Source organism: Scyliorhinus canicula, chromosome 2 (assembly GCF_902713615.1).
Source record: "Scyliorhinus canicula chromosome 2, sScyCan1.1, whole genome shotgun sequence".
NCBI lineage: Eukaryota > Metazoa > Chordata > Chondrichthyes > Carcharhiniformes > Scyliorhinidae > Scyliorhinus > Scyliorhinus canicula.
Genome location: NC_052147.1, coordinates 262,173,481 through 262,313,152, shown reverse-complemented (window position 1 = coordinate 262,313,152; position 139,672 = coordinate 262,173,481). Strand labels below are relative to the sequence as shown.

Genomic DNA, 139,672 nt, shown 5'->3' with positions numbered 1-139,672 from the left:
AACACAAATCCACATATTGTTTGACCTGTCTTGGTTGCATTGCTTCCTCATTGCTCTCCAGGGTGGATCTTGGGCGTCTTCACAGATGGAAATCATTTACACATCACTGGTTTGATGTGAACTTCCATATTTAATTCTATTGGTATTGCTGTTAAAAAAAAACTTTGAAATAGTTATATCTTGTTGAATGAGGAGTAACTGTTTTTTTTACCAGTGTACTAAGTGATCATTACTGTTAAAATCCTCGGCCTTGAAAAACAAATTTAATAATTGTAGAATGTCAAATTCTTCATTATGTGCCAAAAATCCACCAATTTCTTAAAATAGCAAACTCCTTTTTACATCTCTGTTCATTTCAGTTTCTACCTTAATCCCATGTGCATATCCCATATCTTTATATCAGTTCCTATTGAATTGTAAAAAGTGAACAATAAAACCTTGTTACTTCCTGGTTTGCTGTCTATAAGAATTCTTCGATGCAATTGGCTGCTTACCATGCTTGATGGCATCACTGTTGCTGGATGCCAGAGACCCTCTGTAACTGACACAACAGTTAAACTACATTGGAAAAGGTGAAAATCACGCCACAAAGATCATTAGACGTCTTAAGGGCAGCTTTCTTCATGATTAACATCAAAAAATGATCAATGAACTGCTGGCTGTAAAATCCATAATTGTTAGTTTCCATAGCAACATGGAAGCTCACAGATTTTGAAGTATTTATATCATCAGATATTCAATGTATCTCCCAACAACAGATCCAGCTCACATTGTAAACAGCGTCAAACATAAATTAAGCTATGTCTTTCTTAACTGAAAATGTTAAAGTGATTCGCTCTGCCCCTATAATGGGCCTTTCACTGATCCCTTCTCTCAGAGGCCCTGATTATCTGTCTACTTTATCTCATGTGCCTTTGCCATCATTACTGATTTATTGTCACAAGTAGGCTTACATTAACATTCCAATGAAGTTACTTTGAAAATCCCCCCGTCGCCACATTCCAGCGCCTGTTCAGGTATACGGAGGGAGAATTCAGAATGTCCAAATTACCTAACAGCACGTCTTTCGGAACTTGTGGAAGGAAACCGGAGCACCCAGAGGAAACCCACGCAAACACGGAGAATGTGCAGACTCCACACAGACAGTGACCCAAGCCGGGAATAGAACCTGGGACCCTGGAGCTGTGAAGCAACAGTGCTACCCACTGTGCTACCGTAGGAAAGCTAATAGAATGTTATTGTTCAGAGTGAGGGAAATTGAATACTAAAGTAGGGAGGTTATGCTTTAGTTATACAGGACGTTGGTGAGACCACGTCTGGAGCACTGTACAGTATTGCTCTCATTTAAGGAATGATGTAAATGTGTTGGAAGCAGTTCAGAGAAGGTTTACTGGACTCATTGCAGTGAGCACTCCGCTTGTTACGCATGGTTCATTTTCTGCTGAGCAGTGGTTTGTGGGGGTGAGCAGCCCCTGGACAGCAGGTGGGTGGGCACACAATGCAAATTCAGGACTGAATACATTTTTTGCATTGGGGACTATTTCCAAGAAAAATGACAACAGGAAAAATCATTGCACACACACACAATAAGTAGCAGATTATTAATGCGAGCGTCAACTTAAAAAAAACCCACAGAGCGACGATGCAGAACTTCTTTCATCAACTTCAACTGCAATGACTGAAGGGCAGCAAGGAAATGAAGGTGTGAGTAATGAACATAAAGGGCGGGATTCTCCGTCGGCCGACGGATACGCGATAAGGTGGAGAATGATGCATGAGGCAAAAATCGTGGCCGCCGCCCGACAGAATGCCCCTCAACAGCGTTCTACTCCACGCATACAGTAAACACCGTTGGCATATTATTAGTGAGCCTAACCCAGTATTCTCCGTAGCCTCCGCGATGCTCTCCCTCCGCCGGGAGTAATTACCAATGCCAAGTTTCATTTATGGTTTTAAAAATCAGGGAACAGGTGCCATGGCTGCTGAGGCAGAGAGAAGGTAGGACATGCAGAGGCGCGACCATGGCTGTCAGTCTTGCCACTGGCGAGTCTGGCTAGGGAGGGGAGGGAGGGGTGACTGCCAGGCCGGCTCGGGGGGGGGGGGGGGGGGTCAGCTGGAGTTGACACCCTCCAGGACCGGGGATCCATGCACGGACCGCCATTACCGCGGCCTGCAAGGTAGCCATCTTGCTGTGCACCCCATTGACCACACAGTGTGGCCCGTGATTGCGTAGGGTGACACCGGCCACATGGGTGCTCCACCCCACTACCCCCGACTCTACATCCAACCACCCCATAGTCCACCCCCCTCTGCCCCACCAACCACCACCACCCTAACTGGGCAGTGCCCTGCGGCAGTGTAGCACGTGGCCCACCCAAGGGCAATGCCCACAGTAGCTCCTACATGAGTGTGCCGGACATGGGCCACAGAGCATACTGTTGGCATGGGAAAGGCCAGCCCGATACCCCTGTTGGCAGGAACGGCTGCTGAGCCCAGAGATTCCCATGGTAGCACTTTCCACCATCCAGTTGGGTGATCCTGCATGCGAGCTGGCCATTCAATCACACCGTCCCACTGGTGGGAGGGCGGAGGGGTTTGGGGCGGAGAGGGGATTGGGCTGAGGTGCCAGGGCAGTGAGCAGTAGCTGCATTTGTGTCCCTGCCTGACCCCTCCCCCACTTCCGCCCATATGACCCCCACCACCCCCAGCGCTCTCTCTGCAGCCAGCCCAGCTGAGCTGATCCCTCACACCCGTCTGACAGAGCACTGAGGCTGGTTGCAATGTTGTGAACAGGTGTTTATTGTGAAACAGTGAACATTTATATACAGGATTGGGCCCGAGCCCCTAACCCTATTCTGTGTGCTGCTCCTGTGCCAAATTAACTGGTGTCTTCCTTTCTGGTCTTAGGGGCCCTAACGCTAAGTCTCGGTGGATCCCCAGGCAGTATGTCAGGAGTGGAGGCGGCCTGCTGTGGTTCCCACCATGTGGCATAGGTCCCCTTTGCCGGCTGTCCTCTGGGGCGACCGGGCCTGGATAAAACCTATGCAGTGTTGGCCTGGGTGGCACAAATGGTCGGCACTGCTTCCTGCCCATGCAGGCAGTTGGACTCCTCCAACTGCACCTGCTGGCGGAGATGGTTGCTGACACTCCCTCATGTAGTCCTTGGCTCTGTGCCTGCATCACCACTATCGATGGGACCGTCCTTTCCGGAAGCCAGAAACACGTCCGGATGGCAGCCAGTCCCTGGGGTCAGACTGCCCACTGACCAACCGCCCCCTCACGGGTTCCTACCTCCACCTGCTGTACCGCAGCATGTGTGTGGTGTGCACCTGATAGTGTCCCAGGAGCCTCTTCACTAAAGTGCCCAATCGAGGTGAGTGTCTCTGGGATGGTGGAGGGTATTGGAGGCAGCTGTGACGGGAAGTCAGTGTCGTACCCGGACTGGTGCGCCAGGGTGTCTCGGGCTGTGGTTTGGAGCGCGCCCATCTGTGTTCTCCATGTCGCTGGTGTCCGATTGACATTGTGGGCGGGGGCTAGGACACCAGAAGGGCCCACATCGTTGCCAGGTGATCCTGCAAGGCACAAGACATGAAGCATGATTTGATTGCGCATTGGGGTGGTCGGTGGCGGTGGTGTGCAGGTGATGAGCAGATGGTGAGGGGCTGGTGAGGAGGTGATGTGGGAGTGGTTGTGAGCGGTGGTGAGGGTGTAGTGTGGGATGGAGGTGAGGGAGTGGTGTGGAGGTGGTGGTCTGGGGGTGGTGGGTGGTAATGTGGGGGTGGTGGTGTGGGAGTGGTGTGACGATGGTGACCCATGTGCCATGGGGAATCACAACTCAATGGGGGCTCATTTCCTCACCCGGGGCCGACCTCCTCCTTGGCGACTGTCCTCTCTCCGGGCCCAGCAACCAGGTTATTTGTCTGCCGCTCCACTGTGGTGAGGTGCCGCAGGTACGATGGTCCCACTCTGGTCTACTCTCTCTCCCGGCATTTATGCACCGCCTTCTCCGGAGTTGGGGGGAGAGAAAGAGCAAAGTATCAGGCAGTCGGATGCATGCAGCACTTGGGGTGGGCAGCTGGTGGCCTCCATGGCCAGGGCACCCAGCCATGGCACTGGTATGTGTGCTGATATGTGGTGCAGAGTGGGGAACATGCACACTGCTGGCGGGTGGGGTTCGGTCACCCTCTGGGTGGAGGGGAGGAGGTTACGGGTGTTTGGGATGGGGGTTGGTGCCAGAGGCACAGTCTTACCTATTCACCCTGGCCATCCTGAGGAGATCATTCAGCTTTTTGAGGAACTGCTGTCCAGTCCTGGCGGTGGGGCCCATGGCGCTCACGACTCTGCCACCTGTGCCCAGCCCCGGTGCAGCGAACTCTTGAGGCTTCCTCACCACATGGCGCTGCCAGTCCTGGATGTCCACTCTCGGCTCGACAAGGGTCTGCATGCTCGTGGGCATGGAGCACAGGGAGTGGACCAGCTCCATCTGGGACGTCACCACATCAAGCTCCAGGAGAGGGGGATGGTGATGGTATAGAGGGAATGTGAGGGAAGTGGTGGGTACGCATGTCCCATGGGGAACTGCAAACTCAGCGGAGTCTCATTTCCTCGCCCAATGCCGACCTCTGCCCTTGCGACTGCCCTTTCTTTCGACCCTCCGACCATGTCCAGTGCCCTCTGTTTTGCTGCGGTGAGAGGCCGCAGGTCCAGCGGTCCCCCTCCAGTCTTCTCCCTCTCTCAGAGGTTGTGTGCGGCCTTCTCCTGGGGGGGTAGGGGAAATGGAGAACGCACAATCCGGCACATGCAGATCAGGGGTGGGTAGCTGGTGTCTTCAGTGGCCAGGGCACCCTGCCTGGCAGCTGGTATTGGTGCCGGCGTGTGGTTCAGCGTGGGATTTCGGCCACCCTCCGGATGAAGGGGGGGGGTTACAGATGTGTAAGACGGGCGTTGGTGCCAGGGGCACAGTGCTGAACACTCACCCTGGCCACCCTGAGGAGTTTGTGCAGTTTTGTTTGGCACTGCATGCAGATCCTCATGGTGTTGCCCACGGTACTGACAATCTCTGCCACCTGCATCCACTCACGGCAAACGGCAGTGGCTGACAGCCTCCTTCCCACCCTGGGTGGCCCATCTCTCCTCCACGGCATCTAGCAAGGTCCCCAGATTGACATCTATAAACCTTGGGACAGCTCTCCTTGCTGCCTTGTTGGCTAAGATGAGTGTGCGTGGGGAGTGAAGTGTGTATATGTGGCTGCAACTTGTCAGCCTCCTGAGTGTCAATCTTGAACCCGGAGAATCCGTTTCTCATTGGAATCAGTTGTGTTCCACATGGCGCCCGGGTTAGCCCCTAAACGGTCAGTGAATGGGTCCAGGTGCGGCGCTAGTTTTGCTGTCGTAGAAATCCACTAATCATGCCCCGGCATCAACACTTAGTGTCAGGAACAGAGAATGGGCCCCCGGTGATGCCCACTAGACTGAGCTCAAATTCATCATTCTCCTGCAAGAGACTTTTCACTTTTTGTGATTGGTGGACAGGACTGCAAAACACCTACTGAGAGAGAAGAATGCATTTCTTGGGATTTGTGGGAAAAACTCCAATTCTCAATGGCTCCTTTTCCATTCCCATGTTTCATAGAATTTACAGTGCAGAAGGATGCCTTTCGGCCCATCGAGTCTGCACCGGCTCTTGGAAAAAGCACCCTACCAAAGCCCACACCCCCACCATATCCCCATAACCCAGTAACCCCACCGCTAATTTAGCTTGGCCACTACTGAGAGGCAATTTAGCATGGCCAATCCATCTAACCTGCACATCTTTGGACTGTGGGAGGAAACCAGAGCACCCGGAGGAAACCCATGCAGACATGGTGAGAATGTGCAGACAGTTACCAAGTCGGAAATCAAAAATTGGACCCTGGAGCTGTGAAGCAATTGTGCTAACCACTATGCTACTGTGCTGCTCCTGTATGTGACCATTCCAATCATTGATCATTGCTAATTGTCCTTTCATTCAATCTTATACAAAATTCTCTCCAATATTGTGACCTGTTGTCACTCAGGTCATGCTTAACCTTCCATTCTGCCCCTCCCTTCCTCCACAACGTGACGAAAGCACAGAGACCTCTCACACTTGTTCTGAAATTGTTTCCTCTCTCCCATCTTTCCCCAAGAGGCTTTCTTTATTTTCGAATTCAACTCTTAAAACAATAGCCAAATTGGCCAGAGAATAAGTCACATTCGCTTACCTCCCTTCCATACGTGTATTCACGACTAAAATGGTTAAATTGTGTGTCAATAACATATAAGATGCTAGGATGCTTTCAGTTGCTTCAAAACACACCTTTATTTTTATGTTGAACTAATTTAAGATGCTCTTAGTTTAATATCCTCCCTGAAGTTTACATAACACAAAACAAAAGCTGCAATGTGTAATTGAAAATATGGAAAGGTATGTCATTTGAAACATGGAAGTCTGGCAATACCTGATCTAAGAAACATGAGAGAATGTAGGGAAAAATCCCACGAATGGTTAACAGCAGCTGCAGGAGAGGGCTGTGAAATGCAGATAGCCTTTGTCAAACAGGCTTAGCAAACAAAACAAGCAGGTCTTTTAAGTCACAATCAAGTGAATTTTAGTATACCGCTAAAAGCAATGTTTATTACCTTCTTGAAGTAAGCAGCTGGAAAAGAATGGATGAGGTTTTCAGTTGAATTAGGTGACAGATGAATAGCTGTGAAGTTCTGCTGACATCAGATAAATTAAAGAAAGCTGGAGACAACGTGTCTACGAGAACACAAATTAGACCCAAATCAAAGTCAAAGTTATGAGCTGGGGACACAATTTGATAAGAATAAAACTATAGAAATGACAGGAATCAAAATTCACACCACTTTGAAATCAAAGCATTTTTGAACATCACAAAGGATACAATGTAATCAGAGATCTATGAGATGAGGTCATGCTCAAAATGAATACTTAGGCGTGTTAGAAAAATTTAGATTAAAGGTACCTTTTACAATCCAAGCGAAATAAAAGTTACTTTACAATAAAGTCATAAAAACTTAATAACTGTTAGAAAGATATATAAACCCTGAGAAAGGAGTCTGCTCAGAGTCAGCTCAGAGACAGCCAGCAGAGTCAGCTCAGAGTCAGCTCTCATAGCTCGGCCATGAGAAAGGGACAGAGCAAAGCAGCCGAGCTAAAACAGCTAATACATCTGAGAAAGACCAAAAGCTAAAGAGAGAGAGCCAGCTCTCACAACTTGGTACATGGGAAGGATAGAGCATAGCAGCCGAGCAGAACAGCGAATACATCTGAGGAAGACCGAAAGCTGAAGAAGAGAGATTGTCAAGGTTGATCTGAAGGTCTCTTCAACCAACCAGGAGAATCCAGAAGCAAGATCTTTTTACTTTTCTGTAAAGACAGTGATTGTATAAAGAAAAATATAATAATAAAATAACTTAAAAGTTTTAACCTGAAACAGTGGTTATTACAAAGTCTACTTTACTTAGCAACGCGGGACCCAGGATCGATGCTACTAAGTGGTAAGCAGATGACATTTTCTGTGAAGGTATGGGTTATACCTGGGGATAATTTGAAAATATAGTTTTGACCTGAATAGCACCCACCTAAGCCTGCATCGGAGTCAGGGAGTGAGAATCCCTGTTCACCATTTAGAATGTCGACCCTTTTTGGTATAGGAGGAATTCTAAGAATAGTGGTGAGTTTTTAACTTCAAATGAAAGAGCACACGTTTTCCTCACATTCTCATTCTCTTACACACTTGCTTGCATACTCAAGAGCTTCCAGGTGCTGAGGACAAAGGGACAACCTAATAAAAACTGTGGTTAGAAAAGCAGCTGCTCCTTTGAGCTAATGTATCCCTGCAGAGCCGTATGAATAAGGAATCTTAATCCTCCCTTTGAAACTGCCTGGACCTGTCAATGGAGTTTTATGGGACAGAAGGAGGCCCATTGGCCCATCATGTCTGTGCTGGTCATCAAATACCTATCGATTCGAATCCCATTTTCATGCACTTCGTTCGTGGTCTTGTATGCTAAGGCTCATCTAAATGTTTCTTAAATGTTGTGAGGGTTCCCAACTCTATCCCATTTTCAGGAAGTGAGTTCCAGATTCCCACCATCCTCTGAGTGAAAAATAATTTTCTCAAATCCCCTCTAAATCTCCTTCCCATTACCTTAAATCTATGTCCTGTAGTTATTGACCCCTCAACTAAGAGGAAAGTTTTTTTCCTGTCTGCCCTACCTGTGTCCTTTATAATTTTGTGCATTTACATCAGGCCACCCCCTCAGTTTTCTCTGCTCAAAGGAGAACAATCCCAGATAATCCAGCCTCTCTTCATAGCTGGAATGCTCCAACCTGGGAAATACCCTGGTGCATCTCCTCTGCATTCTTTCTAGTGCAGTCATATCCTTCCTGTAGTTTGCCAACCAGAACTGCACATTAGCTGTGGTCTAATGAGCATTTTATGCAGCTCCATCATAACCTCCCTGCATCGGCTGATAAAGGCAAGTATCCCATAGCCTGCTTCACCACATTATCTACCTGTCCTGCTGCCTTCAGGGCCTATGGACATGCCCCTCAAGGCCCTCCTGGTCCTCTTAGCATCCTACCATTCATTCCATATTCCCTTGCCTTGTTAGCCCTCCCAAAATGCATCACCTCACACTTTTCAGAGTTAAATTCCATTTGCCACTGCTCTGCCCATCTGACCAGCCCGCCTATCTCATCCTGTGCACTAAATCTTTCCTCCTCACTGTTTACCACACCACAAATTTTTGTGTCATCTGCAGACTTACTGGCCATACCTCCCACATTCCTGTCCAGGTGAGTAATGTACGTTAGAAACAGATAGGGACCAACGTCAATCGCTGCAGTATACCACTGGACACAGGCTTCCAGTCACAAAAACTATGCTCTGCCTCCAGCCATGAAGTTAATTTAGAATCCAATTTGCCCTGAATCCCATGGGCTCTTAGCTTCTTGATCAATCTCCCATACGGGACTTTGTCAAAAGATTGTCAGGTGCTGTTGATGCCACAAGATGCACAAGTCATGCAGAGATTGAATCGAGTCTGTAGGCAATGGTACAAAATCTTCCAGCAGAGTCAGGTTATAGCGTCATAGAGGTCTACAGCACAGAACAGGGCCTTTCGTCAATGACGTCTGCACCTGTCACAAAAAAGCACCTAACTATTCTAATTTATCATATCTTGGCATTGCAAGTGCACAACTAGATATTTCTTAAATCTCATGATGATTTCAGCAGAGGGCAGTAGAGCGGAGCTACTGATTGGCTGTTCTGGGGAAATTTGCATATGTGCAGTGCGGTCAGCGTAATTTGAAGGTGTACCTGTGCAAGAGACCCAGGTGTCCAAGTGAAGGGAACATTCCTGCCTGGTGATTGTCACGTGGTGCCCGTTCATTTGCTGTCGCAGTGTCTGCATGGTCTCGCCAATGTACCACGCTTCGGGACATCCTGTGCAGTGTATAGGATGTCCCAAAGCGTGGTACATTGGCGAGACCATGCTGATGTTGCGACAATCAATGAATGGGCATCGTGTGACAATCACCAGGCAGGAATGTTCCCTTCCAGTCGGGGAACACTTCAGCAGTCAAGGGCATTCAGCCTCTGATCTCCAGGTAAGCATTCTCCTAGGCGGCCTTCAGGACACGCGACAGCGCAGAATCGCCGAGCAGAAACTTATAGCCAAGTTCCGCACGCATGAGTGCAGCCTTAACCGGGATCGTGGATTCATGTCGCATTACATTCACCCCCCACCGTCTGGCCTGGACTTGCAAAATCCTACCAACTGTCCTGGCTTTGAGACAATTCACACCTCTTTAACCTGGGGTTACCCCTTTCTCTGGATCTGTAAAGATTTGATCACCTGCAAATGCTTGCATTCCAACCATTGTCTGGCATCTTTGACATTGTCTATATATATGTTTCTGGAACACATCTCTTCATTCACCTGAGGAAGGAGCAGTGCTCCGAAAGCGCGTGTTTGAAACAAACCTGTTGGACTTTAACCCGGTGTTGTAAGACTTCCTACTAGGATTGGTGAGGGAGACAGGGAATGGGTGACCAAAAGGCAGAGAAAGAGAAAGAAGGCAGTGCAGGTGTCCCTGCGGTCATCTCCCTCCAAAAATGGTATACCGTTATGGATACTGTTGGGGGAGATGACTCACCAGGGGAAGGCAGTAGTAGCCAGGCTCATGGCACCATGGCTGGCTCTGCTGCACAGAAGGGCGGGAAAAAGACTGGTAGGGCTATAGTCATAGGGGATTCAATCGTAAGTGGAGTAGACAGGCGTTTCTGTGGTCGGAAACGAGACTCCCGAATGGTATGTTGCCTCCCGGGTGTATGGGTCAGGATGTCTCAGATTGGCTGCAGGATATACTGAAGGGGGAGGGTGAACAGCCAGTTGTCGTGGTGCCTATAGGCACCAACAATATAGGTAAAAAACGGGATGAGGTCCTACAATCAGAACTTAGGGAGTTAGGAGATAAGTTAAAAGGTAGGACCTCAAAGGTAGTAATCTCAGGATTTCTACCAGTGCCACGAGACAGAGTATAAATTTAAGAATAGTCAGAATGAATACGTGGCTTGAGAGATGGTGCAGGAGGGAGGGGTTCAGATTTTGGGACATTGGAACCGGTTCTGGGGGCGGTGGGACCATTACAAATCGGATGGTCTACACCTGGGCAGGACTGGAACCAATGTCCTAGGGGGTGCTTTTGCTAACACTTTTGGGGAGGTTTTAAACTAATGTGGCAGGGGGATGGGAACCAGATTAGGAAGTTAGAGGACAGTAAAGAAGCAGCAACTAAAGCCAGTAAGGTAGTAGATAATAAACTCAATGTGACTAAGGGGAAGAGTAGACAGGGAAGAGATGATGATCGCAAAGGGACAGGTGGTCTGAGGTGCTTTGTTTTAATGCGATAAGTGTAGCAGGTAAGGCAGATGAACCTAGGGCTTGGATTAGTAGCTGGGAATATGATGTTATTGGTATTACTGAGACTTGGTTGAGGGATGGGCAAGACTGGCAACTAAATATCCCAGGGTATTTGATGCTTCAGGAGGGATAGAGAGGGAGGTAAAAGGGGTGGAAGAGTTGCATTACTGGTCAGAGATGATATCACAGCTGTGATTAAGGAGAGCACTATGGAGGATTCGAGCACTGAGGCAATATGGATAGAGCTAAGAAATAGGAAGGGTGCAGTAACATTGTTGGGACTTTACTATAGGCCTCCCAAAAGCGAGCGCGAAGTAGAGATACAAATATGTAGACAGATTATAGAACAATGTAGGAGCAATAGGGTGGTTGGGATGGGAGATTTTAACTTCCCCAACATTGAATGGGACCCATGTAGTGTTGGAGGCGCAGATGGAGCAGAATTTGTAAGGAGCATCCAGGAGAGTTTTTTTTAGAGCAGTATGTAAATAGTCCAACTCGGGAAGGGGCCATACTGGACCTGGTATTGGGGAATGATCCCGGCCAGGTGGTTGATGTTTCAGTCGGTGATTACTTTGGTAATAGCGATCACAATTCCGTAAGTTTTAGAATACTCATGGACAAAGACGAGAGTGGCCCTAAAGGAAGAGTGCTAAATTGTGTAAAGGCCAACTATAACAAAATTCGTCAGGAGCTCGGGAATGTGGATTGGGAGCAGCTGTTTAAGGGTAAATCCACATTTCAAGGAAAGGTTGATTAGAGTGCAGGACATACATGTTCCTGTGAAAATAAGAGATAGAAATGGCAAGATTAGGGAACCATGGATGACGGGTGGAATTGTGAGACTAGCTAAAATGAAAAAGGAAGCATACATAAGATCGAGGCGACTCAAAACTAATGAAGCTTTGGAGGAATATCGGTAAAATAGGACAAATCTCAAACGCGCAATAAAGAAGGCTAAAAGGGGTCATGAAATATCTTTGGCTAACAGGGTTAAGGAAAATCCCAAAGCCTTTTATTCGTATATAAGGAGCAAGAGGGTAACTAGAGAAAGGATTGGCCCACTCAAAGACAAAAGAGGGAATTTATGCGTGGAGTCAGAGGAAATGAGTGAGATTCTTAATGAGTACTTTGCATCGGTATTCACCAAGGAGAGGGACATGATGGATGTTGAGGCTAGGGATGAATGTTTAAATACTCAAGGTCATGTCGGCATAAGGAAGGGGGAGGTTTTGGGTATTCTAAAAGGCATTAAGGTGGACAAGTCCCCAGGACCGGATGGGATCTATCCCAGGTTTCTGAGGGAAGCGAGGGTCAAAATAGCTGGGGCCTTAACAGATATCTTTGCAGCATCCTTGAGCACGGGTGAGGTCCCGGAGGACTGGAGAATTGCTAATGTTGTCCCTTTGTTTAAGAAGGGTAGCAGGGATAATCCAGGGAATTATAGACCTGTGAGCTTGACGTCAGTGGCAGGCAAACTGTTGGAGAAGATACTGAGGGATAGGATCTATTCACATTTGGAAGAAAATAGACTTATCAGTGATAAGCAGCATGGTTTTGTGCAGGGAAGGTCATGTCTTACAAACCTAATAGAATTATTTGAGGAAGTGTCAGCTAATTGATGAGGGAAGGGCTGTAGATGTCATATACATGGACTTCAGTAAATCATTTGATAAAGTTTCCCATGGCAGGTTGATGGAAAAAAGTCAAGTCGTATGGGGTCCAGGTGTGCTAGCTAGATGGATAAAGAACTGGCTGGGCAACAGGAGACAGAGAGTAGTGGTGGAAGGGAGTGTCTCAAAATGGAGAAAGGTGACTAGTGGTGTTCCACAGGGATCTGTGCTCAAAGTGGTCTGATGAACAAGTTTGCAGATGATACTAAGATTGTTGGAGTTGCAGATAGCGAGGAGGACTGTCAGAGAATACAGCAAAATATAGATAGATTGGAGAGTTGAGCAGGGAAATGGCAGATGGAGTTCAATCCAGGCAAATGCGAAGTGATACATTTTGGAAGATTTAACTCAAGAGCGGACTATATGGTCAATGGAAGAGTCCTGGGGAAAATTGATGTACAGAGAGATCTGGGAGTTCAGGTCCATTGTACTCTGAAGGTGGCAAGGCAGGTCAATAGAGTGGTCAAGAAGGCATACAGCATGCTTGCCTTCATCGGATGGGGTATTGAGTACAAGAGTCGGCAGGTCATGTTACAGTTGTATAGGATTTTGGTTCGGCCACATTTGGAATACTGTGTGCAGTTCTGGTCGCCACATTACCAGAAGGATGTGGATGCTTTAGAGAGGATGCAGAGGAGGTTCACCAGGATGGTGCCTGGTATGGAGGGTGTTAGCTATGAAGAAAGTTTGAGTAGATTAGGATTGTTTTCATTGGAAAGACGGAGGTTGAGGGGGGACCTGATTGAGGTCTACAAAATGATGAGAGGTATGGACAGGGTGGATAGCAACAAGCCTTTTCTAAGAGTGGGGGTGTCAATTACAAGGGGGTCACGATTTCAAGGTGAGAGGGGAAAAGTTTAAGGGAGATGTGCGTGGAAACTCTTTTAAGCAGAGGGTGGTGGGTGCCTGGAACGCTTTGCCAGCGGAGGTGATAGAGGCGGGCATGATAGCATCATTTAAGAGGCATCTGGACAGATATATGAACGGGCGGGAACAGTGGGAAGTAGATCCTTGGAAAATAGGCAACAGGTTTAGATAAAGGATCTGGATCGGCACAGGCTCGGAGGGCCGAAGGGCCTGTTCCTGTGCTGTAATTTTCTTTGTTCTTTGTTCTACCATCCTTTCAGGCAGTGAGTTACAGACTCCTACAACCCTCTGGGTTAAAAAGTTTTTCCTCACATCCCCTCTAAACCTCCTGCCAGTCACCTTAAATCTATGCCCCCCTGGTCGTTGATCCCTCCATCAAGGTTTCTTCCTGTCTACTCTATCTATGCCCCTCGTAATTTTAAACAGCTCAATTTTGTCCCCCTTCAGTCTCCTCTGCTCCAAGGAAAACAACCCCAGTCTCTCCTATCTCTCTTCATAACTAAAACTCTCCAGCCCAGATAAATCTCCTGCTAAGTCTCCTCTGCACCCTGTCCAGTGCTCTCACATCCATCCCATATTGTGAATTCCAGAATTGCACACAATACTCTAGCTGTGGCCTAACCATGTTTTGTAGAGTTAGATGAGCCAGTTGTCCTGCCTGGAGAGAGCTGGTTTCTTTGTGGCATGTCAATTGGATGGTGAGACAGCAAGCTGGATGTGCAGCTCAGAAAAATAATATTAATCTGTTCAAAAGGCCAGAATTTTGTGGGCATGCGCTCTTCCTTTCCCACTACGACATGAAAAAGGCATGTTTACCTGTTTACGTCTGGAATTGGCAATGATTTCAGGACACATAGGGCACGATTCTCCGCACTCACGACGGGGGGGGAGACTAGCGGGCAGCGCAAATTTTTACGGCGATTCTGGTCCGACGCCCTCCCGCTATTCCCCCCCCCCCCCACGCCCGCCCCCCAACACGAATCGCGGCTAGCCGTTTTTTTACGGCAAGCAGCGATTCTCCCCTGGCCGATGGGCCGATTTCCAAGGCCTTTACGGCCGTTTTCACGAACTAAAAACACACCTGCTCTCACCGTTCGTAAAAATGGCCGTGAAGTGCCGTTCTGGGGAACCATGGCACCGATTGGCACGGCCGCACCACAGCTGTGCCATGGGTGCCATGGGCCCGCGATCGGTGGGCACCGATCGCGGGCAGCGGGTACTTACCCCGTGCACTCTTTCTTACTCCGCCATCCCGATGGATCCGTCCGCGGGGCTTCTGAGCGGCATAACGGCCCGCGCATGCGCGGGTTTCACGCATCTGCGTGATGACGTTATCCGCGCATGCGCGGGTTGGAGTCGGCCAATCTGCGCATGCGCGGCTGACGTCATCATACGCGTCACCCGTCGCTAACTTTGGCGCGCGGGCTTAGCGAAATTCGTTAAGCCCGCGATGCCGGAGTTCACAGCCGTGCGATGCTAGCCCCGACCGGGGAGCAGAATCGGTTCCCGGTCGGGGGCGCGGAGGCTGCCGTCAAACACGGCCGTTTTCGTGGCAGCCTTCACGACCCGCCGCATTTGGGGAGAATCGCGCCCATAATGTCTCAGCCATGATGTGTTCAAAGGGGTGCTATTTATGTTGCGGGTCTGGCATTTGGGAAGCCTTGCCTCAATAGTCCTACTAACTCCACCAGCAAGATTGGTTATCAATGCAAATGGCCTTCCTGCTACTCCCTTTGACATTGGTCTGACCAGTACAATGCTGTCTGTTAGTAGCCCTTTAGGCACAAGGAGGTGCAGCATTCCTGAAAATAATGAGAAGATAATTATTTTGTTCTGGGTACCACGGTGGGGGGGGGGGGCTACTTTCCAGAGGGGCGACCATCTTAGCTGTCTTTGTTCAGCCGAAAAATCCAGTTTGAAAATAAGAAATAGCAATAAGGATAACGTTTTAAAATATATACAGTGTTGGGTTTCTGCTCTATGGCAGCAGAACCCAACAGGTGGCAATGCATCCTGGGGGAATTAATCAACTGCATCTACTCAGATTGCACTGAAGAATTGATTTAAGATTTCTCTGGACATAAATGGATCAGAGCTTTATTCAGTCAATCAATGAAATGATGTTTTAATAAAATAAGTAAATCTTATTTAAATCCTTTTGGCGGATTTTTTTTACAAATTAGCAAGGAAAATACGGCACTAAAGATTCATGAGGACGTTTGAATGATTTGTAGGGAATAATTAAATAGTACCACGGAGTAGCTGAGTGCTTAAAATTACTAACTGCCAGCTGCCAGGAGGCAGTTGGCATTGATAAATCAAATGGAAAATGTAGACCTGAGAATTTACCATGACAGAGGTTGACACAAGAGTGTGAACAAACATGTGACAACTGGGAATAAGTTTTGTGAAGATGAAATTTGATCAGATGTCACATAATTACTCAGATACATATGGTGTCCTGCTGTGATCTCCAGAGAGGCTAATAACGGTTTAAAGAGAAATCCAAACTGCCAGTAATTAGCCGAAAGGATGAGATGTCAAGGTTTCACAGTGAAAAAGAATTCTTACTGTATCAATGACTGAAGACAAAGTACTGGGCATGATTCAGGGGCCTTGTTTCACTTGAGCGAGAGCGCAATGAGTTTGATGAATATCAGGGGAGGCCAAAAATGAGAACCTCGGTGGGCGCCAAACCATTTGCGATGAATTGGCCCGCTCCAGGAGACAAATTCCCATCGTAGCATGGCAAGAAACCAACAATCACCACTTAAGCCCTATTAACATCCAATTGACGGGAACCACCCCATAAGGGCGGCACTGTTGCTTCACAGTGCCAGGGACCCAGGTTCGATTCCCGGCTTGGGTCACTACCTGTACGGAGTCTGCACGTTCTCCCCGTGTCTGCGTGGGTTTCCTCCGGGTGCACCGGTTTCCTCCCACAAGTCCCGAAAGACATATTAGTGAGAGGCAGCATGGTTTTGTGATGGGGAGGTCGTATCTCACTAACTTCATGGAGTTTTTTGAAGAGGTCACAAAGATGATTGATGCAGGTAGGGCAGTGGATGTTGTCTTTCTGGACTTCAATAAGGCCTTTGACAAGGTCCCTCATGGTAGACTGGTACAAAAGGTGAAATCATATGGGATCAGGGGTGAGCTGACAAGGTGGATACAGAACTGGCTAGGTCATAGAAGGCAGAGAGTAGCAATGGAAGGGTGCTTTTCTAATTGGAGGGCTGTGACTAGTGGTGTTCCGCAGGGGTCAGTGCTGGGACCTTTGCTGTTTGTAGTATGTATAAATGATTTGGAGGAAAATATAACTGGTCTGATTAGTAAGTTTGCAGACGACACAAAGATTAGTGGAATCGTGGATCGCGATGAGACACTGTCAGAGGATACAGCAGGATTTAGATTGTTTGGAGACTTGGGCAGAGAGATAGCAGATGGAGTTTAATCCGGCCAAATCTGAAGTAATGCATTTTGGAAGGTCTAATGCAGGTAGGGAATATACAGTGAATGGTAGAACCCTCAAAAGTATTGAAAGTCAGAGAGATCTAGGTGTACAGGTCCACAGGTCACTGAAAGGGGCAACACAGGTGGAGAAGGTAGTCAAGAAGACATATGGCATGCTTGCCTTCATTGGCCGGGGCATTGAGTATAAGAATTGGCAAGTCATGTTGCAGTTGTATAGAACCTTATTTAGGCCACACTTAGAGTATAGTGCTCAATTCTGGTCGCCACACTACCAGAAGGATGTAGAGGCTTTAGAGAGGGTGCAGGAGAGATTTACCAGGATGTTGCCTGGTATGGAGGGCATAAGCTATGGGGAGCGGTTGAATAAATTCAGTTTGTTCTCACTGGAACGACAGAGGTTGAGGGGCAACCTGATAGAGGTCTACAAAATTATGAGGGGCATAGACAGAGTGGATAGTCAGAGGCTTTTCCCCAGGGTAGAGGGGTCAATTACTAGGGGGCAAAGGTTTAAGGTGCGAGGGGCAAGATTTAGAGATGTACGCGGCAAGTATTTTTACTCAGAGGGTAATAGGTGCCTGGAACTCGCTGCCGGAGGAGGTGGTGGAAGCAGGGACGATAGTGACATTTAACGGGCATCTTGACAAATACATGAATAGGATGGGAATAGAGGGATACGGACCCTGGAAGTGTAGAAGATTTTAGTTCAGTCGAGCAGCATGGTCGGCACGGGTTTGGAGGGCCGAAGGGCCTGTTCTTGTGCTGTACTTTTCTTTGTTCTTTGTAACACTGTTAACAAATGTTGCATAACCGCACCGGCAAACCAAGTCTACAATGACTATGTTTATTTTCTTAATGGATGATTTATAACTTTTACAATTGGAAACTATTTCATTTGTAATCATAGATATCATAGAATTTACAGTGCAGAAGGAGGCCATTCGGCCCATCGAGTCTGCACCGCTCTTGGAAAGAGCACCCTACACAAGGTCAACACCTCCACCCTATCCCCATAACCCAGTAACCTCACCCAACACTTAGGGCAATTTTGGCCACTAAGGGCAATTTATCATGGCCAATCCACCTAACCTGCACATCTTTGGACTGCGGGAGGAAACCGGAGCACCCGGAGGAAACCCACGCACACACGGGGAGGATGTGCAGACTCCACACAGACAGTGACCCAAGCCAGAATTGAACCTGGGACCCTGGAGCTGTGAAGCAATTGTGCTATCCACAAGGCTACCGTGCTGTCACTTACTTGACATTTATTTCCAAAGGAAATAAAGATCGCCTATCTGTGAACCAGACATCAATCTCCCATTTGGTGGTAATAATAAGGGCAAGCCTTTCAGCACTCAGGGCCATGCACAAAAAGTGCATGTGTGCAGATACACTTGGAAATATTAGACATTGCTGCCGGAGATGTTATGGGCAGCAGGGTAGCATGGTGGTTAGCATAAATGCTTCACAGCTCCAGGGTCCCAGGTTCGATTCCCGGCTGGGTCACTGTCTGTGTGGAGTCTGCACGTCCTCCCCCTGTGTGCGTGGGTTTCCTCCGGGTGCTCCGGTTTCCTCCCACAGTCCAAAGATGTGCGGGTTAGGTGGATTGGCCATGCTAAATTGCCCGTAGTGTCCTAATAAAAAAAGTAAGGTTAAGGGGGGGGTTGTTGGGTTACGGGTATAGGGTGGATACGTGGGTTTGAGTAGGGTGATCATGGCTCGGCACAACATTGAGGGCCGAAGGGCCTGTTCTGTGCTGTACTGTTCTATGTTCTATGTTCTGCTGCTCCGTAGGGTGCGCTGTTGCAATCTTAGCCAATAGACTTGGCTCGGAAATCGCTGTGAATGACACGAGCCAATTATGCATAAAACAACTGAAAAGATTAAACTGACACATATAAGAGTGGATTTGGAGCAGCACAGTTCATGATAATTATTGCTGAATGATATTTCTAGTCTGAAAATGTATTTTTTCAAGCGTTGAGTCACATTCCCTCAGAAACAAATTAGTGGTGTTGATTTAAAATAATGCAATGAATAAATTGATATTTAAAAACTTTTTCTGTTTGTCCCTATTATCTCTCTCCTTCATTTAATCTGCATTTTCCACCTTTATTTAGTTTCCTTTGCATCACTTAAATGTAAATTATACCTCCTGGATTGTGGAGGTGGAATCTTGTTGATGTGACGGGGCCCTACCTGGAGAGCAGGTGAGAGCCCTGTGTCGCCTCTTCTTGTCGAGATCCATTGCATTGTGTTCCACCCAGGCACATTTCATGCCAATAGCAGCCTTCCCCCATGATAAAGGACCCTGGGGTGGATTTACCCCACTCCAGTCACAGGCCAGGAGTTTTATTGCATTGCAGCAACATCAGGGTGTGGTTTCATCTGGTATGATCCTTGCCTGAAGCCTAGGATCACCAGAGGATCCCAGACCAGGGGTAAGTGATGGCTGAAGGATGGGGGAGGGGGTGGCATTGAGTAGGGTTCATGAATGAAGAGGGGGGATAAGAGGTCATCAGTATGGGCAGGAGGTTTCTCTCAGCAGGCCTCCATTCCTGGCGCTTGGTCTCTCTATCAGGCATTGAGTGTATTTGACCACCTCGGCCCCAGACGCCTGCAAGCAGCCATAAAGGTTTTCTTTTAATATGTTTACCACATGGTGAGCCTCCCAAAGATTGCTGGGTTCAGACCAGTGATGTTGGGAGGAGGTCCTTATGTGTAATTGTATTGGTTGCTTCAGGCCCTCAATTGGTGATGGGGCACTCCCGCCACAGACTCAATCAGGGTGAAGGCAAGAAGGTGGCCAGTTTCCCGTCGGCTACCCTCCAGTCTGATTAAATGCACTTCCAACAAACTGAACATGCTGAAAGCATAAAATGACAATCAGCAGGTCTCAAGTCAGGAAACTTAAATCCTATTGGTTGAGAAGCCTCTGTGGCTTACCCCGTTCACAGGACCATAGACCCCGCCATTGTGCCAGACTGAAACCAATAATGGAAAATCGTCCAAACAAAACCACTCTGCACAGGTGAGGTGAGACGTAAAGGCCTTTGACGTAAAGGTAGCATTTGATGGAGAGTGACATCAAGGAACCCTCGCAAAAGTGGGGTCAATGGGAATCAAATGGGAAACCTCTCCATCGATTTTAGTCCGAGCTAGTACAAAGGAAGATTGTTGTGGTTGTTAGAGAGCAATCCTTTCAGGACACCACAGCAGCCATTTGTCAAAATGGCGTCCTGGGCCCACCCATCTTCAACACCTCCATCAATGATCCTACCTTCATCATAAGGCCATAAATGGGAATGTTTATTGATAATTGCACAGTGGTCAAGTAAGTACCATTTCCTGAGGCACGTGTTTTACCTTTCTTGATATTAATTCTTGTGCCAGTTAAAGGGAATTTCCGTCATCCAGCAACTGTGAAGTAATCAAACAGGCTATGCACCCAATCACATTGACAAATTCTTACAGACAGTAAACCAGGAAATATCAAACTTTTACTTTTCACTTTTTAATAATATTACAGAAAGCAGAATAAAGGTAGTGACAAATTTCATCTTCTCCCTTAATCTCAAGTATAACAAAATAGAATTTATCATGTTAAAAATCTATAGATTTTTTTTTACATGTGATAGAGAAAAATGATTGTGAATGTCGACAGTTTAATGATCATTGCTACCACAAAATCCAGGCCATTCTTCTGAATTTATGCATACAAGGCTGTGCAAATATGACCATGAAAACAACACGAAGAATTATATTTTACTGAGTTAAATGCAGATGAAGAAAATCACGAGTGCTAAGTCACAACAACAATGTTTTCTCAGAGACACCCAGCATTTAATTGATCGCAATTTGGAAAATGGGTTATTATAGTTTTTAATATGCAAGAAGTTAATGTATCTGTAAGGCAGTTTAACCTTCCTGCAAAAAAGTGTCAACCACTATTATCGAAAGATGAGACTAAAATAATTGGTATTCTATGTAATTATAAACTTAATATTGTTCTTTCTGATGTCTTGGGCTGCAATTCCCTATTTAGATTGTTTATGTCATTCTGGTAACACTCATTCTGGCTGGTGGCCTGCTGTGAATTAGATCTCGCCATAATATTCAGAGATATCAAGATATGTTAAGCAAGTTTATCAATCAATTTTTATATATATGCATTTAAAGTTCTGACCATTGCTGAAAAGAGACATGTTGCCAAAGCTTTTCATCTTCCACTCATCAGGTCATACGCAAGAATGCCAAATTTCAAACGATCACAACTGTTTAGACTCCAGGAGAAAAGGTGCTGATTGGTTGGCAAGTTGAGTCAGATTGGTTGAGGTACTGCCATGAAGAAAAGAATGGGGAACTAAATGTTTCCCAAGCTCCCAGGTAATTAAAAAAAGAGGTATAGATTGAACATATTCCTTTTGTTTGCATCAAACAAGTCCCTGGGCGGAATTCTCCGCTCCCGCGAAAAATCGGGAAGGCCGTCGTGAACTCGGCCGAGTTTCACGAGGGCCTCGGAGGCCGCTCCTCTCACCTTATTCACCACCACCCGGGGGGCTAGGAGCGGCGCTCCGTTATTCTCGGCCGCCTGGTCTTGGCGCTTGCGTCAAGGCGGCGCGCCGAGAATGACGTGACGGCGGAGCCTATATGACGTCAGCCGCGCATGCGCAGGTTGGCTGGCTCCAACCCGCGCATGCGCGGTTGCCGCAAGACGTGGCGGCTTGATCTTGCAGGGCGGCGGAGGGGAAAGAGTGCCTCCCTTTGAGACGCCGGCCTGAAGATCGGTGGGCGCCAATCGCGGGCCAGTCCCCTACCGAGCACAGTCGTGGTGCTCACTCCCCTCTCCACCCCCCACAAGCGTCAGACCAGTGTTTGGCGCCATGTTCACGACGGCAGCGACCAGGTGTGGTTGCCGCCGTCGTGAACCGGTCACGAACAGCAGGCCGCTCGGCCCATCCGGGTCGGAGAATCGCTGGTCGCCGTGAAAAACACGAGCGGCGATTCATCCGAGCGGGGGGTGGGAGAATCGCGGGGGGTGCCAGGAGGGCATGTCATGAGTCGCCCGGCCCTCCCACGATTCTCCCACCCGGCATGGGGAGCAGAGAATCGCGCCCAGGGTGAATATATGTGCTGCTACTAGCAAATATAAACAAGCCACATTATGAGCTATCTTAAATTGTTTGTTAGTATAGCTATTAGCGTACTCAGGACAATTCAGCAAGTGATGTCAAATCTTAGAATCATACCGAACAGTAGACTTTTTGGAGTTTTGCAAATGTAGACTGAGTATCACTGGAAAAAGAGGCTTTACTTGTCAAATCTTTTCGGCTTGCAACAATTCGCCTTTCAAGCAATGTTTGGCAGTCAACTGTCAGTCACCACCATGGGCGGCACAGAAGCACAGTGGTTAGCACTGTTGCATCACAGCGCCAAGGTCCCAGGTTCGATTCCCGGCTTGGGTTACTGTCTGTGTGGAGTCTGTACATTCTCCCTGTGTCTGCGTGGGTTTCCTCCGGGTGCTCCAGTTTCCTCCCACTAGTCCCGAAATACGTGCTTGTTAGGTGAATTGGACATTCTTAATTATCCCTCAGTGTACCTGAACAGGCGCCGGAGTGTGGCGACTAGGGGATTTTCACGGTAACGTCATTGCTTCATTGTTAATGTAAGCCTACTTGTGGTACTAATAAAGATTATTATTATCAACCGGGGCATTCTCCAAGGCAATGCCTCTACCAATCAGAGTCCACTTTCCAATCAATCAGCGCCCTCTTCTACAGTATAACTTTGTTGATTTCTATTACAACGTTTTCTTGTGAATGTCCTGATAGGTTCAAGATGAAATGCCTTTCCAAAAATGGTCTCTTTTTCTTTCAGTAATAGTAAAGTTCCGTACTACCAGACGACCAAAAGTGTAGACAGGCTGAGTATGGTCTGTACTCTGCTTATTACAAAAATGAAAGGAATTTGTTGCTTGATTCGATCAGCCAATCATTCGGACATATGGCTGATGGCTCTGACATCGCACTGCCTTTGAAATTCATGCGCAACGTTGTCTGGGATGTCTACAGTTCACTTTTGCTTCCTCTGTGGCAATGCCTCAGATATTCAATCGTAACCCTTAATCCGATAATAGAAACTGTTGTGATCATTTGAAAATATGGCTTTCTTGTGAATGGAAGGGGTGCAGGAGTGGGGAGGTAGATGGAATAGTTTCCTTGGGATTACACTTTTACAGTTTAACTCTCCATTCAACATTCTAGAAGATAATAACTCATTGTTAAGAAGCAAGACACACTTTATCCGTCTTCTACCGTTGTGCTATTTCACCTCAGGTTGTAAACAGTGCCCTCTGGCAGCCTATCACATGAGAGCATCCCGAACAGATCACTAAAGACTGCAATTTGTAGAATGCTAGCGCGATCAGAAATAAGGATGAAATTTGAACAGGTTGCAATTTGTACACATCACCTTTGATTCACGCTATCCTTGTTTTAAACGTTATTAAGTATTCTGGATAAGCTCCGTCATCGCAAAAAATAACAAAAATAAAAGGCTTTGTTACGTCATCCACTGCGCAGTCACAAAGTTCTGCTGAATCTATCTGTGCATTTACTGGTGCTGGTTCCAGCATATCCTGTACCCCATTGCATTTCTTCGCAGTAATCACTCGTGCCTGGTAGATGTATTGGCACCCATCAGAATCAGGGGTGGAGTACTTTTTGTCACATGAATACGAGGCATTCAAGGCAAAGTAAGTTCCTTTTCCAAAGTAAGTAGCTGTAACGTACAAAAAATATATTACAATGTATTATCAGATAATAATTGAAGCAGTTGGTTCAACTGATAATCTGCTGACCTCCACCACTGCTAAAAAGATGTGAAAATCCACAGAGACCCACGATAAATAGAAAATCTGAGCTTCCAAATAACCTGGAAATTCAAGCACCAATTTTAGCCATTTTTATGTTGGTCCTATTTGAGTTTTGATTGCAGAACCTCATGGGCCAGTCCTCAGAGTTAAGTTGGATTTTGTTATCTCCTCAGCAGCTTTAGTATTAAATTTTTCATGAACATAGGAGCCTTTCATAGAATCAGAGAATTTACAGTGCAGCAGGAAACCATTCGGCCCATCGAGTCTGCACCGGCCCTTGGAAAGAGCACCCGACATGAGCCCACACCTCCACCCTATCCCCGCAACCCAGTAACCCCACCTAACCTTTTTGGGCACTAAGGGCAATTTTATCGTGGCTAATCCACCTAACCCGCACATCTTTGGACTCGTGGGAGGAAACTTTGGCACCCGGAGGAAACCCACACACGGGGAGAACGTGCAGACTTTGCACAGACAGTCACCCAAGCTGGGAATCGAACCGGGGTCCCTGGAGCTGTGAAGCAACAGTGCTAACCATTGTGCTACAATGTCGCCCTTTCTGTGACATCAGCAAGTTGGATTTAGCAGTGTTACCAAGGGGAAGATGAAGATCTCGAATCTTAATTAAATGGGGTCAGCAATAAGAAAGTGATGTCACAAATGTAAGGCACAAAGTTGGGTGGAGGGTTGGGGCATTGGTACGGGTGGAGATGGAGGGTGATTACATTTTGGAGCCTTCCTGATTCAGCTTCTGATCACTTTCATTCCAGATCCCAGGACTGTGATTAACTGGAGTATATTTCTGGGCAAGTCCAAGCATACAATGGTGAGGTCCATGTCAAAGGGTAATTTACCATACAATAGTATGTGATCGTCTCTCGCTGGACCAGTATTTGCTGCCTATCCTCATTTGCCCTGGAACTGAGAGGCTTGCTCGGCAATTTCAGAGACAACCACATTTCTGTGGGTCTGGAGTCACATGTATGCCAGACCAGATAAGGGCATTAGTGTTTCATCATAATCATCATCTTTTATTTCCAGACTGTTTATATTGAATTCAAATTTCACCGTCTGTCGTGCTGGGATTTGAACCTGGGTCCCCAGAACATTACCACGGGTCTCTAGATTACTGTAGACAATACCACAATAATCATCCTTGAATTTTCATTCGGCTGGATATTACGGGCCTCGCTTGCCCCCCCCCCCCCCCCCCCCCCCCCCCCCCACACAGCCCCCGGCGATGGTGGTGAGCCTGCCCACTATCCCACCAGCTGCCTCGCAGCTATGCAACACTGTGCAACACTGGGAGTGGTATTAATTACTTCACGGCGAGCCCACTGCCTCTCTCTGGGGCAGAAGTGCCACCTTCAGAGAGCCGCTGACCGAACCGATGGCCGAGAGCGCAGCATTCCCCAGCAGGACCAGGCAGGCGCGGTGGACTCTCTTCGGACTGTCCACCGGAAAAGAGGGACCCGGAGTCCAGAATTTTGGACTATTTGTCAGGTTCTTACCATTTCTCCCACAGAAGCTTCTGTTGAAGCCAGTCTTGTTGACTTTTTGGGAAATTTCCTTTGTCGTTCCATGATAAAGGACCTGCTCAACCTTCAGCCCAGGGTTCTTTCTTCCTGCAGCATCTTTCCTGACGGAATAACTTTGCCAAAGCTTACGATTCTGAATCCTTTCGATCTAGATGAGAAATGTATACATCATTCGTTTTTAAAGTAAAAAATAAAGAGATTGATGGTCGTAACTTAAATTATTGTAATAAAATCCATTCGACATGAAGTGTCACAAAATCATACTGGATAAGGGAGGCAATGTCTGAGTGAGCAGGGCTCTGGGGTAAGGGTGAGCTTGGTCAATCCTGGGGGAGGGGGGTGGCAGGAGGAGACGGGCATGGTTCAGTGTGCCCGATAACAACCTAATAAACAGATCAGTGAATATAAAGCCTGGGGCAAGTGGAAAAAATGACTCTTTGTTTTTAAAAATTCTTTAACCAACCATGTCCATCTCTGGCTAGGGCGTCATTTATTGCCCATCCCGAATTAACCTTCGGGAGGTGGTGGTGAGCTGCCTCTTGAACTGCTGCAGTCTATGTGGTGTAGGTACACCCGCAGTGCTGTTAGGAAGAGAATTTGACCCAGCGACAGTGAAGGAATCATAGAATTAACAGTGCAGAAGGAGGCCATTCGGCCCATCAAATCTGCACCGGCCCGTGGAAAGAGTACCTTACTGAAGCCCATGCCTCCATCCTGTCCCCATAATGCAGTAAACCCACCTAAGCTTGACTTCCGGTGGCGGCAATGCGGATCTAAGCCGCACATTCGGCAGCTCCTGCTGAAAACGGACTTTGGGGCTCTTTTCAGGGCCCCCAACGGAGCTGTGTCGGCAAATCCCAACGTGGGAAGAGGACAGGAGTCGACCCCTACGGTCCTATGGTCCGGACCAGGAGTGGGGTAAGGAGAAAAACGGAGAAAGCACCCCTGAAAAAGCGGGGGAAGGAAGACAAAATGGCGGCAGGCAGAGACCCGGAGGACTGGAGGCAGTGGGCGCAGGAGCAGCAGGCGACTCTGCTGCGCTGCTTCCAGGAGCTTAAGTTGGAGCTGCTGGAGTCGTTGAAGGTAACCACCAGGGGGCTGATGGAGACCCAGACAGCCCAGGGGGCAGCGATCCGGGTGCTGCAGCAGCAGGCCTCCGAAAGGGAGGATGAGGCCGTGGCCGTCGCGGGGAAGGTGGAGATGCACGAGGCCCTCCATAAAAGATGGCAGGAGCGGTTCGAGGAGCTGGACAACCGGTCGAGGAGGAAGAATTTGCGGATCCTGGGCCTCACGGAGGGGCTGGAGGGGTCGGACCTGGCGGCCTATGTGGTTGTTATGTTAAACTCGCTGATGGGGGCTGGGTCCTTCCAGGGGCCCCTGGAGTTAGAGGGGGCCCACAGAATTCTGGCTAGGAGGCCCAAGCCGAACGAGCCGCCGCGGGCGGTGTTGGTGCGGTTTCACCGGTTCGTGGATCGTGAGTGCGTGCTCCGGTGGGCTAAGAAGGAGCGGAGCAGCAAGTGGGAGAACACGGAGGTGCGGATCTTCCAGGACTGGAGTGCGGAGGTGGCGAGGCGGAGGGCCGGGTTTAACCGGACGAAGGCGGTGCTCCACAGACGGAGTGTGAAGTTCGGCATGTTGCAGCCGGCGCGTCTGTGGGTCACCTATAAGGATCGGCACCATTATTTTGAGTCCCCGGAGGAGGCGTGGGCCTTTGTGCAGGCCGAGAAATTGGACTCAAACTGAGGGTCTAAGATGGGGGATGCTGTATAATACTGTACTTGTATTTGCTTGGTTTAATGCAAGATGTGGGTTGGCCTTAGGGTGGGTGGGGTGATGTCGATTTGTCTTTTCTGTATGGGTTTTTCTGTAGGGGTTTTTCTGTAGGGGTCTGGTGGACGGGTTCGGGCAGGGGGGTAAACGGGGAGTTCGGGGAGCTGGTGGGGGGGACTGACAATGGGAGTTGCCCTAGAGGAGGCGGGGCCGGGCAGGGCGAAAGCGCGGGCTTTCTGCGGGGGAGGAGGACCCATTGACGGGCACCACGGAGGAGGGGTAGTCCCACGTGGGGAGGAGTCGGAGGTAGGGCGGGAGTCGCCGGGGTCAGCAGAAGTTAGCTGGCTCACGGGAGTGCTATGTAGGGAGGGTCGCGGCTAGGAGGGGTCCTAGCCTGGGGAGGGTGGGGGGGGGGATACCGGGTTGCTGCTGAAACGGTCAGGAAGGAGCTGGAGGACGCAGGGGGTGCTGGAGGGGGGGAGTTGCCGCCGTGGGGAACTGGCAGAGCGGGGGACGCTGGCCAGTGGTGGGCAGGAGATGGGTTATGGCTAATCGGCAGGGGAGGGGGGCAGGGAGCCCTCTGATCTGGCTGATAACCTGGAATGTGAGGGGGCGGAATGGGACGGTCAAACGGGCCCAGGTATTTGCGCACCTGAAGGGGCTGAAGGCGGATGTGGCCATGCTCCAGGAGACACACCTGACAGTGGCGGACCAGGTTCGGCTGAGGAAGGGATGGGTGGGCCAAGTATTTCACTCAGGGCTGGATGAGAAGAGTAGGGGGGTGGCGATCCTGGTGGGGAAGAAGGTGTCGTTTGAGGCGTTAAATGCGGTGGCTGACAGTGGTGGGAGATATGTGATGGTGAGTGGTAAGCTGCAGGGGGAGCGGGTGGTGTTGGTGAATGTTTACGCCCCAAATTGGGACGATGCGGGGTTTATGCGGCGCATGTTGGGCCGCATTCCGGACCTGGAGGTGGGGGGCCTGATCATGGGGGGGGGGACTTCAACACGGTACTGGATCCCCCATTGGATCGATCCAAGTCCCGGACGGGTAGGAGGCCGGCGGTGGCTAAGGTGTTGAGGGGATTTATGGACCAGATGGGGGGGGTTGGATCCCTGGAGGTTTGCGAGGCCAAGGGCCATGGAGTACTCGTTTTCCTCCCACGTACATAAGGCCTACTCGAGGATTGATTTTTTTTGTCCTGAGCAGGGGGTTGGTTTCGAGGGTGGAGGATGTGGAATACTCAGCCATTGCCATTTCAGATTATGCCCCACACTGGGTGGACCTCGGGCTGGGGGAGGAGAGGGACCAACGTCCACTCTGGCGCTTGGAGGTGGGGCTGCTGGCAGATGAGGAGGTGGCTGAGAGGGTTCGGGGATGTATCGAGAGGTACCTGGAGGCCACGACAACGGGGAGGTCCGAGTGGGGATGGTCTGGAAGGCATTGAAGGCGGTGATGAGGGGGGAATTGATCTCCATCCAAACCCATAGGGAGAGGGGGGAGCAGGGGGAGAGGAAGAGACTGATAGGGGAGATGGTGCGGGTGGATAGGAGATACGCGGAGGCTCCAGAGGAGGGATTGCTGGGGGAGAGGCGTAGCCTTCAGGCCAGATTTGACCTATTGACTACCAGAAAGGCGGAAGCTCAGTGGAGGAAAGCACAGGGGGCGGTGTATGCGTATGGGGAGAAGGTGAGCAGGATGCTGGCACACCAGCTCCGAAAGCGGGATGCGGCCAGGGAGATTGGAGTAGTGACGGATAAGGCTGGGAAGGTGGTGCGGAGGGGAGTAGATGTTAATAGGGTCTTCAGAGACTTCTATGGGGAACTGTACCGGTCGGAACCCCCGGTGGAGGGGGGTGGAATGGGGCGCTTCTTGGACAAGCTGCGATTCCCGAGGATGGAGGAGGAGCAGCTGGAGGGACTGGGGGCGCCGATCGAGCTGGAGGAGGTGGTCAAAGGGATAGGGAGCATGCAGTCGGGGAAGACGCCGGGGCCGGACGGGTTTCCGGCGGAATTTTATAAAAGGTATTTGGACCTGTCGGGCCCACTGTTGGTCCGGACCTTTCACGAGGCAAGGGAGGGGGGGGCTTTGCCCCCAACTATGTCACGGGCGCTGATTTCCTTGATCCTGAAGCGGGACAAGGACCCTCTGCAGTGCGGATCATATAGGCCGATTTCGCTGCTAAACGCCGACGCTAAGCTGCTGGCAAAGATCCTGGCCACTAGAATAGAGGATTGCGTGCCCGGGGTCATTCATGAGGACCAGACGGGGTTTGTGAAGGGAAGGCAGTTGAATACGAACGTGCGAAGGCTCCTCAATGTCATTATGATGCCGGCCACGGAAGGGGAGGCGGAGATAGTGGTGGCATTGGATGCGGAGAAGGCCTTTGATAGGTTTGAGTGGGGGTATCTGTGGGAGGTGTTGGAGAGGTTTGCGTTTGGGGAGGGGTGTATCCGGTAGGTGAGGCTGCTCTATGAGGCCCCGATGGCGAGTGTAGCCACAAATAGGAGGAGGTCGGAGTACTTTCGGCTGTACCGGGGGACGAGACAGGGGTGACCCCTGTCCCCCTTGCTCTTCGCGATTGAGCCCCTGGCCATGGCATTGAGGGAGTCAGGGAACTGGAGGGGCCTGGGGCGGGGTGGGGAGGAGCATCGAGTGTCACTGTATGCGGATGACCTGTTGCTGTATGTGGCGGACCCGGTGGGGGGGATGCCGGAGGTGATGAGGATTCTTAGTGAATTCGGGGGTTTCTCTGGGTATAAGTTGAACCTTGGCAAGAGTTGTTTGTGGTGCATCCGGGGGATCAAGAGGAGGGGATTGGTAGGCTCCCACTGAAGCAGGCAGGGAAGAGCTTCAGGTATCTAGGGGTCCAGGTGGCTGGGAGCTGGGGGGCCCTGCAAAAGCTCAACCTCACAAGGTTGGTGGAGCAGATGGAGGAGGAGTTTAAGAGGTGGGATATGTTACCGCTGTCACTGGCGGGGAGGGTGCAGTCCGTTAAGATGACGGTGCTCCCGAGGTTTTTGTTCCTGTTCCAGTGCCTCCCTATCCTTATCCCGAAGGCCTTTTTTAGGAGGGTCAACAGGAGTATCATGGGATTTGTGTGGGCGCATGGGACTCCGAGGGTGAGAAGAGTGTTCCTGGAACGGGGCAGGGATGGGGGGGGCTGGCGTTGCCCAACCTCTGTAGGTACTATTGGGCTGCCAATGCAGCGATGGTGCGTAAGTGGGTAATGGACGAGGAAAGGGCAGCATGGAAGAGGATGGGGGCGGCGTCATGTGTGGGCACGAGCCTGGAGGAGCTGGTAACGGCGCCGTTGCCGCTCCCTCCAACGAGGTATACCACGAGCCCGGTGGTGGCGGCTACCCTCAAAATTTGGGGGCAATGGAGACAGCATAGGGGAGATGTGGGGGGCTCGATGGAGGCCCCGATACGGGGGAACCATCGGTTTGTCCCAGGGAGCATTGATGGCGGATTTCTGGGCTGGCACAGGGCAGGGTTTAGGAGGTTGAGGGACCTGTTTGTGGAGGGGAGGTTTGCGAGCTTGGGGGAGTTATTGGGGAAGTTTGGGCTCCCCCCAGGGAACATGTTTAGGTACATGCAGGTGAGGGCGTTTGCCAGGCAACAGGTGGAGGGGTTCCCCTTGCTGCCCCCACGAGGGGTGCGGGATCGGTTGCTCTCGGGGGTGTGGGTTGGAGGAGGGAGGATTCCGGACATATACTGGGTGATGCAGGAGGTAGACGAGGCCTCGATGGAGGAACTGAAGGGTAAATGGGAAGAGGAGCTGGGTGAGGAGATTGAGGAGGGGACGTGGGCAGATGCCCTGGCGAGAGTGAATTCCTCCTCTTCCTGTGCGAGGCTTAGCCTCATACAGTTCAAGGTACTGCATAGGGCCCACATGACTGGGATGAGACGAGAATGACACGAGAATGAGCAGGTTTTTCGGGGGCGAGGACAGGTGTGCTCGGTGCTCAGGGAGCCCAGCGAACCACGCCCATATGTTTTGGGCGTGCCCAGCTCTGGGGGAGTTTTGGAAGGGGGTAGCAAGGACGGTGTCGAGGGTGGTGGGATCCAGGGTCAAGCCAGGCTGGGGACTTGCAATTTTTGGGGTTGCAGTGGAGTCGGGAGTGCAGGAGGCGAAAGAGGCCCGTGTTCTGGCCTTTGCGTCCCTAGTAGCCTGGCGGAGGATCTCTAGGTTTGGATCAGTGGGAGGGAGAACTGTGTACATGGGTTTGTGGGATGTGGCGGGTGTTATCTCTTTCCCTTTTGATGTTTGGTGCCGGAGAATTCGGGACACAGCGGGGCGGGATTGAGGCCAGCCCCCGGCGATTCCCCGACCCGGCGGGAGATCAGAGAATCCCGCCCCTCATTAGTCGAGATCTTAAGTTTTCCACACAGGATGAAGTTGAGTAACAAGCAAAAGCATATAAAATGACATTTTAATGCCCACGCGTACCTTGACTATGTCAACAATTGTCTTGTCGCAAGATTTCCTGAACGTCTCTGCCACATCTTTGTATTCCGTGGTACCGGACTGGAGAACGACCATTAACACCTCCTGATTTTTCATGTTCGTCCAATTTTGTGGGAGTTCAAACATAGCTGGAATGCAAAATAGGAGCAAATCCAGTGAGTAAGCACTTTTCAACTAAAGTGAACTTCAAGGTTTCACTTTTAATTTGTAAATGATTTGCCTTTGCAAATCAGTTTAGTTTAGATACCTGCTTCGCTTGGTGTTGGCGGGCGGCGTGTGGGGGGCAGTGTCTGAATATTTAGTGATGAGGGGAGGTTGCCCCTCTGTGGTCAAGGGTTGGAAGTGCACCCCTCTCTTCAAATATTAACTAAAACGTTACAGTGAAAGCGATTCAGCCCTAACTCTGTTTGCTGCAATGCAAATGTTTGGGGCCATTACTCAAAATATCAAGAGGAAACAAGCTGGAACTTCCTATTGGCAACTGAAAATAATTGAACAAAAGCTTCCAGATATCAGGCTGATGTTCCAGTCTATTGGCCAGAATTCTGATGCCATTGGGACTCTATTCCCGCTGGCAGTGCACTCACGTCCGTGGGTTTCCCGGCTGTGTGGGCTGGTTTCAATGGGGAATCCCATTGTCAAGCGGTGGGAAGAGACAATCCTGCCGCCAGCGAACGGTGCGCAGCGAGAAACACATCAGAGAATCAGAGAATTTACAGCGCAGACGGAGGCCATTCAGCCCATAGAGTCTGCACTGACCCTTGGAATGAGCACCCTATCTAAGCCCACATCCTCACCCTTTCCCCGGAACCCCACAAAACCTTTTCGACAGTAAGGGCAATTTAGCAAGGCCGATCCACCTAACCTGCACGTCTTTGGACTGTGGGAGGAAACCAGAGCACCCGGAGGAAACCCACGCAGGCACGGGGAGAATGCGCAGACTCCGCACAGGCAGTGACAGCCGGGAATCGAACCTGGGACCCTGGAACCGTGAAGCAACTGTGCTACCGTGCCCCCACATAGCTGGGGGACCGGAGAGTCCCACGCATTATTTAAGCTTGACTGCTTGTATTCCACTGATGATATTTTTAAGGTCATAACATGGCAGCACCAACCATTTCGCCAACTCAATCTCAGACCTTCAGTGTTGATCTTAACCACATACTTATGACGTTAGTTTGGGATTTTAATTCGGGTAGTGAAGGCTAAAAAAGAGTTGCTGTGATTGAAGAGAAATTTGGACGATATGATGATAAACTCTTCAGATGGTTGAGCTAAGATTTTCTTCATTTAAATGTCCTGGGCCTTAATCCTGGACTAAATGTGAATCAGGCCACAGCATAAAAGCCAAAATGCAGAGCACAAACTTACTCTGAAGTGAGGGTGTTACGGGATGCGGGAGAAGAAATTGCGAGTTGAGGTTAAAGAAGCTGCCATGAATAAATGCTGGAGAAAGCTAAACGGGCTCAATGGCCTGCGTTGCTTTATTTTTTGCGGAAAGCCGCACTCTCTGACGCCAGTTCCACTGTTTTGAGCCACGGTCATTTTTCCTATTTTCTTGACCCGTCTCGAAATATCTCGTCGTGGATTTCTGCTTTTTGTGTTCAGGTTTAGTATTTTAGATTCTTCCCTGGTTTGCCTCTTTCCAGACTGACAAGTCTTTCCTAATAATTAAACACTCTCTGACACTTTGAATCAGTCTGAAGACTCCTCTCTATAATTTCTGCAAAGGTTAAACATTTCACTGTGCTTCCCTGTCGGGGACCATGCAAAGCATTCCAGATGCTGCCTGACCAAAGGATGGTACTGTTTAACCATGAAGTGTTTCAACTGGCAGTCTGTAGGTTTTACGATCAGTGCTCTCTGTTACTCTGTGACCGGACATTTTAAATGTCAAGTCCAATTTTCTTTCAGCTTTGCCATTAACTTTGCATGACAGAGTGCTTTCGGGGGTGTGGGTCGGAGAGGGGAAGGTGTCTGACATTTATAAGGTAATGCAGGAGGTGGAGGAGTCATCAGTGGAGGAGCTGAAGGCTAAATGGGAGGGGAACTTGGGGAGCAGATAGAGGACGGGACTTGGGCGGATGCCTTGGAGAGAGTCAACTCTTCATCTTCATGTGCGAGGCTTAGTCTCATCCAATTTAAGGTGCTACACCGGGCCCACATGTCCGGGACTAGGACGAGTAGGTTCTTTGGGGGTGAGGACAGGTGCACCAGATGTTCGGGGAGTCCAGCGAATCATGCCCATATGTTCTGGGCATGTCCGGCACTGGAAGAATTCTGGAAGGGGGTGGCGGGGACGGTGTCGAGGGTGGTTGGATCCAGGGTCAAACCAGGGTGGGGACTCGTGATTTTTGGAGTTGTGGTGGAGCCGGGGGTGCAGGAGGCGAAAGAGGCCGGTGTCCTGGCCTTTGCGTCCCTAGTAGCCCGGCGGAGGATCTTGCTGCAGTGGAAGGATGCGAGGCCCCCAAGTGTGGAGACCTGGATCAGTGACATGGCGGGATTTATAAAATTGGAGAGGGTCAAATTTGCCCTGAGAGGATCAATACAAGGGTTCTATAAACGGTGGCAGCCTTTTCTGGACTTCCTGGCTCAAAGATAGGTATCTTGGTCAATAGCAGCAGCAACCCGGGGGTGGGGGGTGTTCCTTATTATAGTTTATATTTTTTTTCTACAGTTATGTAACTTAACATTGTGTTAATTTAAGTTGTTGTTAATATGTTGTGTTGTTCATTGAGGAGGAGCGAATGTTTATGATTGCTATCATTATTGTTATTGTTGGTATTTTAGCCACCTTAGTTGGATATGAAATGTTCAAGCTCTATATGCATATACACTTAATATATATTTGATTGGCAAACATTTTTAGTGTTACAAGAAACATTCTTTAGTTTATTTTCATTTTCCAAGCTATTTCTCAGTCTAGCACTAAGGCAAAATATTGTGGAAGCTGGGAATCTAAAAGAAAATCAGAAAATGCAGGAAATACTCAGCAGGCCGGGGAGCAACTGCGGAGAGAGAAACAGAGATAGAGGGTGCAACAGCAGTCAACCATTGGTCGGTTGGTGGGATCTTCTGGTCCCGTCATTGTAAATGGGGCTTTCTGTTTAATGCGCCCCTCACCACGGGGAAACCCAAGGTCGACAGGACTGTTAGTTCCTGCCAGCATGAACAGCCGGGAAATTCCCTCCAAAGTATTTTGTATTTATTTCTCACTTTCCCTGGCTAAAACTGGGCAACATGGATGTTACTCAATGTATTTCCTTCCAATGTGCAGCACGGTAGCACAAGTGGATAGCACTGTGGCTTTGCAGCGCCAGGGTCCCAGGTTCGATTCCCGGCTGGGTCACTGTGCGGAGTCTGCATGTTCTCCCCGTGTCTGCGTGGGTTTCCTCCGGGTGCTCCGGTTTCCTCCCACAGTCCAAAGACGTGGGGCGCGATTCTCCGCTCCCACGCCGGGTGGGAGAATCGCGGGAAGGCTGCTCTGGCACCCCACACGATTCTCCCACCCCCCCAAAATGGCGTGTCGCGTTTTTCACGGCATCCCACGATTCTCCGACCCAGATGGGCCGAGCGACCGGCCGTTCCTGACCGGTTCACGCCGGCGGCAACCACACCTGGTCGCTGCCAGCGTGAACATGGCGCCAGCAGCTGTTTTGTGGATTGTGGGGGGCGGAGAGGGGAGTGAGCACCACGACCGTGCTCGGGAGGGGACTGGCCCGCGATTGGTGCCCACCGATCGTCGGGCCGGCGTCTCAACGGGACGCACTCGTTCCTCTCCACCGCCCCGCAAGATCAAGCTGCCATGTCTTGCGGGGCAGCGGAGGGGAAGACGGCAACCGCGCATGCGCGGGTTTGAGCCGTCAGCCGCGCATGCGCGGGTTGGAGCCGGCCAACCTGCGCATGCGCGGCTGACGTCATTAGGCGCGCCGGCCGCGTCATTCTCGGCGCACCGTGCCTTGACGCCAGCAACAAGGCCCTGCGGCCGAGATTCACGGCACGGCCCTCCTAGCCCCCCGGGGGGGGGGGGGGGAGAATAGGGGGCCAGGAGCGGCCTCTGATGCCGTCGTGAACCTCTCCGGGTTTCACGACGGCGTCGGGCCTTGCGGAGAATTCCGCCCGTCCAGTTTAGGTAGATTGGCCATGCTAAATTGCCCTTAGTGACCAAAAAAGATTAGGAGGGGTTATTGGGTTCCGGGGATAGGGTGGAAGTGAGGGCTTAAGTGGGTCGGTTCAGACTCGATGGGCCGAATGGCCTCCTTCGGCACTGTAAGTTCCATGACATTTAATGTGCACTGTTCTTATCCATCACTATAAATTCCAAAAATTGTCCCAATCTTCTTGCAGGATTTTTGATAGACTCGACAGTTTTGACCTCTTCATCACCAATTCTTCCTATTTTAGTGCCAACCAGTAACTTGGACAATTTCCATTGAGCTAATTTCAGATCAGTGCGTAGAAGCAGCATTGTTCTCTGGATGTTGCTCCCCACTCACTTACCAGTCCCCACTCTTTCTCTTCTTTCAGCTAATTTATTTTCTATCACCGGGCTTTGTTGCTCCTCAGATTTTGGGGGCCATCTGAATTAAATGGCTGCGTACCACGTTCTATTAGATCAGTTAACCCAGCAGCTAGAGGGAGTTGGGAGTTGCCGGATCCAACAGTTCAGTCATTTTTAGAGCACTGCTTGTGGGCCAGCAGTAGACATGCTTTCCCCAGCCTCTCCTTTTGCTTTGATCACCCATATTCCTTCCAATACAATGATCAGCCCGCCCCTCATAATTGTTTTAAAATTCTTTTACAGAATGTGGGCGTCGCTGGCGAGGCCACATTTATTGCCGAGCCCTAATTGCCCTTGAGAAGTTGGTGGTGAGCTGCCTTCTTGAACTGCTGTAGTGTTAGGGAGGGAGTTCCAGGAATTTGACCCAGCAACAGTGAAGAAACAATGATATATTTCCAAGGCAGGATGGTTAGTAGCTTGGAGGGAAACATGCAGAAGGTGGTATTCCTATACATCTGCTGCCTTCTTAATGAGGTTAGAGGTCATTGATTTGGAAGCTGCTGATCAAGGAGCCTTGGTGAGCTGCTGCAGTGCATCTTATAGACCATACACACTGCTGCCACTGTGCGTTAATGGTGGATGGAGTGGATATTAAAGATTGGTAGATGAGGTACCAATCAAGCAGATTACTTTGTCCTGGATGGTGTCAAGTCTCCGAAAATGTCTCCTGACACAGTATGTAGATAGGCCAACGAGAGGCAAGGCCATATTGGATTTGGTACTGGGTAATGAACCAGGACAGGTGTTAGATTTGGAGGTAGCTGAGAACTTTGGTGATAGTGACCACAATTCGGTTACGTTTACTTTAGTGATGGAAAGGGATCGGTATATACCGCAGGGCAAGAGTTATAGCTGGGGGAAAGGCAATTATGATGCAATGAGGCAAGACTTAGGATGCATAGGATGGGGAGGGAAACTGTAGGGGATGGGCACAATTGAAACGTGGAGCTTGTTCAAGGAACAGCTACTGCGTGTCCTTGATAAGTATGTACCTGTCAGGCAGGGAGGAAGTGGTCGAGTGAGGGAACCATGGTTTACTAAAGTAGTTGAATCACTTGTCAAGAGGGACAAGGAGGCTTACGTAAAGATGAGACGTGAAGGTTCAGTTAGGGTGCTCGAGAGTTACAAGTTCGCTAGGAAGGACCTAAAGAGTGAGCTAAGAAGAGCTAGGAGGAGACATGAGAAGTCTTTGGCAGGTAGGATCAAGGATAGCCCTAAAGCTTTCTATAGTTATGTCAGGAATAAAAGAATGACGAGGGTAAGAGTAGGGACAGTCAAGGACAGTAGTGGGAAGTTGTGCGTGGAGTCCGTGAGAGATGGGAGAGGTGCTAAATTAATATTTTTCCTCAGTATTCACACAGGAAAAAGACAATGTTGTCAAGGAGAATACTGAGATACAGGCTACTAGACTAGAAGGGCTTGAGGTTCATAAGGAGGAGGTGTTAGCAATTCTGGAAAGTGTGAAAATAGATAAGTCTCCTGGACCGGATGGGATTTATCCTAGGATCCTCTGGGAAGCTAGGGAGGAGATTGCTGAGCCTTTGGCTTTGATCTTTATGTCATCATTGTCTATAGGAATAGTGCCAGAAGACTGGAGGATAGCAAATGTTGTCCCCTTGTTAAAGAAGGGGAGTAGAGACAACCCCGGTGACTATAGACCAGAGAGCCTTACTTCTGTGGGCAAAGTCTTGGAAAGGTTTATAAGAGGTAGGATTTATAATTATCGGGAAAGGAATAATTTGATTAGCGATAGTCAGCACGATTTTGTGAAGGGTAGGTCGTGCCTCACAAACCTTATTGAGTTAATTGAGAAGGTGACCAAACAGGTGGACTAGGGTAAAGCAGTTGATGTGGTGTATATGGATTTCAGTAAAGTGTTTGATAAGGTTCCTCACGGTAGGCTATTGCAGAAAATACAGAGGCATGGGATTCAGGGTGATTTAGCAGATTGGATCAGAAATTGGCTAGCTGGAAGAAGACAAAGGGTGGTGGTTGATGGGAAATGTTCAGCCTGGAGTTCAGTTACTAGTGGATCTGTTTTGGGGCCACTGCTGTTTGTCATTTTTATAAATGACCTGGAGGAGGGCGTAGAAGGGTGGGTGAGTAAATTTGCAGATGACATTAAAGTTGGTGGAGTTGTGGACAGTGTGGAAGGATGTTGCAAGTTACAGAGGAACATAGATAAGCTGCAGAGTTGGGCTGAGAGGTGGCAAATGGAGTTTAATGCAGAAAAGTGTGAGGTGATTCATTTTGAAAGGAATAACAGGAAGACAGAGTACTGGGCTAATGGTAAGATTCTTGGTAGTGTGGATGAGCAAAGAGATCTCGGTGTCCATGTACATAGATCCCTGAAAGTTGCCACCCAGGTTGATAGGGTTGTTAAGAAGGCGTACGGTGTGTTAGCTTTTATTGGTAGAGGGATTGAGTTTCGGAGCCATGAGGTCATGTTGCAGCTGTACAAAACTCTGGTGCAGCCGCATTTGGAGTATTGCGTGCAGTTCTGGTCGCCGTATTATAGGAAGGATGTGGAAGCTTTGGAAAGGGTGCAGAGGAGATTTACCAGGATGTTGCCTGGTATGGAGGGAAGACCTTATGAGGGAAGGCTGAGGGACTTGAGGCTGTTTTCGTTAGAGAGAAGAAGGTTAAGAGTTGACTTAATTGAGGCATACAAGATGATCAGAGGATTAGATAGGGTGGACAGTGAGAGCCTTTTTCTTCGGATGGTGATGTCTAACACGAGGGACATAGCTTGAAGTTGAGGGGAGATAGATATAGGACAGATGTCAGAGGTAGGTTCTTTACTCAGACAGTAGTAAGGGCGTGAAATGCCCTGCCTGCAACAGTAGTGGACTTGCCAACATTAAGGGCATTTAAATGGTCATTGGATAGACATATGGATGATAAGGGAATAGTGTAGATGGGCTTTAGAGTGGTTTCACAGGTCGGCGCAACATCGAGGGCCGAAGGGCCTGTACTGCGCTGTAATGTTCTAAGTTCTAAGTTTCTTGAGTGTTGTTGGAGCTGGGATAGTGGAGAGTATTCCATCACACCACACCCCTGACATGTGCCTTGTAGGTGGTGGATAGTATTTGGGGAGTCAGGGGGTGAGTTAGGCTTAGAGTCAGGAATGACCAGCCTCTCATCTGCTCTTGTCACCACAGTGGTCATATGGATGGTCCACTTCAGCTTCTGGCCAATGGTAACCCCCACAATGTTGATAGTGAGGGACTCAGTGATGGTAATGCCATTAAATGTCATGGGGAAATGAGTGGATTTATCTTCTCTTCTTGGATATGGTCATTTCCTGGCATTTATGTGGTGCGAATGTTACTTGGCACTTATCAGCCCAAACCTGACTGTCACCCAGGTCTTGCTGCATATGGGCACAGACTGCATTAGTATCTGAGTATGCAATTATCAGTGAACATCCCCGTTCTGACCTTACGATGGAGGTCATTGATGAAGCAACTAAAGATAGCTGGGCTTAGAACACAACCCTGAGTAACTCCTGAATTGATGTCCTGAGATTGAGATGATTGACCACCAACCAGCACATTATCTTCCTTTGCTCTAGGTGTGAATACAGCTTCTCCCCCTCCTCTCCCCAAATTTCCACTGACTTCAGTTTGGCTAACTGCGTGATATTATACTCAGTCAAATTCTGCCATGACTTCAAGGGCCATCACTCTCACCCCCTGGAATTTATCTCTTTCGTTAATGTTTGGACTACGTCTGCAATGCGACCAAGAGCTGAGTGGCACTGGCGGACCCCAAACTGAGCAGCAGTGAACATGTTGTTGCTGACTAGGTGTTGCTTGAAAGCACTGTTATGGACCCATATTTCATTTTTGCGGATGAGCGAGAATAGACTGATGGGACGGTGATTGTTTGGGTTGGACTTGGCCTGCTTTTGTGGACAATGAAATGAAATGAAATGAAAATCGCTTATTGTCACGAGTAGGCTTCAATGAAGTTACTGTGAAAAGCCCCTAGTCGCCACATTCCGGCGCCTGTCCGGGGAGGCTGGTACGGGAATCGAACCGTGCATCTGGCCTGCTTTAAAAGCCAGCGATTTAGCCGAGTGAGCTAAACCGGGTAGATGCCAGTGTTGTGGATTTACTGGAACAGCTTGGCCAAGGGAACAGCTGATTTTAGAGCAAAAGTCTTCAGCAGTATTGCTACAATGTTATCAGGGCCCATAGCTTTTGTGGTGTCCAGTGCCTTCAGCCGTTTTTTGATATCACTTGGAATGAATCAAAAACTGGCATCTGTGACACTGGGGGTTAAGGTGGAGACTGAGATGGACTCTCTGCTTGGCATTTCTAGCTGAAGATTGCTGCAAATGCTTCAGCCTTGTCTTTTGCACTAATGTGCTGGGCTTCCCCATCATTGAGGGTGGGAATATTTGTTGAGCCTCCTGTTAGTTGTTTAACTGTCCACCATTATTCATGTCTGGATATGGCAGGTCTGCAGAAGTTAAATCGGATCCATTGGTTGTGGGTTGGCTTCGCTCTGTCTATTGCCTGCTGATTTAATTGTTTGGCATGCGTGTCGTCCAGTATTGTAGCTTCACCAGGTTGGCATCTCATTTTTGGGTATCCCTGGTGCTGCTCCAGGTATATCCTCCTGCACTCTGCATCAAACCAGGGCTGATTCCCCTAGCTTAGTAGTAATGGTAGAGTGGGGAATATGTTAGGCCATGAGGTTACAGATTGTAGCTGTATCCAATTCTGCTGCTGCTGATGGCGCACAGCACCTCATGGAGGCACAGCTTTGAGTTGCTAGATTTATTCAAAATCTATCCAATTTGACACAGTAGTAGTGACATATAACATAATGGAGAGTATGCTCAATATGAAGACGGGACTTTGTCTCCGCAGGGATGGTGCGGTGGTCACCCCTACCCATTCTCTCACCGCAGATGCATCTGCAGTAGGCAGGTTGTTGAGGATGTGGTCAAGTAGGCTTTTCCTTCTTGTTGGCTTCCCCAACACAGGCTGCAGACTCAGTCTAGTAGCTGGATCCTTTAGGCCTCGGCCAGCTCAGTCAGTAGTGGTGCTACCGAGCCACTCTAGGTGATGAACATCAAAGTCCCCCACCCAGGGTAAATGTTATGCCCTTGCCACCTTCAGTGCTTCCCCGAAGTGATGCTCAATATGGAGGAATACTGATTCACCCGCTGAATCGTGAACCATCATCACAATCAGTCCCTTCTTCCTCTTTGCTACCAATCCTCATAATGGTTCCCTTAATTTGTTCCTCTCTTGCTGAGACGTTGACTTAAGCAACAGTACAGATTTGCAGGGTCAGGTAGATTTCCAATACCTTCTCCTTGTCTTCTTTAATTAAATCAGCTTACGGTGTATCTGTAAATTGTTCAGTATTATAGTCAAACCCAATCCAATCCACACTCAAAGTTCAACATGCCATTACTTTCCATCTAGGATCACTTGACAGAGGTGATGGGTGAACACACAAAGTTAATCTTTGCTCTTTTATGCAGCTAAGCCTGTCTCCAGAATTTGGGTGGGTCTTTGCTGGGGGAGCCTGTAGCCCTACTTCACTTCCAGCAGTGTGATAACTAAACCATGGCTTCTCGGCTTCTAACATTAGCCTTGTGCATAAAGAGCTCGGAACTCGCTATTATTCAAAATGCAATCTAAATGAAAATTAATGACAAAGCTAAAGGAATTTAAGAAACTTCCGAATGATGGATACACAGACTCCTAAGGTAACTTCTTAAAAAGACAATCATTCATTCTGACATACCTACTTCAAGATGTCTTCTCTTAATATCCATTACATTTCCTTTTGAATCTTTTTCTTGCATCTTGTTAAAGTCAAAAGTGCACAATTCGCCGTTTTTCTTGCAAACTAAAGTTTTCTTTTTGTCCTGGTAAGCTTTCTCAAGGTCGTAGTTTAAAGATTGGTCATATGACTGATCTGCTTCACCATTCACAAACTCCCACTGGACAGATTTCTTCAACTGGGTCTCTTCTTGCTTTCTGTCCTCTCTTACTTTGGCAGCCTGGAGCATGGAGTTCACTTCCACAATGGACTCCAGAATATCGGCAATGTGTCCATCTATGGTTATTTTCGTTTTCTCAATTTCAACTTTCAGTTGAAGTTTCTCACAGAGATCCACGATCTGTTGTCTTTCGTCACCCGAGAAGGCTGTATATTCACTGCTTATAACCCTGCTTCCACAGTTCTCTTTAATGACTGATTCGATATCCTTCTGAGTCTCAGCAATGCCATTCTTTGTTATACCATGTACCTCAGCGATTCCAATCAAATGCTTTGCCGCTCTCAGAATGATTGGATAAACAGGCTGGACTGCATGAACTGGTTTGACCGGAAGAACCATTGGTGCTGAAAAAAAAATTAAATTAAATTTACATTCACAAAGATATATCTAAAAAATACTTGCGTGCATACTTCCTGGCAAATACTTCCATTGCGGAAAAATGTATCAATACTGGAAATTTAAGACTAAGTACCAGAACATGTGATTTTAAATGAAGAACGCCCTTGGCCCCTAATGCCACTTTATCTAGTCTCCTGGGAAGGCTGCACAACCACGTTGGCTCTCCCTCTCATCTACCAAAATCTTAATAATAATCTTTATTAAGTGTCGACTCACATTAACACTGCAATGAAGTCACTGTGAAAATCCCCTAGTCGCCACACTCCGGCGCCTGTTTGGGTACACTGAGGAAGAATTCAGAATGTCCAATTCACCTAACAAGCATGTCTTTCGGGACTTGTGGGAGGAAACCGGAGCAAACCCACGCAGATACGGGGAGAACGTGCAGACTCCGTACAGACAGTGACCCATGCCGATAATCGAACCCGGGTCCCTGGCACTGTGAGGCAACAGTGCTAACCACTGTGCGACTGAAGAGTAACAGAAACTCTGGGAAAAGTTATATAAATCCCGTTTACAACACCTTTCCTCAATTTCTATAGTCCTTCTGTTGAAGCAATGGCGAATTAACGGGAGAAACATTGTTAAAATTCACTCTCTCGGTGAAGCACACAGGAAATCGTCAAGTGTTTAATAAACATAACTACCCAAATGTCAGGAGCCAGTTAAATTTTTCTAATGCTATGGTTCAATCACAAAAATGAACAAGCAATCTGACTTTGGTTAAAAAAAATAAATTTGATACATTTTGATTCTGCTCACTCGCTCACTTTGTATTCCCTCTTTCTTGTCTTTACTGGTGTTATTTGCTTTAAATTTAGCTCTATTTTATTTTTCCAATTTGTCTTTCTGATTCTTTCTACGTAAGTTACCCTTGGAGTCTAGGAATACAAAAGCACACAAGCTAAACCATGGTTCCATAAAAACTAATTAAATATAGACACCCCCCCCACACCCTCCGAAAGAGCAATCCGAACCTCTCCAATTCAGATGGAGTTACATGGAGATCCTGCAATACGGAACATGCAGAAATGTCCAAATGCCTACAGGATGATTCATTATTGACAATAAACAGTGCCCCTTCAGAACATACCAGACATGAATTTGGCTGACAGTATGAAAATATTAGTAGATTTGTGCCCAGAATAGACAGAAATCTCTTCCATTACGGTATACTTTTCAAGTGGAGAACGTGTAATAAAAATGGGCAGTGTTAATGTAAGCTGACTTGTGACAATAATAAAGATTATTATTAATATCACACTTTGACTTTGATATAGGTTGCAATATAATAATCTTTATTCGTGTCACAAATAGGCAAATAGTGTCATATTCCAGTGCCTGTTTGGGTATACTGAGGGAGAATTCAGGATGGTCCAATTCACCTAACAGCACGTCTTTCAGGAGTTGTGGGAGGAAACTGGAGCACCCGGAGGAAACCCATGCAGACACGGGGATAACGTTCAGACTCCCACAGATAGTGACCTAAGCCGGGAATCGAACCGGGATCCCTGGCACTGTGAAGCAACAGTGCTAACCACTGTGCTACTGTGCCGCCCCTCCAGCCCAGAATGACAAGGCAACCTTCTTATCTTTCTGTAGACTTTTCAATGAGACTTTGTCCCAGCAGTTTAGTCAAACATTAGGCCCTCAAGCTCTCACCCTTACACACACTCACCCACTCCCCATGATGCATAGATGCCAGCTCATGCCGGTCAATTTCCCCCCACCCATTCCCAATGGGGCTTCATACCCTACATGACAACCATTTCCATCTACCTACCTCCATGATCCTTTGCAGCCTCATACCAACTAAATGTCAACCCATGCCAACCCACCCTCCATGATTTGCCCTTAAATCCTCCATCAAATCAGCCAAATCCACCAGTAGTAAAGCTTTTGGAGCCATGCTGTGATTAAATAAAATAAAGTTCGAAATATCTAATAAAAATGTCACAGGATACACAGGAGAAGGTAGTATCAAAAACAGGAGTGGGAGAAGGGAAGGTCTTGGAAATTTATAAAGAGTCATGGAAAGGGAGGGAGCCCAGATAGGGGAGGTAAAATGCAAGTGGGAAGATGAGCTGGGTAAGGAGTTAGAGGCGGGTCTATGGGCCGATGCTCTGAGTAGAGTCAGCACATCCTCATCATGTGCCAGGCTCAGCCTGAGACAATTCCAGGTGGTTGACCGGGCACACATGATGGTGGCCCGGATGAGCAGATTTATTGAAGGGGTGGAGGACAGGTGTGGGAGTTGTGCGGGAGGGCCCACGAATCATGTCCACATGCTTTGGGCATGTCCGAAGCTTAGAGGATTTTGGCAGGGGTTTGCGGATGTCATGTCCACGGTACTAAATACGAGGGTGGCGCCGAGTCCAGAGGTGGCGATTTTTGGAGTGTCAGAAGAACCGGGAGTCCAGGGCGCGAGAGAGGTTGGCGTTTTGGCCTTTGTCTCCTTGGTAGCCCGGAGACAGATCCTGTTAACGTGGGGGGACTCGGAGCCCTCAAAGTCGGCGGTATGGGTTAGCGACATGGCCGGGTTTCTCAGGCTCGAGAAAATTAAGTTCGCCCGAAGAGGATCAATGTTAGGGTTCGTCCGGAGGTGGCAGCCGTTTATCGACTTCTTCTGGGAAAACTAAGGGGGGGGGGGTCAGGAACGCGGGGGAGGGGGGGTAAGGGGAGTTAGTGTAGTTTAGTTTAGGCGGGATCAGCAAGAGGAGGTGGTGGGACTGGGGAATTGTGTGTATAAGCCATGTTGGCTGGGTATGGTTGTTGGTTGGGGGGGGGGGGGTGTTATTTATTGAGTTATGTTTACATTTGCATTTGTTGTTATAAAATCAGAAATGCCTTAATAAAATGTTTTCAAACAAAAAAAATTCACTATCTGAAAAAACATTTAGTTTTAAAAATGCATTCATGGGATGTGGGTTATTGTTGGCTGGGCCAGCATTTATTGTCCATCCCTGAAGGCATTTATGAGTCAACCATGTTGTCGTGGATTTGGAGTCACATGTAGGCCAGACCAGGTAAGTATGACAGATTTCCTTCCCTATAGGACATTAGTGAACAAGAAGGGTTTTAACAAAAGTCAATAATGTCAGAGTCATCTTTAGACTTTTAAATTGAATTCACATTTCACCAACTGCCATGGTGGGATTCGAACCAGGGTTCTTCGAGCATTACTGTGGGTCTCTGGATTACTCCTTGCCTTCCCTCAAGCCATTCAAAACATTTAAATTCCCTCAAAGATAACCCCTTATAAGAGAAACAGATGTATCATACTCAACATGCTAATCCTTTAATAATGTCTTTGTGCTGTCAATCAAACTTTGAACTTCCAACTCCCTTCTAAGATAATGATAGGTTATGTAAATCAACTAAGCATAAACAATAATTCCCTGCTGGGTCACTGTCTGTGCGGAGTCTGCACGTTCTCCCCGTGTCTGTGTGGGTTTCCTCTGGGTGCTCTGGTTTCCTCCCACAGTCCAAAGACGTGGTTAGGTGGATTGGCCATGATAAATTGCCCTTGGTGTCCAAAAATGGTTAGGAGGGGTTATTGGATTATGGGGATAGGGTGGAAGTGAGGGCTTAAGTGGGTTGGTGCAGACTCGATGGGCCGAATGGCCTCCTTCTGCACTGTATGTTCTATGTTCTAGTAAAATATAATGATAACTATGTTAATGCCAACAAACACCTGCAATAACTGCTAGAATATATGTTTTTATCTTTCACTGACACAGGCCACCTATTTTTTAAAGTCTGGGGGATTTAAATAACTTTTCAACTTGACAGTTTTATGGACCTTCATGAGGACGGTCATCTACTCTAAAGATTGAATTCACATTTCACCAACTGCCATGGTGGGATTCGAACCAGGGTTCTTAGAGCATTACCCTGGGTCTCTGGATTACTCCTTGCCTTCCCTCAAGCCATTCAAAACATTTAAATTCCCTCAAAGATAACCCCTTATAAGAGAAACAGATGTATGATAACTCAACCCACCCTTCGACATAAGGTGCAGTGCAAATTGGGTTTGGGTTCACTACTCAGTTCAAACGGCCCTACGAGTTTGATTTCTTGCCTGTATGAGTCATGTTCCCCCCACTCTTTCATTTACCAGCAAAATTGGATCTGTTGGAAATGTGGGCAGGGCTTCCAGATCCAGCTCCCAGCTGCCATTTTAGACGGTGTCTCCATGACTCCATAAAAATCCAGGCCTCAGTGTCAATTTCCACATGTATGATGGTGCCATCCACCTACACCTCACCACCACATCTACTGACCTCCTCCACTGACTACATTGTCAAACTGCTTGTCCCGGTAACCAGTACTACATGAGTAGAAATGCCCTCTGACTAAATATTGGGAACCCTGAGGCTTGCCTTTGGTCCATGCCACAAACTCCATTCCCTAGTCACTGAATCCATCCCATTCCCAATGGAAGCCGAACCAAACTTTGTTACCTATGTAATACTCAAACCCAAGATGGGCTTCTGCAATATCACAAAACTGCCTCCCTAACCTTTTTTTTTGTTTTTTTTATTCATTCATTGGACATGGGCGTCGCAGGCTCTGCACCATTTATTGTCGATCCCTAATTGCCCTTGAGGGGGCAGTTATGAGCCATCTACATTGCTTTGGGTCTGGAGTCACAGGTAGGGCAGCCCAGGTAAGGACAGCAGATTTCCTTCCCTGAATGGCATTCGTGAACCAGATGGTTTTTTATGACAATTGACAATGGTTTCATGGTCACTATTAGACTTTTAATTCCAGATTTGTATTGAATTCAAATTTCATGGGATTTGAACCTACTATTTTGAGCACTACTTTGGTCTCCGGTTTACTAGTCCAGTGACAATACCACTACGCCACTGCCTCCCCGGCATGGCTTGATTCTGGCCTTTCCTTAGCTTATCTGCTGCTGAAATCCTCACCATGCCTTTTTCACTTCCTGATTCAGATATTTCAACATCTCCTGCCCAGCCTCCTGCATGCTACCTTCTGTCAACTTAAGGCCATCTGAATCTTTGCTGCCTGAATACCTAACTTGCAAAAAGTCCCGTTCACCTATCACTTCTATACTAGCTGTCTACCTTAGCTCCCAGTTAAGCAATGATTATAAAATTAGCAACTTTGTTTTCAAATTACTCCAGCGCCTCTACCTCTGTAATATCCTTCAGCCTGCAATGCTACTATTCTGGCCTCTTGAGCATCTCCAATTTTAATTTGTCCACCATTGGCTGCCTAGCCAAATGCTTAAGACCTGGAATTTTGTCCCTGATTCTCTCTGCCTCTCCAGCTCTCTTTCCTCATTGTTACGAGCATAGCTGACATGACAGCACGGTGGCGCAATGTTTAGCATTGCTGCCTCACGGAGCCAAGTTCCCAGGTACGAGCCCGGCTCTGGGTCACTGTCCGTGTGGAGTTTGCACATTCTGTGCACGTGTAGTTTGCGTGGGTTTCGCCCCCACAGCCCAAAGATGTGCAGGGTAGGTGGATTGGCCACGCTAAAATTGCCCCTTAATTAGAAAAAGTGAATTGGGTAAAAAATGAGCACAGCTGATGTTAAGTGGTCGGGTATTCCAAATCCTAGAATGGAGGTTTGAAACACGTACTTAAACTCTATTTTGCAATTTGGTATAATGTGAGGAAAGATGTGGGGCTGGATTCTCCGCTCCCCGACGCCGAAATCGCGTTCGGCGACAGGGCGGAGAATCGGGAGCAGCACCGGTTTTTGAATTCTCCGCTCCCTGAAAAGCGGCGTAATCTAGGAGTACGTCGCGCCAATTATCCACCGCTTCAGGCCATTGCCTGAAGCGCTCTCAGAGATGCTCCATCCCAGACCGGCCGAATTCCCGACAGGGTGGGTTACGTGTGCTCACACCGTCCGGGAATCTCGTGTGACGGCTGCCGCCATAGTCGGGAGAGGGCCGATCGGCGGGCAGGGGGGGGGCTTCATTCGGGGCTGGGTGCATTGTGGGCTGGTGGTCTGGGACACGCAACCGTCCGATGGGGGACACTACCTTGGCAGTCCAGGTCCGCGGGTTGAGTCCGCCATGGAGCACGGCACAGCTGCTGCAGGCCACCTCCGTGCGCCTGCCGGGCCTCTGAACCTGAAGTGCTGGGGGCTGTATGGAAGCTGGACAGTATTTTACTGAGCTAATCCTCCGCAGACAACATCCTGTAAGTTTTAAACGACAGGCAAAATTCAGTAATAGTTGCCAAACCAGGCACCTATATCTTTTGGAATTGGTTTTTACTTCGGGAAGACAATTATCAACAGGCTTTTCTGCAGCCACTGCTTACTGGGGTCATGGTCTCTAAACAGCTGTCTTCCATGGAGTGGAAATTGCACCTGATAAAGAAAGAACAAAGAAAAGTACAGCACAGGAACAGGCCCTTCGGCCCTCCAAGCCTGCACCGACCATGATGCCCGTCTAAACTAAAATCTTCTACACTTCCGGGGTCCGTATACCTCTATTCCCATCCTATTCATGTATTTGTCAAGAAGCCCCTTGAACGTCACTATCGTCCCTGCTTCCACCACCTCCTCTGAAAGCAAGTTCCAGGCACCCACTACCCTCTGTAAAAAACTTGCCTCATACATCTCCTCTAAACCTTGCCCCTCGCACCATAAACCTATGCCCCCTAGTAATTGACCCCTCCACCCTGGGAAAAAGTCTCTGACCATCCACTCGGTCTATGCCCCTCATAATTTTGTAGACCTCTATCAGGTCGCCCCTCAACCTCCGTTGTTCCAGTGAGAACAAACCATGTTTATTCAAACGCTCCTCACAGCTAATGCCCTCCATACCAGGCAACATCCTGGTAAATCTCTTCTGCACCCTCTCTAAAGCCTCCAGATCCTTCTGGTAGTGTGGCAACCAGAATTGAACACGATACTCCAAGTGTGGCCTAACTAAGGTCCAAACAGCTGCAACATGACTTGCCAATTTTTATACTCAATGCCCCGGCCAATATGCCATATGCCTTCTTGACTACCTGTGTTGCCCCTTTCAGTGACCTGTAGACTTGTATACCTAGATCTCTCTGACTGTCAATACTCTTGAGGGTTCTACCATTCACTGTATATTCCCTACCTGTATTAGACCTTCCAAAATGCATTACCTCACATTTGTCCAGATTAAACTCCATCTGCCATCTCTCTGCCCAAGTTTCCAAACAATCTAAATCCTGCTATATCCTCTGACATTCCTCATTACTATCTGCAATTCCACCAACCTTTTTGTCGTCCGCAAACTTACTAATCAGACCAGTTACATTTTCTTCCAAATCATTTATATATACTACGAACAGCAAAGGTCCCAGCACTGATCTGTGCGGGACACCACTAGTCACAGCCCTCCAATCAGAAAAGCACCGTTCCATTGCTACTCTCTGCCTTCTATGACCTAGCCAGTTCAGCATCCATCTTGCCAGCTCAACTCTGATCCCGTGTGACTTTTGTACCAGTCTGCCATGAGGGACCTTGTCAAAGGCCTTACTAAAGTCCATATAGACAACATCCACTGCCCTACCTGCATCAACCATCTTTGTGACATCCTCAAAAACTCCTTCAAGTTAGTGAGACACGACCTCCCCTTCACAAAACCGTGCTGCTTCTCGCTAATACGTCCACTTGCTTCCAAATGGGAGTAGATCCTATCTCGAAGAATTCTCTCCAGTAATTTCCCTGCCACTGACGTAAGGCTCACTGGCCTGTAGTTCCCTGGATTATCATTGCTACCCTTCTTAAACAAAGGAACAACATTGGCTATTCTCCAGTCCTCCGGGACATCACCTGAAGACAGTGAGGATCCAAAGATTTCTGTTAAGGCCGCAGCAATTTCCTCTCTTGCCTCCTTCAGTATTCTGGGATAGATCCCATCAGGTCCTGGGGACTTATCCACCTTAATATTTTTCAAGACACCCAACACCTCGTCTGTTTGGATCTCAATGTGACCCAGGCTATCTACACACCCTTCTCCAGACTCAACATCCATCAATTCCTTCTCTTTGGTGAATATGCTGTTTTGCCTTTGATCTTCCCTTATCTGAACTAAGCTCCTCAGAAGTCAACTTAATTACCTTCAATTCATGAGTACACCTTTTAGGGTGCAATTGTGAAATTCATGCATCATATCCTCCTTTGAACGTCTAACATTTTTACTTGAACCCTTGACATTCTATTCCCGATTGTTACCAACTTTTCTTAGGTAAATATCTGTTTAACAGTGTTGCTAGGCATATCAACACATCAAAAGGATCAACCCTCTAAACTTTCTCTACCACTGCACAGTTTCCATTTTTAAATAGTGTCTAAAAACAGACAGAACTCATTCCCAATTACTCAATTTCCTTAATTTTCATATTATCACAATTTCCTAACATAATTTAAGAGATTCCTCAAAACCTACGTATTTGGCCAAGCCATGGACGTCTGCCCTAATATCTTTTTTGTGGTTTTGTGACAAAGTTTGCTTGCTAATGCTCCTGTGAAATACCATGGGATTTTTAAAAAGTTTACCCAATTATTTTTTTTTCCAATTAAGGGGAAATTTAGCGTGGCCAATTCCACCTAACCTGCCCATTTTGGGGTTCTGGGTGTGAAACCCACGCAGACACGGGGAGAATGTGCAAACTCCACACAGACAGTGACTCAGGGCCGGGATTCGAACCTGGGTCCTCAGCGCCGCAGTCCCAGTGCTAACTACTGCTCCACCGTGCTGCCCAGGATTTCTTTTTAGGACAAACAAGGTGCTATATAAATAGAAGTTGTTGTTATGGCAAAAATGGCTAATACAGCAAATGCGAGTATTACACAGGCCCCATGGTTCCTTCCCCGAGGTAATGACATATGTGAACCAAGAACGAATGAGGCTGACATGGAACAGCCTGATGTTAACGGCGCAAATTAAGGGCAATTACTGAACTGGGTTTCGCGATCATAGAAAACATCTGCGGGAGTATCGTGCAGAAATAGATCCTCACCCACAGTCTGTAAAGTCCTGAAACGCTGCTCCATACATTGGCGAAATGGAACCATCAATAGTGGATTGAACAAGATAATCCTTATCACAGAGAGGGAAGGTTGAACAAAGTCTACCACGTAATCACTTATTGCATCCAGGAGGGCATTTGCAATATCACTAGGATTCCGCTTTCCTTTACCTGAACAAAAAAGATTTGTGCGGTTAAATAGAGTGCAATGACAAAGTTCCACAAAAGAAAGGGTGTAAGGTAACAAAAATACAATATACTTAACTATACTGCTTTGCTGTCAATTATTGCTGTTGCATTTTTATTTTCAATTCTTACTTCAATTTTTCCCCTCATCCTCATTTTAAATGGCTACTTCTTTAATGGGGTATAATTTCACTGACGGTAATTAACTTGCAGTACTTTGCAGGTAACCGTTCTTCACACGTAAGAAGTGAGTGACAGCAAGCAGTGGTGGGAGCGGTGGGGGACGGGAGGACGGAATAATATCTCAACAATATCACGATAGGGCCATTTGCCAGCTGATAGCATGCTCATTCGTGAGTCCAGGAGTTTCAAATACCACGCCAGGATCTGAGCACCACAATTAGACTAGGTGCCATTGCTATACCAAGGGAGTGCTAGCCTGATTAAGGTACCATCTCTCAATTGAGATGCTTAACGAACGTGCCACTATTTGAAGAAGTGCAGGGAAATTATTCGTGGTCAATAATTCAAATCTGACTATGTTTAGTTCTAACTATTGGGCCACATGATGTTTAGCCAATAATCGGAGTGGACGCCGGGACGGCCCGCGACGTCGGTCCGACAGCGGGATGCGATTCTCCGGCGACCGGCCGGTCGGGGGCCGTTTAAAGGGACCCCCACAGCGATTCTCCATGGTCGAACGGCCGAGTTCCCGCAGGCGCGGTGACCATCCTGGTGGGGGGGATTAGATTCTGCGCACGATCTGGGGGTCTACCTTCTTCCGGGCTGTGTGGCTCCGCCATGTTGTGTGGGCCCGGCGCGGAATGCGCGGACCCGCGGCCGAAGTGCAGGGCCACCTATCGGTGCCGGTGTTGCGTGCAGTATTCCAATGCCATGCTGGCCCCCTGTGGGCTTATTGTCACAAGTAGGCTTCAAATGAAGTTACTGTGAAAAGCCCCTAGTCGCCACATTCCGGGGCCTGTTCGGGGAGGCTGGACCGGGAATTGAACCGTGCTGCTGGCCTGCCTTGGTCTGCTTTAAAAGCCAGCGATTTAGCCCAGTGAGCTAAAGCTGTTGATGCCACCGTGAAACACTCCAGTGTTTAGGCCGGCGTCAAGACTTAGCCGCAATTTCTGAGACTCCCGGTCATTAGCTTCACTGGTTGTAAAGCACTTTGGGATGTATTGTGGTAGTGATAGGAGATCGATAAATGCAAATGTTTTTGCTCCACTGGTTGGAGTCATACCTAGCACTAAGGACGTTGGTTGCGGTGATTAAATGTCAATCATCTCAGCTTCAGGACATCTTTGAAGAGTTCGCTTTGTAAGAGGCAGTGCGCTAGGCTCAATCATCTTCAGCTGTTTCATCAATGACCATCCTTCTACCATAAGGTTAGAAGTGGGGATGTTTGCTGATGACTGCATAATGTTCAGCACCATTCGCAGTTCCTCAGATACTGAAGCAGTCCATGTCCAGCAAGATCTGAATAATATCCAGGCTTGGGCTGACAAGTAATATTTGCGCCACAAAAGTGCCAGACAATGACCATCTCCAACAAGAGGTTATATAATCATTGCCCCTTGACATTCAATGGCATTACCATCGCTGAATCCCCTGCTATCAACATCCTGGGGGTTGCTATTGACCAGAAACTGAACTGCACTAACCATATTAATATTGTGGCCACCAGAGCAGGTTAAAGGCTAGGAATACTGTGGTAAGTAACTCACCTCCTGACTCCTCAAAGCCTACCCACCATATATAAGGCACAAGTCAAGAGTGTAATGGAATACTCTCTACTTTCCTGGATGAGTGCAGCCCCGACAAACTCAAGAAACTCAACATCATCCAGGACAAAGCAGCTTACTGGATTGCTCCTCCTTCCACAAACATTCAGACCTTCCACCACTGATGAATAGTGGTAGCTATGTGTACCAGCGACAAGATATACCGCAGGAACTTGCCAAGGCTCCTTAGACAGCACCTTGCAAATCCATGGCCACTACCATCCAGAAGGACAAAAGCGGCACATACCTGGAAACACTGTAAGTGTCCTTCCTGTTTGTTCCTGTTTATTCTCTTTGGCCTGTGCAATCAATTCAAGCAGATTCAATTCAATTCACACTGACCAGCACCAACGACAGAGATTGGCTGGGACCTGGTTTGATTAATTTGGCTGTTGGCCAATGAATTGGCCTAGAAGGCTGTGTGCTGCCTGGTAACAGATAGTGATTGGATCTGATCTCACTGCAATAGCCCAGGAAAAGACCCGCTATCCTCACTTCTCCATTTTTCTCCAGATATGTCCTGGCAGAGAGCCTGGATGAATCTATGCACAAGCCTATAGCCACCGAAGTTGGCCACTGCCCGACACAAAATGGAGAATTGAAATGCATGCAGGGAAAACAGGACAATGTAAGGAAAACAGGCAGGCTGCAGAATCTCCCTGTGTATTCTGTCTGCAAAGAAACCAGACAGCACTGAAACTAACAGTTGCGCATATTAATTGAGCGATTCCCGGTGATTCCCGGGCACAATGGACACAATCACGAATAACAAAGGTCAAGCCAGACTCTTAGGCACCAGCAGGAGTCCCGGACAATAAGTTACAAACAGCCCCAAGAACCGCCCAGCGATCTGGAAACAGCCCCAGTATTGGGGAATTCAAACCAATCGATTGGTATGAGGTCCAATCGCTTGCAAGCAGGTATAGGGTCTGCCCAGATGGGCGCGAAGCCCCTGTGACCTATAAAGGACAGATCCCAAGTCCAGTTAGCTCTCTTAGCCGGCCCTCCCAGCAGAACACCTTTGCAGCAGCTTGCTAAGAACTTGAACGTGAGAAGGAGAGGCCTGGCCAACAGCTACACCGACAAGTAAGTGTCCAACCAACGCAAGCTACGAGAATAGACACTCCTGACCCCTTAGCCCATACCAACTGGGAAGCCTGCAGTCTCAGGACAGAACAAGAGACCATTGTTCTCTGATCCAGTGTGTTCCCTTATCGAAGATAAGTATTGGCTTATAGTGGTAGGAATAGATTAGTCCGTTAGTATCAGTTGCATGAGTATCGATTTACTGTGTAATAATAAATGTGTTTAATTGAACCTTACTAACTGGTGTATTGAGTCATTGATCTGAACTTGAACTTGAACCTCGTGCCGGTATCATAAGGATACCTGGCGACTCTAGAGCTAAGGAATAAAACAGAGCCAATTGAGTGTAAAGCACACTCACCAGAACGAGCAACATTTAGTGGTGACTCAGATGGGACTCAACTAGAAGTGCCCCCCCCCACTCCGAGAGAAACCAGCAATTTGAATCAGAAATCCAATTGGGAAAAGAAAAACCACAAGTGTTCAAGTAGTTCACATCAATCCTCACAATTCAGAAGTGTGTTTTTGCATGCGTAACTAACAGGGTTATAAGGTAAAACCTAAAGATTTGTTGCGAAAAAACTGTCGGGTGTTTATCCTTCGGAAATTAGCGAAAGCCGTACCCATATTTTGTAACACCGCCTCAGCATCACTTGTTCTAAATTTAAGGGAGAGCATTAAGATAGGAGAGATGGCCATGCAGGCAATGGAACGCCTCATGCACCCCCAGGAATTCGTGGTCGCAGCGACCAGCAGCAGAGTAGGAACGTGTCCCGTTTGGGAAAAAGAGATCAGAAAGTACCTCAAAGGGAAGGGATGGCCCCTTTGGAGCGAATTCTGTTCGAATGAGGAAACAGGCCCCGGCGTATAGGACATACTTGGTGGGAGGACCTGAGCGCAATTCACAAAAGGAATCTAGGTAAAGCACGTAAGCTGATGGCAATCGTGTCCTGTTTGGCACAATTGCGAGGCACAGAGGAGGTTCTCAGGACGCTCCGCGCAGATTTAGAGGAGAGAAACAGAATGAGTAAAGTGGATGTCAGTGACATAGAAAGAGAGAATATGGAGTTAAGAAGGAGGCTTGCAGCAAAAGATGTAGAGGTGGATGATGCCGAGAGGGCACACCAGTCTTGTCTGGCGCACTTAAGCAGCTCCCACGTGTGAAGGTTCAGTTTGGTGAGAAATAAAGCGCTGGATTCTCCAGTCGGCGATGTCGAAATTGCGTTTGGCGAACGGCCGGAAAATCACAGTTGCCAACCAAATTGGGGGCGGCGGCGCTTTCGTGATGCACCGCCCCCTCCAAACCGGCGTGCACGTCACGTATCGTTTGCCTCAGGCCATTGCCGGAGGGACACCCCCCCCCCCCCCCCCCCCCCCCACCGCCAATGCTCTGCCCCCGACCAGCCGAGTTCCCAATGGCACGGGACACGTGTGGTTTCATCCGTCGGGAACTCAGTCCAGCGCCGCCACAGTCGGAAGAGGGCTGATCCATGGGCAGGGGGTGGACATAATTCGGGGCTGGGTGCACTGTGGTGGGGCGGTCCGGGTGCGCGGGCCGGCCAAAATCGGGGACTATTTTGAGGGCCAGGTCCACGAGCGGACTCCACCATGAAGCATGCCGTGGCCACTGCAGGCCGCCGCCGTGTGCATGCGCAGCTACGGACCCGGCAATTCTCTGGAACGTATCGGCAGCTCGAACCGGGTGCTCTACGTTGTTGTCCTGCTAACCCCCATCAAAACAGTGAATTGGTGGCCATTTTGTGCCAGTTGTTCTGGCGGAAAGCACCACCGTTCCCACGTCGGCATGGGGACATATCCCCAGAGTCCGAGAATTTTGTGAATGTGGGTAGAGGGCGGGACTGTTAAAGGGGAAGTAGGTATTAGCTTGTTGTTATCCATTGTATTTAGTGCATTTTCCATGATAGTTCTTGGTGTAAATAAACAGTAATCATGTTTAAAGTTGCATGTCTGGTGACTGTAATTATTGGGCAGCCAAGGGGCAAAGAGTTCAGGAATTTCTATCAGAATGATTGGTTAATTGACTTGTGTTGTGACTCCGGGGAGTGTGGGGCTGGAACTGACCGTGCACTTAGAACATAGAACATAGAACAGTACAGCACAGAACAGGCCCTTCGGCCCTCGATGTTGTGCCGAACAATGATCACCCTACTTAAACCCACGTAACCCGTATACCCATAACCCAACAATCCCCCCATTAACCTTACACTACGGGCAATTTAGCATGGCCAATCCACCTAACCTGCACATCTTTGGACTGTGGGAGGAAACCGGAGCACCCGGAGGAAACCCACGCACACAGGGGGAGGACGTGCAGACTCCACACAGACAGTGACCCAGCCGGGAATCGAACCTGGGACCCTGGAGCTGTGAAGCATTGATGCTAACCACCATGCTACCGTGAGGCCCCACTTGTTCGGGGTTACGTAACACCACCACCTGGAGGTTCCCCTCCAAGTCACTCACCATCCTGACTTGGAAATATATTGCAGTTCTTCCACTGTTGCTGGGTCAAAATCCTGGCATTCCCTCCCTAGCAGCACTGTGGGTGTACCTACACCTCAGGGACGGCAGCGGTTCAAGAAGGCTGCTCACCATCACCTTCTCAAAGGTAACTAGGGATGAGCAATAAATGTTGGCTTAACCAGCGACACCCACATCCTGAAAATTAACTTATAATATTTTTTAAATATAGACATCACACTTGTTATGGGTGAACATTTTTAAATGCTGGGCACTTCCCTTACTAAATAATGAAAGTCTGATTGTTTTAATTTATAGCTAATGGACCACATTACCTTAAAGTAATGGGCCGGCTTCAAAGATGATCTTGCCGGTATCAAGTGTGTCAGGGCTGCAGAGTCCTGGAGAAAGTTGACAGGCCACCCAAAAAGAAACCAAAATAAAACTGGGATTTTAAAACCCCACATTATCCTTATTTCTCTATTTTGGATAGTTTCCTTTGACTAATTTAATGCTAGCCCTTCTGTTATTCGCTGAGGCAGTCACTTTAGAGAGGACACAAATTAATTTCCGATTGTGAATCACTATTTTACCCAGATTTAAAGAAAAGGGATAGGATCAAATTTGAATGGACTGAAAGTGGCTTATCAGCTCATTAAGATTGGGCCAGTTCTCAATGGGCCAGTTCTCGACAGCAGGGAAGCCAGCCAGTGGGAAAACTGACCTCGGAGAGGCGTTCCATCAGATCTCTCCGATCGAAGTGACACGGGTTACCCACTAGTTTTCCTTTGGAGATGACCTTAAATCTATCAATTTACAAAGAGAACAAATAGCTTTTTTTCCTCTGTTTATCCAATCAAAATCCTTCATAATTTCAAAGTTCATCAGGTATTCTATTAATCTTTGGTGATCCAATGAAATGAACAATTGGTGGGCTAGGTGAGGCATAGGTATGGTGATGGAGGAAACTGAGATGTTGGCCGATGAATGTGATTCTGTATGTCTGACTATGTTGGGCTGTTGCTTATCTAATCCATGAGACATCTCTCCCATATTCGGAACTAGCACAGACTTATTAATGTGGAGGACTTAGGCAACATTTGGAATACTGCGTGCAGTTCTGGTCGCCACAATACCAGAAGGATGTGGATACTTTAGAGAGGGTGCAGAGGAGGTTCACCAGGATGTTGCCTGGTATGGAGGGTGCTAGCTATGAAGAAAGGTTGAGTAGATTAGGATTGTTTTGTTGGAAAGACGGAGGTTGAGGGGGGACCTGATTGAGATCTACAAAATTATGAGAGGTATGGACAGGGTGGATAGCAACAAGTTTTTTCCAAGATCGGGGGTGTCAATTAGAAGGGGGTCACGATTTCAAGGTAAGAGGGGGAAAGTTTAAGGGAGATGTGCGTAGAAAGTTTTTTACGCAGAGGGTGGTGGGTGCCTGGAACCCCTTGGCAGTGGAGGTGGTAGAGGCGGGCACGATAGCATAATTTAAGATGCATCTAGACAGATATATGAACGGGCGGGGAACAGAGGGATGTAGGCAGTAGAAAATAGGTGACAGGTTTAGATAAAGGATCTGGATCGGCGCAGGCTGGGAGGGCCGAAGGGCCTGTTCCTGTGCTGTAATTTTCTTTTCTTTGTTCTTTGACTTTGAAGGGTTGACTGGGCTGGGTGGGCCTCTGTTGTGTCCTAGTTTGATGTCCAGGTCATAACCTAGTGCCAATTTTCACAGTTTGTTCCTTTCTAAAGGTTATAATACTAATCTTTATTGTCACAAGTAGGCTTACATTAACACTGCAATTAAGTTACTGTGAAAATCCACTAGTCGCCATACTCGGGCGCCTGGAGGGAGAATTCAGAATGCCCAATCCACCTAACAGCACGTCTTTTAGGACTGTGGGAGGAAACCGGAGCACCCAGAGGAAACCCACACAGAGACGAGGAGAATGTACAGACTCCGCACAGACAGTAACTTCATTTGAAGCCTACTTGTGACAATAAGCGATTTTCATTTTCATTTCAGTCAGTGATCCAAGCTGGGAATCGAACCTGGGACCCTGGCGCTGTGAAACAGCAGCTAACCACTGTGCTACCGTGACGCCGCCTCATTATTTCATTGTTTCATGGAATCAAGAAACTTGTTGAGCCACTTCAGAGGGCAGTTAGGAATCAACCATGTTTGTGTGGAAGCCGGGGTGGCACAAAGATCAACTGTGGAGGTACTGCATGTTTACTTAATTAAAGGGTATAAATGAACCAACTGGGTTCCTGTGAGAATTTGACCATTTTGTGGCCATTTTTATGGGTAGCAGGTCTTCTCATGACCCAGATATGTTTTGTTAATTGAAAAAAAGACTTTTCGGAGAGGCTGATTCTCTCCCTCATGGATATTCGTCATGAGCCGAGAACTCATAGAATCCCTGCAGTGCAGAAGGAGGCCATTTGGCCCATCGAGTCTGCACTGGCTCTCAGAAAGAGAACCCTACTTAAGCCCACACCTCCACCCTATCCCCATAACCCAGAAACCCCACCGCTAATTTAGCTTGGCCACTACTGAGGGGCAATCTAACATGGCCAATCCACCTAACCTGTGCATCTTTGGACTGTGGGAGGAAACCGGAGCACCCGGAGGAAACCCACGCACACACGGGGAGAAAGTGCAAACTCCACACAGACAGTCACCCGGGGCCGGAATTGAACTCAGGACCCTGGAGCTGTGAGGCTGCAGTGCTAACCACTGAGCCACCGTGCCTCCCAACTGTTGACAGAACTTGGTTGTGTGTCTCGACAGTGAGGAAGGGTTACCTTATAAATGACTTGCTCAAATCTGCAGGTAAGAAAAGCAAACCCACGGTCAATAGGAAGCTGAGTGGAATTAATGGAAAACTGTCTATCAAACTTGTTTTGTCGTGGGATGTGCAATATTCTGACCCGATCGTTATTGCACTATATACACTATACATTCCATAAAACATAAGGTACTCAATATATCACACACACATTGTACTAAAACCTACCTGTTCCTAATGCTGGGAAAGAAACTGAACTTATTTTTAGGCTTTCACATTTCTTCAGAACGTTGCCAACAGATCTCTTCGTATTGTTTGCTTTCATCCAGCCCGCCAAATGTAGGATGTGTTTTACTTTAAGATTTCCCGCTGTTGTGTTCGTAACACTATCGTTGCTTTGGACTCCTATGTCAGAATGAAAAGAAAAATCTGTCTGAAAGGAAAACTACTCCCATTGTCAACAATCCAACATCTTGTTGGTGGCATTAAGAGTTTAGCTGAGGGTAAACTCCAGGCTATTCCGAATCACAGAAGGGGAAATTTGAAATACCTGCTCTCAACGGTAATTTTCAATTTGGCACAATGTGAGGAAAGATTTGAAAGCCAGAGAATGATGTCCCAGATGTCTTCGTGATGATTTGAAGTAAAATGGATGTTTATTAAATGTTGAAACAATAATACAGTCAACAGGAGATACATTTAACTAACTCAATGGCTGTACACGGTGGGAGGAATCTTCCCCAAAATGCGCAGAGTGTTGTGTCAGGTGAGAAAACCAGAGTGACATTCTCAGGCTTCGTAGCTGGCTTTTCTAGCCGTATTGAACAACACTCCATGCATTTTCAAAGGGGAGGTAAGAATCGGGCGACGCCAGAAGGGAACCCCTATCTCTAGCTTAAGTATAAGGCAATCCTCCCACCCCCCCCTCCCACATGGACATCGGGATCCCCACCCCCGCCGCAAGCACCAGGACACACCCCCCCCATCACAATGCAAATGTCAGGGTACCCCCCACAATGCAAACACCGCCCCCCTCCCTTACAGATCAAACAAATGGGCAGCCCCTCCCCCCACAACGCAAACATCGGGTTGCACCCCAGCCACGCCCCCCCCCCACCCCCCCACCCCCCAACACAGGCACCTTCACTCCTCCCACATGCATCAGGGCTCTCCCCTACCCCTAAATGCCTTTCTGGACCAAAACCTGATCACATCAACAGTGGATGGGATCTCAATCTGACGCAGGTTGGGGTTGAGGGAGAGGTGGGATGAGGGCTGCGATAGCAAGGGCAAAGGAAATGTCCTTCTGTGCTGCCCCTACTTTCTGTTGCCAGGTCCCTCGATCAGACACTGAGTGCCTTTGAATGAGTCTCCTTATACTTTCTGAACTTTGGGATGGCACTAGATTTACCTTTGCACCCATTACGTCCAGACGAATGATTGCCCAAATCATTATCCTTCCTCCTAAAATAAAGTTCATTCTGAGCTTGCATTTGTCCATGTCTAGATCGAGAAAAATGGCCTCAGTTACTCACCCAGTTTGATTACACTCATCCACCACTGATTGGCCGGCTGCTTTTTAAAATAGCACCAGAAACCCCTGCAAGTTAGAGAAGTTAGTTATTGATGCTGAAAGGCATTTCCATTTTACAACGTTTGTACTGTAGATCTGTAAATTTCAGCAGATCCACAATGTATCTAAAGGCCACCATGCTGTTTTACCATGGCAGGTTTGCTGTGTTGATATGACCTTTTTATCTGACAGCATTTCCAATGAGGGGGTGAATCCACTTTTTTTCCATTCTCTCTCCAGAAAGTCAGAAGTACCCTGAAGTGTAGGTGGCTTGGTTCTAGTGCACTGATTTTCGCAAACTTTTGCCTCAAAGGTTCGGCAGGGAGAAAAAATGGTCAGTGATGCCACTCCTGATCACTTTGCTGTGGTACCTGCTGGAAGTGTGCTTGTCTGGACATCAGGTGAGGATGGCTGTGAATTCCTCATACCTACCAACACTCACTCACTTACAGACAACAATACACAATTGGCAAGTTACAGAAGGTGGGTGCCCTTGAAGCTGGGCCCGAGCAAGGATTTGGAAGGGAGAAAATGAATAAGTATATAATAGGCTATCTATGAAAGCAATTACCCACTTCAATGTCTTCACAGTTCAAAACTTCAAAGTCTTCACAGTTTAGGGCAGCATGGTAGCATAGTGGTTAGCACAATTGCTTCACAGCTCCAGGGTCCAGGTTCAATTCCCAGCTTGGGCCCTGTCTGTGCGGAGTCTGCACATCCTCCCCGTGTGTGCGTGGGTTTCCTCCGGGTGCTCCGGTTTCCTCCCACAGTCCAAAGATGTGCAGGTTAGGTGGATTGGCCATGCTAAATTGCCCTTAGTGTCCAAAATAGCCTTTAGTGTTGGGTGGGGTTGCTGGGTGGTGGGGGTGGGGTGGAGGTGTGGGCTTGGTTGGGGTGCTCTTTCCAAGAGCCGGTGCAGACTCGATGGGCCGAATGGCCTCCTTCTGCACTGTAAATTCTATGAAAACAGCTGAAAACATATTTTAAGATTCTGCCATGGTGTTGAACTGTAAATGGGTCTCTGAAAACAAATTCTTTCAGACATTATTTCACATGATAATTTGCCAGGCTGAATCAGTTGGCCGCAATCTCATCTGACTTAGAGGGCTCGATACCCTCAACGATCAACAGGGGATGTTTTGGGTGGGTTGGTGAGAGAAAAAATTAAGAAGGGTGAAAAGTGACCTTATCCTGCTGCACATACAGCTTATCCTACTTTTCAAATTCCTCTACGGCTTAATCCCTCCCTATCCCTGTGATCTCCTCCAGTACCACTGCCCTCCATCATTTTTGCAATTCGGACATCTTGCACATTCCCACTTTCAATCATTCGGCCAGGGGCCCAAACTTCGGTTGTCCTCTTTCCTTACCGTTGTCCTCTCTCCCTAACCACCACCACCTCTCCAGCTTTCTCTTCTCTCTTTAAGACATACCTCAATAAAGCATTTCTCTTTGACCAACCTTTAGGTCATCTGTCCCCGTATCTCCATAAATGGCTCTGTGTAAAACAAACAGTAGCGGACAATATAATCAAGGGATTCTCCTGTTCTCTGCATCCATAATGGGAGCCATCAAGGTTTTGTTGCCTGTCCAGTGACAGGGTCAAGGACTGGACAATGTCTGACTGGGCTGGAGAAAAACTTGTAAGTGGGAAAGGAATGATCCAGCTGTCGTGGTCCATATAGGAACCAATGACATGGGTAGAACTATGAATAAGATGCTGCTGAGAGAGTTTGAGGAGCTTAGTCACAAAGTTAAAAAAACAAAACCTCAAAGATACCTGAGCTGCAGGCAAAGTACACAGGGACAAACAGATTAGAAGCTTAAATATATGGCTGAAAGAGGGATGTAATTCACCAGATTTCATCAGTTGAGGGAAAGAGGAAGTTGCTCCATTGAGGTGGACTCAACTTAAAGTGGGCTGGAAACACTATCCTGGCAAATCAAACAACAGGGAGGAGAGATAGAGCTTTAAACTAATAAGGGGGAGGGAAGGTTTAGTCTGAAAATACAAAGGCCTGAATTTTTCGCCCATTGGGCGCGCGCACTCAGCAGACCCGGAAGCCAGCAGGAAATGCTCTTCCGGCCTTGATCAGCCCCGGAACACGATTTCACACTGGTTAGCCAATTAACGGGCAGCCAGGCTAACATTCACACTGGGAAAGGCCCAACGCTGCCGGAAAGGGTCCCGGGTGGGCATGGAGGAAAGGGAGGGTGCGGGCTGGCACTTCAAATGTGCTCCACGGGGGTCGCCGGGGAGGAGCTGGCTCAGGAAGCTGCTGCGGGCCTGTAAATAATACAATGTGCTTGAATTAACGGCAATAACAATTCATGTCCCAAATAGAGATACATGAGTTTGATCTATGACATGACCTTTCTGATCAAGGTTGGGAACTAGATATTTGAAGGTATTTGAGTCTGAGAAGATGGAAATGGAAAAGAGGTGGAGTAGCCCTGATAGAAACATAGAAACGTAGAGAATAGCCATCCAGTATGAGCAGCCTGCTCCACCATTCAACTTGATCATAGAATCATGGGATTACAGTGAAGAAGGAGGCCATTTGGCCATCGAGTCTGCACTGGCCCTTGGAAAGAGCACCCAACCCAAGCCCACAGCCTCCACCTTATCCCCGTAACCCAGTACCTCACCCCACCTTTGTGGACACTAAAGGCAATTTAGCATGGCCAATCCACCTAACCTGCACATCTTTGGACTGTGGGAGGAAAACCGGAGCACCCGGAGGAGACCCACACAGACAAGGGGAGAATGTTCAGACTCCACACAGAGAGTGACCCAAGCCGGGAATTGAACCTGGGACCCTGGAGCTGTGAAGCAACTGTGCTAACCACTGTGCTACCGTGCTGCCCATGGCTGATCCTCTATCCCAACACCATACTCCAGCACTCTCCCCATACCCCTTGACACATTTACAGTTGCGAAATCCATCTATTTCCATCTTAAATATATTGAGTGCTTTGTTCCTCCACAGCCTTCTGTGGTAGAAAGTTACACAGGTTTCCCTACCCGCCATAGTGAAGAAATTTATCCTCACCTCAGTCCTAAAATAGCCTACACATTTATGCAGAGACTCTGACCCCTTGTTCTTGACCACCCCCAGACAGAGAAATAACATCGCTGATCTTGTCTGCCTAGCCCTGTCAGGAGTTTACACATTTCAATTAGATCTCCTCGCATTCTTCTAATTCCAGCTGATACAAGCCCAGTCAATCCAATCCTCCTCATATGACAATCCTGCCATCCCAGGGATCTGTCTGCTGAACCTTCGCTGCACTCCCCTCTATGGAAATAGGAAATCTTAAACTGCACAGTGAGAAAGGAGCTGAATGCAAGGGATTAGGATTTAGAATCAGTATGGGTGGGACTAAGAAATAGAAGCATAAAATACACTACTTTATAGATTCCCGCACAGTAATCTGAGAGTTGGACAGAGTATAGAGAATTCTGAAAGATAAAACCTGGACTTGCACTATTTCTTCAGCAACTCTTTAAAACTCAAGAAAGTACGCCATCAGGTCCAGGGAATAAATGTTATTGCTTATTGTCACAAGTAGGCTTCAAATGAAGTTACTGTGAAAAGCCCCTAGTCGCCACATTCCAGCACCTGTTCGGGGAGCCTGGTACGGGAATTGAATTGTGCTGCTGGCCCGCCTTGGTCTGCCTTTAAAAGCCAGCGATTTAGCCCAGTGTGCTAAACCAGCCCTACTGGATTGACTTTTAATCTCATGAATTTATCCAGTATTTTATTCTTTCCTCAAAATAAATCCTTTAAGTCCAGCACTCTCATTAGACATTTGATTTCCCACAACTTCCAGCACTGTTCTCGCATCTTCCATAGTTAAGACAGACACATTATATTAGTTTAAAGTGAATGCTGAAGGAGCTGTGCTCCGAAAGCTAGTGATTCCAACAAACCTGTTGGACTTTAACCTGGTGTTGTAAGACTTCTTACTGCATTCAACAATGGCACATCTGTTATCTTCTGAGGGAGAGACTTTCACAAGTCTACCTCTTCAGCGCAAGACATTTCTCCTCATCTCAATCCTAAATGGCCGTCCCCTTATTCTGAGATTGTGCCCCTGCGTTCCAGATACCCCAGCCAGGAAAACAACTTCTCGAATGTCTACTCTATCAAGCCCCTTCAGAATCTTGATGAGATCATCTCTCAATCTTCTAGACTCCAGAGATTATAGGCCCAACGTATTGTCAGCCTTTCCTCACAGAACAACCCTTTCACCCCCAGAATCAGTCTCTTTACTGGCATATATATCCTTCCTTAGATATGGAGACCCACAGTATTCCAGGTGTCATCTCACCAAAGACCTGTAAAAATTGTCGCAGACTTTTATTCATTCTTCTACTCCAGTCTCTTTGCAAAAAAAAAAAAGGCTAAAAAACTGAAATGAATGATGTGATTCACCAAGTAAAAGGGTAGAAAGCAATAGTACGGTGGACTGTGTTATACTCTTGATAGCCAAGTAAAGGGATTGTGATATATACCTGATAGTCAATCAGCGCAGGAAAAAACAGAACAAATATTCCCAGGTATAGATTTATTCACCGAGTGAATCATTACAAGTATGTACCTCCTAGCTTGGCTCAGCCGTGTGTCATACATGTCTCTTTATATACACTCAGTAACCATCCAATCAATGCCCTCCAGTGGTACAGCTTAACCGCCATTGATACAATTAACATAGAACATAGAACATAGAACGATACAGCGCAGGTACAGGCCCTTCGGCCCTCGATGTTGCACCGACATGGAAAAAACTTAAAGGCCATCTACCCTACACTATGCCCTTATCATCCATATGCTTATCCAATAAATTTTTAAATGCCCTTCAATGTTGGGCGTGGTTCACTACTGTTGCAGATAGGGCATTCCACGGCCTCACCACTCTTTGCGTAAAAACCCACTCTGACCTCTGTCCTATATCTATTACCCCTCAATTTAAGGCTATGTCCCCTCTTGCTAGCCCACCTCCACATCCGCGGAGAAGGCTCTCGCTGTCCCCCTATCTAACCCTCTGATCATTTTATGCCTCAATACATCATGACAATAGTGTTATTAGCACCACACTTTGACTATCTGAGCTAATTGGACCTAACTATAATATTCAGGTTAGCTATGCATCAGCCCTCTGGCACCACTCTCTTTTGTTAATAAATTATTAAATAAGTATAGTAATACACCTGCTAAATCTTCCTGAGTTTTAAAAAAAATGTGGGTGTTATCTATCAGGCGTTATCCTCTTTGAATATTTTGTTTATTCAATACATACCCTTGCTTATTTTGAATGCACTAATTTCACTGCTCATCTCATCATTCATGGTCCTGTTCCTCTCCGGTAAACACCAAAGCAACATTATTATTTAATATTCCTGTCAACTTTCGTTATTTGTGCTATTATTCTGTCTATCCCTTAATGACCCTATTCCTACCCCAGCCTTCCTATTTTGTTAATGTGCCTGTAAAATATTTTACAATTTGATGATCTCCCTCTGTCACTGGCGGGTCGGGTGCAGGCGGTTAAAATAAACGTGTTGCCGCGATTTCTATTCATGTTCCAATGCCTGCCGATTTTCCTGCCAAAGGCATTTTTCAGAAAGATTGAAGGAATGATGACTTTGTTCATATAGGGAGGGAAGGTGGCCAGAGTTAGAAAGGTGCTGCTACAGAGGGGAGAGCAGCACTGTAGCACAAGTGGAAGGCACTGTGGCTTCACAGCGCCAGGGTCCCAGGTTCAATTCCCTGCTGGGTCACTGTCTGTACAGAGTCTGCACGTTCTCCCCCTGTCTGCGTGGGTTTCCTCCGGTTTCCTCCCACAGTCCAAATACGTGCAGGTTAGGTGGATTGGCCATGATATATTGCCCTTAGTGACCAAAAATGGTTAGGAGGGGTTATTGGGTTACGGGGATAGGGTGGAAGTGAGGGCTTACGTGGGTCAGTGCAGACTCGATGGGCCGAATGGCCTCCTTCTGCACTGTAAGTTCTATGTTCTAAGGCAGCCAGGGGGTTTGGGTCTCCCGTACCTGATGTATTATTACTAAAATGAAATGAAAATCGCTTATTGTCACGAGTAGGCTTCAAATGAAGTTACTGTGAAAAGCCCCTAGTCGCCACATTCCGGCGCCTGTTCGGGGAGGCTGTTACGGGAATCGAACCGTGCTGCTGGCTTGCTTTGGTCTGCTTTCAAAGCCAGCGATTAGCCCTGTGAGCTAAACAGCCCCTTGCCCTACTGGGCAGCGAATGTGGAGAAGGTGCGGAGCTGGGTCAGAGGGGTTGATTCCCAGTAGGTCAGAATGGAGGAGAGTTTGTTCAATGGGTCGGGATTGAAAGCACTAGCAACAGCGCCGCTCCCGATGGCCCCAGGGAAATGCTCAGGGAGTCCGATATTAATAGCTTCATTGAGAATTTGGAGGCAGTTTCGCCAACAATTCTGGTTGGGGGCAGGGTCAAGGGAAATGCCGATTCGGGGGAACCACAGATTTGAGCCAGGGAAGTGGTATGGAAATTTTCGGAAATGGGACAAGTGGATTAAGACACTGAAAGATTTGTTTCTTCGGGGTCGATTTGCAGGATTGAAGGAGCTGGAAGCAAAGTATGGGCTGGAGCAGGGGAAAGTGTTTAGATACATGCAGGTTTCAGAATTTGCCAGAAAGGAGATACAGAGCTTCCCGGTGGAGCCGGTCTTCACATTGCTGGAGGAGGTGCTGACGACAGGGGCTGCTGACGACATGGGGACTGGAGAAGGGGGTAGTGTCGGCGGTTTACGGAGCTATTTTGGAAGAGGAGAAGGCACCACTGGAAGGGATCAAAGCAAAGTGGGAAGAAGAGTTGGGAGAGGATACGGATGAGGGGTTCAGGTGTGAGGTGCTCCGGAGAGTGAATGCCTCCACCTCATACATGTGGATGGGGCTGATACAGCTGAAGGTGGTATACAGAGCACACCTCACTTGAGCAAGGATGAGCCGATTCTTTGAAGGGGTAGAAGATGTGTGTGTTTAGGGGGGCCCCGCAAATCATGTTCATATGTTTTGGTCCTGTCCAAAACTGGAGGATTACTGGAAGGAGGTTTTTATGGTAATCTCTAAAGTGGTGCACATGAAACTGGACCCGGGCCCTCGGGAGGCCATATTCAGGGTGTCGGACCAGCCGGGGTTGGAAACAGGTGCGGAGGCAGATGTTGTAGCCTCATTGATCGCCCGAAAGCGGATTCTGATGGGTTGAAGAGCAACCTCTCCACCCTGTGCCCTGGCATGGCGTGGGGACCTGTTGGAATTCTTGACTCTTGAGAAGGTTAAGTTTGAACTGAGGGGAAGGATGGAGTGGTTCTACAATTCACAGGCATTATTCATTATGCACTTTCAAGGACTGGAACATCGAACATTAGTTGGGACGGGTGGGTGGGAGAGTTGGGGGGAGGGGGCTGTGTGTGTTAATGGCGACTATGGGTGATTCCTGATTCCTTTTTCTCATTGTTTATGTGAACATGCGGGCTAATGTTTGGGGTTTGGGAGGATGGGTTTGTTGTTATTGATGTGGGATTGGCATATTTGTTACTGATTATTGTTTATTGTTGGTGAGTGTAAATTTGGGAGAAAATGTGAAAAAGGAGGGGAATAAAAATATATTTTTAAAAATTATGTTTGATGATTTTTGATAATGTAATTTTGGGCGCAATCTAACCAAAATAAAACAGAAGTGCCGTTCTGGGCAGGATTAACAGGGTCATTCCCAGCGCTTGCAGCGCAGTGAAAGACCCGGCTATTTATCAGCATTCTGTCTTGTTTTCATACCCCGGCAGGAATGCCCCACCGAGGTCACACTTAGCTGCATTTCCGGCACTGAGGAGCTCAGACAAGCCGTATCCTCAGTGCAGGAAGGGATCAGGATGCCATTTTTAAATGGCACTCCGATCACAACTCCCCCGCAAACCCCCCCCCACCCCCCCCCCCCCCCCCCCCCCCCCCCCCCCCCCCCCCCCCCCCCCCCCCCCAATGTCCCAATTCGCCTGTCGGGGGTCATCGGGGCCCCCGCACGCCACCACACATGGGCAGGCACCCCCAGGCCCGATCCTCACCACGAGCACAGGTTGGCAGCTGGGCACTCCCAGCCTGGCACCTTGGCAATGCCCTTGCCAGCATGGCAGTGCCACCTATGCATTCTGGAAATGCCAGGCTGGCACACAGGTAGTACAGCCAGGGTGCCCAGGTGGCACTACCTAGGTGGCACTGCCAGAAAACTGGCTTGAATGCATTTTTGACACGCTTTCTCAAAGCTACTTCGAAAACCTGATGGGCCCTATGACCCAATCCTACTGCTATTTGTTATGTTATTATAATACTCCCGTGAAATACCTTTGGATGTTTTACGGGTCACTAATGACACAAGCAGTTGTTAGAAAACTGAAGTGCGAGCAAACATTTGCACTCACCCTTGCAACGGTCAAGTTCGATATTTGTGCAGTTTACGATCGCGTCAGTCTGTTCTTCTGTGATGTCACCTTTAACAGCCATCACTTTCACTTTGCCAATGTTTAGTTCGATGGAGTTCACCAGCTGAAAGGAAAACATTTGAGCATTCAGTATTTTTCGGATCCTTTTCTTTCTTTCCATATGCACTTTGGTTGAACCAAGGGACTCGCCATTCAGCCTATTCCCGGGCTTCCACCAATTGAAGCACATGACTCAATTTTAACCCACAGATGGCAAAGTGAACAACTGGTCCATTGGGAAGTGGTTGACCTAAATGGCTAGGCCTTACTAACTTCCTGACCGATATGCCGATTAAAGTCAGGTGGCACAATGGTGTCACTGAGGGTCCCAGAAGGAATGACTGCTGCCACAAGGAATCTGAGCTATGAAAGGAAGCAAGGAGGGGAGAATCAAAATTTCCTTGGGAGGCCCAGAGAAACACTTCTGATCCTCTTAATCTATCATGGATTTGAAAAATGTGTTAAAAATGTACCTTGCTAGGGCCTCCTCAGTCCCTGGCTATTCCTGTAAGCCTAGGCCTGACAAAAAAGCCATCAGTTCTCTTCCAATCAAGCCCTAGTACTATAAGCACAGGGCTAAATCGCTGGCTTGAAAGCAGACCAAGGCAGGCCAGCAGCACGGTTCAATTCCCGTATCAGCCTTCCCGAACAGGTGCTGAAATGTGGCGACTAGGGACTTTTCACAGTAACTTAATTTGAAGCCTACTTGTGACAATAAGCAATTTTCTTTTTTCTTGTTTCTAATCCCGGACCAGAACCCCAAGAGTGGCTAGGATACTGGACAGAACCCAAATATTTTATTTTGATTTTGTCAGACTGTGAGGAAAGGATACCTCGCTTCAGGAGTGATTTCACAAGGAAATAGGGATGTGATATATTGAAACAAACTTTATTACTAACACAATATTAAAATATCTTTAACATCAGACAAGGAAATAGTGTGCAATTATCCCTTACAAAATGCTATTCAATACAGTGACACAATAACCCTTAACTGCTATCTTTACTTCTACTCAAACAACAAAACCATCTCAGATCCCAATCCACTTTTAAATACTGTTAACGCTCAGGGATACTTGCTGTATAGAGATGTCTTGAGATGTCCACTTTGAGATGCCCACTTTGAGAAAGAGAGATCTTTTGAGACTGCTTTGAAGAAAGAGACTTGACACCCTGTTAGAACACTGCAGAATCTCTGCCTGCATTTCTTCAGAAATCTTCGCAACTCACCTTCCATCCAAAAGAACTAAAACCGAATCTCAACACCCGACTACTTCAACCCATGGCTCCTCCCATTAACTGCATCACCTTGCTGAGCTGAACACAATGTCTCCAATTAACTACTCCGCAGGAACCCTCTTAATATAAATAAAAATCCATTAGCCCAAACTTTTACGATGCTTTAATTGCACCACGTGTAGCCACAAAGCCTGGCTGCCTTACAAACCAAGATTTTTTTAAAATGGCTGCAGCAGTCATATGCACTAACCCAGGTGTTAACCCTTTACTACACCAAATACATAAGATACAATATCTCTGAAATTACTAAATTCATCACCATTAGGTTAAAATACTAGATTGGGTCCGAATGACTTATTTGGGGTGGGCGTATATTCTTGCCAGTGAGAGGCAGGAAAGGAATGTGCACGTTTTCCACACTTCATTTTAAATGTTGCATTGCCTGCATTTCATTACAATGCTGTAAATGTTCTAGCTCCTCTTACCTGTTGTGATTTTTGTTGGATGACATCATAAAAAACATCGTACACTTTACGTTCAAAAGGCAACAATGTAGATTAGTCTGATAGCTGATTGTTTATCTTGTGATAAATGATTTCCGAATCCAGTCAACATGCTTTCAATAGCTTCCTGTGGTTTTATTCCTCCCAATCCTGCAGAAGGTAAATGTTGCCGCAAAATTAAATTTAAATGAAGCCAGACAAGGATCTAAATCACTATTCAAATTATTGACTTTTATCACCAGTATCACACACACTGCGGGTACTAATTTGAAAGCTCGTTCGTCTAGTTATTATTATGATATGCAGATTGATTGCCATTTAAAACTTGTTAAACATCAACTGCAGTAATTATTTACTGATTTGACCTACAGGATAAAAGTGCATTAATCAAACTGAGATCACTTGCCAAACTGTGTCCTGTACTATATTTATATTTATGTTTTGTGTGGGATGGCATCTCTATTAACAAGTCCAGGCAGCATCACTGGCTGGACGCCAAATGCTCAAGTGGTCAGGAGCTGGTTGTTGTGTTATGCTCTTTATGTAGCATAAGCTGCTTCCTTGATGTATACTCTGACAAAGGAAGGTTCAGACTTGGAGAAGGTTGAACACTTTATTGAATAGTTAACAATTCTCCTACTGAGTTCGACTCTCCTGCTGATCTTGCTGTAGTAACGTCAGTCTAACTAACCAGTCACTGCTCTAAACCATGCGGTGGGTGAGATTGCTTCCGATCTGCCCCTGCCTCTCTGAGTGTCGCCTGTGGAAAAGAGGAAGGGCTTGTGTGCCCTGTTCTTTTATATGGATAGCCCCTTTGTGGTAGTGTCACCTCTGGGTGTCTTGACTGCCCATTGGTCGTGTCCTATTCTAGTGTTCATTAGCTGTATGTCTGCATGTCATGATATCTCTGGTGCTCCCTCTAGTGTTTACTTAGTCCTAATGTATCCACATTAACCCCTTGTGTACTTACAGTGATGCATATCACCACACTGGTGAGGGTGCGATTTGAAAATACCTGTCTTCTCAAGATTCCGACACCTCTGGTGCCAGTTTGAAATGGCTGGTGCGGTTTAATGTGGGACCATTTAATGACCCATTAAGCCGCCGTGAAAGAACTGGAGCATTGTGGAATGTGGTTTTTAAAGCCGATTATGGTGAACCTGAACAATCTGATGCATGTAATCTGGAGCTGTTGGTTCACCCCGAGCCAAAGATAAGTTTCTCTTGTGACACTGAAAGTTATTCGTAATTGCACCGCAACATGCACTCTAGTCCTGCTGCGCTCATCCCCAACCATGTATTTGCTGTGATCTTCTGATATGCTGCCTATTCTCTTCAGCAAGGAAGTGGCAGGACCCAACATGGCTGATGACTGCCTTTGCCAGTAGGATCAAGCAGAGCAGCTCCCTTTCCTGGAATCATTGGTGCCGAGCTTATATCCTACCAAATTAAGAGATTTATTTTACGAATAATTTTGCATGTTTAACACAGTGGTGAGACAGTATCAGCATTTGGCGATTTATCGGGGGTATTGGGTTCTCGAATACACTTTGAAAATCCTGCCCTATAGCCTTCAGTTATGTGAGTCCCATTTACTGATGCTATCACAGTTTCACAACTCAAGGAAACCTAATTTGGAACCTCTTCTCACCATTTATTAGTGAGCATTGAGCAGTGATTACCAGGCAATGGAGCTCATGACTTGTGCGGTGTCAATATGCTACACTTTATCCAGTGCGATATATCGACAAAATGTCCTAATATGGAAACTGAAGATACCGAGGAGGTAATGTTAGGCAATCAGACTCTATCAAAGGATCGAGCCATACAGACCACCTGGCCTCTACGTTCATCTCCTGTCTCTGTTCAGTAGTTTAATCACAGCCAGATTGTGAGGATACAAAAATTTGTCTGTCTGAGTTGGGCTGTGTAAAATTTGTCTGAGTGTTTAAACACAATTGTTATTGACAGCAGTTGCAGTAAGTGTGCATGTATTGGGCAAGAAACAAATTATTATTGACTGACAACACTAAAGCTGAACAACCAGATGATTCTCTTTATTCATTCTTGGGACGTGGATATTGCTGGCGAGGTCAGCATTTATTGACAATCTATAATTGCCCTTGAGAAGATGGTGATGGTGAGCTGCCATCTTGAACTGTGCTGGCTCCATGTGGTGTAAGTTACACCAACAGTGTTGTTAGGAACGGAAGTTCCAGGATTTGACCCAGTGACAGTGACGGAACGGTGGGATCTAGCGGGAATCTTACGAGAGGTTGGCAAAGTGCCGGAATCTCACTGAAGACTGACATGGCACTCTTCAATTGAACAGGCCAGTTTTCGCTACCGTCTTGAGCCATTTTACCAAAGCAAGGGAGTAGGCGTGGTTTATGCCATCACTCTGGAGGGGCAAGACTCTCAGAACTGGGAACAGGCTCCTTAAATGACGCCATGACCAGCACTGTAATGGGGACCAGGCTACAATAACCCTGGGATTTCTTACTGCTCTTCCTTCTCACATTACCGTTTCAGGACACATCGCAAAGGTCTCGGGCAGCGGTTTCCCCCCACCCCTTTCCCGACTTCACGCCTGCCCCCCCCCCCCCCCCCCACCCCCGACATTCACCCATGCCACACACCACACCCCTCCCCCAACCCGTCCCCCCAACACCGATATTCACTCCAGGCACCTACAACCCCCTAAAGCTGACTCCTAGCATCCCTTCCTTAACATTCATTGTGGACATACTCCTCCACACCCCCTACCAACCACCCCCCCCCCCCCAGACACCCCACATGGAAGCGACACTCTCCCCCTCTCCCCACCATTGGGCCCTCCCCTGACATTGCCTCCTAGCACTGCCAGGCATTGGCAACCTGGTAATGCGAACCTGTGCCATACTTTCTCAGGGTCTGTATGTACCTCTGCGCCACCCCACCACCCAAAGAGATCCCCTCGACAGCCTCACGCCTGGCCCTACCTGTTATAAACCTTGTCAGCATGACTTCACGTCAGCAAGGTTTAACGGTCTCATGAGGAGCATCATATGGTGGAGAGGGAGAATGACATTTAAATTAATTGAAATGTATTCAAATGAGGTTCAAGCCCTTGTGGAACCTCGTGGCGTGATGCCGCCAGCGAAGGGCGGGAAAAATTAGGGGAAAGGGATCTCGCTGGTGAGAATCATCTTTCTCGATTGTTGTGAGATTCTATGCCCACGCCGCTGATCCCACGGGTGGCGAGGGTACTCTCAAGATTGTGGCCAATGGTGTACTGCTTGGCTGGGAACTTCCAGGTGGTGGCGCTCCCTGTGGAACAATGGACCAAATTTTTGTGCTGTAATCCTCTATGACTCTGAGATGAGCATCTTGCTATACTGACTGCAGTTACCTGTTCCTAGAGCAGGGAAAGACACGGTGGTAATCTGATTTTTTTCACATTCCTGCAATACTTTTTCCACCGAGGCTGTTATCAGAGCAGGAGTAGTTTGGCCGACCATGTGAATGATGTAATCGCAGGAAAGGTTCCCACTTCCGGTAACTACAACACCATCACTTGGCTGAGAACCTGAAGAAATCATGGACATAAAGTGAAATAAAGTTATATTTATTTTCTCTGCTTAGGAAAGCATAATAACATGAATGAATTTAAACAGCTTCTACAGCCGCATGGTCAGAAAATAATTATTTGCTTTAAGTGATGTAAAAACACACTTGATTATGAACAAATGTTGCATTTGAAAAATAAGTCACTAAGCAGCTGCGAATGTTAGATACAATTAAGGCTGTATGTGGTGACACCACTTTTAAGGGCGACAATGGAAATTCTCCCATTGATCATGTCTGGAGCCTGCACTGGTATAAATGACAGGGATTGATTTTACGCACATTATTTGCTTGCAACTATCCCCCACTTACTGCATACTTAGTATGGCTGTCGTTTCAGTCATGAATTATCAGTAATCGAAACAAGACAACCATTTATGTAAGGAAATAAAAAGGTAGTTTTAAGGGATTAATATTTATATTAGTGAATATTAGAAATAAGATATAGTTTTAAGTGGGTTCAATTTAATGTTTCTGTGCCTGGAGGGGGGAAACCTATAGTTAGATTCATGCTGGACAAAGGTTTTTGTATGTGTGGGGGTTGGTTAACTTCTAACCATGTTTCTATAGTGCTTAGAAAGGGCCCTGGCGTGAAGAATAAATAGAAGTAAGTAATTGCTAAGCAACAGGAGGCCACTTCCCGGATGAAGGAGCTTTCCTTTGCTCTTTGTTTCAACTGGAAGCCAGAACAGTTGGAGACAGGTCACTGGCAAGTGAAAAACTCTCACAGCTCTGCCAGAAGCAATTGTTTACAGAAGGCTAAGGAGGAAACATCTATCTCAACCTTGCTGGAAGAAAAGCCACACTATGGAGAAATGGTTAAGAAAATAGATGCCAGAAACCTAAAGTCCATCTAGTTAAGGGGACAAGAAAATTAAAAGACGTTTCCAAGATGTCTGGAGTTAAGCAGAGCAGAGGAAATTGGGAAAATGAACAAATACTGTTCAGTAAAGCCATAGAGAGTTGAAAAGGCATTGGATCATGAGAGGCCAGAAAGATATCTGCGGTAGTGCTATGGTTTGTGAGCCATTACTACAGTTTGTGAGGTATTTGAGATTGTTGATATAAATTAATATGTCTCAAACTACTGAAATCTCTAGTACTCTGGAGTTTTAAAAAATATGATATACATCTATATATATTTGTAACTTACCCAACTTCTTGCACTCATCTGTGACAGTACTGCCAGCTGCTGCAATATTGCCCCAGAGAACCCCTAGAAAAACAATCACACAACAAAAATTGTGGCTTGGTAATTAATTTTTGGTTATGATAAGTAACTTTGTGCAAGTTCTCTACCCATCCAGCGTCAAACCTCAAAACGTGGGGCAGCACGGTGGTGCAGTGGTTAGCACAGCTGCCTCACGGCGCCGAGATCCCAGGTTCGATCCCGGCTCTGGGTCACTGTCCGTGTGGAGTTTGCACATTCTTCCTGTGTTTGCGTGGGTTTCGCCCCACAACCCAAAGATGTGTATACAACCAGTATCTAAGGAAGAATGTGCTGGCCTTGGAAAGGGTCACAAGAATGATCCCCAGAATGAAGAACTTGTCGTATGAGGAATGTTTGAGAACTCTGGACTCATTTGAGTTTATAAGGATGAGAGGGGATCTTATTGAAACTTGCAAGATACTGCGGGGCCTGGATCGCGTGGACGTGGAGAGGATGTTTCCTTTTGTAGGAAAAACTAGAACCAGAGGACACCATCTCAGACTAAAGGGACGATCTTTTAAAACAGAGATGAGGAGGAATTTCTTCAGCCAGAGGGCGGTGAATCTGTGGAACTCTTTGCCACAGAGGGCTGTGGAGGCCAATTCACTGAGTGTCTTTAAGACAGAGATAGATAGGTTCTTGATTAATAAGGGGATCAGGGATTCTAGAGAGAAGGCAGGAGAATGGGGATGAGAAAATATCAGCCATGATTGAATGGCGGAGCAGACTCGATGGGCCGAGTGGCCTAATTCTGCTCCTATATCTTATGGCCTTATGTGTAGGGTAGGTGGATTGGCCACGCTAAACTGCCCCTTAATTGGAAAAAATGAATTGGGTACTCTAAAATTAGGGAAAAAACCTCAAAACGTGCAGCCTATTCACTTGTGCACTTATTGAATGTGTTGTTACTGCCAATAAATGTAAGCAAGAAACGGAAGCTGGCATGATTTCACTTGGAAACTCCATTGAGTTTCTAATTTTAGCCTGAGGAGAGGTGAGGACGTTCCCCCAAAACATAGGAACTTCCCCAAAATGAGGCCTGGGATATTGAAAGTGTCATCTCCAGGGTAGTCAAGTACCTACCCCCTGCTATCCAGTTTATGGTGGTATCACCTCAGCCACAGGTGATAAACTGTGTGGGAAGACAGTGGCAAAGTGGTAAGTTTACTGGACTAGTAACCCAGAAGCCGAGGCTAATGTCCTGGAGACATGAGTTCAAACGTAACCATTGCAGCTGGTGGAATTTAAATTCAATTAATAATATCAGGAATTGAAACCCAGTGTCAGTAATGGTGATCATGAAACTATCACTGATTGTCGTAAAAACCTATCTGGTTCACTAATGTCTTTGCCCAGTCTGGCCTACATGAAACCCGGACCCAAAGCAATGTGGTTGAAATGGTCTAGTGAGACACGGTGGCACAATGGTTTGCACCGCTGCCTCACCGTGCCAGGGACCTGGGTTCAACTCCTGCCTTGGGTGACTGTCTGTCCAGATTTCCTCCCCGTGTCTGCGTGGGCTTCCTCCGGATGCTCCGGTTTCCTCCCACAGTCCAAAGATATGCAGGTTAGGTGGATTGTCCAAGGTAAAAATTTCCCCTTAGTGTCCAAAAGATGTGCAGGTCGGGTTACTGAGGGGGGCAAGGGGACAGGTCTATTGTAGGGTGCTCTTTCAGAGGGTCAGTGCAGACTCGATGTGCCGAATGGCCTCCTTCTGCACTGTAGGGATTCTATGATTCCACGATTCAATTAGCGATGGACAGTAAATGCTGGCCTTGCCAGCAATGCCAACATCACGTGAAATGTTTTAAAATGAGATCAAAAGGAGAAGTATTGTAAAAGAAAATGATAAAGGTAGGTTTTACAAGAGAGCTTTTCCAACAACCCCATATTAGCTTCATTTATTAGTTTCAGTTCTGATCAGAAATCTCAGTATTTTTGTTCTGATAAATAAAATGCTCAATCACTCCAACCCTCCAATTAATTTTTAAATATTGACATTTTCACAAGTGCAGTACCACTAATAGCCAAATTAAGTCCGTTAATATAATCGTATCAGGAAAGGGCCATCTTATCTCAATGTGGCAATTGCAACAATTATTAACAGTTTCATACTGACAGCCACAAATTCTAGTGAAAATTTCTATTTTTCTTATTGAATACTGACAGATGACACCTGACAATCGTTAAGGAAATTATTACCTGTTCATTGCTGTTGAACAAAAAACACCAAGTTATCTATGAGATCAATGGGGCGGAATTCCCCGTTGCCCAACGCCAATATCGTAACTGGCGATCATGTGGAGAATGGGATCTGACGCCCCAAATTCAGGCTGGTGACGATTTGTCGCCGGTCAGCTATGCTCCGCTCCCTCCGAAATGGCGTCATCACGTCACACCATTTCAATACCGTTTGCAAGTCATCAGCCGGCCCTCCCGCGATGCTCCACCCCCGATGGGCTGAGTCCCCGACTGCGCAGGACACGCGAGGTCTCAGCGATCGGGAACCCAGTGTGGCGACTGTGGACTGTGTCCAGCGCCGCCACACTTGGCCGGAATCTATGCCGCTGGCCGGGGCGGGGGGAGGGGGGGGAGACCTTCCACGTGGGCTGGGGGGACTGGTGGGGGTTGGCTAGGGAGTGGCCTGTGGAGTCGCGGATGGCAGGTTGGGTCCGCGCACGGCCGGCGCCATGTTGTATGGTGCGACCGCAGCACGTTGTCGCCATATACATGCACGGCCTGGGACCCGACCATTCTACTTCCGGTTTCGGCGCGGGAGCCAGGGGTTTCACCCGGCGCCGCTGTTAGACTCCTCACTGGTCCTGGGATCGGTGAGGTTTTAGCGGCGATTTTGTGCGTCGTAAAACGCCCGCGAATTCTCCATTTGAGCCAACACTTAGCCACTGAAATGGAGATTCCAGACCCTGATCTCTCTAAGTTATCCTAAATTCTTTCATTGGCTAAGTATAATGCTCCACAATGCACGTTTTGATTATATATTATGGCTCATTGTGATCAATATCAAGTATTTCAATTTTCATGAGTTTCAAAAGGACAGGTTTTATAGATTCAAATTAAAACTCTACCAAGAGTCAACTCCAATTTCCTTTTTTTTCTAAATTCCTTTGGATCCCAGAGTCTTAAAGGAAATGTGAAATTTCATATGTGTTTGCATATTCCTGAACTAACAAATGAAATTCAAAGGTTTAAGGGGTGAAATGCAAAGAAAAGTTAACTTACCAGAATTAAGATCTAGCGTCGTATTTGTGGAATTCACTATTCCTTTCACACTTTGCAGCGTTATGTTTCCTTGTTGCACCTCCACGATAACATTACAGATTCTCAGCTGTGTAGGCAACAGCCCTCTCTTTGAGCTGGAGAGTAACGCAGAGATTTGATCTTACCTAGCGTCATAAATACTATCAGTTCATGTCAGGAAGCGCAAAGCCCTACGTCCATAAAATCACTTTCAAAATAGAGCCATACACTAGAGAAGGGTGGACTATTGGATTTCCCTGCAATTTTACTAGCCATTCAATGCAAATTAATCATAAATGTGAGGGCGCGATTCCTCCGCTGCCCACGCCGGTTTGGGAGAATAGCGGGAGGGCCTCCCGACATTTTTTTGCGCCCTCCCGCTATTCTTCACCCCCCTCGCCTGACCCACGTCACGAATCGCCGCTCGCCATTTTTTAAGGCGAGCGGCGATTCTCCGCGGCAGATGGGCCGAGCGGCTTTTTCATGCCCGTTTTTTCACGGCAGCAAACACACCTGCTTGCTGCCGTCGTAATAAATGGGCGCTGGATGCCCGTTTGGGGCATTCAGAGGCCCGTTTGGGGCGGGAGCACCGCCGTTGTGCTCGGGAGGGGACAGGCCCGCGATCGGTGCCCACCGATTGTCGGGCCTGCGTCCAAAAGGGACGCACTCTCTCCCCTCCGCCGCCCGACAAGATCAAGCCGCCACATCTTGTCAGGCAGCGGTGGAGAAATACGGAACCGCGCATGCGCGGGTTCCATCAATGGCGTGATGATGTCACCCGCGCATGTGCGGGTTGGAGCCGGCTCCAACCTGCGCATGCGCGGCTGACGTCATACAGACGCCAGCCGCGCATCATCTTGGCGCGCGGCCTTAACGACCATCGTTAAGGCCGCGACGCCGTGATTCCCGGGGCCACGATTTGGGGGGGGGGGGGGGCGGAGTGAATCGTGTCCCGGGAATGGGCGTGAAGGCTGCCGTGAAACACGGCCAGTTTCACGGCAGCCTTTACGACTCTCCGCATTTGCGGAGAATCTCGCCCGTGGAGTATGCAGATTGCCAGCATTGTGCCACAATTGTGATGCAGAATTTTGGTTTCAAACTTGGTGCTTTAGTTACTTACTAAAGTGAATACAATGACCGGAATTCTCCCGCTACTGGGATTCTATTTCCCGCTGGCAGCACAACCCCGCATGCGGGTTTCCTGGCGGCGTGGGGTGGCTTCAATGGGAAATCCCACTGACATGGAGTGGGAGTAGAAAATTCCATCACTGACGAACTGTGCCGAGAAACACATGCTGGGACACCAGTGAATCCAGCCAATTTACAATAGTCTGTGAAAAAAAATGTAGAGTAGTCCGCACTCTTTCTGTTCTACGGATTAGTGCATGACCATTGTTGAGACAGGAAATTCAGTAAAATAATGTAAAAATATACATTGGAGGACTTCAGTTTATACATGTTTAAACAAATGCGATTCGTGAAAACGTTTAAAAAATTGGTTCATGGGTCCTGGGCGTAGGACTAGGCCAGCAGTTCTACTGCCCGTCCCTAATTGCCCTTGAGAAGGCGATAAGGAGCCACCTTTCCTGAACCGCTGCAGTCCATGTGGTGCGGGCCGCATCAATAGCCCAGGAGCCAAAGACTTACGTTAAACTATGAAGTTTACGTCTGATCTCTTACAGATGATCTCAGGTCTAGGTATAGGTTTGTTGTAAGAATAAGAGATCATTTTACAGGGAAGGATGGAGGTGACCATTACCTGTTTGAGTATAAATATGTTGTGTCATCTGTGCGGTCCCCTAAAATGTTCAAATTTGAAGAAAAGAAAGAGGTATTTAAGTATAATTTCTTGAATGACTTAATAAAACAGACATTTTAAAGCATCCTGTTCTATGATATTGCGCGGATTCAGTATCATTATATCTCATAACTGAATGAATTTCTTTGAGATGTCAAGAATTCCAAAACAGATTCAGAGTGACTGCAAACTGTTTGGGATTAACAAACAATTCCTGGAGATACAAAAAGTGACTGGAACTGTGACAAATGTTCATTTATCAAAAGTTTGAATGACTTTCAGTATGAAATCAAAAACATTACACACTAAAATAAAATTGGTGCCTTCTATTGTACAAACATTGTCTCATTCTTTATTTTGATCTTGCTCTTTAACCAATCATTACTGTATATGGTACCAGAAATAGAAATTTGTATTTCTGCTGAGTAGATATATAACAAATGATCAGACTTGACAGTGCTGTGTGCAGTTCTGGTCGCCACATTGTAGGAAGGGTGTGATTGCACTGGAGGAGGTGCCAAAGAGATTCACCAGGATGTTGCCTGGGATGGAACATTTAAGTTACAAAGGGAGGTTGGATAGGTTTGGGCTGTGTTCACTGGAGCAGAGAGGACTGAGGGGTGACCTGATCGGGATTGTGAGGGGCATGGACAGGGTGGATAGAACCAGCTGTTCCCCTTAGTTGAAGGGTCAGTCACGAGGGGCAGGAATTCAAGGTGAGGGGCAGAAAGATAAGGGGGGATTTTAGGAAAAACCTTTTAACCGAGAGGGTGGTGACGGTCTGGAACGCACAGCCTGGAAGGTTGGGAGAGGCGGGTTGCCTCACATCCTTTAAAAAGTACCTGGGTGAGCCCTTGGCACATCTTAACATTTGAGGCTGAGAGCCTAGTGCTGGCAAATGGGATTAGGTTTGGCAGATCAGGTGCCTTTCATGCAGCGGTGCAGAATCGATGGGCTGAGGGACTTTTTTGCACTATATTTTTCTTTGATTCTGTGACTCATGATGTGGCGACTTTCTAACCATGTCATTCTTACATCAATTCAGAGTCAGGGGGGCATTTGCATGTTTAGCAAAGGAATCTGCACGACACGAGTTGAATTTTTAAGAGCAGCTTTTCCTTTCAAGTGCCTGGGGAAGGAAGAGGAAAAAGGAGTGGAGATCCATAATTCCAGCTCTCCTAATTCCGTACTTATCCAGGAAATTGCAGGCAGGATATGAAATGCAGAATAGTTCATAGGCCCCATCACAATGTTGGAAAAAGATAAATCAGGAAATTAGAAAAGCATGTAAGCAGAGTAATGCAAAAATATTGAGTGACATCAACCTGCATATGGACTGGGTGAATCAATTGTTAAAAGTAGCCTGGAGACCAAGTTAATAGAAAGCATTTGAGATAGTTTCTCAACAAATTCTCAACAAATGTTGAGAACCATCCAAGGAACAGGCTATTGTATTGTGGCTATCATAGAATCAACAGTGCAGAAGGAGGCCATTTGGCCATCAAGTCTGCACCGGCCCTTATAAAGAGCACCCTACTGAAGCCCACGTACCTACCCTATCCCTGTACCCAGTAACCCCCACTTAACATGTTTTGGGCACAAGGCAATTAGCATGGCCAATCCACCTCACCTGCACATCTTTGGACTGTGGGAGGAAACCAGAGCACCCGGAGGAAACCCACGCAGACACGGGAGAACGTGCAGACTCCGCACAGACAGTGACCCAGCCGGGGATCGAACCTGGGACCCTGGAGCTGTGAAGCAAACTGTGCTAACCGCTATGCTACCGTGCTGCGACGATATGAGATGGAGTTAATTAGTACCTTGGAACAAAAAACTCCACAGGGAAGTTTGATAATGCGATACGTTTAAGAATGACATGGTTAAGTGTGAAAATTAGGCCAGGACTTTCCGCCCCCTGCCATGATGGGAACCCATTGCGTGACACTCCCATGCCCGAAACAAAAAGCCTTTTGGTGGAAACGGATGATCCCGTGCGACGGTTAAATACAACAAAGCCAATTACTGATTTCTAGGGATGGATTTGCTGAAAAGAATTTATTTAGAATCCCTACAGTGCAGAAGGCCCATCAAGTCTGCACAAACCCTTGGAAAGAGCACCCTACCCAAGCCCAATCCCCCACTCCATCCCCGTAATCCAGTACCCACGGCCTAAACCCTTTGGACACTATCGGGCAGCACAGTAGCATTGTGGATAGCACAATTGCTTCACAGCTCCAGGGTCCAGGTTCAATTCTGGCTTGGGTCACTGTCTGTGCGGAGTCTGCACATTCTCCCCGTGTGTGCGTGGGTTTCCTCCGGTGCTCCGGTTTCCTCCCACAGTCCAAAGATGTGCAGGTTAGGTGGATTGGCCATGATAAATTGCCCTTAGTGTCCAAACTGTGCCCGTAGTGTTGGGTGGGGTTACTGGGTTATGGGGATAGGGTGGAGGTGTTGACCTTGGGTAGGGTGCTCTTTCCAAGAGCCAGTGCAGACTCAATGTGGCCGAGATGTCCTCTTTCTGTACTGTAAATTTTATGATTCTATGATAATGGAGGTAGATAAAAGGATATGGCAGTGATTAAATATAGCAAACATTTGAATAAATAATTCAAAAATTCTCAATTCATGCACGTTCCTTTGAAGAGTAAAAACCCACTGGGAAAATTGCAAAGCTGCAGCTAACTGGAAAAGTTAAAGACAGATTCAGAGAAGCATAGCGTGTTGCCAAAAAGAGCAGAGTGCCTACAGAGAATTGGGTGGGATTTAAACATGAGCAAAGATGACCCAGAAATGTATCAAGATAAATAGATTTGATATTAACTGGCAAGAGGTATAAAAACAGATCACAAGGAGGCTTTTGCAAGTAAATGAAAAGGAAGAAACATGAGTACTCTCAAGGTAGAGACAGCAGAAATTACAATGGACGAGAAGGAAATGGCAGAGGCATTGAACAAATATTTTCTGTACTTGAGAGGGCACAAGACATATTGCATAATTGTGTGGAGCCCAGGATCTAATGAAGCAGTCTTAAATCCACTAATACTGGAAATATAACAATTTGCTGAAATTCCTCAAAGAATTGACCCCATCTGGATCTACCATTCCCGAGTTACGAACCTGCATTGATAAAAAGATATATTGGTCTTTGAAGAAGTGCAACACAGGTTACCAGAGTGCAACTAGGGCTCTAAGCAATAGATTATGGGGAGATATTACTAAACAAGGTATGTATTTCCTCAAAGCAAGAATGTTCAGGAGTGATTTGATTCAAGTGTTTCGGATGTTGAAAGGAATTGACAGGAGAGATACTAAGAAACTGTTTCTGCTAGCGAGAGTCTAGAACACCGTGGACATTAAATTTCTATCAGAGCCAGACAAATCAAGGGAAATTTTAGGAAAAGCGTGTTCATAGCGAACATTTGGAGAAATGCTGGATTGTCTCCCACAAAAGCGATCAGGTGCGAACCAATTAATAATTTTGAATCTGAGATCAACAGATCTTTGCTGGCAAAGGGTAATAGGGAATATGGCAGAGGAGTGGGCCTAGGTAGGGTGCTCTTTCGGAGGGTCAGTGCAGATTCGATGGACCAACTGGCCGGCTTCTGCACTGTAGGGTTTCTATGATTCGCAATATGGAGCCAAGACGGAGTTAGACTGCAGGTGAATCAAGATCCACAAAACGGCGGAATGGGCTCAGGGGCTATTGGCCTACTCCTGTCCCAAAAGTTCCAGAAATAACCGCAGTGCATAGCTGAAATGGAAGGTTTTTAGTTTCCACATGTGTATGTGTTCTAGTTGAAAACAGAGTCCCAGTGAAAAATGAAACTCCCCCCAGGATGCAAAGATTACCATTGTGCCAACACCGGAATTCACTTCTTTGCCTCGAAAGCATCGGCAAAACTATCATGAAACGTACGACTCAAACGCAACGTGGAATGGCTTTAATGTTGGATGATACAGTAGTCAAGAAATAATTCTCCATTCCACTGAAGACTGCATTGATGACAGTTATGCAACTGATTCCACCTTTACCTGAATAAAATCCAAAAATACATTGGTCAATCTCAGAAAAAATCAAAGCAGGTAAAAACAAATTGTATATTCAGCTGACCGAGCTGCCTGTATCGGGGAGATGTTACCTGTGCCAATGGCTGGGAATGCAACCGTAGTGATGCTCCGCTTTCGCATTCCTCAAGGGCCTTGTGTACTGATGCTGTGATGCCAGCTGCTGCTTTGGGCCCAACGACGTGCACGATATATTTACATTGAAGCTGGCCACTATTGGTGATTGCGACACCATCAGCCGGTTGTGGCCTGGGAAAGAAATTCACCCTCATTAACCTCGAAATACAACATTGCCAAGAATACACTTATTATTTGCTCACAGCAGATACAACATGTTGGTGGGATTCTCCAGTTCCCTAGCCATATACTCCGTGGTGGCATGCCATTTGCTGAGATTTCCCATCGCCACCCCACACTGCTGGGAAAACCACAGGTGGGACTTGCGCTGCCTGCAGGAAAAGGGAATCTCAACGGTTGGAGAATTCCCTGCCGTTATCTCTTCTCCCGTATGAAAACTGAAGACGGTGTCCTTCCAGTTGAGATATGTACCAGTTAAATGAAGTTTGGGATACTTGTTAGGCATTTCACAATAAGCCTTTTGTACGAGCATAACAACCATAGAAAAGTTACGATGCAGAAAGAAACCAACCAGCCTACCCAGTCATCAATCACGACGGCCTCGGAGGCCGCTACTCGCCCCCTATTCTCCCCGCCCGGCGGGGCTAGGAGCGGCGCTCTGTAACTGTCGGCCGCGGAGGCGTCACGCCAAGAATGATGCGGCTGGTGCACTTAATGACGTCAGCCGCGCATGCGCAGGTTGGCCGGCTCCAACACGCGCATGCGCGGCTGACGTCATGACGCTGATGGCACGAACCCGCGCATGCGCGGTTGGCTGTCTTTCCCCTCAGCCCGCCCCGCAAGACGTGGTGGCTTGATCTTGCGGGGCGGCGGAGCGGAAATAGTGCAGTCCAAGTTTGGACGCCGGCACGACGGTCGGTTGGCACTGATCGCGGGGCCTGTCCCCTCCCGAGCACAGTCGTGGTGCTCTTGCCCCAAACGGCCCCCTAGAAACCCCAAACGGGCATCTGGTGCCCGTTTCACGACGGCAGCGACCAAGTGTGTTTGCCGTCGTCATGAAACGGTCGTGAACGGCAGGCCGCTCGGCCCATCGGGGTCGGAGAATCGCCGTTCACCGTGAAAAACGGCGAGCGCCGATTCTTCCGAGCCGGGGGGGGGGGGGGGGGGGGGGGAATCGCGGGGAGCACCAGGGGGACGTGAAAAATGTTGGGGGGCCCTCCCGCGATTCTCCCACGCCGCGTGGGGAGCGGAGAATTCCGCCCTTAATCCTTCCACAAGTCCAAAAAAAGACCTGCTGTTAGGTAATGTGGACATTCTGAATTCTCCCTCTGTGTACCCAAACAGGCCCCAGAATGTGGCGACTAGGGGCTTTCCATAGTAACTTAATTGAAGCTTAATTGTGACAATAAGCCATTATTATTATCACTAAGCATTCAAACTCTTGCTACAAGCTGTGGCCACAATGCATGATGGGATTTAAGCTACCTACTTGCCCATGTTTTGAGGCAAACAGGATTTGACAGAAGTAGTGTGGTCAGCAATAACACGGTCAGCTCAGTAAACAGTTCTTATCAGTGCCCCCAATATCCTGTCTTAGACAATCCATGGTGTAAAGAGCAACCAACTTTGGCATCCTGCCCCTGGATGAACAATGAAGTAGGCGTCAACTGGCTACGACACGCAAGATGGGAATGTCAGAAAAACAACTTGATAATGGACACAGGATCCTAGTAAACAACAGGTGGCAGGATGGGGTTAAATCATGAGCTGATCACAGTCAACATTTTGCTCAGATTAAATTTACTGGTCAATATAAAATTGACAGCTTCAAGGATTGGATCAAGTCCAACTGGGGTGGGCTATTGATTTTTGGAAAATTGTAAACTGTTGCATTTGAACTAGTGTAAATTAGAGTGATTTGGCATTTATCCAGATCCCTCTCCCATGTATATAGACCAAGCTTGGAATAATGAAGCTGTCTTAACCGAGTTTGATGTGTGTCTGCAGATCAGGGTGTTCAGCTGAGCTGTACTAAGAGGGAAGTACCCCACGTAAAAGCTTGCTCAATACTCAGGCGCCTTGGAAACACTCCTACAGTGGGCTCGGGAAATGAAATATACCACTTTCTCAAATACTGCACTCCTGTAACTTGAAGCCCTTGGCTCAGAGGCACTGATTGTCAATAACATTTGACTAGAAAAGAGACAACCCAATCTCAGCAGACCTGGATACCACTTTGGCAATTGGAGGGAAGAATAACTCAGGATGACAACCCCTGTGGATGAAGGTAAGCAGTGGATGTAGTGTACATGGATTTTAGTAAGGCATTTGATAAGGTTCCCCATGGTAGGCTTATGCAGAAAGTAAGGAGGGCAATGGGATAGTGGGAAATTTGGCCAGTTGGATAACAAACTGGCTAACCGATAGAAAACAGAGAGTGGTGTGGGATGGCAAATATTCAGCCTGGAGCCCAGTTATCAGTGCGTACCGCAGGGAGATCAGTTCTGGGTCCTCTGCTGTTTGTGATTTCATTAACGACTTGGATGAGGGAGTTGAAGGGTGGGTCAGTAAATTTGCAGATGATACGAAGATTGGTGGAGTTGTGGATAGTGAGGGAGGGCTGTTGTCGGCTTCAAAGAGACTAGATAGAATGCAGAGCTGGGCTGAGAAGTGGCAGATGGAGTTTAACCCTGACAAGTGTGAGGTTGTCCATTTGGAAGGACAAATATGAATGCGGAATACAGGGTTAATGGTAGGGTTCTTGGCAATGTGGAGGAGCAGAGAGATCTTGGGGTCTATGTTCATAGTTCTTTGAAAGTTGCCACTCAAGTGGATAGAGCTGTGAAGAAGGCCTATGGTGTGCTAGCGTTCATTAGCAGAGGGATTGAATTTAAGAGCCGTGAGGTGATGATGCAGCTGTACAAAACCTTGGTCAGGCCACATTTGGAGTACTGTGTGCAGTTCTGGTCACCTCATTTTAGGAAGGATGTGGAAGCTTTGGAAAAGGTGCAAAGGAGATTTACCAGGATGTTGCCTGGAATGGAGAGTAGGTCATACGAGGAAAGGTTGAGGGTGCTAGGCCTTTTCTCATTAGAACGGAGAAGGATGAGGGGCGACTTGATAGAGGTTTATAAGATGATCAGGGGAATAGATAGAGTAGACAGTCAGAGACTTTTTCCCCGGGTGGAACACACCATTACAAGGGGACATAAATTTAAGATAAATGGTGGAAGATATAGAGGGGATGTCAGAGGTAGGTTCTTTACCCAGAGAGTAGTGGGGGCATGGAATGCACTGCCTGTGGTAGTAGTTGAGTCGGAAAAGTTAGGGACCTTCAAGCGGCTATTGGATAGGTACTTGGATTAGGGTAGAATAATGGAGTGTAGGTTAACTTCTTAAGGGCAGCACGGTAGCATTGTGGATAGCACAATTGCTTCACAGCTCCAGGGTCCCAAGTTCGATTTCGACTTGGGTCACTGTCTGTGTGGAGTCTGCACATCCTCCCCGTGACTGCGTGGGTTTCCTCCGGGTACTCCGGTTTCCTCCCACAGTCCAAAGATGTGCAGGTTGGGTGGATTGGCCATGAAAAATTGTCCAAAATTCTATGATTAACCTAGGACAAAAGTTCGGCGCAACATCGTGGGCCGAAGGGCCTGTTCTGTGCTGTATTTCTCTATCTATCTATCTATTACCCAGGCAGCATCCCCAAACTGCTACCAGGATATTAGGGTAGAAATAGCCACCAAACTTTTCCCCTCCCAACTGTTCAGTGTCATTCTGTTAAATAAGCTTCAGTATAATCTCCTTCATTTGAAAGTAACTAACACGAGGTTTTGATACTTGTACAGTAATATAGACCACTTCTCTCATGTTCTTCGAAGATTTATGATAAACTGATCTTTTCATCTTCAAGCTGCCCCCTTAATCTCTCTTGTCCCTTTTCAGTGTCTTTTTCCTCTCTCTCGCTCCTTATGTGCCTTGAGACGTATTCGATGAGAGGGCTGCCACACAATTTTAGTTACTTTTTCACGCATACATCCCAGAAAAACACAACTCTGAGTAAGAGTTCCCAGTACCTAGGGCCTTGCATTCATCCTGCACGGAACTGCCTGCAGCTTTCAGTATCGCACCAGACACGCCTACAGATAAATAAAACAGAAAAAAAACCAGATGTTAAGAAAAAAACAAGATTTTTGTTATTTGGTGAGCCAAATTCATAAATCGTACACTGATTCGTTCTGTGAAATTTGGGGGCAATTGTAGCACTGGGATGATGAGGTTAAATGGTCAGTGGTGAATGAACTGTTTAGCTATCATTCACTATGATTGATTTACTTTCCATGCGATGAGATGGTTACAATGAGGTCTGAACGTTATCTGAGGATCTAGGTGACCACTGTTCCTGCAGCCTCTCAAGCGAAGTCAGCGGAAAGTAACAGAAGTTAGCTTCTTGGAAGGTGGGGGGGGGGGGGGGGGGGTCTTTTGGCACCAAATGTAGCCTCATCCTAACGTGGCAGCGTCACGCACAAAAGTTTCACCTTTCAGGCCACTGATTAAAATGACAATTGGGCCTACACTGGCAGGTCTCAACCTTCCCACTCCTACCACCAAGGGGGATACAGGACAGGGTAGTTTCCAGTGTATGGGTGGGAGAAGGGAGGCTTTCCAACATTTATAAAGAACTCATGGGGTCAGAGGAAACACAGACCGAGGAGCTGAAACACAAATGGGAAAAGGAGTTAGGAGGAGAGATAGAGGATGGTCTCTGGGCGGATGCGTTGAGTAGAGTCAACGCATCCACAACATGTGCCAGGCTTAGCCTGATACAGTTTAAGGTTGATCACCGGGCACACATGACAGTGACCCGGATGAGCAGGTTCTTTGGGGTAGAAGACAGGTGCGCAAGGTGTGCGGGAGGACCAGCGAACCATGTCTATATGTTCTGGGCATTCCCGAAGTTTTGGGGATTCTGGCAGGGGTTTGCGGATGTCATGCCCAAGGTGTTAAAAACAAGGGGGGCACCGTGCCCATAGGTGGCGATTGTTGGAGTGTCAGAAGATCTGGGAATCCAGGAGGAGAAAGAGGCAGACGTTCTGGCCTTTGCCTCCCTGGTAGCCCGGAGACGGATATTATTAGCTTGGAGGGACTCAAAGCCCCCGAAGTCGGAGACCTGGCTAACTGACATGGCTAGCTTTCTCTGTCTGGAGAAAATCAAGTTCGCCCTGAGAGGGTCAATGTCAGGGTTCATCCGGAGGTGGCAGCCGTTCGTCGACTTCTTTGGGGAAAATTAATTGTCAGCAGAGGGGGGCGGGTTAGGGTCTAGTTTAGTTTAGATTAGTGTGTAAGAAAGGTGGGATCTGTAAGAGAGGAAGACGGCCCTTGCACTATGTTTATATTTGTATGTGCACTGTATCTTCTGTTATTGTTATAAAATCATAAATACCTCAACAAAATGTTTATTTAAAAAATTGACAATTGGGCCTTGATGATAGTATGGAAACCCAATTTATTTATTTAAAGGAGGATCCCTCCAGTTCCTGGGAAGTGTCCTTTCTGTCTGCTCGGGAGAACAAGTCAACATTGGAAGGTGCAAGAAATGAGGAAGGATTTGGCAGGAAGGTTCTCTGGTTGATTTTTAGCTCCCCGCCAAGTACCTGCCAAGGTGGGGTGCCCCCATGGAGTGGACAGTGTACCATTTAGTTTGTTTCATATTTAGATTTATTGTCTCTTAAACTTACCGGAATTCAAGTCCAACGTCATGTTGGTAGAATTTACGATAGCATCTGTAATTTCTTGGGTGATATCGCCTTGTTTCAGTTTTATTGTGACACCACCTATTAGTACTGTTGGATCTGTTGGTGCTGGTTTAGACGCTGCAAAGAGATCAAAGTTACTGTGAATAAAAATGATATATGGTTCGCATTATACAGTTAAACATTGGAGATGAAATCTGAAATGGCAGTCAATTCTATATTTATCCATGATACACATCATTTGAAACAATTGACATGTTTGAGGTGCCGCCCTCATCTCGGCCCGGATTGTAAGTGACCTCACTAGTTGTGTTTTCGGTGGGAGTTGGGAGGACACATAAAATAGGGCTGTGCCAAACTCACCCCTTCCCGTCCGCCCCTGAGCTCACTCCCACAACACGGTAGGTGGATGGGCACCAAAATAAGCAGCCAGCCTGCTCTGTTTAAATAAAAAACTAAGAGTCACTTGAGCTTGTCAACAGGCCAATTGACCCACCAATAGACTGTCCATACCATAACATAGTTGGTGTGGCCAGTCAGGGGGGTGTGTGCAGGCTGTACTGTAAATACATTTTAAAGGGCAGGAAGGAAGGAGGTGCAATCTTCGGGAGCTGCCCTCTGCACATCAGGGGTAGCCCATCTAGGCCAGTGGAACCCCTTCTTCCTACCCACCTGGTCACAAAAACCTACCAACCCCATCCCCCCTGCTCCACTCTCTAAACTGGCCGAACCCTCCCACCCAATACCACAGTCTTACCTACCTCTGGGATCCATTGGGTTTCTAGTTCCTGCTTGCAGTAATGACAGGGTCCATTAACGGCTCCTGGCGTTGTCTGGACTGCTGGAACTGCCAGCCAATCGGACTGGCATATAACAGGCATCGGGCCCACATCCAGCCCTTAATTCCGTTTCCCTCCGACTCAAGCTTCCTGATACTGCAACTGTCCAAAGTCTAAGGGTTACCCTGGGGCTTGTGACCTCTGACCCAAGCTCACCACCTCAATGTGCTGAGACCTAATCCGCAAAATACTCCAGACCTTCAGGATTATGGGTCAATTGGTCAGCACATTCTGATGACCAGGCAAATGCATCAATTTACGGGTGGATGGGGGAGGGGGGAATACACCCCACTATCTGTTTGAAGAATCTTGGAACACAAATCAAAAATTTACCCACCAGATGGACACATTCTGTACAAAGGGATCTAAGGACCATCGTGACAATGAGAGCATGAGTCAGGTACCCACAATTTGCAAAATAATGAGTTCAATGCAAAGATTGACATAGATCAGCAAACATCATGACAATTACAGCAGCAGAACCATGCTTTCTGGAAACTACAGCTGTGTTATGTGCATTTTGTTTAATTTGCCAATTCTACCATCCCGTCTTAAAACTGTATTCATGTTCTCTTACCTTGAGGACAAGGTATTGGTGGCTTGAAGGCTTGTTGCTGTTGTTTTATAACCTGAGTAGCAAAAGAAAAGTTGTTCAGGAGCAAGACAGGCCTATTTTACCAGTGATGCATTATTCCTGCATATTGTTGAACAGGTTTGACCCCACTCTAGGTCTCCAGCATAATAGATGTTCGTCTTTGGCCAATCTGATTAATTCTATCGTCATGGTGATGTGTTGTGTGCAATATGGATGATTAATCTCTAATTACATTGGCTGAACTTCTTGACGAGGACTTTTCCCAAGCAAAGGCTTTAAAATGTCTTCAAAAGTCAGCTGACCTACAAATTGATCAAGTCTGGAAGCTTCTGAACACCGAGTTGCCAAGACAATGGCTATAGCAATTCTGCTAGTGGATTTCATGACTGCCATTGTCTAAACACTTGACACACAATAAAGGCAATGGGTGGCCAAACTCCAAGCACAGAAACCACCAGGAACACTGAAAAAGTCATGAATCGCGATGTGAAAGGAAGATTCTAAGAACATAGAACATAGAGAAATACAGCACAGAACAGGCCCTTCGGCCCACGATGTTGTGCCGAACGTTTGTCCTAGGTTAATCATAGATTATCATAGAATTTTGGACACTAAGGGCAATTTATCATGGCTAATCCACCCAACCTGCACATCTTTGGACTGTGGGAGGAAACCGGAGCACCCGGAGGAAACTCACGCACACACGGGGAGGATGTGCAGACTCCACACAGACAGTGACCCAATCCGGAATCGAACCTGGGACCCTGGAGCTGTGAAGCAATTGTGCTATCCACAATGCTACCGTGTTGCCCTTAAGAACAAATTAATCTACACTCCATTATTCTACCATTATCCATGTATCTATCCAATAGCCGCTTGAAGGTCCCTAATGTTTCCGACTCAACTACTTCCACAGGCAGTGCATTCCATGCCCCCACTACTTTCTGGGTAAAGAACCTACCACTGACATGCCCCCTATATCTTCCACCATTCACCTTTAATTTATGTCCCCTTGTAATGGTTTGTTCCACCCGGGGAAATAGTCTCTGACTGTCTATTCTATCTATTCCCCTGATCATCTTATAAACCTCTATCAAGTCGCCCCTCATCCTTCTCCGTTCTAATGAGAAAAGGCCTAGCACCCTCAACCTTTCCTCGTAAGACCTCCTCTCCATTCCAGGCAACATCCTGGTAAATCTCCTTTGCACCTTTTCCAAAGCTTCCACATCCTTCCTAAAATGAGGTGACCAGAACTGCACACAGAGGGCCTCCATCTGGAATCTTAAAGTTGAGTCTGGGAGATCAAAGCTCGTTCTTTAACATGGATCACCCTTGATTGTGCATAAAATCATATTGCCAAAATCCCATTGTGAGAAACTATGGTATTAGCATACCTGTTTGGTTACTGTAAGAGAAAAAGAAGTCCGCAGAATGGATCACTAACACCCATCGTTGTCTGTGCTGTCTCAAGTTTGGAGCCCTATCTCTGTTACATTTTAGAATGCACCGTAGAGATAGGGCAATTCAATTGAAAGTAACTCTGCATGTTGATGTCATACTGGAAAAACAGACTCCAGAGATGAGGGAGAGTCAGGTTGGTGTCGCAGCTGATGGCCATCATCTCCCCTGGCCCATTGGCCCTCCTGACCCGTAAGCAGCCAGTCCCTGAATTTCGCCGGCAGCAATCACACACTCACGCTCACAGCTCTCATCTCGAGAAGAGGGCCGGCCCTGGAATATGCCCTCACCCAATTCAACTCTCCTGTAGCCTTCAGTCTGGGCATCCCCTCTATTAAACTCACTACCAGTGGGACTTCTTACAGGAGGGTTATGTACTCGCTCATCGTGACTGGCCATATCAACTGGTTTTGTCCGCCTTTGGGGGGGGGCAGGGAAGGGTGGGCTGATATATCCTGACCTGCAGGCATTGGGGTCCTGGCGGTGAAGTGACCCCATTCTCACTTGATCCCATGCCGCCAAACTTTTTGAGCCTTGAAACCTGAGGATTCATCTCATTCCTTGATTTTGAGACTGAGGAGCTGACATTGCTAAGGGTTAACACTTGATGGCCAATTAGTGTCAGGAGCATGAGTGTCATCAATGTAACAGGACACGATTCCGTTCTCCTTCAGGGAGAGGCAGAACTAACAGGCGCCCTTCTTAGTCAGGCTGCATAATCCATGAAACCTCTTTGCTGTCATGCCTCAACACTTATGCCCCCTGGACAGCTAATCCATCAATTAACCCCACCCCCCACACCACTCCATGGGCCCCAGCCCATTATCATAGAATCATAGAATTTACAGTGCAGAAGGAAACCCTTTGGCCCATCGAGTCTACACCGGCCCCTGAAAAAACACCCCACCTAAGCCAACACCTCCACCCTATCCTCATAACCCTGCAACCCCGCCCACTACGGGGCAATTTTGCGTGACCAATCCACCTAACCCGCACATCTTTGGACTGTGGGAGGAAACCGGAGCATCCGGAGGAAACCCAGGCAGACACGGGGCGAACGTGCAGACTTTGCACATGACCCAAGTTGGGAATCGAACGCAGGCTGCGTACTCACACAGCACACACTGAATACTCACACAGCACAGACTGAGGCAACAGTGCTACCCACTGTGCTACCATGCCACCTGGCTCCATGGTTTTCATCACATCCTACCCCATGTGCCCTGCAGTTGCACCCACCCCAGACTCCCATACGCCATGGCCAGGAGACTCACACAGCACAGACCGAATACACAGCACACACTGCGTACTCACACAGCACACACTGCGTACTCACACAGGGCTAAATCACTGGCTTTGAAAGCAGACCAAGGCAAACCGGCAGCACGGTTCAATTCCCATAGCAGCCTCCCCGAACAGGCACCGGAATGTGGCGACTAGGGGCTTTTCACAGTAGCTTCATTTGAAGCCTACTTGTGACAATAAGCAATTTTCATTTCATTTAATTTCACAGACTGCGTACTCACACAGCCCACACTGCGTACTCACGCAGCACAGACTGAATACTCACACAGCACATACTGCGTACTCACACAGCACACACTGAATACTCACACAGCACAGACTGAATACTCACACAGCCCACACTGCTTACTCACACAGTACAGACTGAATACTCACACAGCACACACTGAATACTCACACAGCACACACTGCGTACTCACACAGCACACACTGCGTACTCACACAGCACACACTGAGTACTCACACAGCACACACTGCGTACTCACACAGCACACACTGCGTACTCACACAGCACACACTGCGTACTCACACAGCACACACTGCGTACTCACACAGCACACACTGCGTACTCACACAGCACAGACTGCGTACTCACACAGCACACACTGCGTACTCACACAGCACACACTGCGTACACACACAGCACAGACTGAATACTCACACAGCACACACTGCGTACTCACACAGCACACACTGCGTACTCACACAGCACACACTGCGTACTCACACAGCACACACTGCGTACTCACACAGCACACACTGCGTACTCACACAGCACACACTGCGTACTCACACAGCACACACTGCGTACTCACACCGCACACTGCGTACTCACACAGCACACTGCGTACTCACACAGCACACACTGCGTACTCACACAGCACAGACTGCGTACTCACACAGCACACACTGCGTACTCACACAGCACAGACTGAATACTCACACAGCACACACTGCGTACTCACACAGCACACACTGCGTACTCACACAGCACACACTGCGTACTCACACAGCACACACTGCGTACTCACACAGCACACACTGCGTACTCACACAGCACACACTGCGTACTCACACAGCACACTGCGTACTCACACAGCACACTGCGTACTCACACAGCACACACTGCGTACTCACACAGCACAGACTGAATACTCACACAGCACACACTGCGTACTCACACAGCACAGACTGAATACTCACACAGCACACACTGCGTACTCACACAGCACACACTGCTTACTCACACAGCACAGACTGAATACTCACACAGCACACACTGCGTACTCACACAGCACACACTGCGTACTCACACAGCACACACTGCGTACTCACACAGCACAGACTGCGTACTCACACAGCACACACTGAATACTCACACAGCACACACTGCGTACTCACACAGCACAGACTGAATACACACACAGCACAGACTGAATACTCACACAGTACAGACTGAATACTCACACAGCACACACTGCGTACTCACACAGCACAGACTGAATACTCACACAGCACACACTGCGTACTCACACAGCACATACTGCGTACTCACACAGCACACTCTGCGTACTCACACAGCACACACTGCGTACTCACACAGCACACACTGCGTACTCACACAGCACAGACTGAATACACACACAGCACAGACTGAATACTCACACAGCACACACTGCGTACTCACACAGCACAGACTGAATACACACACAGCACAGACTGAATACTCACACAGCACACACTGAATACTCACACAGCCCACACTGCGTACTCACACAGCACACACTGCGTACTCACACAGCACACACTGAATACTCACACAGCACAGACTGAATACTCACACAGCACACACTGAATACTCACACAGCACACACTGAATACTCACACAGCACACACTGCGTACTCACACAGCACAGACTGCGTACTCACACAGCACACACTGCGTACTCACACAGCACACACTGCGTACTCACACAGCACACACTGAATACTCACACAGCACAGACTGCGTACTTACACAGCACAGACTGAATACTCACACAGCACAGACTGTTTACTCACACAGCACACACTGCGTACTCACACAGCACAGACTGAATACACACACAGCACAGACTGTGTATTCACACAGCACACACTGCTTACTCACACAGCACACACTGCGTACTCACACAGCACACACTGCGTACTCACACAGCACACACTGCGTACTCACACAGCACACACTGCGTACTCACACAGCACAGGCTGAATACTCACACAGCACACACTGCGTACTCACACAGCACAGACTGCGTACTCACACAGCACACACTGAATACTCACACAGCAAAGACTGCGTACTCACACAGCACACACTGAATACACACACAGCACACACTGAATACTCACACAGCACACACTGTGTACTCACACAGCACAGGCTGAATACTCACACAGCACAGACTGCGTACTCACACAGCACACACTGCGTACTCACACAGCACACACTGCGTACTCACACAGCACACACTGAATACTCACACAGCACACACTGAATACTCACACAGCACACACTGCGTACTTACACAGCACAGACTGAATACTCACACAGCACAGACTGTTTACTCACACAGCACACACTGCGTACTCACACAGCACAGACTGAATACACACACAACACAGACTGTGTATTCACACAGCACACACTGCTTACTCACACAGCACACACTGCGTACTCACACAGCACACACTGCGTACTCACACAGCACACACTGCGTACTCACACAGCACACACTGCGTACTCACACAGCACAGGCTGAATACTCACACAGCACACACTGCGTACTCACACAGCACAGACTGCGTACTCACACAGCACACACTGAATACTCACACAGCACACACTGAATACTCACACAGCAAAGACTGCGTACTCACACAGCACACACTGAATACACACACAGCACACACTGAATACTCACACAGCACACACTGCGTACTCACACAGCACAGGCTGAATACTCACACAGCACACACTGCGTACTCACACAGCACAGACTGCGTACTCACACAGCACACACTGAATACTCACACAGCACACACTGAATACTCACACAGCAAAGACTGCGTACTCACACAGCACACACTGAATACACACACAGCACACACTGAATACTCACACAGCACACACTGCGTACTCACACAGCACAGACTGCGTACTCACACAGCACACACGGAATACTCACACAGCACAGGCTGAATACTCACACAGCACACACTGCGTACTCACACAGCACACACTGCGTACTCACACAGCACAGACTGAATACTCACAGCACAGACTGCGTACTCACGCAGCACAGAATGAATACTCACAGCACACACTGAATACTCACACAGCACAGACTGCGTACTCACACAGCACAGACTGAATTCTCACACAGCACACACTGAATACTCACACAGCACAGACTGAATACTCACACAGCACACACTGAATACTCACACAGCACAGACTGAATACTCACACAGCACACACTGAATACTCACACAGCACAGACTGAATACTCACACAGCACACACTGAATACTCACACAGCACAGACTGAATACTCACACAGCACAGACTGAATACTCACACAGCACAGACTGCGTACTCACACAGCGCAGACTGAATACTCACACAGCACAGGCTGAATACTCACACAGCACAGACTGCGTACTCACACAGCGCAGACTGCGTACTCACACAGCACAGGCTGAATACTCACACAGCACAGACTGCGTACTCACACAGCGCAGACTGAATACTCACACAGCACAGGCTGAATACTCACACAGCACACACTGAATACTCACACAGCACAGACTGAATACTCACACAGCACAGACTGAATACTCACACAGCACACACTGAATACTCACACAGCACAGATTGCGTACTCACACAGCACACACTGAATACTCACACAGCACAGACTGTGTATTCACACAGCACACACTGCGTACTCACACAGCACAGACTGAATACTCACACAGCACACACTGCTTACTCACACAGCACAGACTGCGTACTCACACAGCACACACTGCGTACTCACACAGCACAGACTGCGTACTCACACAGCACAGACTGCGTACTCACACAGCACAGACTGAATACTCACACAGCACAGATGAATACTCACACAGCACAGACTGAATACTCACACAGCACAGACTGAATACTCACACAGCACAGACTGAATACTAACACAGCAGACTGAATACTAACACAGCACAGACTGAATACTCACACAGCACACACTTTAATACTCACACAGCACAGACTGAATACTCACACAGCACAGACTGAATACTAACACAGCACAGACTGAATTCTCACACAGCACAGACTGAATACTCACACAGCACACACTTTAATACTCACACAGCACAGACTGAATACTCACACAGCACAGACTGAATACTAACACAGCACAGACTGAATACTAACACAGCACAGACTGAATACTCACACAGCACACACTTTAATACTCACACAGCACAGACTGAATACTCACACAGCACAGACTGAATACTCACACAGCACAGACTGAATACTAACACAGCACAGACTGATTACTAACACAGCACAGATTGCTGTGGTGGTATGAATAGGAGCACTGCCATTGGTGCAGAGCACTGGTTTCCCATTGGCTCTGGCTGGCCATGTGCCTCTCGGCTGATTGGCTGGGACTAGTCATTTGACTGCTCACCAATTGGTCGAGAGGCTAGTAGACCCCGCCTCCGAGGTGGGGTATAAGTACCCAGAGTTCCCGGTAGTCGGCCTTACACTGTCGTCGACCACCGGGCTAACATCTAGCTGATTAAAGCCTAAGTTTGGACCTTCATAGTGCCTCGCGTCCAATTGATGGTACATCAATAGCATATTCACACAGTACTGAATGTAGACCCCAAGACCATTGATACCAACAATGATTCCCACCCTGTCCTGTGAGTAGAGCCTTAAGCCCCCAACAGCTGCCTCCTCTTTCTCTCACACAACCCCCCCCCCGCCCAGAAACTTCCCTGCAGCCTCTCTCCCCTTGGACTCCATGGTGCTCACCTTATTTCTCCCTCTCAGAGATCATGGGCAGGATTCTCTGATCCCGAGGCTAAGTGTTGACGCCGTCGTAAATGCCGTCGCGTTTCTTGACGGCGTCAATATGGCCTCAGGATCAGCAATTTTGGCCCCTACAAGGGGCCAACACAGCACTGAAGCGACCCATGCTGCTCCAGCTGCCGATCCCGGCGTCGGATGGGCGCCACGGGGCCGCGCATGCACAGTGGCACGCCACCAACGTGCGCATGCACAGTGGGAGCGGTGCAATTTCCTCGCATGCGGGGTGTCTCCCTTCTCCGCGTCGCCCCCGATGGAACATGGCGTAGGGCGCCAGCGGCCGGCGTGGAACAAAGGAGGATCCCAGCACGAGAGGCCGGCCCGCCGATTGCCAGGCCACAGCGGAATCCCCCCCCCCCCCCCCCCAGGGTCGGAACCCCCCTACTCCCCCACAGGCTGTCCCCGGACCCTTGCACGCTGAGGTCCTGCCGGGTAAGACCAGGTTAGAACGGCCCCGGCGGGCCTCGGGTTTTTTGCTTTGGCCACTCGGCCCATCCCGAGCCGAGAATTGCTGGGGGTGCCCTGTAGAGCAGCCCCCGGCCGGCGCGCGCGACCACGCCGGCGCCGATTCTCCACTCTGCGGATTCGCGCCAGTAGCGCGATTCTCCGCACCGGCCCCGGGGTGAGAGAATCCTGCCCCATGGCACCAGGTTCCAATTTTAAAAAAGCAGCAGTGATTCGCGCCGCCATGATGTCACGTCTGGTGGGTGGGAAGATTCAACAAGGGCTGAAGATGCAGCATTAAGCATGCTAATGAATTCAAATTATTGTTAATTAGGTCCACTCCCTTCCTGGATATTGCATCATTGGGATGGGCCCGAGAAGATCGCATTCTGAACTCTCGCCGGCGCAAATCTCGTTTTTGGCATCTCGCGATATCTCGTGGCCATGACGGTGTTTGCCTCCACGACTAATGGACCCGTTAATTCTCAAATGCTGTGTGGAGTTTTGGTCTCCATATTGAAGGAAGGCTGTAAATGTGTTGGAGGCAGTTCAGAGGTGATTTACTTAGGTACCTGGATTAAGCATTGCCTTCTGAGGAAAGGTTGAACAGACGGGCATGTTTCCGATGAAGTTTGGAAGACTGAGGGGTAAATTGATTAAAATATTTAAGGTCCTGAACAGTTTCAATTGGAGGCCAAATCACTGAGTGTCTTTAAGACCCAGATAGATAGTTTCTTGATTAATAAGGGGATAAGGGGTTATGGGGAGAAGGCAGGAGAATGGGGATGAGAAAATTATCAGCCATGATTGAATGGCGGAGCAGACTCGATGGCCTAATTCTGCTCCTATGCCTTATGGTCTTCTAGAATTTACAGTGCAAAAGGAGGCCATTCGACCCATCGAGTCTCCACCGGCTCCTGGAAAGAGCACCCTACCCAAAGTCAACACCTCCACCTTATCCCCATAACCCAGTAACCCCACCCAACACTGAGGGCAATTTTGGACACTAAGGGCAATTTATCATGGTCAATCCACCTAACCTGCACATCTTTGGACTGTGGGAGGAAACCGGAGCACCCAGAGGAAACCCATGCACACACGTTTAATGAAGGAGCCTCAACTGCTTCACTGGGCAAGGAATTCCATAGATTCACAATCTTTTGGGTGAAGAAGTTCCTCCTAAACTCAGTCCTAAATCTACTTCCCCTTATTTTGAGGCTATGTTCCCTAGTTCTGCTTTCACCCGCCAGTGGAAACAACCTGCCCGCATCTATCCTATCTATTCCCTTCACAATTTTAAATGTTTCTTTAAGATCCCCCCTCATCCTTCTAAATTCCAACGAGAACAGTCCCAGTCTACTCAACCTCTCCTCATAATCCAACCCCTTCAGCTCTGGAATTAACCTAGTGAATCTCCTCTGCACACCCTCCAGTGCCAGTACGTCCTTTCTCAAGTAAGGAGACCAAAACTGAACACAATACTCCAGGTGTGGCCTCACTAACACCTTATACAATTGCAGCATAACCTCCCTAGTCTTAAACTCCATCCCTCTAGCAATGAAGGACAAAATTACATTTGCCTTCTTACTCACCTGTTGCACCTGTAAACCAACTTTCTGTGACTCATGTGCTAGCACACCCAGGTCTCTCTGCACAGCAGCATGCTTTAATATTTTATCGTTTAAATAATAAACCTGGGACCCTGGAGCTGTGAAGCAATTGTGCTATCCACAATGCTACCCCTAATGGTCTATGTTCTTAATGAGGTGGATGTTGAACGGATGTTTCCTCTTGTGGGTGAGTCCAGAACTAGGGGGCACAGTTTTAATATTAGGGTTCACCCTTATAGGTTAGAGATGAGGAGAATTCTTTTCCCTCAGAATATTCTTCAACTTTGGAACTTTCTGCCTCAGAAGGAGGTGGAGGAGGAGTAATTGAATATTTTAAAGGCAGAAGTAGATAACTGCTCGTTCGGCAGGGGATCAAAAGGTTATCAGGGTGAATGGAAATGTGGAATTTGAAATATAAACAGATCAGACTTTATTTTATTGAATTACAGAGCAGGTTCGAGTGGCTGAATAGCCCACTTCTGATCCTCGTTTGAATGTCTGTATGTATCTTCATATTTGGTCAGACATCTGTGTCTCTGAACCCATTCCTCAGCCAATCGCAACCAATATACAACAGTTATTCCGCCCACCCCCTTCCCACTTCCCCCAGCAATGGTGCACAATCTCTACCCACCAATATCCCTGAAAAAATGAAATGAAAATCGCTTATTGTGACAAGTAGGCTTCAAATGAAGTTACTGTGAAAAGCCCCTAGTCGCCACATTCCGGCGCCTGTTCGGGGAGGCTGGTACGGGAATTGAACCGTGCTCCTTGCCTGCCTTGGTCTGCTTTAAAAGCCAGCTCTTTAGCCCTGTGCTAAACCAGCCCCTGACGTACCTGTGTCCAGGATATACAGGCACCTTCTTCCTGGGCCATGACCTGGCAGTGGCAGCCAACACCCACGACTGAGTTCTACTGTTGTTGAGATTGCAAGAGCGGCCGGACAATCAGATGGTCCGACATTTCCCTTGTTGTTGCCATGTGCTATTGCTGTGGGGAAGGCTTTTTTTAATTGGTCGGTGGGGTAAGCGATGCTCTCATCTCCCCCACCTCTCCCAGCCCCCTATAAAATCCAGCCCTTTAAGACCTGTTGGGATCGTTCATACATTTTAGACCTCACTTGCACCCTTCCGACTCCCCTATAAATGTTGGGGCCTTGTTGTCTAACCCTACCCAATTATGTACTGGGCACAAATGTTCATCTGACTTTTAGTCCAGCATAATAGTTAGCCAGATTTATAGGTTGAAGCCATTTGATTGTTCATGTACACTTACAGGTTTTGGGAGTCTTGACGAACCCTGGCTTTCTTCCTTGGTTTTAATTAACAACATACACCCATGTCCTTTAGCCTTGACTTGTAGGATGTCCTTGTGCTTGGATAGAGCTGTGGCCTCTCCTGGTTTGTTGTAAGTGTAGGTTACTGATTGAATCAGTGATAATTTATCTTCAACAGCAGAAACCGCCTCCTTTATATGCTCTGCCGCACCAGATACTTTTAAACCTGGAGAAGCTGTTCTGATATATGATATGATGACGCCTTTGTTTTTGACTTCAAGCAATTCTGTGAGACTCAAGGAACTTTCCATATAGTCCACCTGCATCAATGTGGCAGGAATGAGTTGTGTGATCACCTTCTTATTGTCCAGGTAACTGTTTATTATTTTTGCAACATCAGAAACAATGTCTGCATATCCTACGATTATTAAAGCAGCTTTATTTGCCTCTTCTATGATTCTGCAGCCCGCATCCTTTGACTTCAAGTCAAATTTCAACTCATCAAGGAACCTTTTCCATTTGTCATCCTCAGCGACTTTGATTTGCTGTGGGGTGAAGTCGATCCTTACTTCCTGGAAAAGCTGCTTTATTTTATCTTCTCCTGTCTTTACATCTTCCTTCAGAGCCAAGAGCTCAACAGACTGTTTGTGCACCAATGTGGCCTTGATGCCTTTTTGAATGAAGTGAGTTTGCACAAATTTCTTCAGGTCCAGCGATTTGATAAAATCTAATAACTGTGAAGACTGATTGAGAGGTTTGCTTTCTAACTGGGACTGAAACTGGCTGATGGCTTTGCAAACTTGGCCAACTTCCTCCATTAATCCTTTCAGTTTGAAGGCTGGGGGATCTGTGTTGGTGGATATTTGTACAGAGGAAACAGTGTCTTTGACATTGCTGTGCACAAACTCCAATTCCTCAAGACTTCCCAATGAAATCTGCTCTTCAACAGTGTTCCTTTCAACTTCCAATTCTCTGCTTGCCTTTTCCAATATTTCTTGTAGCTTTTTGGAAGTGTCTGAAACTTTACTTTGTTCCCCAACAATGACAATCTTGTTTTCTGTCGAACAGTAAAGAACATCAAAGCCAGGTGCTTTCAGCCCCCTGCTTTTGTTCTTTACTTTTTGCCACAAATCTATATCTATTGGGAAATCTCTGAAGTCAAACTTCCCGATGAATTTCCAGATCGCCTCTTCAGCATGCCTCTTCCAGTCCTTGGCAATTTTATAGCACAATAATATGTCTGCATCAAAAGACGGCTTCAGAATCATTTGCTTTGAATTTGGAGAGTCTTTGAAAGTAATGTTGCAATAAGCGTCCTTTGCAATTTCTTCTAACCTTTGCTTATTGAGGCGAGTGTTGAGGATATAGTTTAGAAGTGTTTGATTGATGCAAATTTCAAACTGTTCAGGCTGTTTGATTTTTGGACCATTATTTCTGTACAAAGATAATTGCAGATCATGGTAATAACGACTAACAGTCAGATGAAAACCCTTGAGGGAATGTTCCCTTTCAATGACTCTTCGCACCACTGCAAAAACACAAATGGAAGAAACCAGTTAAGTGAATAGAAATAAATGCGACTTGTATCTATCTAGCCTTGTGCCGACTTGTGACACGCTCCAGTCCTGAAAATGAGCCATGTTCAACTCCAAACATTTGATTTTCCACTCTCTCCATGGACACTTGCGGTCTCGTTGATGTCAATGGTGTTTTCCCATGGCCTACACCCTCTGGCGCCGGGGAACCCGCCATGGAGTTAACCATCAGCAGGACTGAAAGATCCCGCCAGCGGAAAGGGCCAGAAAACTTTGGCCTGTATTTCCCTCTCCGCAGATGCTGTTCGACCTGCCAAGTACTTTCAGCACTTTCTGTTTTAATTTCAGATGTCCAGCATCCACGGAATTTCATTCTTATCCCCATCATGTTAGTCAGTTAGTCACCCACCACATTCTAATGGGCAAGTTGCGTTAAAATCAGGCTCAAAGATAGTTATTATGAAGTTTAAGCTTAGAAACAATGGGCGGGATTCTTTGATCCTGAGGCTACGTGTTGACGCCGTCGTAAACGCCGTTGCGTTTCACGATGGCGTCAACATGCCCCAGGAGCAGCAATTCTGATGCTGACAGGGGGCGAGCATGGCACTGGAGTAACCCACGCCGCTCCAGCTGCCGATACCGGCGTCAGATGGGCGCTGCGGGTCTGCGTATGCGCAGTGCGACAGCTGCCAATGCATGCAGGCGCAGTGGGACCGGCGCGATTGCGTGCATGCGTGGTGGCTCCCTTCTCCACGCTGGCCCCGACGCAACATGGCATCGGGCTACAGGGGCCGGCTGAGTAAAAGAGGCCCCCAGACCGAAAGGCCGGCCCAACGATCTGTAGGCTCCAATCGCGGGCCAGGCCACAGCGGAGGGATCCCCCCACCAGGCCGCTCCCGGATGGATGCACGCCGAGGTCCTGCCGGGTAAGACCACACGTGGATGGTGCCGGCGGGACTCTGATTTTTTTATTCGGCCGCTCGGCCCACCCCGGGTGGAGAATCGCTGGAGGGGGGGGGCCGCGTAGAGCAGCCCCTGACCCGCGCCAGGCCAACTGCGCCGGCGCCAATGGCGCCAATTCTCTGCTCTCCGGAGAATCGGTGGACCAGCGTCGGGGTGGCGTCCCGCGATTCGCGGCCTGGGCTGAGACAATCCCGCCCAACATACTGGAAATGATAACGAGCAGGAGGTAACCTAAATTGCACTGTTTGAACTCTTGAAATACAGTATTTTCGGAAAAGAAATTAAATACTCTACCCTCGTGATCTTGAAAATGAACAATGGCTGTCATTGCAATTCTGTTGAAAATTATATTGGTAATTTCCCCACCACCGCTACGTTTGGTGTTTGAAAAGTACAAATCCAGGAAGTCATCGCTGCAACTGGCATGAATTCCCTCTATGCATACTGAATTGGTCTTGGCGAGCCGGTGGGCAGTGATACAATGGTTTTCAAATTGCTTCTGACAACAGTTCTGCAGAAAGGATTTGGCATCTAAAAAAAAAATAAGGAAAAATTCTATAGTACTGCATACAACCACATTAATCATAATTTTCAATACAGGCCTCAGTGAAACCATCAGCCCCACATATCCATCATCCCAGCATCATTCCCAGAAATGCAAATGAATCAATTACTAATACCTCAAGAAAAATTAGAAAAGAATAAAATGTAAGAATACCAACCGATATCAGTTTCAAAAGTGACCACCACTGATTCACCATCTTGCAGAGGTTCAATATGATGTTGTGTGTTATTGCTGAGGCTGTCAATGTACAGAGCAATATGCCCTAACCTCGAGTTACCATCGAAACCCCTCAGGAGAAATGTCCGGGGCTCGTACTTTTCATCTTCTTTGTCTTTGTCATATAATTGCACTTTCAGAGTTTTGCCACCCAGCTTGTGCTGCTTTTGTGAAATTATTTTGTCCAGGTCTGTAAAACATAAACCATAAAGGCAAAAAAATCAGCCAGCCAAATTTCTCTTTGTCCGAACTTTGCATCATTTTAATTCCCATGAAAACAATAATGCTCTACATAAATGGTAGAAGTTGCTATGACCAAATAACTCACTCTGTTATGATATAAACATGCGGATGCTGGAATCTGAAACAAAAACAGAAAACGCTGGAAAATCTCAGCAGGTCTGACAGCACCTGTGGGGGAAGAAGGGAGCTAACATTTTGAGTCTGGATGATTGTTCATAAAAGCTAGAGAGAACTGGAAATATGATGTGGTTTATACTGTAGTGGGGGGGGGGGGGGGGGGGGAGACTGTGGTGGAGGGGAACGGCGAGGAGCTGAGCAGTATGGGTAGTATAGGGGGCCAGCGATAGGTGGAGGCTACAGAGAGATAGACAAAGATGTTGTGGACAAAAAGACAAAGGGAATGTAAATGGTGGTGATCATGGCTAAGAAGGGTGCTGATAGTGGCACAATAAGAGATCAGAATGTGTTAATGGCAGAACAGAGGCAAGCAGTGTGTCAAAGAGCAACTTGGAACAGGGAACAGATGGCCCTAGTTGGGTGGGGGGGGGGGGGGGTGGGGGGGGGGGGGGGAGGAGACAGTGCTAAGGCAAAAAGAGATGGAAAGCAGGATGAAAAGGAGAATGGAAAAATAAATCAATGGAAGAAATGAAAATAAATTGCTGGAAACAAAAATGGAGTGAGTGTGCAGGTGAGAATTCAGAGTTTGAAGTTGTTGAACTCCATGTTAAGTCTGGAAGGTGCCTAGCTCACTCTGTAATCTGAAGAAGCAAACAATAATGAATAAATTGTATTGAAAGATCTCACAAAGTAATCTGACATAAACTCATCAATCCACTGATACTCAGTGCAAATAGTGAACTAAAAAAAGTTTCCTCATGAACTGTCAAGCTCTTGAAATTTTATTTTTTTTCCTATTCTTTCTTGGGATGCTGGCATTGCCAGCTAGACCAGAATTTATTGTCCGTGCCGAATTGCCCTTTAGAAGGTAATGGTGTGGGTGGGGAGTTGGAGTCCGGGTTATGGGAGGAGGCCCTGAGGAGAGTTAATGCAGCATCGTCGTGCGTCAGGCTCAGCCTGATACAATTTAAGGTGGTCCACAGGGCGCACATGACTGTGGCCCAGATGAGCAGGTTCTTTGAGGGGGTGGAGGATAGGTGTGGGCTCTGTGCAGGGGTCCTGCGAATCATGTCCATATGTCCGAGACTGAGCATGTCTGGCAAAAGTTTTCTGAAGTCATGTCAGAAGTAATAAAGCTGAGTGTAGTTCCGAGTCCAGAGGTGGGGATCTTTGGTATGTCGGAAGACCCGGGAGCCCAGGAAGAGAGAGGCCGACGTCCTGGTTTTTGCCTCCCTGGTGTCCCAGAGATGGATCTTACTAGGATGGAGGGACCCGGAGCCCCCGAAGTCGGGAGTATGGGTTAGCGACATGGGGGGTTTCTCAGACGCGAGAAAATTTAATTCACCTTGAGGGGTTCGTTGCAGGCGTTTACTCGGAGGTGGCAGCCGTTCTTCGACGTCTTTGAGAAAAATTAAACTGTCAGCAGGGGGGAAGTGGGGGAGGAGGGAAAGGGGAGGCATGGGAGAGACGAGTAAGGATAGGAGAACCAATGGAGGGGTGGCTGGGTAAGGTGGCACAGGTTGTGTAAGCCATGTTGGCTGGGATTTGTGCCCGAGGTGTTCGTTGGTTATTTTGTTGTGTTTTTGTTTTTGTTGACATTTGATGTTGAAAATTGGTAAAATTATAAATGCCTCAATAAAATATTTTCTGAAAAGGTGATGGTGTGCTGCCTTCCTGAACTGCTGCAGCCCGGGGCCTGAGTGTTTCACCCATCCGGCCACGCGCACCGGACCAGGAAGCGGACGCAAAGCGCGCCTCCGGCTACGATCGGCCCCAGAACGCCATTTCACACTGGCTAGCCAATCAACAGGCAGCTGGCCTGAAATGCATGCTGGGAAAGGCTCAGAATTGCCAGGGAGGATGGGAAGATGGCTGATATGGAGAAAAGGGAGGGTGCAGGTTGGCGCTCCTAATGTGCCCCCTTAGGGTTTCAGCCGATGCAGAGATGTCTCAGGGAACTGCAAACCTGTAAAGAATAAATTGCGCTGCAGTGTCTGGGCAGCACACTCAAGCCTCAGTCTACAGACATCTTTTAAAATTTTGTTTCAACCTGACTTTTCATCCCAGCCTGGATGGAAGGTATAGCTGAAACATAAAGGTCGCCTGACGAATTGACCCACCCAACTCTTTTGAAAGAGCACCCTATCCAAGCCCACACCTCCACCCTATCCCCATATGCCAGTAACCCCACCCAACACTAAGGGCAATTTTAGACACTAAGGCAATTTAGCATGGCCAATCCACGTAACCAGCACATCTTTGGACTCTGGGATGAAACGGGAGCATCCAGAGGAAACCCACGCAGACACGGGGAGAATGTGCAGACTCCGCACAGACAGTGACCCAAGCCGGGAGTCAAACTTGGGACCCTGGAGCTGTGAAGCAATTGTGCTAACCACTGTGCTACCATGCTGCCCAATTCCCCAATGCAAAACACTCACAAAACTGCGTGACCAGGACTAATATACTTGTGATATTGTCCAAGGTAGACTCAAAACTGGAATGAGAGGTGAACAACAGTGCACGCAATCCACTGGGTTTCGTTAGAAAACATGGGGAGTGAGATCAATCAATGCTCCTGAGGATACGCAACCTCTAATTGATTGAAAGTGAAGAGTAGAATGGACGGCACTTTCTGAATCCCTCATTTCTCTGACCGGTATTTTCCAGCCCCATTGTGGTGGGATCTGACTTGGGGGATGCGGTGGGCCAGCCAAAATTCCATTGACTTATGGTGGGGCTGGTTGATTCTGGCAGAGGGCGGGGTGGGTAAATCCCAGCCAGTGCCAGTGTTGTTCTCTTTCTGACTTCCTCTTTTAAATCAGGAATTTAAAATTAGAAATACTTCAGCATCCAGCACTGAGAATATGGAGTCTTCTGCCAGATGGAGCATGTGTTATACCGCACAGAACAACAATATAATTTGTGTCATCGGAGCTAAAGGCTAAGAATTCACGGGCGCAAAACCATTGTTTATCAAAGTGATGGGGCTGAATTCTCTGCTGTGGGGATTCTCCATTTTGCCGGCAGCCCGGGGGGTTCTCGATGGCGTGGAGCTGCCCCACAATGGGAAGCCCCATTGACCAGCCGGAGAAACGGATAATCCCGCCCATGGTCTATGAAGTGGTATGTGTAGAGTGCAGTCATTCCTAGACTGGTGACATTTTAATTCATGCCACCTACTCTCATTCTTTCCCTCAGACTCTACAATTAATAATATAAAGAATTACCAGCGCTGCTTGGGCAGGTCACGAACCAAGAGCTTTCTGCATTTTCAGTGATTTCCAGATCTGGTACAATTCTTTCAAAGTACATCGCAACAACATCTGTCTCGACGGGACCATCGCTACTAACTAGCAGCTGGCTGCAATGGCTACCCTCTCTCTCGGAGGTCTCGAGAACTGAAAGATAAAAAGGTTCATGTGGAGGCCATTTATTTCCTCAGAATCGGGGGGGAAGGGGATAGCATCTACACCCCTCCAAAAAACAAATTGTTTGCACTATGCTGTATTACTGTAACATGTAACATTTAGTTTGTTTGCTGTAAATGGGAATTCTTCAATAACAATATTTTTTAAAAAAAGATTATGACACATAAGGTTGGCGATGGCAGGATGTACTTTGTTCTGCAGAATTAAATTCATACCTGACTCTTCCACTGGATCTGGGGATCTTGGATTTCGAACTTCCTTTGCTGGGCTCTGCAGTGGATAAGCAGAAAAAGAGTACTGCATACAGGAAGCTGTTACATTTTTCTGGACAAAGCAGTGGTCATTAGATGGATAGTAAATGAAAGCAAAGACCATAAATAACACAACAAATAGTCAATTTGATTTCTATTTTTCTCCTAATTTTGTCTGAGTCATATTTTTTTCATACATGTGGGTGTCGTTGGCTAGACCAGCATTTATTGCCCATCCCTAATTGCCCCTAAGAAGATGGTAGTGAGCTGCCTTCTTGAACCGTTGCAGCCCATGTGATGTAGGTACACCCACAGTGCTGTCGGGAGGGACTTGTTTTTAATGGTTTGATAAAACTGAGTTTGCTAGGCCATTTCAGAGTCAACCACATCAGTGTATGGCCTGAAGTTGCAAGTCAGCCAGATCAGGTAAGGATGGCAGATTTCTTTCCTTAATGGGGAAGAGTCAACGAGATGCGTTTTTATGACAATCAACGTCATTAGACTTTTAATTCAAGATTTTTATTGAATTCAAGTTCCAGCATTTTGGCATGGTGTGATTCAAACCTAGAGCACCTCCCTGAGCATCTGGATTACTACTAGTCCAGTGACAATACTACTAAACCACGGCCTCCCACTAAGTCCACTCCTATTCTCACCCAATGCAGCATAATTCATACTTTCCAGTCGGTCTCATTGAATAATGACCAGGAAAATCAACATCATATCATGCCACCATGAATGGACAAAGCAATGGGGGGGAGGGGGGGGGGGGGGGGGGGGGGGGGGGGGGGCGGTGAAGTGAACCGGCTATTTCTGATAGGTACAAGGGTCATTAATTCAGCCATTTTAATGTAGAAACGAAAGCCCAGTTTAAAATCCATTTTAAAATGGATTTCATCATAAAACTTCAAGCATAACGTAGATTACAAAAACACAGAGCTTGCAGGATTTGCAGTGGCAAAGCACAGAATTTGAAACATCTAAAGGCTAGCTAAAGCTTCTGCAATATTTTACTGAAATGTTTAATTGACATTATAAACTATCCGTTGTTCTAATGAACAGAATTGCAGAAGTTATGCAGCTATACCACAATCTGATCAAGGCTAAATATAAGCACCATGAATCCACCATTGTTCAGAATACAAATAATATTGCAGTCAGCATTAAAACCAGCAAAAGCTAAAATTGATTAAAAGTGTAAGTCACATTCCAACACATAGAAAGTACCCAAAGATGCAACATATCCGCATATATGTTGCACATTGATGATTGACAACTAACCATCCAACCAAATGCATTTGAGACCCATCCAAGCCAATCATCACATTGCAGGGGTAGGGACAGATGGAGTCAGACTGATAACATTCTCCTTAAACATAGAGGTCCGGGCAGACATTTTCCATCCAGGATCACTCTATACCTTTTTTTTTAAATAAACAATTTTATTGAGGTAGTTTTTGGCTTTGTAAACAGTTACAGACATCAACAGAAAGAAAGCAAAAAAGGCAAATATGTGCAAACATCCATGTACTTTCAATACTTCAATCGTAACATACTGCACAAGCCCGCTCCTCTCCCACCGGTACTACCCGCCATATTTTCCCTCCTACTCTACTCTACCCACCCCCCCTCCCCCCCACCCCCTCCTGACGCTCACTCTCCCGCAAAGAAGTCAATAAATGGTTGCCACCTCCGGGCGAACCCCTGTACAGATCCCCTCAAGGCGAACTTAATTTTTTCCATACCCAGGAAACTCGACATGTCCGCAAGCCACAACTCAGTCTTCACGGGCTTCGAGTCCCTCCACGCCAATAGTATTCGTCGCCGGGCTATCAGGGAACCAAAGACCAAAACATCGGCCTCTTTTTCCCCCTGGATTCCCGGGTCTTCCGAAACCCCAAAAATTGCCACCCCTGGACTCATCACCACCCTTGTTTTTAGCACCCGGGACATGATCCCTGCAAATCCCTCCCAGTACCCTCTCAGCTTAGGGCATGCCCAAAACATGTGAACGTGGTTCGCTGGTCCTCCCGCGCACCTAGCGCATTTGTTCTCTATCCCAAAGATTTTGCTCATCCGAGCCACCGTCATATGGGCCCGGTGAACGACCTTAAATTGAATCAGCCTGAGCCTAGCACATGTCGCGGTCTAATTTACCCTACACAGGGCCTCTGCTCACAGCCCGTCCTTCATTTCCCTGCCTAGCTCCTCCTCCCATTTAAGTTTTAGTTCCTCTGTCTGGGACCCTTCCTCCCTCATGAGCACCTTATAAATACCCGAGACTCTACCCTTCCCTTCTTCCCCCCTAGAGGCTATTCTGTCCAGGATCCCCATTTGCGGGAGGCGTGGGAAAGATGGGACCTGTCTACGAACAAAGTCCCGCAACTGTAGGTACCTAAAATAATTTCCCCTTACCAACCCAAATTTCTCCTCCAAGCTCCTCAAACTCACAAAGCTCCCTTCCAGGAACATATCACCCACCCTTCCCACCCCCGCCCACCGCCATACTCGGAACCCCCCCCATCCATACTCCCGGGGGCAAACCGATGGTTGTCGCAGATTGGCGCCCAGACAGACGCCCCCATCTCTCCTACATGCCTCCTCCACTGGCCCCATATCCGCAGGGACGCCACAACTACCGGGCTGGTGGTGTACTTGGCCGGCGGCAGCGGTAGAGGAGCCGTGACCAGGGCTGCCAAGCTGGAGCCCCTGCACGAAGCCACCTCCACCCGCTCCCAAATAGACCCCGTACCCACCATCCACTTCCTTATCATAGCGATGTTGGCCGCCCAGTAATAATTAATCAGACTCGGCAAAGCCAGCCCTCCCTCGCTGCGGTTCCTCTCCAACATCGCCTTCTTCACCCGCGGGGATTTTCCCGCCCAGACAAAGCTCATGATCATCCTGTTAACTCTTTTGAAGAAGGACTGTGGGATAAAGATCGGGAGGCACTGAAAAATAAATAGAAATCTAGGGAGGATTGTCATCTTTACAGTCTGCACCCTCCCTGCCAGCGACATCGGGAGTGCATCCCATCTCCGAAACTCTCCCTTCATTTGCTCCACAACCCTGGCCAAATTTTACTTGGGCAGCCTGCCCCAGTCTCATGCCACCTGGATTCCCAAATACCGGAAATTTTCCTCAACCAGCCTAAACGGTAGCCCTCTCAATCTGTTCTCCTGGCCCCTTGCCTGTACCACAAACATTTCACTCTTGGCCGTATTTAATTTGTATCCTGAGAGCTGGCCGAACTTCCTCAGCATTCCCAGTATATTTCCCATCTCGGCCACTGGGTCCAACACGTACAGGAGCTGGTCGTCTGCGTAAAGAGAAACCCTGTGTTCAACCCCGCCCCTCACCATCCCCTTCCATCCCTCTGCGGCTCTCAGCGCAATCGCCAGCGGTTCTATGGCCAGCGCAAACAGCAGCGGGGAGAGCGAGCAGCCCTGTCTGGTCCCTCGGTACAACCTAAAGTACTCCGACACTTCTCTGTTAGTCCTGACGCTGGCCTTCGGGGCCTGATATAATAACTTGATCCAATCCACCAATCCCTCCCGGAACCCAAACCGTCCAAGCACCTCCCATAGATAGTCCCACTCCACCCGGTCAAAGGCCTTCTCGGCGTTCATTGCCACCACTACCTCCACCTCCCTACCCGCCGGGGGCATCATTATCACATTAAGTAATCTTCTCAGGTTGGCCGCCAGCTGCCTACCTTTCACGAACCCAGTTGATCCTCCCCAATCACCTCCGGTACGCAGTCCTCCATTCTAACCGCCAGTACCTTTGCCAGGAGCTTGGCGTCAACTTTAATCAGGGAGATTGACCTGTAGGACCCGCACACCTCCGGGTCTTTACCCCGCTTCAATATCAGTGATATAGTGGCTTGCGACATTGTCGGCGGCAGGGTCCCTCTGTCCCTTGCCTCATTGAAAACCCTCACCAAGACCGGGCCCACCAGCTCAGAAAACTTCCTATAGAACTCTACTGGGTATCCATCCGGCCCCGGGGCTTTCCCCGACTGCATGGCCTTTAGGCCCCCCAATACCTCCTCCACTCTAATCGGGGCCCCCAGCTCATCCACTCGCCCCCCACCTACTGTTGGGAAGGTTAACCCGTCCAGAAACCTTTTCATCTCCTCCGGTTCTTCCGGCGGCTCCGAAGTATACAGCTTGCGATAGAAGTCCCGGAATACCTTATTCAATCCTGCCGGGTCCTCCACTTTGCGCCCCTCCCCATCCCTTCTCTACCTATTTCCCTGGCCGCCTCCCTCCTCCTGAGTTGCTGCGCTAACAGTCTGCTAGCCTTTTCCCCATGCTCGTACACCACTCCCCTCGCCTTCCTAAGCTGTTCAACGGCCCTACTCGTGGATAGTGCCCCCAGTTCCGCCTGTAGTCTCTGCCTCTCCCTGAGTAAAACCTCCCCCGGGGACTCAGCGTGCTCTTCATCTATCCGACCCATTTCCCTGACCAATCTATCCATCTCTGCCCTGTCTGCCTTGGCTCTGTGGGCCCCAATTGAAATCAGCCCCCCCCCCACCCCCCCCGCACTACTGCCTTTAGCGCCTCCCACAGGGTCACCGCTGAGACCTCCCTGTGTCATTCACCTGCAAGTAATTTTGCATACACCTCCGAAGCCTCTCGCAGATCCACTCCTCCGACAGCAGTCCCACGTCTAGCCTCCATTGCGGGCGTTGGTAGCTCGCTCCCCCGATCTGCAGGTCTACCCAATGCGGGGCATGGTCTGAGATAGTAATTGCCGAGTATTCCGTGTTCTTTACCTCCCCTATACAATCCCTGCTTAGTACGAAGAAATCTATCCTAGAATATACTTTATGGACGTGCGAGTAAAACGAGTAGCCCCTTCCTGTCGGCTGTCTATCTCTCCAGGGGTCCACAGCCCCCATTTGCTCCATAAACCCTTTCAGCTCCCTTGCCATTGCTGGGAGTCTACCCGTTCTGGGACACGACCGATCCAAAGCCGGTTCAAGGACCATGTTAAAGTCCCCCCCCCATTATTAGCCTGCGAGAATCCAGGTCCGGGATCTTCCCCAGAACTCTTTTAATGAAGTCCACGTCATCCCAGTTCCACTCTATACCTTTTACCTAACTATTCGCTATCCTTATTTCGTATTTTCATATTTCAACTCTAATTCTTAAAGTCTGCGCAAGCTGTTTTGCTTTGAGCAAAGAAACTATTACTGTATTTTTGAAAGTTAAATCCGTTTGTAAACACTTAGCCGATTAAATTTCTTTAAGTCTTCTGCTGGCAGGGCTTATTGAGAACATTTGATTTGTAACCACAAGAAGATTTCAGTCTCTCAATTATAATCAATAGACACAACAAAAGATTTTTATTTAGCACCTGAGAAGTGTAACTCAAATTTCTACTGAGTTTTGAAGTGTATACGAGACTACACTTAAACCGCAAGGTAGATTTCTACAGGGGGTTACCAGGTTTCGAGGCCTGATAATTAGAGTTAAATTTATTCTATTGGGGATCCCGACATTGAATGCCGGGATTCCCGTTATGTCACTGGCGGGGGTGGGGGGGGGGGGGGGAGGTGGGGACAATTGGGTCACGCCTTTACATCGGCGTGAAGTGCGATTTGGGCCTCGTAGGATTTTCCACTCCCATCACTAATCCCGCCTGATGGAAATCTCCCTGGGCGGAGAGAGAGATGGAATTGGAAGAATTAATGGAGAAAGCGAGAGAGGCAGACAGAGAGAGATGCGGAAAGAGATTGAGAGGGAGAGAGAGAGGCTGAGAGATAGGGGCAAAGAGCGATGGAGAGGAAGACCAACAGATAGAGACAGAGATAATGTAGAGAGACAGATTGAGTGGCTTTGTAAGTTTAGCGGCATTTTTCCACGCCATGCGCTAATAACATTAAAACAATGAGATCAAGTGGTAGCTTATCTAACTTATAATTTATGATTAAATTCTACGTCATCTTTTCTCGGGCAGCTGGACAGTTAACATCTCTGACATCAGCTTTACTTACAATCCTGCATTTACATATTTAGATATGGGTCAACAAAATGAAACACAATTATTTGTATATTATTTAAAAGTAGCTCACTTTGTAATGCTTGTCATGTTCTATGTTGTGGCTGTGGTAAAGATGCACACAGAACACCTAGTTCTTTGACTATGAAGCCAGCTTATTAACAAAATGAACACTTGGAAAAGTAACTAACGAACTGTAATACAAACGGTAACGAATAATTGAATTCTCCTGGAGCTGCTTCTAATGCGACTGTCCTCTAGTACGACTTACTACCAACACATGTTGGTCTGTTTAGCACAGGGCTAAATCGCTGGCTTTGAAAGCAGACAAAGCAGGCCAGCATCACGGTTCGATTCCCGTAACAGCCTTCCCGAATAGCGCCGGAATGTGGCGACTAGGGGCTTTTCACAGTAACTTCATTAGAAGCCTACTCGTGACAATAAGCGATTTTCATTTCACATGGAGTCACATGGTGGATCTCTGTCCCCACCTGCTGGTCGGAGGCCATGCATCCAACTATATACATTACTAAGCATATATGCATATCACCACAATGCTCATTTTAAATTGAGATTTATTGTCACGCGTACCGAGGTACAGTGAAATGTATTGTTCTGTATGCATTCCAGGCAGATTGCTCCATACATGAAAAACATAGGACTTCTGATAAATACAGAATGTAAATACATAGACACAGACATAGGGAATATAGTGCTACAACTGTAGAGAAGATATGTAGAGAGGTCAGTTCAATTTAATGGAAAACAGTATCAGAAAGAATAAATAACAGGAGTGTGTATTTACATAAGGGGTGACTTACCTGATCATGTTTATTGTGCTCTTGTGAACTTGTCAGCAATTGAGTTTGTTCTATTGCTGGCTCTTTGTTGGTATCTTCTGTCACTCTAATTGGGCTCACAGAACTTCCTCCATTACTGCCATAGTCATAGAGTGTAACCCGAAGCTGCACTAGCTCTGGATCTAATAGCTGCACTGTGTGGAGTTCCTTCTTCACCACATTTTTCTGCACTGATAACACAGGATAAGCAGGAATTATTTCCGTTCTGAATTTGATAAGAATAACCTCCCTCTGTCCTTTGACAATGACTTACTACTTTGAATGACAGTCATCAATATGAAGGGTGACAGCATTTTTATTACAATTATTCATTAAAATCTGTTTGCATCAGTTTCCAACCAGAAATCACACTATTTTCAGCCACGTTACTTGAGGAACTAAATATTAGCAGGCTTGAAATAGCCAGTGGAAATAACACTTGAAAATGAAAAATGAAAATGAAAATCGCTTATTATCACAAGTAAGCTTCAATGAAGTTACTGTGAAAACCCCTAGTCGCCACATTCCGGCACCTGTTGGGGGAGGCTGGTACGGGAATTGAACCATGCTGCTGGCCTGCCTTGGTCTGCTTTAAAAGGCAGCGATTTAGCCCAGTGTGCTAAACCAGCCCCATGTGCATGTGCATACCAAGCAAGGACTATCTCAAACATGAAAACACCCAGCTTGCTTTCCTTGAACCTCGCCAAAAACATTATCGCCAATCCTTCCAGAGTCATTGTCCATGATATCACCAGAAGCTTAACTGAGCCAGTGACATCATATCTTCAAGGGCAGCACAATAAAATATATTTTATTGTCACAAGTAGGCTTACATTAACACTGCAATGAAGTTACAATGTGAAAAGCCCCTAGTCGCCACACTCCGGCGCCTGTTCGGGTCCACAGAGGGAGAATTCAGAATTCTCAGCTGGTACGTAGAACATAGAACATAGAGAAATACAGAACAGAACAGGCCCTTCGGCCCACGATGTTGTGCCGAACTTTTGTCCTAGTTTAATCATAGTGTCCAAAATTCTATGATAATCTAAGGGCAATTTATCATGGTCAATCCACCCAACCTACACATCTTTGGACTGTGGGAGGAAACCCACGCACACACGGGGAGGATGTGCAGACTCCACACAGACAGTGACCCAAGCCGGAATCGAACCTGGGAACCTGGAGCTGTGAAGCAATTGTGCTATCCACAATGCTACTGTGCTGCCCTTAAGAACAAATTAATCTACACTCCATTATTCTACCATAATCCATGTACCTATCCAATAGCCGCTTGAAGGTTCCTAATGTTTCCAACTCAACTACTTCCGCAGGCAGTGCATTCCATGCCCCCACTACTCTCTGGATAAAGAACCTACCTCTGACATCCCCCCTATATCTTCCACCATTCACCTTAAATTTATGTTCCCTTGTAATGGTTTGTTCCACCCGGGGAAAAAGTCTCTGACTGTCTACTCTATCTATTCCTGATCATCTTATAAACCTCTATCAAGTCGCCCCTCATCCTTCTCCGTTCTAATGAGAAAAGGCCTACAAAAGGTATGGGAATTGAACCGCGCTGCTGGTCTTGTTCTGCATCACAAACCAGCTGTCTAGCCCACTGAGCTAAACCAGCCCTATGTCAATAAACCTAGTGTCAAGGTACTAATTTGGCAGATTGCTTTTTCATGCATGACGAGCAATCACGTTGCAGCTGTACCGTCCAGGGGAGTGGTGAGAATACTATTCAGGGCCGGGATTCTCCCCTACCCGGCGGGGCAGGGGGCCCCAGCGTGATGGAGTGGCGTGAACTACTCTGGTGTCGGGCCGCCCCAAAGGTGCGGAGTCCTCCACACATGCGCAGGGGAGGGGGTCACTTCCGCCTCTGCCATGGTGAAGACTATGGCGAAGGCAGAAGGAAAAGAGTGCCCCCACGGCACAGGCCCGCCCGCCGATTGGTGGGCACCGATCGCGGGCCAGGCCACCGTGGGGGCACCTCCCGGGGCCAGATTGCCCCCCCCCTCCCCAGGACCCCAGAGCCCGCCCGCGCTTGTAAGGGCCAAGCCCTAACATTGAGGGGCTAAGCCCGCGCCGGAGTGGTTGCCGCTCTGCCGGCTGGAGTGAATGGCCTTTGACACCACGCCAGCTAGGGCCGAAGAGACTTCGTCGGCAGGCGGATGTCCGCGCATACGCTGGAGCATCAGCGGCTGCTGACGTCATCCCCACGCATGCACAAGGGAGGGGGTCACTTCCGGCTCCGACATGGTGAAGACTATGGCGAAGGCGGAAAGAAAAGAGAGCCCCCACGGCACAGGCCCGCCCGCCGATCGGTGGGCCCCGATCGCGGGCCAGGACACTGTGGGGGCACCACCCGTGGCCAGATCACCCCGCGCCCACCCCTCCCCCTCCCCCCAGGACCCTGCCCGTGCCGCCTGGTCCCGCTGGTAAGGTAGGTGGTTTGATCCACGTCGGCGGGAGAGGCATGACAGCGGTGGGACTTCGGCCCATCGCGGGCCGGAGAATCGCCCGGGCCGGGGGGGGGGGGGGGGGTAGACCAGCGTGGCGCGATTCCCACCCCCGCCGAATCTCCGGTGCCGGAGACTTCGGGACACGGCGGGGGTGGGATTGACGCCGGCTCCCGCCAATTCTCCGACCCGGCTGGGGGTCGGAGAATCCCGCCCCAGCTCCTCATTTGAGCCTTTCGATGGTGGAGAGACTTTGGGGGATCAAGAGGATCGGGGTTATTGTATCCTTGGGCCAGAATGTGCTTAAAACTAATAATGAGGATGACAGCATTCACTGTTGTTTATTTACAATTCAAACAACAACTTCTAGTAAAAGCTATTGGAAATTTGCTGTTTTTAGGATCCCAGCCGACAACCCAACTATTTGCAATTTGTAAAACTATGAGGAAATGTTATTACATCACAAGAGTAATAAGGGGATGGATTCTCCAGTCGCCCACGCCAAAATTGTGTTCGGCGATTGGCCAGAGAATTAAAGTTCCCGCGATGCTCCGCCCCCTCTGAAGTGGCGCACTCGGCGGCCTCAGGACATTACCTGAGGACCACCCCCCGATGCTCCACCCCCAACCGGCCGACTTCCCAACGGCGTTGCTCGCATGCGGTCTCATCCGTCAGGAACGCGGCGTGGCACCTGCGGACTCAGTCCAGGGCTGCCACAGTCAGGGGAGGGCCGATCTGTGGGCAGGGGGGACTTTATCAGGGGCTGGGGACACTGTGGGGGGGGGCGGTCTGGGGCGCGCAAGCCGGCCAAAGGGGGGGCACTATTTCGTGGGTTGGGTCTGCGAGCAGCCTCCGCCATATAACAAGGCGCGGCTAAGCATAAGGCATTCTTTTGTCTATTCTTACAAGATAACCCTTGACTTGCTTAGCCAGGACCAAACACAATACCCCTCATAAATTATCTCCACCCCATGGGTCCTTCAAGCCCAAACAATATTCCATCAGCTAGTTGTCTGTAAACAAGTAAATCCTTCTCAAGATCTAGTAGCAGACCATTACCTATAAATCAATGATTGCCTTACTTTTACCACACCGCAATCACCGCTCTTGCAGTCATACTGTCTGTATGCATCTTAACCCAGGTTTTTCAATAACATTACAGCTCAAACATAAAATATGACTATTTCTTACATTCATGACACTGTCCAGAATGCTTTACTTCGCCAAAAGCTTCTCATAAACTACATCTAGTTGTCTGACTCAAATACATTAGACAATGTCATGTTGCAGTACATGCCTCAGACATGCGGACTGGACTCACCAAAAAACTATAGAGCTTGCCTCATCTGCCTAAATACCCTTTTAACAACAAAACAACAGCAGCAACTTATACAATACTTTTATCAATGAAATAATAATAATATTTATTGTCACAAGTAGCCTTACATTAACACTGCAATGATGTTACTGTGACAAGCCCCGAGTTGCCACATTCCGGCGCCTGTTCAGGTACACGGAGGGAGAATTCAGAATGTCCAAATTACCTAACAACACGTCTTTGTCCGAAGGTGCTCCAGTGGAGCATGAAAAAATGAATTATGTCGGACTTCCGGTGGCGGCTATGAGGGAGTAAGTCGCGCATTCGGTGGCTCTCGCTCCAATCAGACTTTTAGACCTTTTCCCTGGATTTTTTTGAACTTTTGAGCGCTGGAGTGGAAAACAACAGCACTGTAGATCTGGATCCATACAGAGTTGTATGGACTTAAGAAGTTGAAGGGAACGAAAACAGGCAAAGAAGGGGCTGAACAAAGGTGGTGTGGAAGTTCAAGTGGGAGGAAAGATGGCCGATGAATGGACCACGGAGCAGACAGTCCAGACAGCACTGGACAAGGTCATAAAGGAGAGCTTTGCAGCACTGAAGCGGGATAATTTGGAACCGCTCCAGAAAGCGGTGGAGCGACTGGACCAGAGGCTGGACGATCAAGATAAGAAGGTCCAGGCACTGGAGAAGACAGTGGAGGAGCAGGCGGATTTCCAAACGGTAGCGGACGTGGAAATTAGTAAGGTGAAGGAGCAGCAAGCAAGGCTGATGAACAGGCTGGAGGACCTGGAGAACAGATCTCGCTGGCAGAATCTGAGAATCATTGGGCCCCCATGGGGGGCCGAGGGAGTAGATGCCACGGCATATGTGGCAGTCATGCTACAGAAGCTGGTGGGGGATGATTTCTTCCCGCGTCTGTTGGAGCTGGACAGGGCACACAGAGTGCAGGCGAGGTGGCCGCGAAGGGGGGGGGGGGGGGGGGGGGGGGGGGCAGCGGGTGATGGTGGTCAGGTCCCATAGTTTTGTGGACAAGGAGCGAGTTCTACAGTGGGCCAAGAGCATGAGGAGCTGCTCATTGAACAACAGTGTCCTGCGCATCTACCAGGATCTGAGCCAGGAGGTGGCCAGGAAGAGGGCAGCCTACAGACAAATTAAAGAGATCCTGTTTAAAAAGGTCAAGTTTGGGCTACTTTTCCCGGCGCGGCTTTGGGTCACATACCCGGAACAGCAACATTATTTTGACGACCCAGAGGAAGCGATGGACTTCGCTAAGCGGCATGGACAGGTGGCAAACTGAGGACCCATGGACTCAAGTTAGTGTATTAAGGGATATCTGCATTTGTTCGCAGATTGCCCTTCGTGTTAGCGATGTCATTCGGCATGCTCTTTTACTGAAAATTGGGGGTGTTCCTGTGTTTGTCTTTGCCTGTTTGAAAGTTTGAAAGTTAAAGCCAGAGTTATAGTTAAAGTTTAAGTTATTGGGTGCTGGGGGGCTGTACGGGTTCTCTTTGCTATTTTTCCAGGAGTGTTGGGAGGGGGTGGGTGGTAGCGCCCACCTCATTACACAGTTTGAATTGCACTATTGTGGGTGCAGGCTTTGTTCTTTGTTTGTTTTCTCTTTGTCTCGGTCCCAGAGTGATTGTTCGAACAGGGCTGTTCTGGGAAAGTGGTGCTTTGAGCTAGTCAACGGGAGCGAGGTGGGGGGGCTGTATACAGTCCGTATATGGCAGGGGTTAGGTTACAAGGGGTTGTTGTTGGGGGAGGGTGGGGGGGATGGGGGTGGTAGATTTCTCATGGTCCGGGATAAGCTTGAGGGGGTGAGGGTGGTCCTAGTGAATGTTTACGCTCCAAACTGGGATGATGTAGATTTCATTAAAAGGCTGCTGGGGAAAATCCCCGACTTGGATTCGCACAAGCTGATTATGGGTGGGGACTTTAATACAGTCCTTGATCCCGACCTGGATCGGTCGTGCTCCAAAACGGGCAGGGCCCTGGCCATGGCAAGGGAACTGAGAGGGTTCATGGAACAAATGTGGGGGGAGGTAGACTCCTGGAGAATCAGCTGGTCGACGGGGAAGGAGTTCTCATTCTATTCACATGTTCACAAAGTTTATTCTCGTATTGACTTCTTTATTATGAGTAGGGACTTTTTGGAGGGGGTGAGGGATACAGAATACTCGCCGATCACTATTTCGGACCATGCTTCACATTGGGTCGACCTGCTGGTCTGCAAAAAAAGTTACCAGCGCCCACAATGGAGGTTAGAGGTGGGATTGTTGGCAGAGGAGAGGGTGTGTGAGAGAGTGGGGAAATACATGCAGGACGATACAGGGGAAGTCTCAGCAGCGGTGCTCTGGGAGGTGCTGAAGGAGGTGGTGAGAGGGGAACTGATCTCAATCAGAGCCCATAGGGACAGAACAGATAGGGCAGAGATGGACAGACTGGTGCAGGAGATGATACGGACGGATAGGGAACATGCGGAGTCCCCGAGGGCAGAGCTACTAAGGGAACGACGGAGACTGCAGGCGGAGCTGGGAGCGCTATCCACTGGGAAGGCTGCAGAGCAGCTCAGAAAGGCCAGGGGCGCTGTGTATGAGTATGGGGAGAAAGCCAGCAGAATGCTTGCACAGCAACTTAGGAAGAGGGAGGCGGCCAGGGAAATAGGGAAATGGGCAGACGCTCTGAGGGGGGTAAATGCAACCGCAACATGTGCCAGGCTCGGCCTGATTCAGTTCAAGGTAGTTCACCGGGCCCACATGACGGTGACCCAGATGAGTAAATTCTTTGGGCTGGAGGACAAGTGTGCTAGATGTGAGGGAGGACCAGTGAACCATGTCCACATGTTCTGGGCGTGTCCAAAACTCAGGGGGCATTGGCAGGGATTTGCGGACGTCATGTCCCGGGTACTGAAAATAAGGGTGGCGATGAGTCCAGAGGTGGCGATTTTTGGTGTGTCGGAGGACCCGGGAGTCCAGGAGGGGATAGAGGCTGACTTTGTGGCCTTTGCTTCCCTGGTAGCCCGGCGACGAATACTGTTGGCCTGGAGGGACTCAAAGCCCCCAAAGACCGAAGTGTGGCTGTCGGACATGGCAAGTTTTCTCAGCTTGGAAAAAAAATCAAGTTTGCCTTATGAGGATCACTATCGGGGTTCGCCCGGAGGTGGCAACCATTCATTGACTTCTTCGTAGGGAACTAATCATCAGCGGGGTGGGGGGGGGGGGGGGGGGGGGGGGGGGTGGGATCGGGGGCAGAATAGTGTAGAGTAGGGGGGAAGAATAGGCGGGTCTATTTGCGAGAGAGGAACTGTTATTTGCACTATGTTTTTGTAATTGATATTTGCACACTAATGTATATTGTTACTGTTTACAATGCAAAAAAATACCTCAATAAAATTGTTTGTTAAAAAAAAATTAATTACGATATGTCACCAAGTCTTATATGGAGATAATAAAGATAACCAAAAAGGTTGCATGTTTTAATGAATGTCTTAAAGGAAGAAAGTGAGGTATTGAGGCCGAGAGATTAAGGGAGAGTATTCCAGAGCTTAGAGATTCAGCCACCATTGATGGAGCAGTTAATATGGAATGCACTAGAGACCAGAATTAGGGCACATGCATCTCTGAGGGTTGTGGGGCTGGTGGAGATCACAGAAATAGGGACGGATGGGACCACGGACGGATTTGAAAAATTAAGAAAATTAAGACATTGCTTGAGTTAACGGACGTTGGTTGAGGCCAGTGAACACAGGGGAGATGGGGAAACAGGACTTAGTGTGAGTTCCTCTTGAATTATCACAGTCCTTCTGTTTCTGGAGCTCCCAGAAGTTTGAAAGCTTGGGATTTGAGGATTTGAATCCAAGTAACAATGGTATGTGACTTGGTTGGAAAATTGGAGGTCATGATGGTCCAATTGCTGTCCTATTGAAAGGTTGGGAGGTACTGTTGAAAGAGGTTTGGTGCGGTGCAGTGCAATCTGTAGATATATTGCAGTATACTGGTGCTGGAGGGAATGGACCAGGTTTTGGTCTGAGCAGCGATGAACTGCGCAATTGCTGACAGACTCTCTATGGGCCTTTGCACAGCATGTTCCTGTCAGCAAACCAGCTAAGCACAGCACTCTCTAACAAGGCTCTGAGGCCTGTGGGAGTCGAGAAAGCAACAAACAGATTGACAAATCTTTGAGCCTGTACTAGGAAGCATAAGTTGAAATAAAGAATTCCTTTGGACCTTTCATTATGTTAAAGACACTGAGTATATAAATATAAGTTTTTGTTGATGGTGTTGTTGAGGAGGCTCACCATTTCCTTCTTGGAATAACTATTCAACGTTCAGTATCTGTTAATTTGTGGGCTCGCACCAGAAAAATGACCAGGGATTACTGTAGGAAAGGAGCTTGCCATCCCCACTATATATGTCAGTTCTGCCTCCATCCCCCAAGTAAACATTAAAAGAAATAAGCAAATTCCTGTTGCCTCATCCACTGATCATAGAATCACAACAGTGCAGAAGGAGGCCATTTGGCTCATCGAGTCTGCATCGGCAAAAGAGTGCCTTACCTACGCCCCCTCCCCTGCCCTGTAACCCCAACCCCTGCACATCTTGGGGCATGAAGGGGCAATTTTAGCACGGCGAATCCACCTGACCTGCACATCTTTGGACTGGATGTGCCAGAGTTGCACTATTAGGTGGGTGTGATTAAGAACTCCCAACTATCACAGCATGCATCAATTTATGTAATAGCTTGAGACATATTTTGCCAACACCAGGCCATCCTCGGGCTAGGATTTGGTAGTGGCAGAAAGTGGATGGTGCAGCCACATCCATGCCATCCTTTTATGGTCATTAAGATAGTAATACAATAGCACAGGGGTAAAATATTAAACGGATTCTCAATTAACAAGTCTCAAGGTGAAACACAATGAGGGGAATTGATATTTCCCTGCGGAAAGTCCTTTGTTTCAAGTCGTGCATTCCAAATTGTAAATACTCACTGTGGGTAAAAACAATTCTGCACACTTCCTTCCTGGATTTTGTTTTGTCGATAATCTTAAATCTGTATCCACTGGTTATCAATCGACCCACCAGCAGAAACAGTTTCTTCTTATTTGCTTTACCAGAATACCAATAGAGTGTGCAACAACCTGCAACCTGCATCTATTGTTACAACTGTTACGTATCTACTCATGAATACAATAGTAAAAGTAGCATTGGATGTGGTCAAATACCTTTGGAGGGCAGTGCTGGGAATGGTATCTATCTAAGTCATAAAGACATTGTATGACTAGGGGAATTTACTGGGGGAATTTTGCAGCATGGTAAAACGTCCCTTTTTGGTTCTAACCTTTGCCCTTTAACCTTCAAAGGCGTATGCACATGAACCTGAAGGTTTGTTTGCTTGTTCTTTATAACTATGCAAATTAAGTCTATATTGCCTCTCTCAATCCCTTCCAACAAATACATGACCTCAGACCCCCTTACTTAAATTCAACCTGCCACTTGCCTGCCCATTCAGCTGGACAGTGTATGTCCAGTTGTAAGCGAATGGTATCGATCCCATTGTTTGTGTGAAAGAGTCCTCCAAGCTCGGTGTCACTGGCAAATTTGCATTCCACTATCCAAGTCATTTATATATTTATATCAAAGAAACACTCACAATGGTCTACCATCCTCCCGGTTGCAAAACAATCATTGAGCACACGATTCACTCTTTCAAATCCTTAAGCCATTTTTAAAAATGTAAGCTGACACTGACCTCCTCTTCCATGAGCTTCTTACCAGTTTTCCGGGACCACTAGCCAAAGGCGAGAGACACGATGGCCTGATGAATCGGGCAGGAGGCAGACAACGGGTTTCACACCGGGTGTCAAACCCATTGTGAGTTTCCTGGTCCGCCCTGCTGGCCCCAACGAGGTTGCCAGCCAATACCCAGTGTGAATGTGCAAACACCTCATTAAACCTGATTCAAATATCATTATCAGGCAGAAAATCTGATTCACCTGACCCCTCAGATGCTCCAGATTCCCCCCCTGCCAGGAGCCCTGCTGACGAGACTTGGTGCAAGTCCTGATAAATGGGGACTTGGTGGCTTGCACTCCAAAGGGGGGGGAGGGGGGAAGGGTGTGATTACCCTCCCTACACTTGCCTTCATAATGCTGAGTGGGGTCTTTCAGGGGAGGTGGGGAGGGCTTAGGCTAGGCTGGATGGGCTCATGTTGAGGGCCTTTCCCAGGATAGGGGTTATTTGGCTGGTAACCCATCTGTAGCCTTTAAACCCTTTAAACTGTCTCCCAGCATGTCGAAATGAAAGATCTGTGTGATGATGGTAAAGGTCTTCCCCCAATTGTGGTGGAATACTTTGCAGTGTTTTTTTCAGTCAATTTCATTGCCTTGTAACTTATTCAAGCCTCTCTGCAAGTTAGGAAGTCTAATAGCTTTGACCTGCAATGTTTACATTCACTTTCACATTGCCTTTTAAAAGCCTCTTGATTGACAAGTTCAGGCAGTTTCAAAGGAAGGGTTACTGTTGTTTATTTTCACAGCTCTGCGGGGTTCAATTAACTCTGAAGTGGGGGGGGGGGGGGGCAACATGCAGACAGCGCACCTGGGGCAGGATTCTCCAATAATGGGGTGATGTCCCCACGCCAGCGTTAAAACGCAGGCATTTCACTCTGGACTTAAGAAAGTCCAGAGTGATTCTCCATCTTGCAGGGGGCTAGCAGGAGTGCTTCTCACAGCAGGGCCCGGCACCTCCGGTCGAGTGTCCGCTAATGCGCACGGCCGTGGCCTGTGGCGGCGGCCCAGGGCGACATGGCAGACTCGCACCGTGGACCCTGACGGAAGAAGTAGGGCCCCCGAGATCACGCACGCCCGTGGATCGGTGCCGCCCGATCGCTCTGCTGGCCATCCATGAGGCCCCCTCCCTGGTGAAGGATCTCCCACCAGGGCGGCCGTGGACTGAGTCCGCAGCCGCCACTGGCCATTCCCAATAGGCAAAACGTGGTTAGGACCACGCCGTCAGGCACTTGGCCAGTTTTCATCGGAGATTCGCCGCAGGGGCCTCAGTCAATGGCCCCCTTCCCGCGCCACGTAGACTGCGCGTGATTCGCGGTGATTCTCCGTGCCAACCCCCATTCTCCGTCAGTCAGCCTCTTTGAAACAAACTGCAATTAGAAAGAAGGGCTACTCTAAAGGGGAAGTATTTCAGAGTTAATGGAGTTAATTTCAGAGTTAGCTCTGTAGAGCTATATAAATAAACAATGATAATCCTTCCTTTGAAACTGTCTGGACCTGTCAATCAGGAGGCTTTTAAAAAGCAATGGCCGGTGAACGTTTAGACTTCTCAGCTTGCAGAGAGGCTTGAATAGTTAAAGGGCAATAAAACTGGCAGAAGAAAAACACTTCAAAAGGTTTCCACCGCATTAAAGGGCAGACTTGTATCTTCCGATCAGAGATCAACATTTTGACATGCTGGGAGACAGTTTGATGGGTTTAAAGACTACAGATGGGAAAACCAACCAAACAACAGCATTCCCACGAAAGACCTCCGATCTGAGCCCTTCCAGCCCAGCCCATGACTCCAGATGCCCACCTCCCTTGTAGGATAGGAACCCTCGGCACCCTGGAGGCAAGTGTAGTGAGGGTACTCACCCCCTTCCCCCCCCCCCCCCCTGGACTGCAAGGTGCCAGGTTGGCATTGCCAAGGGGGAGCACTTAGTTTGCAAACAGGAGAACTGCGTACATGGGCTGAGAAAGTAACTTGAGACTGATATTGGACACATCACTTTCAGCCATTCATCACGTATGGTTTTCAGAGCGTCATTTAAATAGTCAAAAAATAGTGTCCAGCCCAGCAATTTACAAAATATACTTCCAGAAGGCATGGTGCTCAACACAAAGTCAATAACTACCAGAAAATCAGAGTACAAATCTACAGTGCTTAATACTAAAGCTTTGTGCACAGATCTAAATGCACTGATAAAATCATATTTGGAGTCTTCTGTGGTCAGATTTGATCTACAAAAAGAAATGAAATGAAAATCGCTTATTGTCACAAGTAGGCAAGTTACTGTGAAAAGCCCCTAGTCGCCACATTCTGGCGCCTGTCCGGGAAGGCTGGTACGGGAATTGAACCGTGCTGATGGACTGCTTGGTCTGCTTTAAAAGCCAGCGATTTAGCCCAGTGAGCTAAACCAGAGACACAGACAGTGAGATGGGTTCAGAGATAAGAATAAGACTGAGCACTAACCCCATTCTCAAGCCCATATCTCATGTAAAAGGGATGATTTACGTGGAAACATTTGGGCAAGGTTAAGTCCAAAGGCAAGTCCAAAGATGTGCGGGTTAGGTGGATTGGCCATGCTAAATTGCCCGTAGTGTGCTAATAAAAGTAAGGTTAAGGGTTGGGTTACGGGTATAGGGTGGATACGTGGGTTTGAGTAGGGTGATCATGGCTCGGCACAACATTGAGGGCCGAAGGGCCTGTTCTGTGCTGTACTGTTCTATGTTCTAAGTCTTGGAAGAAGGCAGGATCTCTTCAACGTTTATAAAATATGAAATGTTACAAATTAGGGTGCAACCTAATGGAAAAGTTTCTAAGTGTCATTTGTGGCGGGGTTTTGTTGGGATCTTCTCCCCAGCTCTGTCAGTGAGTTCACCACCACTTTGTAACCATACTTAAATAAATGGGAACAAAGTCCCACAGCGAGCGTGTTTAGCCGCATGTTTCCCAGCGCTAACAGAACCAAGAAACACAATGCTATTGAATGGCACTGGGGTTAGATAGGGAGCCTCAGCAGCGAACGTGCCGCTGAGGCTGTACAGAGCCCCGTTTTCTGCACTGAGGTGCTCCAATCACCGGAATTCCTCAATTTAGCGAGACATCCAGGCACCATTTTTAAATGGCGTCCTAATCTCTGGAGCCCCCGACATGACCCCAACCCCCCCCCCATAGCCCCAACTCAGTATAAGGGGGTTCCTGGGCCACCCCACCCCCAACATCTGTGCAGATCACCCCTTGCCCAATCAGCCAGCTTGGCCCCTTGGCAGTGCCAACCTGTTTCGCTGGCAGTGCCCATGCCAACTGTCGATGCCACCCCAGCACCTTGGCAGTGCCAAGCTCGCACTCAGATGTGACTGTTAATGTGCCAAGCTGGCACTCCCTCAGTGCCCAGGTGGCACTGTCAGGGTACCCAAGTGGCAACTTTTGCGTGGTGGTGATTGGAAAGGGGTGATCTACACCCCTGTGGTTCCAGGATACCACCCTCACCAAAGGGGGTGCAGCTGGGGGCTCTGATCCTCCGGAAGACCCCCATGAGTGCCGTTCCTTCTGGTCACTACAAGCAGAACAATACTGAATGGTGCTCGCCCAAGGTCTCCGAGGCAAAGCAGATACATCCCAATGCCTTGGGTGCCTCGGGGAACTGCATGTCAAAGTGCGACTTGTTGTCTTGCTTCAATATGCAGATTTGTCAAAAAGTGATCCTGCCCACAATAGGCGGGATTTACATCGCAACATCTTGCAAGTTCACGCAAGGCATTGTGAGCTGGGTAAATCCCAGGAGTGGTGTCTCCCAGCTTCTATTAGCCACATTGCGCCATGGCGCACTGTGTTTCATGCTAATTTTGCTGAACTAGTAATTCAAAGACCCAGGCTAATGCTCTGGAGATACAGGCTCAAATTTAAATTCAGTTCAGAAATCCCTAATAGAAGCTAGTCTCAATAATGGCGAGCATGAACCTACTATCGATTGTCATAAAAACCAATCTGGTTCACATATGTCCCTTAAGAATCGATTCAACTAGGGCAGCGTGGTGGCACGATGGATAGCACTGGGACTGCGGCACTGAGGACCTGGGTTCGAATCCTGGTCCTGGGCCACTGTCCGTGTGGAGTTTGCACATTCTCCCCGTGTCTGTGTGGGTTTAGCCCCAACAACCCAAAGATGTGAAGGTTAGGTGGATTGGCCATGCTAAATTGCCCCTTAACTGGAAAAAAAAAATAATTGGGACTCTAAACTTATTTTTAAAAATGAATCGCTTCAACTGACCCAGCATTCACAGACTTTCAGGGGAAAGTTCCAGATTTTCTTACTATATATTGACCAGATTTCTCCTAGGCGGGATTCACTGTCGGCCGACGCCAAAATCGAGAAACGCGATTGGGTGGAGAATAGCCTCCGACGTCAAAGTCACGGGAGATGCCGGTTAGACCCCAAATCGGGACCCTCCGGCTCCCGAAAATGGCATAAATGCATCGCTCGCTGCGCAGTGTGTGAGTACCGTTGGCGTAACATTAGCGGACCTGACCCTGTATTCTCCGGGGCCTCCATGGTTCACCGCCCCTGATGGGCCAAGTTCCCGACGGCACGGTTCATATGTGGTCTCAGCGGTCAGGAACTCGGCGTGGCGGCTGCGGACTGTGTCCAGCACAACCACACTCAGCCGGGAGCCGTGCTGCTGGCTGGGGCGGGGTCTTCCACGAGGGCTGGGGGGACTGGTGGGGGGGTGGCCAGGGGGTGACAGTATTTGGCAGGTCCGGTCCACGCACGGCCGGCACCATGTTTTACGGCGCGACCGCTGCAGTTGTCGCCGTGCGCATACGTGGCCACGGACCCGGCCATTCTCCAGGAGTTTATATTGTGGCAGTTTTACTGGGTGCAGCTACTAGCCCCTCACCGGTCGCAGAATCGGTGAGGGTTCAGCGCCGATTTTTCCATCGGAAACCGCCACAGTCCCCACGCTGGCATCGGCACTTAGCCTCCAAAAGGGACAATCCGGTCCCCTGTTGCGGCCTGCAGCTCACACCCGCCTGCGTGTTTCCTGGCGGCATGGGGTGTTCTCAATGGAAAATGCCATTGACAAGCGGCGGGACGAGAGAATCCCAACGCCAGCGAGCAGCGCGCAACCTCCGGCTGGCGGGGTACCCGCAGCGTGGGGTGGGGGGGGTGCGGATCTTCTTCTGTGTAAGTGAACAAATTCGAATTGAATATGGCAGTGATGGTGATGCCTGGTTTCCATAGCAGTCTGGGGCTGGATTAGCTCACCAGGTTACATCGCTGGCTTTGAAAGCAGACCAGCAGCACGGTTCGATTCCCGTACCAGCCTCCCCGACAGGTGCTGGAATGTGGCGACTAGGGGCTTTTCACAGTAACTTCATTGAAGCCTACTCGTGACAATAAGCGATTTTCATTTCATTTTCAGTCAGGCAGACTCCATCACATTGCCATGGGAACAAAGCCCTCCGAGTGGAGAGGGAGGAAACCGCAACATTGTTTACTCAGAGATACATGGACAAACCTGTCCCCCCCACGGATGTTGCAATGGTCTAACTGAATCGCGGAAAGTAACAGTCAATAATAATTGCACACTGCAAGTATAGAAAAGTTGCCTTGACGCTACGTCCCGGAACAGTGGAGACAAAGTGCAGCATTCTCAACAGAACTTTAACCTAATAAAGGGTTCATCCGCGGAAACTAAACTCTTGTCTCCAAACCTTCCCCGGGCCGGATGCGTCTCGAAACCCGTTTGTCAACTTACCTTCTTCACTTTTAAAATACACCAGCGCCTTCCTCTGATCCTGATGTGCTCGAACCTCACATTCTCCTCCACCCGATTTTTTCTTACTTTGGAAATAAATGGCTAATTTACTTTTGACAGAGTCCAGCTCGAAAGGCAGCCCTTCCACCAACACGGGAAATCCAGCCATCCCTTGGCTCTGCTCCTCGCGGGGCAATAGTCTCAGCCTCCACTCCTTTCGATCTCCAAAGGGAGGCCAGTCTGGTTTTTTTGTTGGGGGAGTTCGACTGAGTTCAATCGTGGGAAATCGACCTTTTTATAAAGCTCAACCTTCTGCTCCTGTAGCTTGGTTCGCAGTATACTTCCGCGTGTGCTGCCCATACAATATCGAAAGTGAAATTCCAAAAATAGCCTTGTGTACTTGGAAACATAACGTTGACAAACATGACAGTAAATTAATTTCAATGCAATCCCTTCTCGCCAGCCTGGGAATTGTTGACCTGCCCAGGCTCCAGTTCACCCCATTTAGAGGAATGGGGTGTATTATTATTGCCCTCTGCAGCTGCTGTCAAATGGTTGCCCATATTACTCACAAGAGTCTAAGCTCAACAACAACCTGCATTTCTAGAGCACATTTAAGGTAGTCAGAATCTCCCAACGTGGCTCACTGGAATGTTGGCAAACGGAATTTATCACTCAGTCACCTCATTAGGAGAGGTGATCAAAAAAATATTGTAAGAAGTCTTACAACACCAGGTTAAAGTCCAACAGGTTTGATTCAAAGCTCCTGAGGAAGGAGCAGTGCTCCGAAAGCTTGTGTTTGAATCAAACCTGTTGGACTTTAACCTGGTGTTGTAAGACTTCTTACTGTGCTCACCCCAGTCCAACGCCGGCATATCCACATCAGAGAATATTGTTCAAGAGGAAAGTTTATAGAGCATCTTGAATGAAGAGAGGGGGGAGGGGTAAGGGTGCGTGTTTGGGGAGGGGGGGGGGGGGTTGACGGTGGGGAAAAGTTTTAGGGAGGGAATTCATGCCCTGAAGGCTGAAGATGCGCCCACTAAGGTTCCCAACTGTGATTAAATGTATTCTTCCTGGAGGTTTCATCACATTACCCCCCCCCCCCCCCCCACGTCTTCATGTTGGCCGACACGTCCATCCCTGTGATACCCTGCCTTCCTACGCCAACTGGAAGCTGAAAGACACATTACCCAGCCGGGTGGTGCTTATCTATGAGCCCCCTCCGGCCCCACCATTCTTAATATTTTTATATCTGGAATAGAGAAACATTCAAAGAAAATGGTAAAATAAAAAAGCAATGGGCGGAATTCTCCATCTGATGTGGCGCGCTCCCACCGGCAGCAGAATTCTCCGTCCCACCGGCTGGCCAAAATGGGGCTAGATTCTCCATTTGGGATGCATTGTCAATTACTACAAAGACAAGAGTAGTGAATAAGCGAGGCTTTATTGAGCAAAGATGTGTTGCCTCCTGTAACTGCCACCAGAATGGGAGCCGCACCGGTGTGCACACACATTTATACGCCACCTACAGGCCAGCAGGCAGGGATTTACCCATGTTCCTCTAGTACATGAGTCTTACCGTACTACATCTGATACAGTTAGTGGTGACTACCACATTCACCCCCTGTTAAAAAAAGAGTCCGGCGGGGGTGGTGGAAAAATTCTACAAGTTCAGTCTGTCGGGGGCCTTGATCCTCCTCATCGATGCCTCAGTCCCGGTGGTGATGCCGGTGCCGACTTGGTTACCTGTGACTCCGGGAGCGTGTTGTCTTCATCTTCGTCGCCCCTGAATGGAACAGTGGGAGGACGGATCCTCCTGGGGTGGAGGCTGCGGTGAAGTGTGCTGGGGGGACGGTGAGTGGTGCAGGGACAACCGGACAGGGGGTTGTCGGGTGGGGGGCCATGGGTAGTGATCCAGCGGGTGCCAGGTCGGAGGGAGACTGTGTCCTGGCACCTGTGAGGGTGTGCTACGTAGGCGTACTGCGGGTTCGCGTGCAGGAGGTGGACTCGTTCGACCAACGGGTCCGACTTATGGGTCCGCATAGTTTGTGAAGGAGGACGGTCTAGAAACTGTCAGCCATGTTGGGAGCGAGACCCCGGAGGTGGACCCCCTGGGGAAGGCAAAGAGATGTTCATGGGGGGGTTTCATTAGTTGCGGTGCAGAGGAGCGACCGAATGGAGTGGAGCCCGTCAGGGAGGACATCCTGCCAGCGGGAGACCGGGAGATTTTTAGACCGTTTCCCCGGGGATTGTAGCTGGTTGTCCTGCTCGAGGCAATGCCCTTGCTGAGCAGGAATCGATGCGGCTCATCACTCATAAAGGAGGATCCCCGATCGCTGTGGACATAAGTGGGGAAACCGAACAGGGTGAAGATATTGTGGAGTGCTTTAATGACCGTGGCAGAAGTCATATCGGGGCATGGGATGGCGAAGGGAAACCGGGAGTACTCATCGACCACGTTCAGAAAGTACATGTTGCGGTCGGTGGAGGGGAGGGGCCCTTTGAAGTCCATGCTAAGGCGCCCAAAGGGGCGGGAGGCCTTCAAAAGGTGCGCTTGATCTGGCCGGTAGAAATGTGGTTTGCACTCTGCGCAGATCTGGCAGTCTCTGGTGATGGCCCTGACCTCCTCAATGGAGTAGGGCAGATTGCAGGCCTTTATGAAGTGGAAGAACTGGGTGACCCCCAGGTGACAGAGGCCATGGTGTAGAGCCCGGAGTCTGTCCACTTGTGCGCTGCCACATGTACTTCGGGATAGGGCATCGGGGGGCTTGTTGAGCTTCCCGGGGCGATACAAAATCTTGTAATTATAGGTGGAGAGCTCGATCCTCCACCTCAAGATCTTATCGTTTTTGATCTTGCCCTGCTGCTATTATTGAACATGAAGGCAACCGACCGTTGGTCAGTGAGGAGAGTGAATCTCCTGCCGGCCAGGTAATGACTCCAATGCCACACAGCTTCCACAATGGCTTGTGCCTCCTTTTCGACAGAGGAGTGCCAAATTTCAGAGGCATGGAGGGTGCGGGAAAAGAATGCTACATGCCTGCCCGCATGGTTGAGGGTGGCAGCCAGAGCTACGTCTGATGCATCGCTCTCGAATTGAAAGGGGAGGGACTCGTCGACCGCGTGCCTCGTGGCCTTGGCGATCTCTGCCTTGATGCGGTTCAAGGCCTTGCGGGCCTCAGCCATCAGGGGAAAGACTGTGGACTGCATGAGTGGGCGGGCCTTGTCTGCATAATTAGGGATCCACTGGGCGTAATAGGAGAAGAACCCCAGGCATCGTTTCAGGGCCATGGGGCAGTGGGGGAGGGGGAGTTCCATGAGGGGGCGCATGCGGTCGGGGTTGGGCCCTAGAACTCCATTTTCCATGACATAGCCAAGGATGGCTAAGCGGTTGGTGCGGAACACACATTTCTCCTTATTGTACGTGAGGGGTACCAATATCCTGGGGGGGGGGGGGGGGGGGGGGGTGGAATTTGCTAATGCTCTTCGGGAGGGTTTAAACTAATTCAGCAGGGGGTTGGGAATCTGAATTGTAGCTCCAGTATACAGAAGGTTGAGAGTAGTGAGGTCATGAGTAAGGTTTCAAGGTTGCAGGAGTGTACCGGCAGGCAGGAAGGTGGTTTAAAGTGTGTCTACTTCAACACCAGGAGCATCCGGAATAAGGTGGGTGAACTTGCAGCATGGGTTGGTACCTGGGACTTCGATGCTGTGGCCATTTCAGAGACATGGATAGAGCAGGGACTGGAATGGTTGTTGCAGGTTCCGGGGTTTAGATATTTCAGTAAGCTCAGAGAAGGTGGTAAAAGAGGGGGAGGGGTGGCATTGTTAGTCAAGGACAGTATTACGGTGGCAGAAAGGAGTTTGATGAAATGAAATGAAAAGAAAATCGCTTATTGTCACGAGTAGGCTTCAATTAAGTTACTGTGAAAAGCCCCTAGTCGCCACATTACGGCACCTGTCCGGGGAGGCTGGTACGGGAATCGAACCGTGCTACTGGCCTGCTTAGTCTGCTTTCAAAGCCAGCGATTTAGCTGAGTGAGCGAAAGTAACAGGGTAGTTGTTATGGGGGACTTTAACTTTCCAAATATTGACTGGAAACGCAAATGATCGAGTATTTTAGATGGGTCCGTTTTTGTCCAATGTGTGCAGGAGGGTTTCTTGACACAGTATGTTGAGAGTCCAACAAGAGGCGAGGCCACATTGGATTTGGTACGGGGGAATTAACCAGGACAGGTGCTAGATTTGGAGGTAGGTGAGCACTTTGGTGATAGTGACCACAATTCAGTTGTGTTTACTTTATCGATGGAAAGGGATAGGTATATACCGCAGGGGAAGAGTTATAGCTGGGGGAAAGGCAATTATGATGCGATGAGGCAAGACTTAGGATGCATAGGTTAGGAAGGAAACTGCAGGGGATGGGCACAATTGAAATGTGGAGCTCGTTCAAGGAACAGCTACTGCGTGTCCTTGATAAGTATGTATCTGTCAGGCAGGGAGGAAGTGATCGAGCGAGGGAACCGTGGTTTACTAGTGTAGTTGAATCACTTGTCAAGAGGAAGAAGGAGGCTTATGTAAAGATGAGACGTGAAGGTTCAGTTAGGGCGCTCGAGAGTTACAAGTTAGCTAGGAAGGACCTAAAGAGAGAGATACGAAGAGCCAGGAGGGGACATGAGAAGCCTTTGGCAGCTAGGATCAAGGATAACCCTAAAGCTTTCTATAGGAATAAAAGAATGACTAGAGTAAGAGTAGGGCCAGTCAAGGACAGTAATGGGAAATTGTGCGTGGAGTCTGAGGAGATAGGAGAGGTGCTAAATCAATATTTTGCATCAGTATTCACGCAGGAAAAAGACAATGCTGTTGAGGAGAAAACTGAGTTACAGGCTACTAGAGTAGAAGGGCTTGAGGTTCATAAGGAGGAGGTGTTAGCAATTCTGGAAAGTGTGAAAATAGATAAGTGCCCTGGGCCGGATGGGATTTATCCTAGGATTCTCAGGGAAGCTAGGGAGGAGATTGCTGAGCCTTTGGCTTTGTCTTTATGTCGTCATTGTCTACAGGAATAGTGCCAGAAGACTGGAGGATAGCAAATGTTGTCCCCTTGTTCAAAAAGGGGAGTAGAGACAACCCCGGTAACTATAGACCAATGAGCCTTACTTCTGTTGTGGGCAAAGTCTTGGAAAGGTTTAGAAGAGATAGGATTTATAATCATCTGGAAAGGAATAATTTGATTCGAGATAGTCAACACGGTTTTGTGAAGGGTAGGTTGTGCCTCACAAACCTTACTGAGTTCTTTGAGAAGGTGACCAAACAGGTGGATGAGGTTAAAGCAGTTGATGTGGTGTATATGGATTTCAGTAAAGCGTTTGATAAGGTTCCCCATGGTAGGTTATTGCAGAAAATACGGAGGCATGGGATTCAGGGTGATTTAGCAGTTTGGATCAGAAATTGGCTCGCTGTAAGAAGACAGAGGGTGGTGGTTGATGGGAAATGTTCAGCCTGGAGTTCAGTTACTAGTGGTGTACCACAAGGATCTGTTTTGGGGCCACTGCTGTTTGTCATTTTTATAAATGACCTGGAGGAGGGCATAGAAGGATGGGTGAGTAAATTTGCGGATGACACTAAAGTCGGTAGAGTTGTGGACAGTGCGGAAGGATGTTGCAGGTTGCAGAGGGATATAGATAAGCTGCAGAGCTGGGCTGACAGGTGGCAAATGGAGTTTAATGCAGAAAAGTGTGAGGTGATTCATTTTGGAAGGAGTAACAGGAAGACAGAGTACTGGGCTAATGGCAAGATTCTTGGTAAGAGTTATGGGCAAGATTCTTGGGCAAGAGTTATAGCTGGGGGAAGGGCAATTATGATGCCATTAGGCATGACTTAGGATGTGTTGGTTGGAGAAGTAGGCTGCAAGGGTTGGGCACACTGGATATGTGGAGCTTGTTCAAGGAACAGCTAT

The 139,672-nt window shown here is 48.1% G+C and overlaps 1 protein-coding gene across 1 annotated transcript; it reads right to left on the bottom strand.

Moving 5' to 3' along the window:
* Positions 1 to 22,666: 22,666 nt before the first annotated feature.
* Positions 22,667 to 134,124, bottom strand: LOC119962324 (protein mono-ADP-ribosyltransferase PARP14-like). Its single transcript, XM_038790305.1, is given in 27 exon segments — positions 22,667 to 23,771; positions 25,377 to 25,551; positions 31,625 to 31,770; positions 41,973 to 42,575; positions 51,622 to 51,801; positions 60,191 to 60,407; positions 61,374 to 61,465; positions 61,511 to 61,541; positions 61,543 to 61,562; positions 69,996 to 70,119; positions 71,835 to 71,947; positions 75,189 to 75,365; positions 76,557 to 76,619; positions 79,854 to 79,987; positions 81,631 to 81,670; positions 85,812 to 85,853; positions 85,856 to 85,986; positions 89,870 to 89,954; positions 91,554 to 91,688; positions 92,985 to 93,036; positions 104,237 to 105,765; positions 107,030 to 107,266; positions 107,458 to 107,706; positions 111,107 to 111,277; positions 111,523 to 111,577; positions 118,389 to 118,597; positions 133,723 to 134,124. Coding segments are annotated over 27 exon segments (5,481 nt in total). The 5' UTR covers positions 133,892 to 134,124; the 3' UTR covers positions 22,667 to 23,469.
* Between the last annotated feature and the right edge of the window lie 5,548 nt (positions 134,125 to 139,672).